A 124906-nucleotide genomic window follows, 5' to 3' on the forward strand; every position below is an offset into this window, starting at 1 on the left:
AACACAAAACACAAAGTGGGTCCTTCAAGAATGTGAAGAGAGATCATGTCAATCTTGTTAAATTCTTCAATGGCTTTTATCATCATTCAGAGAAAAAAAAAGAATTTCTTACTATGACTTACATATAGAATGGTCACATCTTGGTTTGTTTGGTGTACTTCATTTTATGCCTATTGCTCTTGTACAATGATTAGTAACATCATCTCTTTGGCTCTTAAAATGTTCTTGCTCAGTCAAGTGCCAGTGGCTCACACCTGAAATCCTAGCTACTCAAAAGGCTGAGATCTAAGCATGGTGGTTCAAAGCCAGCCCAGCAGAAAGTCTGTAAGACTCTTATCTCCAGATAATCTCAGAAAGCTGGAAGTGGAGCTTTGGCTTAAGAGGTAGAGCACTAATCTTGATCAAGAAAGGGACAGCACCCAGGCCTTGAATTCAAGCACTAGGACCACACAAAAAAGTTCTAATTTGTATGATATGATTAATTTTTCTCTCACATGACAAGATCTTCTATGATGAAGTTCCCTAACTATGTCTCTACTTTCATCTTGGTCTGTGTTATGGGGAGGTACCCCAAGTGGGACTCGAACCCACATCCCTCCAGAGTCCACCATGCAGAGACAGTCTTAAATAAAGACTTATTGGGGAAGTCAAAAGTGAACTGACTGGCCAGAGAGGCAGCAGACTCCGGAGCTGAAACTGTGACTCCAACTAGTTCTCGAACTGGGCTTATAAAGGCAAAAACCACAACGTAGGTGACCAAGCAAATTACACAATCTTAGTACAGTAAGTGGGAACTTTCCAAACAGTTTGGGTGGTTTTAACATTTATAAACACTGGCTATTTCTTGACAGGGAAGTGGTTACTAAAGATAACACTTAAGCAACAAGCTAATTAGGTTTTTTTTTTTTTTCAATTCCCAATGGTGGGGGAGCTCTCAATGAATTCAAGATGGAGTCAGTCTTGCTCTCCTCAACCGTCTGCTATCCTTTGTCCATTCCACTCAGGCCTATGGGCCTTCCAGTTCCTGGAAAGAATCAAGCATGATCCCACCTTAGATATTTGCAGTTGCTAGTCTAGTCAGGGACCTGGGGCTGTAGTCTAGGATGTGCTCTTTTTGGAATGTTTTGATCTATGTATCCATGTAGCCTGCCCCTCTGTTCCTTCACACCTGCTCAAGGATTATTAGGAAAGCTTCTGTGCCTCCTACGTTTTCTCCTGTGCTGCAAAAGCTGGAAATCAGGGTTTGTAGAAATGCATTAGCATTCTGCCAGGGAAGGTACTCACACAAAAATCACAGGAAAGAGTGAAGCTCTTCTGTTTCTGGTAGTGTCTCCAGCAGAATGCTCTTGCTGGCCATGGACAATGTTCCAGCATGTCTTATGCTGTAATGTCAGAGACCATTGGCTCCTGAGTGCCTCAGTGGAATGGCAGAAGTCATGGGCAAGGGTATATCTGTACAGAGATAAAACCTTTGAGTGGCAGTATAGGCTTTCCACGAAGATGCTCCCAGCTCCCAGGAGTGGTGGGTTGTAAAGCAGACAAGTGTGGGCTCCTTTGGGGTAGTTAGCTGAATTTTGTTCCATCAAAATTCACATGTTGAAATCCTAAACCTTGGTATCTCAAAATGTGACTATGTTTAGAGATAGTCTTTAGAGGAGTAGTTAAGTTAAAGTGTGGTCATTAGATTGTGCCCTAAGTCATTATAGCTGGCATCTTTAGAAGAAGAAAGAACATGGACACAAATGTGTATGACCAGATAATGTCTATCCAGCTAGCTGGGTAACATTAATGACCTAGTCAAATTGATAGTATCAGATACTACCGAGCCAGGAAAATGAATCTATTTGTGAGGGTACTTCTGGGTGAGATTAACATTTAAATCAACAGACTGAAGGAAGTAGATTTCCTTCCCTGAATGTAGGTAGCCCTCAGCCAACAACATATTTCTCTATTTCTCCTCACTGAAGTCTTTTTAACAGTTGTTAAATAATGCCTACTGTATTAAGTCCCTCTGTAATGAAAATATCTAAACTGTTTTATTTTCTCTGAGTAAGCTCCAATGGACCCAGTATTAGCTATCAGGAACATGGGCCCCATTACTAGAGATTTTTTAGTCCATGTGTTACTTTGAGCACCTGGGACAGTTGCTGGTTTAGTAAAGTAAAACCGAGACAGAACAGTGCCTTACTTTAATGAAGTTAAAGTCCACCACTTCTTTGGGTAATAGAAAAGCAGGAATACAAAATTTTGGAGAGCAAGTAGGAATACATGTTTCAGGTGAGACCCTTCTTTGTGTCCCTAGGAGGTCTGAGACCATTAACAAACATGCCCATGAGTGGAATAAAACCATTTCTAAAAGCTGTCTGGTGTCTGTCTCCTGCAGGCTGCAGCTGAAAGTGACAAATTCCACCAATGTATAGAAATGCACTCTAGGAATGGCTGAACCGTGAGGCATCATCTAAATTGCTGGGGTAAAGTGGGCCCAGTCACTGAAATGGTCAACCAGGATGGAGCAGGGATCACAATGCTGTGCCTCAGTGTGAAGGTTGATCTGTATTTTTAATTTTTATTCATTTAATTAATTAGTTAATTTTTGGGTGCCACTAGAGGTTTGAACGGAGGGTCTCATATTTGCTAGTCTGGCACTATAGTTCTGCATCACATCTCCAGTACAGTTGTTTTTTTTTTAAACTGGTTATTTTTAGGATAGGGTCTAACTTCTTTCCTGGGCATACAATTTAGCCATGTTCCTTCCACTGTAGGCTTTATGAAATTGCTGGGAGTATAAATTTGTGTCATTGCATCTAGCTTCTCTTTATTGAAATGAAATCGTGACCCCTCTCAGTCTCCCAAGTAGCTAGGATTATAGGCATGAGCTACTGGCACCTGGCTTATTTTAATTTTGAGGCTGAGTGGTTATGTGGCTCAGGCTGGCCTTGAACTTGAGATCTTTCTGCCTCAGTCTTTTGGATGCCAGGATCACCACAGCTTTCTGTGTGCTCTCTGCACACCTCTCTTGGTTAGATTCTTCAGAACTGGTAGCTGGGAAGCCAAGTGAACTGGAAATATAACCAGAAAAAAATTTGATCTGAGCAACAGGCAGCAGTACTGTCAACCTGTGATCAGGGTAGAGGGTTGTGTCCTTTCTCTCTAATCCCCGACATCAGCTGCTTCAGAGACCTGGTGCCTTTGAGTGAGAGGGAGTCTGAGCCTTCCATGGAAAGTTCTTGTGACATTATCCTAGTCCTATAGAGGAAGTATTCCTCTAATATTCCCCCTAAAGTACCTTCATCCGCAAATCAGAATGACAGTGAATTAAGAAAGGAGAAGTAATATATTTGAGGGGTATAGGCAAGAAAGTTGAAGAAATCCAAAATTCACTCTGGTCATGATGGCTCAGAGAGTGGGGGCTTATGGAGTTGGGTGATGAATGTAGTTTTGGTCTAATTCCATTTTACAGTGGTCAGAGAAAGTCACTTGATTTACCTTAATGTTTTCCATGTATGTATGAATGTATGATTGAAACACACTTATTGGTAACGGGCAGAAATTCCATGTCGGTTTCCTGACAAATGGGTTGTAGGCTATTAAAGTAGGAAGGTCTAAGCAGAAGCCTCTGGAAGGTCCTCTTCCTACCAATAGTAAAACGAAATCTGGTGCCATCTATCTAGACAAACTACAAAAGTTAGTGTCACTATTGGAGGCTTGGAAAGATCCTCAGCTTGCTTGTTGGTCTGGCCAGAAGGCAGCTGAATCTTGGAGAATGACTGCATATCTTTTAAAAACAATCAGTTGTGACTCAACCTGGCCACCTGTTCATTCAGCTGATGTTCAGGACCCTATCTGCTTCATTATTTTATGCTGTGGGGCAGAGTCAGTGCTGCAAACAATTTCAGAGCCGAGCCCCTTCCCCCCCCCCCCTAATGAGCAGCTGTGATGGAATGATATTTTGGATCTGTGGTCAGGCATTTGGTATCAACTTGGGCTCAGTAGTAAGCCCAATTCTATTTCTCAAAGGAGAGTAGATATTTGAAGAGGAGAACATGGCTTTATTCTTGGGGTTCTGTGTTATAATTGCTGGCCAGAGACAACAGCAGTGCCCTTATCTGCTACAGACACTGTGAGGGGCACTGGCTTTTCTAAATTGTAAGGTCTAAGTGGCTGAACAGCTTTCACTAATTGGAATAATTGCAGAGTATTCTTATGTTCTCAGGATAATTTACACCTGGTATGTCTATAGGTTTCTTGGCCAATGAGTCAGGAGTAACACACTTAGGTGGGGGGAAAGTTGAGCATGACCTTCCATTCCAACTTGTTCAGGCCAGTCCTAATTGATTCTAAATGATAAAAATCTTAATCAACAAAGGCTTCCCTCATGCTTTATTTTCCTGGACAGACCCTGTTAGTCTTATATTAGTTTTCATGACTTGACTTTCCTAGAGGAAAAGTCCATGGCCCCTACCCCCTTGTTTTTAGAGTTTGAATATACTATTCTCATAGATCTTTGAATACTTCCTGGGTAATATGTGTCTACTCTTGAATGTGCAATGTATGACATCAGTTCCTATTTCAAATAGCCTCCTCCTCCTCCTCCTCCTCCTCCTCCTCCTCCTCCTCCTCCTCCTCCTCCTCCTCCTCCTCCTCCTCTTCCTCCTCCTCCCCCTCCTCCTCCCTCTCCTCCTCCCCCTCCTCCTTCTTTTTCTTTGCCAGTCCTGGGGCTTGAACTCATGGCCTGGCTTCTTTTTGCTCAAGGCTAGCACTCTACCTCTTGAGCCACAGCATCACTTCTGGCCTTTTCTGTTTATGTGGTTCTGAGGAATCAAACCCAGGGCTTCATGCATGCTAGGCAAGCACTCTACCGCTAAGCCACATTCCCAGCCCCTACACTCTTTTTTTTTTTTCAATCAGCTGCTTTCTGCACTGTGCACTAACCACACTGGTCTTTCCCCAAGTTCATCAACAAACACTGCTGTGTCTTCCTGCATGCTGTTCCTTTCTCTGGAAGTATTTTCCTTTTCCTTTTTGCTTAGTCTGAGCTTAAATGTTGCTTACTCTCAGCAGGAACCACTTTCCATCTGTGTAACCTGAGTTTATTTGTGAGATAAGTTATTTAATTCATATATTTGATATTGGATTACAGACTCCAGAATACCTAGGCCAATGTATGTCTTTGTCACATGATTACATCATTGCACATGATGTTTGTTAAAAGCCAAGTACTAATCTGTTGGGAGAATGATTGTAGTAATTTTGAATCCTGGTAGCTCAGAAGCAAGTATAGTGTCTTGAAGAAGAGCAACAGAGGTCAACCAGTGGTTGTAGAATTAATGGAGTTCGTGGCCATCTGTATCTCTGAGCATGCCAATGGCCCTTTCTACCATTTGACTTTCTTTTATGGTTGCACAAGAATCCTGAAGACTCAGCTTCATCATCTCCACTGGGTAGGGAGTCTGAGGAGTCTCTTGGCAAAGGTACTGAACAGAGTCATGGTCCTAGGCTATAGTTCCAGTGTAGCTCTGATCAGACTATGAATGGGGGTAAGGTAAGAGCTTCAGGTCTGCAGGCCCAATGTCTTGGTTGGACAGCACCATCCATCAACAGTGCATGATTCAGTCTAGTCACAGCAAGTTCCAGCCATACTGGGAGCAATGCTGTCCTGTTCCCAGGCCCTTGCATTTGTGAACTGGCTGCTTCCATCTGGCAGCCTTTCCTCTCCTTGTCCACTTGCAAACACCCACTCACTGTTTCACACCTGATTTAATCACTGAGTCTTCTGTGGACATTTCCAGAAGTTATTATCTGCTCTAACTTTCCCAAGACTGACAAATTAGCTACTGCACCTGTTCCTCTCTGTGTCCAGGAAGGCATTCAGTTATTGTTCTTAGAAGAACTACTGAGGGGATTTTCCCACATACATATGGCTTTCTGTAATGGGCTTGTGTGAAGAAGCAGGGGGGAAAATCAGTGTCTCTCATTTGTGAAGGACGAATGAGAAGGACAGTGAGCCTCACTCACTGTTTCTGCCATGTAGGGCTTGGCACTTCCCAGGTGCTTAATTAGTGAAGGAATATACCTTGTAAATGAAGTGAATGGTACATTAGGGCAATGCCATCTGGTGTAGGGGCTTAGAGGTGTAGCTTTCCTGGATTAGAATCTGGTTTCTTTACTTACTGACTTCATGACCTGAGGGATGTTACTGCTATGGTTCGGGAATCATTTGAGTGTCTCCTAAGGGCCTATGGTGATTGAAGGCTTGATCATTGGCCAGTTCTGTCAAGCCTTTAAGAGGTAGAGTTGAGTAGGAGGTCCATAACTGAACTGGACACTTGCCTTTCAAAGGAATTTTGGGATTTCAGTCTTTCTCTGCTTCCTCTTTGAGAGACACTACTTGTTAGTACATGCTCTTTGCTATGTTTTGCCATTACTGGCCCCACCAGATGCCATATGGATGGGACCACCCAATCTTGGCCTTTGAGCCTTCAAAAGTGTGAGCTAAATAGCCCTCTTTTAAAAAAAGTATTTGTATCAGGAGTTTCATTATAGTGACAAAAAGGTGTCACTAGGGCTGGGGATATAGCCTAGTGGCAAGAGTGCCTGCCTCGGATACACGAGGCCCTAGGTTCGATTCCCCAGCACCACATATACAGAAAACGGCCAGAAGTGGCGCTGTGGCTCAAGTGGCAGAGTGCTAGCCTTGAGCGGGAAGAAGCCAGGGACAGTGCTCAAGCCCTGAGTCCAAGGCCCAGGACTGGCCAAAAAAATAAAAAAAAAAAGAAAAAAAAAAGGTGTCACTAAAAAGAAAAGGTGAAGTTCTTTGGCCAGCCCTTTTTAACAGCTGGGTGTAGAGTTCTGTGTGAGTGGGGCTGGGGTTCTTAACTTCCAGTTTCATTTTAATTCCTTTATGCCACACACTGGGTTCATAGTACATGAGTACACACACACACACACACACACACAAAGACAAAGACACACACACACACACACACACACACACACACACACACACACCTTTGTCCAAGATATGCCACATTGCCTTAAAGAAATAATCAAGTCTCAGTTCTCACTAGCAGCTTTTGAGTTTGAGAAATCCCTGTCGCAAAAAGTTGCTGTGTGCCAGAGGCCTTCCCTGCCTTCCGGTGTGGCTGCACCAGAAATGAGAGGATGGTCTACTCCTCACTGGCTTGGGCATGAGTGGGAAAGTATGATAGGTCAGCAAGCTTTTTTTTTAATGTAAAGGGTTGGAGAGTAAATATTTCAGTTTTTGCTGTCATTGTGATCTCTATTGCAAATACCTAACTCCACCATTAAGTCTAAAGCATAAAAAAACAAGTATGTATATCCCAACAAAATTTTATTTACAAAAGCAGGTAGAGGGGGGTTAAAAAAAAGCAAGTAGGAATTTGGCTTAATACTGTGGTTTGCTCACCTGTCATAGGATATTCTAAATCACACAAACTATGTCATCACAAGAATTCATTGTTTAAAAAAAAACATTCCTCCTCAAGCCCAAAAATATCTCACTAGATTCTCTGTACTGAGGTCCACCACATTTCCATTTCTTATCACTCATGTCCAGGCTGCATGTCTCTCCTTGGTTCCATGGACTGTTGCTAACACTGTCATTGCTCTGGAAGCTAGGTAGGAGAATACCCTCTGAGGGGGAGGCTGCAGCCTCTGCAGCAAGATGTGAGTTCCAGGTCCTTATGGGATTTTTTTTTTTCCTTCCAGGTCTGACATATGTACCAGATCTATTGATGGAACAGTTAAACTATACAGAAAACTTGGAATCTAGCTTAAGGAAAAGTCAGGTAGAACTGTGGCTGCGCCTTCTGGCTCAGTGTGAAACTAGATGAGTCACCTATCACCTGGTGTCACACTAGCTCAAAACTATAGGAACAACAATGGTGCACACAGCTCCACAAGATGGAACTAGGTCAGTGGCTAGTACCTGCCTCCAAGGCATGTGATGTTTCATGGAACAGCAGTGGCCAAGTCTCAGGCTCCATTGGAATAAGGAAAAGCAGGACCTGCTGAACTTTTTCAACTATTTCCAGTAGGCCTGACTGCTCTAACCCAGTGGGTCCAAGTGGATGAGATCAGAAGAGAATTTCAGCAGTGGCAGAGTACCACACATACATCCCTGAGAGGATGGTAGCTAACCATGCGGGCTCCTCATAGCCTGGAATAGTCTGAAAACAAAATGGCAGAGGGGCTACTCTTCCCATCAAACAGAAGTCTTAGTGAATTTCTCTGCACTTTACCTACAGTACAACCTGCACAAGGCCGACAGTGGGTTTCAGGAGAGCAAAGTGCTCTCTCTCTCTCTCTCTCTCTCTCTCTCTCACACACACACACACACACACATACACACACACATTAATTACATTTAAAACAATATCCCAAAGTTAGACTTGGAAGTGGAAGTGCAGATCTATTTTGATGATAGAGCTCAGTTGTAAAGCTTTATCCTCACCAAGGAGAGAAAACTGTTCAGGGACTTTTTTATTCTGGTTTCTTTGTTCATTTATTTCCTTGAATTTTTTTCTCCCTCCTCTCTTCTCCTTCTTCTTTTCTTCTTTCTTTCTCCTTCTTTTGTTTTTCTTTCTTTCTCTTTCTCTCATTCTCCCTTTCTCTTTCTCTTTCCTTCCTTCGTTCCTTCGTTCCTTCGTTCCTTCGTTCCTTCCTTCCTTCTTTCCTTCATTTCTCTTTTCTTGCATCTCCTTCTTACCATTTTCTTATCTTTTCTGACCATTTGCAAGTTCTGGTATTATCATTCCTCTTCATAACTGAACTACATACTGTCAAGGGAGTTTCTGGTCTTGAAGACAAAATATATGAACAGAAAAGGAAGAAAGAGGGTTTGAAACATGGCAGATGACGTGGACCAGCAACAAACTACCAATACTGTAGAGGAGCCCCTAGATCTCATCAGGCTCAGCCTTGATGAGTGTATTTATGTGAAGATGAGGAATGACCGAGAGCTTCGAGGCAGATTACATGCTTATGACCAGCACTTAAATATGATACTGGGAGATGTGGAAGAAACCGTGACTACCATAGAAATTGATGAGGAGACGTATGAAGAGATATACAACAAATCAACAAAACGGAATATCCCAATGCTCTTTGTCCGGGGAGATGGTGTTGTATTCATTGCTCCTCCTCTGAGAGTTGGCTGAAACAAAGAATTTATCCTGTGTAGAAAGTAGGAGACTGTACAATTGAATCTTCAAACATACAAAAGATTCAGAGAGAGAAGCATGCATATTTTTTTATACTAAGACATGACCAAAGATTCCTCCATCCCAAGATGAGTTGGTTTGCAAATGTCTTACAGTTGTTCAGCTAAATGGCATTCTTATTTTTCTCCATTTGTTCTAATAAACTTGATCACCAACCTGCTAGACTCCTCAGGAGTGATTTGCTCCACTGTTCCTACAGACCATTTCTGATTGTTTTTCTTCAAATTAAACTTGATGATTACTTTTTGATTTAAAAAAAAAGAAAAGGAAGAAAAAATGGAGAAAATGATCAAGGAAATGTGAATAGACTTTGCAATAAATTCAGGATTCAAACAGAAGGCCAAATTTATGTATGGTAGGCATTGAGGAAGAAGAGAGAATAGCTAAAGCCGTGGCAAGTATATTTAATAGAGCAATAATGGAAAACACTGAATTCTGAAAAAGAAGTTTATCCAGATTACAGTATGCTTTTAGAACACCCAACAGGTCAGACCAGAGAATAACTTCTCCATGAATTATTGTTAAAGCAATAAGCACAGAGAATAAGGAAAAATACTAACAGCTCTGTGTGTGTGTGTGTGTGTGTGTGTGTGTGTGTGTGTGTGTGTGTGTGAGAGAGAGAGAGAGAGAGAGAGAATGGGGGAGAGAAAGAGAAAAAAAAAACAGGCCATTTATGAGGGAAAGCCATCAGAAGTAGTTTCCTCAGCAGAAACCTTAAAAACAAGGAAGGCTTGGAATAATATATTTTAAGCACTGAAAGTTAACAACTAACAACCCAGAGTATAATACCTAGAAAAGATTTCATTCATAGCATAAAGGCCAATCAAAAAATTTCATAACAAAAAACGAAAGCAACTTAGCATCATTAATCAGCACTATTGAAAAAAAAGCTATCCTATATATAGGAGATCAAGGTAAACATTAAAAGGTGGAGAAAACATATTTTTTCAGCTGAGCACATAAACATAAGAGCATCAGGGAGAAACAAAACTAAACTTTGGGAGGAAAATGGCAGGAGTTACTAGATATTTTTTCAATGTTAACACTCAATATCAGTGGACTTAATTCTCCAATCAAAAGATGTAAATTTAGAAGTTAATAAGTAAATGATAGCTTAAATAATGATACTATTTGAGATAACCACGGAAGTGAGAATAAAAGGTATTTTGAGCCTAAGTTCTGGGAAACAACAGGGTTTAGAATTTAAGATGAATAGGAACCAGGAAGGAGATTGAGAAGGAACAGAGAGGTAGGAGATAACAGACAAGAGAATCCATTACTAAAGTGAGGACCTTTTTTGCCAGGCTAGATTTACCTCCCCTGGTGCGGGAATGCTAAGCTTACTCCCTTATCAGTGCTCCCCTTTTCACCCTCTCCCCTGGGCGCCCGACCTGCGGGCGGCCAAGGTGGAGCGAAGGGACACGGGCAAGCCTAAAGTGCACGCGGCCGAACGAGATCCCCTTTTCCTCCCTCCTTACCCACCAAGGAAGCCAGGTGCAGATGGATCTTGGAGACGCTTCGGAGAGCAATCCGTTTTAATCGGGAGGGGCTCACAGTAATATAGTAGTGATGACGAGGATTGAGCATGAGCTGGCGATAGGCTGGCAAGCTTGTCCGTCCAAGAGCAGCTCCCAAGGACCTCCCTCATGGGCTAACATCATTTCCCATAGTACCGCCCTCTGGGCAAAGCCCGCGAAAAGGGAGCATACATGCTTGCTGGCGCAAGGTGGGGGATGGTCTCAAAGCTATCCCTTCTGGTTCTGGACCCAGAAGGAGATAGGTGTGGCTCACTTCCACACTGCCCCAGGGCTGGGGGAAGGGCGGAGTCTTGGGAGCGCTGTCATCGCCCTTCCCCCCCTTAAGGTCAAGATGAATCCCCAACACTTTTTTTTCTATCTTAAAAAGTTATCCTCAAGTAGTTGTACAAAGGAATTATCATTCAATAAATTAGTTTATAAATATAGTGCATCTTGATTGATGTCATCCCTTTTATCGTTTCTGTTTATCCCTCCCAACCCTTCCTTTACCCTTAACTTTTTAAATTTTGTAGGAAATGCATAGATTTTTGTGACTGTATCCTCCCTGTTTCCTCTCTTCAGTCATCTGATCCCCTTCCCTTGGCCTCACCCCCTATCTTGTAAATACTAATTTCCTGGTAATCATTTTTTTGGACTGTGAGTTAACTTTTCTAAGGAATTGCACTGTTTAAATTCTCCCCTGAAAATAGCATATTTTGGCTAATACATTTGTGTACACTTGCATACAACTTTGAAGTGTTCACTACTACATTTGTAAATTAGTTCTAGCTTCCAAAAACATGGAATGCTTTATGAATTTGCATGTTATCCTCAAGCAAGAACCATGCTAATCTTTTCTGTGTTGTTACAGTTTTAATATCCATGCTGCTGAAGGGAACACAGGACTTGGTTAAGAATTGAATCAGATAAAAGAAGAAAATTGAGTACTGATGCTGATGAGATAGAAGCCTTGGCTGTTCCTCATAAAAATGGTTTCTGTGGTCAGGTAGAGTAGAGTGACTGAGGAGAGAAATGAAAGTAAGGGTATGAAGAAATAAACAGGTACAAGTCTTTCAAGGAGTGCTTCTGCTAAGAGGATGGAGACGAGGAACAGCCACTGGAATTGTTCTGGGACCAGGAAGTATTTCTGTAAGGAGAGAGCCTGAGATAAAGTAGAACTGGTCATGTCCTGTGACAGGAGGGAGGCTATTGCAGATTGTTTGGTGGATGTCATGGTAGGAAGATGAGGTATTTGCTTCTGTTTTCTCCATGAAACAAAAAGTGATGTCATCAGTGGAGAATAGGTGGCTAGGGGTTAGATTCTTTCTGGGGGTAGGGAAAGAAGAAAGCAGAGTGACTTGAGTAAGAAGGGAAACCTAGTAGCATGGCTGAAGGCCATTTGAAATGTTTGGATGAAAATGCATGACCCAACCACCTCTTGTCTACAAGAAACGCATCTGACGAAAACAAACACTAGCTTGGGTAAAAGGTTGGGAAAAAAGTGTTCTAAGCAAACAGATCTGAAAGCAGGCAGGTGTCCATATTTACATATTCAACAAAGGTTTCAAAGAAATATTAGACAGAAGAGATACATCATCTTAACAAAGGTAACTCTTGATCTATGCACCAAATGTTGGGATTCCCAATTTTGTTAAACAAGTGCTAACAGACTTAAAAACACATATAGACCCCAGGACAATGATAGTTGGAAACTTAAGTGCATAAGGAACCTAAATAAAGATGTTCACTGTTTTGACTCTTATTCAATATAGCACTTGTATTACTGACAAAGAAAGAGGCAAGAAAAATTCCAAATAAGGAAGAAGTCAAACTATCCTTACTTACAGAAAATGTGATCCTATATTCAAGGATCATAAGGATTCCACACCAAAATTCCTAGTACTAATAAAGAGTTTTGACGATGTAGAGAATGCATAATAAACACAGAAAACACAATAATTATCAGGATGACAGGGAAATTAGGAGTACAATTTTATTCACAGTAGTCTTCAAAAATATCTAGGAATAAATTTAACCAAGGACGTGAAGGACTTCTACAATGAAAACTATAAATTTTTGAAGAATTTGAACAGGATATCTTAAAAAGTGGAAAGATCTCCTCCCATGTTCATTGGCTGGCAGAATTAATATGGTGAGAAATCATCTTGCCAACAGTGATCCACAAATTCAATGCAATACTCATCAGAAACTTAATGTTATTCTTCACAGAGGTAGAGAAATTTAATCTTAAAATTTTTTGGAGGATCCAAAAGATGTGGATAGCCAAGGCAATTCTGAGCAAAAAAGAGCACACTCACACTCATGCATGCACAGATATCGTGGCTTATCCCATGCAGCATCCATAATATCTCAACATAATAAGAAGTCAAATTATCACAGTCTCCTTTAATGATCTCACATTTAGAATAAAAAGCAAACTCTTTACTATGGCCTCTCAGCTAGGTAGATTTGACCTCTGCCTACCTCTGACCTCAATTTTCAGATACTATTGTTTTGATGTTGTTTCATAAATACAGGATGATTGGTGGTCCTCAGGCAGGGAAGAAGAGAAGCCAAGTAGGCTGTCATGCAGATGAGAGTCCAGTCACTCAAAGGAGAAATCTGTGAGTATCACACACCCAGAAGCTTAAGCTGAAATTGAGTAAAGGACTAGGCAGAAAGTGTGATGTCTGGAAAGATTTTTAGGAAATGAGACGCACAAAGAAGGGACAGAGTAGGTATCAGAGGGAGAAGTTGGGTGAATCCATGGAAGAGGCCCAACATTGTTAAAAGTCACACATATTAATGTATTCATTTCTCATTCCTTCTCTGTATTCCCAGATCCTGCATAGGTATTGGTACAAGGAGAAGCAAGCCAACATAGAAGATTGTGATTGAATTGGGGCAGTTACCTCATGCCTAGGAAATAAATTGCCTGCATATGTGAGCCTCACAGTGGTAGAGTATGTGTTTCTGAATTCTAGTTTTTCTTCATTTTAGGTATGAACTCACCTGTTCCCCTTTAACACTGGGAGAGGTCATCTGTAAAACAAGAGTGTCGCATCTCTCCAGGATGCTGTGAACTGGGTCACCTTGCCTTCATCTCAGCATTCTTATCATCATTGGAAAAGCTAGGAGGCTAAAAACGACCTTTCTTAGACTTTCTAGAATTCAAGATATAAAACTGGCTTTTCTAATTGTGAAATTTGGCATTTGTATAATGTCTAAAGAAAAGTTAAAGATAAAATAGAGGCTCTTTTCCTACAAAGAAAGCTGTAGAAACATGACATTCTTACCCCTGGTTCTAGAGTTTACTCTTCAGCATCTTGGGGGCAGACAAGGAGTGATGTGGTCCACAGATACTTGATATGGCTTCTGATTAATTACAGATTTGAATGTCCAGTCCCCAGGTTCCCAAGTGAGAAAATCAGCTGGCAGGGCAGTGGCCTTTGCTTCTATAATGACAGTGACAGTTTCAGAGGAGTCACTCCCATGGTGGACCAGTTGTTTTTCTCTGGGGATTTGACTATTTCAGGAGGACCTGTCTGCAATCTTATCCTTCAGCCCTTTTGGTGAACTTGTAAAGGGCAGAGTCTCTGAATTTAATCCCTTCCTGATTGAAATCCTCAAAGTAGTTCCTATTTCCTGAACTGAAGAAGGAGACTCACAGAGAAGTAAGAGGAGTGTTGCCTGAACAAGACTAGGTTTCTCACTGTGAAGAAGCTTCACAGTGCCATGTGAAATTTAACCTGGTGAATGCACTGAGGCCCAGGTTAAGACCTTGGTCTTTCTGTTTTAGTACCAAATATCCTAGGACTAATTGGACTAGGATACTGATTCATGCTAACTGTTCTGGAGAGAAGGACTTATGAAACTGAATGCTGGTCTAATATTTTATAATCACGAATGTATTGCTCAGAAGACCAAATGCAAGTAAATACCTTACGTAGGATGGAGCTGGGTTACTGATTCATGCTGATGAGGTTCTGAAGAGAAGGATTCACGAAATGAAAACGTTGGTTTAATATTTTACAATAATTTATACATACTGCCAAGAGATGGCAGAAGATCAAATGCAGGCAAATATCCTATGTGTGGTGGGGCTGGTATACTGACGCATGCTGACTGGGTTCTGAAGGGGAAGATTTATGAAATCAAAATATTGGTTTAATATTTAACAACAATTTATATGTACTGCCAAATAGACCAAATCCAAGTATTAGCCTGATGAACACTTCTCTTGATTATGGTCCACTTACATTTTCTAAGGCAGTGAGGAGAAGCACAGGAAGAGCCATAATAGATGAGAACGTATTCCTAGATTAGACAGATCAAGGGTCTTTCATACCTTCTTCCCTGGACAGTGCTTGAATGGACTCACCAAAATGGAGTATATCAGCTCCTCCTTGTTCCTGCTTCCAAAGAGAACAACTTCTCTCCTGACCCTAAACATGGAAGGGTGGACAGATGGGGGTGGGACTGTAATGGGACCACAGATTATACCTCCTTAGCTAATATACCAACAAGATACCCAATCAGGAGAGTTTGCTCCTCAAACAGGACTTTGTTCTCATTTCTGTCCAACTCTCACTATCTTAAAAAAGTGCAACTACAGAGCAAAGGTCAGCATGGACCAGAAGAGTAGGCTTAATATTGATAAGAATGAGAAAACTACTAGAGGAGGGACTGTATTTTACATGACATCTTGAACTCTTTTTATTGGTATTCAAGAGTAACCTTGGAGAATTTACTGGGTTGGTTGGCATCAAAGCCAAAACCATTGTACACAAATGATGAAAGCAAGGGCAATTTAAAGTGAAGACACTTCTCTGTCCTCTCTGCCTTACCCCATCAACCAAAGCCAGAAAGAATGATCTGGGGAGAAGGGAGAAGGTGTGTTGGGAATGAGGACCTAGAAAGATGCAGGAAACAGAGAAAGGGATGCAGGTGAGAACTTCTATGTTCTAGCAGGATTTGCTAGTGCTATGCCTTCCTTGCTAGCATTCCAAGATCCTCCATAAAATCTACTCTTTATATCTACCTACCTAAGTGATGCTTTGGAAGTATAAGGAAAAGATACTGAACTCCAGGTGTGGATTTATGTGAGGTAGAGAATAGAATAGGCTGCAGAAAGGAAGATACAGTGGAGTACAAGAATTCTTGCTTTTTGTTTTGTTTTGTTTTGAGTATAGGAATTCTATGAAAGGGGAGATTTACCCAAGCAATGTCCAGGAATACTATGTTTCTAAGAATTTCCAGCAATCATAGTGGAGGGAGGAAGACGCAAAGCACTTGTCAGAAGCACCTGGATCTAGCCAGCTGGAACCACTTTGATTGAAACCTGAAAGGTCAGATTTATTCAGATATTTTTTCCAGATTTATTTAAATCTGAAAGCTGAAGAGTTTTAGGCAGCCACCATCCATCAGTAAGGAATTCTAAGATCTGGCTTCATGGAGGAGACTGTCAATACATGCGAATATAATTCAGAACATTGCCTTCTGCACAGGGAGCAGATACTTCTGTCTCTTTGTATTTCTCTTGTCCTCTTGAAAGGTGATCCTAACTTAGCTTTCCAGAATGGTGGAAGCTTTTCCGGTGCTGCTTCCTAGATTCCTAGATTCTCTCTTTCACTGCCTCCCACCCCAGTCTGACTGGATGATGTGTTCTTTTTCTAACTCCTGGACTCTCTGTGCTCCCATTCTCAGTGTATGCAACTTGAGGTTCATTCACGCTTCTTCCGCTTTGAAAGAAAACAGAAATGCCTTGACTTCCTTGTTCTGAAGTCATAAAGGAGCTTTGATGGAGAACAACAAAACACCATCCTAATATTGATTATAGGCTTTGATGAAAGGCCTTTCTCTTGTAGAGGAGAATATTTTTTTCCAGTTGAAAAAAAATCAGACCCTTACACTCCAGTCATATTGCTTCTGTCTGATGCCCACTTGAAGCTTCTGTGGCTCCCCGCTCAAGTTCAAAGTCCTGTGATATAAACAGTTACTAGTTGCAAGAGAGGGCCAAGCTGAGTGGGGAGAGTAGGACTAGTTGAAGAACTATGTGAGTTCTCTGGAAGACCTGTGGCTGCCAGACGCTTCCTCTGAAAGACTGGAGCCATGTATTAGTCAGAAAATTTGGCACGAGAATTTTTTTTGCTAGTCCTAGGGCTTGAATTCTGGGCTCTCACTGAACTTTTGTGCTCCAGGCTGGCTCTACCACTTGAACCACAGCTCCGTTTATGGCTTTTTGTGATTAATTGGAGATAAGAGTCTCACAGACTTTTCTGCCTGGGCTGGCTTTGAACCTCTGTCCTCAGATTTCAGCCTCCTGAGTAGCTGGGATGCCAAGTGTAAGCCAAGTGTACCTGAATCCAGATTCTCAAAGCTTTTCAGTGCCTCAGGTTTCTTTTTTGGTCCTTCCTTCCTTCCTTCCTTCCTTCCTTCCTTCCTTCCTTCCTTCCTTCCTTCCTTCTTTCCTTCCTTCTTGTACTGAAGTCTAAACTCTAGTATCCAACTTGCTGGGATGGCTCTTTGCCACTTGAGCCACAGCTCCAGCTTTGCTTTTTTTTTTTTGGCTGATTATTTTAGAGATGAAATCCGATAAACATTTCTGCCCTCAGCTGGCTTTGAACAACAATCCTTCATATCCCAGCCTCCTGAATAGTGAGTCTTATAGATGTGAGTCATTGTCACTTGGCTATAGCCAGAAATTATTGTTTATTGGAAAGGATTTTGTAGAAAAAATGAAAGTTTTGGAGTACAATTGTTTTTCAACTTCAGAAATAGAAGGGGCATTATTAAAAAACAAGGAAATAAAGCTTAGTGAATCATTTCCCCCAATAGCTAAAAGGTAGAAGTAACTCAAGTGGCTATCAACACACCAACCAAAATATGATCTATTAGAGTGAAAGATTCACCATGGGAAGGAATTAAATGCTGATACATGCTACGACATGGCCGGATCTCGAGGGCATTATGATAAGTGAAAAAGGTGAATGTGGTATGATTCCTCTTAGATATGATGAGCAGAATAGGCAAATTCATCGAGGCAGAACATAGAATGAAGGCTGCAGGGCCTGGGAGGAGGAGAACAAGGAACGGAGAATGATTCTTTAATGGGTGTGGCAAGTCCATTTTGCAAAAGATAAAGTTTTGGAGATGATTGGGAGTAAAGGTTTCCGGACAATGTGAATTTTCCCAAGGCCACTGCCTCATTCATTTAAAAATGGTTAAAATGATAAATTTTAGGTTAATCCCATTTTATCATAATAAAAATAGCTTATATTGTGTTATTTGCAAAAAATATATTTCAGTTATATTTTCAATCTGTTTTCCTGAGCATACTCATGGAAATAGGATTCTGTGGTTTGGATTAACTAGGGATAAATCATTTTAACCTCTGGGAAGGCCTGCATTGGAAATAATCTAATTTAGTTTAATCCAGCCTTATTATTATTTTTTAAATGTACATAGAGTAAGTTTATTTGAAAGAAAGTAAAAAGAATCAGCAGACTCCCCAAGCAGGGAGGGATCTTTCTGTCATGTCACTCCATCTACAAGGGAAACTAGAGGCTGGCTTCTTTGTCTGTTTCCACTAGATAGTTGGCCCTTAGTACCCTCCCTCTTGAGAAATGTCTTTGGTAAACATCAGTCACTCACTGCCAAAGGCCTTTCTGATTGGATATAAGTTTCTGTCAGGCTGGACCTCTCCTATCTTGGGTGAAAGTGAGAGGTCTTACCTTCTGCTTTTGTGTCTGGTCTAAGCACATGTACCCAACTTAGAACCTGAAGCTCCAGGCAGGAACAAGAAGGGTGATTTATGGGTTTTTTGGTTTTGTTTTGTTTTGTCTCCTCCTGCCTTGTGGGCCTTTGTCCCAGTTGCTTTCTATCCCTAACTGCCTGTGTTCAAATACCTGTCCTTCATTTAACCTCTCAGACGTTAATCTTACTGCAGTTAGAGGGTGCGGGTTGATTGCTCTGGATACTTCCTGCTGAAAGAAAGCAAAGTGAAGGCAGTTAGTGGTTCCATGAGAGGGAGTTGCTCACACTACTGTAACACAGCCTTTTAGATATGTGTTTGAATTTAAGGATCTTTGTTTTTTTTAGAGATCCCATAAGTGTCTATTGTAACTGGTTTTCTGCAAAATACCAGTTTGGAAAGTACTACTGTGGAGATCTTTCAATCTATTAGGTAGGCGTGCTTTGAAAGCAATGGGTGGTTTTCTTCATGAACTTTGGAAACTCAATTTTCTGTAGATATTCTAAGTGGACTTTGTGATTAGCCATTAGAAATAGATAATTATTTTGTACTTTGTAATTCTAATACAGAGATCACAAATAAAAAGCTGTCAATGGATTTACGTGCCTAGTTGAAAAGTAGTTATTCAGACTTTGCTGATCATGAAGGCTCCATCTTCATCCTTGGATGTACTCCCACATAGCTGGGATGACAAGCACATCAGATCACACCTGGTTTATTAATTGAGATGGAGAGTTGGGGGTGTCACTAATTTTCTACTGGAGCTGGCCTGGAACCATGATCTCCCATCTACCTTTCAAGTAGTTGGGATTACAGGTATGAGTCATTGTACTGAGCCCTGTGTCTTGTAGTGATTATTCATGCTTGGATTTCGCTTGTAAATATCTCATAGTATGTCTGATGCCACAGATCAATATTTTGGACAGATTATTTCCACTTTCTAGAAACACAGAGTTTTGGCTAGATTACAAGTTTCTACCTGTCTACAAAAATAAATTTGTTTTCTGGAACAAATATTGGTAGTGCTTACTATTACCTGTTACTTTGCAAAAAGTTTGAATCAATAATCACTACTAAACTTGCTGATCAAGCTTTAATAACCTTCACTGATAAGCATGGAACTTTATGGATGTGTAGAGAATAGACAAAGGTTTCCCCACAAAGCCTAGCTTTCTGGTAGTTCGCATATTTTTAAACCACCTTTATAGTTTTGCCTATTTGGGACTCACAGTTAATAAACTTGAGAAGTGATTGAAGAGAGATATCGGAGAAGCTGGGTGCCAGTGGCTCACACCTGGACTCTTAGCTACTCAGGAAGCTGAGATCTGAGGATTGTGGTTCAAAGCCAGCCTGGGCAGGAAAGTCCATGAGACTCTTTTTAAAAAATAAAATAATTTTAAAAAAATTATTGTATTGTGATGTACAGAGGGGTTACAGTTACATAGGTAAGTCCATAAGTACATGTCTTTTTGAACCATGTTATCTTCTCTCATTTTTACTCATTTCTCCCTTCATGAGACTCTCACCTCCAGTTAACCACTAGAAAACTGGAAGTGGCATGTGGCTCGAAGTGGTAGAGCAAAGTCTTGAGCAAAAAAAGCTCAGGGAGAGCACCAAAGCCCTGAGTTCAAGTCCCATGACTGACAAAAAAAGAAAAGAAAAGGCATTGGAAAGCTTTCTGGAATGATAGAAATGATGGTAGTTAGATGGGGTTGTACTTCTGTTAAAAATCTTTTTAACTGCACACTTATGATATGTGCATCAGTGGTGTGTGAATTAAGAATTAACAACTTGGAGGAAAGTGAAGGGTGACATTGTTCATAAAAAAAATTGTACACATTACCTGATTTATGAAATGGAAACGCCTCTGTTCAATACTTTAATAATAGCAGTGAAATTATATTAAAAAAAATTAACAACTCTGTTACAAGGCAATCACTTGTCATTGTACCAGCTCTTAAATCATCCTGCTCTTGGGATATGTTCTTGTTGGTCTCAGGAAACTATCCTCTGTAATGACTCCATCACTTTTCCGGGAACTTCCAGCACTTCTTGACTCCACTTTTCTCTTCTCCAGGTTGGAGGTCATGGTCTGTTATTGTTACTGCTCACTTGGAGTTACCCTCACCTTTCAGGTCTTTTCCCTTCCATTGTGTTTGCATGTTGCAACCCAACTCCACACACACCTAGATGCTGCCTACCTCGTGTGTGTGCACATGCATGCGCATACAGTTAAGGGTTTGGGGCTCAATGACTCTACAACTGGGTAAATTGACAGGACTTTTTGTTTGTTTGTTTGTTTTGATAGCTGCCCTGGAACTTGAAAATCAGGGCTTGGATACTGTCCCTGAGCTTCTTAGCTCAAAACTAGCACTCTACCACTTGAGCCACAACTCTGTTTTCAGCTTTGGTTAATTGGAATTAAGAGTCTCAAGGATTTTTGTGCTAGGGCTGGTTTTGAACCGTGATTCTCAGATTTCAGCCTCCAGAGTAGCTAGGATTACAGGAGTGAGCCACTGGTGCCTGGCTTGTGATAGCCAGTCTTATTCTGGCTCAGGAGTTCCAAATCGCAAACAGAAAAAGTCTACCTTGTCCATTGCGACACTGCTGAGACAAGCTCTTTTAGTCCCTTTAAGCAATAGCCGTATGTTTTCTACTTTGCCAGCTATGCTTGTCCCCCTCCCTAATTCTCACAACTGAAGACTTTGCCTGATTTTAATTAAAAACAAAAAACACCTCTCACCTCCCCTTTCCAGCTGTTTCTTTTCATTATCAAATCCAAACACCTGCTGGCATGGCCACCCAATTTTTGACCTTCTCATCTCTGGGACCTGGGAAGAAATGTTTCTTCTCCCTCTCCACAAAGCCATGCGCTCACTTCTGCTCTAGAGCCTACCCGGTTTTTGCTGGGAGGCTTGGTCCATTCCTAGCATTTCTGCCTTTACTGTCTATTGGGTTCACAATTCTCTGCTCCCTTCCCCATGCTGCTGTCTCATACTGAGTGTAACCGAATGAGAACACAAGAGTCAATGATAATCTCGCAGGGTTCTTTCTCTAATTCCTACCCCTAGGATCTTTTTCTGTGAAAATGTTTTGCTGGCTTGATATTAAGACTTTTTCCCCTCCCCGCCAATCTCCTAGTGGGGGGGCATGTGACAAAAATCATTTCTTACAAATGTGATAGGGCAAAAATTGAGCATCAAAAAAGCGAACTTCATTTTCTGATGGCTGAGGCTTGTCTGACATGAGGTGTATCAGCAAATCCAAATTGGGCTGAGGCAGGACGTTGGGGAGGCACAGGGCTCCAGAGAGCTCCCTGACTGGAGACAATCCTTCCAGGTAGGCTCCTCAGACACCCATGGATTTGCCCAGTATCTCTATGAATGCACTGGGGTGCTCTAGGGGGAGGAAAAGCAGGCTACAGGGCTCCTCTCCCCCCACAACACTTCCCAGGAGTAACTGTGGCCTTCCGAAACCAGTGAGAACTCCATAATTAGGGGACATGCTGGAGCAATGACTGGCACCTAGGGGGCAGGCAGTGCCACCCACTGCGCCACTGCCAGGTCTGCTCCCGAGCTGGTCTAGATGCTCCTGTGGGTCGTTGGCGGGTGGCTCTGCTGAGCATGTCAGGCCTGTGGTAGCTGGCCTTGGGAAAGCTCCTGGAGGGAGCATGAGGGGCATAAGTGAATTCCATTAACCTTTGTTCAGAAGAGTCTTCTCACGCCACACCCAATGTTTCCTCTCCTTCCAGTGGATGCTGGTAGGATGAAGATGGAGCTCCCATCTCCCCACAGGCAGTCAGGCACATGCCACACATGTGCAAATGAGTCTAATGCAGGGCATGACAATTACTGCTTCTTGATGTTGGTATCTGATTCTTATCCTCTATTCTTAGTCTCAGGGAAACTTAGCACATCACATGAGTGGACTATGAGTATTTATTTTTAGCTCCTTGTACAAATACCCAGTAGAATGTCATGCCTCCCATACAATGTACAATTGGGCAACAGCTAAGTAACAAGGACGGGGGACAATGGGAAACAGATTGCTTTGGGAGGAGGAAGGGCTGCTCTACTCCAGCAGGAAGTGGGAAGTCATCTGATGTCAGAGTTTTCCTCAAGAGGAGCAGGCTAGTCTAGTCTCCTGCTGTCACCCATTTTTAATGCCCCTTTTCTGCCAGAGCCAACCCACCTGATTTGGTGTGGAGGCAAGCCAGCATCACAGCACACGGAGACCAGAAGGCCACAGAGGGGGACAGGAAAGCCAGCTACCCCTCCCCTTTCCTGGGCTTAGCTTTGTTGAAGCACTTGATTTCCTTTCATACCACGACACGGACACGTTTTCCCACTTGCTCTTTTCTCGTCTCTTTCTAATCTCCATTCACCCATTTCTATTACTCCCATCCCTTTAGCAAGCTTTCTTACCAAATTCATTCAGAACTGCTACTCACACGCAAGTTTTCAGCAATCTTTCCTGACACAGAGCCTCTAAACCATGAGTAACTGGCATACCATTTGCCATTTTCTAGGAAATCCTCCTTCCCTCCCTCCTTTTCTCCCTTCCTTCTTTCTTTTCTGTTTGCCTCTCTCTCCTCTCTTTCTTTCTCCTCCCCTCCCCCCCTCTGCAATTTATTTCCTTGTCCCTGGACCTTGGCTGTGGGTTGTTTGCTGGTTTTTGAACCTCCCTGACACATTTCCTTATTGGTTCAAATCCACTGTGGGTTGGATCTCTATGCTGCTTGGTTACCAAACTGTGTGAGTGGCTCACTCAGGAGAGCAGTGTGGGCACTGGGAGTGATCTTGGGGAATCCAGTGAGGTAAAAAGGATATCCTTTCAGTTTTACAGGTAAGCACAGAGCTTGCCAAAGCTAGTACACAGAGAGGAGGAGATTCTTGGCTGTCACCCAAGTTCCTCCTCTTCTACCTTACAACAGTTTCCATGGCTTTTTCTCAACTCAGTATTTGGTTCCAAAATTCTCTAGACCGGTTAAATGAGGCCCCCTGTTTATAGCAAAAGAAAGGGGAGTATGCTAAGATTTTGGTTATAAACAAGTACCCAAATATATATCTTTGAAACAAGTCCACACTATGCTCATTCATGACTGAAGTGCTCCCATTTACCTCCAGGCAAGGTGTTTTTAGTATTTCCTTGGAGCTGTCACTTCCCTGGCATCACACACATGGCCACTGGGGTTTTGTGACACAGCCACACACCCAGATTCTTGTCATTCCAGGTCCAACTTCTACGGGAAAGTCTTAGAATAATGATGATATAAAAATAGAGCTAATGAGTGGATGAAGATTGATAAAGTGAAACTACTGATAGTAATCACAACTACAAAGTTAGACTTGCCAAACTCAGTAAGGACTCTTATTATGGTCTGGTTACCTAAGCAAGACAGAAGAGGGCCAAGAGTCACAGGGATAGAAGCCTGATCCGGGCTGTGGGGCGGAGGTGCCCGTGGCTGCCATTCTGTGGGCACCACCCTTTCCATTACCCCTCTTCATTTATTCCTTCCTTCAGCCTTCTGTCTCCTTCTCTGGTTAGTTTTGCCTATTCATCCCTTTGCCAGGCTCATGTTCCCTCCATGGTCTAGGAACCCTTTAAGCCACTTTAAGCCGGCTTTTTGCTGGTTAATTGGGGATAAGAGTCTCACTGATTTTCCTGCCTAGGCTGGCTTCAAACCACAGTTCTCAGATCTCAGCTTCTCGATTAGCTTCTTCCTTTTTAAAAAGAAAAACAAACAGCAAGAGCAATGCCATGCTCCTGTAGAGAGTATAAAAACAGATGTAGAATAGGAACGGCAGGCGGGCTTCTGGGCCCTAAATTGACTGCCCAAAGACTACTATCTCTAAGAATAAAACATGAGGAATGTCCTAATATACTTGGGAGGAAGCCCAAAGACATTTGAAGCTCTCAAGTGTTCGTGTGAAAGCTATTTAAAATCTATCAATATATCAATCACGTTTGTGTTCCTGTGTGCTTGCTGTGGGGAGTGGTGACATCATGTAGGGCAGTTCAGAGCTTTGGATTCCATTTTTGCAATGGTGGCCTGGGGCATAGTGGATTATATGTAAGACATAATAATCATACTCCTAAAAACCATCTTGGTCTTCTTTGATCCTAAACTTAATCAATGCTCAGGATAATGTCTAGTGCATGACACAGTCTCATTAAAGTTGACCATTAAATAAACGTGAGAATACTGCCTCGTGTAGAAGCTAAGTGGAGCCCACCCACCCTTAAAACAATATGTAGTGATGAGGACACATAAAGCCTAGGTTCTAAGAATAAGACCAATGTTCTATTCAGGAGCCCTTAGGTAACAGTTTTGCATATGCGAAAGCCAGATGTCCAAGCTATATTTTCTTGCCTTTACCTAAACCTGGTTCTATCATTACTGCCATTCATTCATTCGTTTATTCACATAAGTACAATATGATCACAATAATCCTATGCTATGAATGGGTTGTGTTTCAAGAACTCTGATGGATGCACGAAGCCATGAGAAATATTGAATGTGATATGTACTATATGTTTTTCCTTCTATGAGTGTGGACTTTTTTCATTTCACTTGCTAGCTTCTCCTTGGCATAGCTCAGCTTAACATCCAGCACCAAACTGTCTTGTGCGTTGGGGCAATTATTACATAAAGTGAGGGGTACTTGGACTCCAACAAGGTGATGTTATGGACATACCATATGGATATGTTGGACAAAAAGGTGACTCATGCTGTATCAGCATGGAACACAGTCCAGATTTCATTACACCAGTTAAAATGGTTGACAATTCAAACTTATAAATGGTTTACTTCCATTTACTACCTTCAGATTATGACTGACTGTGTGTGAGTAACGGAAACCTTGGAAAGTGAAACTGTTGATAAGGAGTGAGGAGTATAGGAAAGGGATTACTGCAGTGTGTCTACTACATCCAGGTAGAGATTGTACTGAGCAAAACAGGACTCCATCTCTGTCCTTGTGGAACTTAATTGCATTAGTGAATGTAATACTAGATCTGTAGCAGAAAAAGCTAGATATCTCAGCAGTTAAACATAGGTTATAAATCAATTAACTAGCCAATTAACTTTTGCTGGTACTGGAGCTTGAACTTGAGGCCTGCACACTATCCCTTAGCTCTTTCTGTTAAGACTAGCACTCTGCCACTTAAGCCATAGCTCCATTTCTGGCTTATTTTTGTGGTTAATTGGAGATAAGAGTCTCACACACTTCGCTGCCTGGGTTGGCTTTGAACTGTGAACCTCAGATATCAACCTCTCAAGTAACTAGGATTATACCCAGTTTAAGTTTATTTCTTGATTCTGTAAAGCCAGATGGACAATATGGGAGGGGAAGGGAGGCGATGAACTATTGTACTCCTTTAGGACTGAAATGATTAGAAGCTCTCCTGTCTTCCATGTATGGCTTCCAAGGTCTCCCTGGCCATTGACCTTGATGTCAGAAAATCGAAGAGAGAAAGAATGGGAGTCTGAGCATTGAGTAAATTACTCACTCAGAACGCCACTGTATAGCTTCATCCATATAGATAGATAGATAGAAAGAAAGATAGATAGATAGATAGATAGATAGATAGATAGATAGAAGGGACATGGGAAATTCAGCTCTTTGTTGTGCAGTGGCTTCTCAGCAGAACCTTTTCATTAGAGAAAAGGGGCATAGTTAGTTGGTGGACAAGTAGACAACAGTTTCACATTTTTACCTGAGTTCTGGTAGCTGTCTTACACATATAGAAGATAAATAAGCATATTTGTTACATAGTATTTCAGACAATAATAAATCAAGGCAGTGGAAGAGGGTATAATGGTTTGGCAAATATTTTTTCCCAGTGATTGCTCATTGCCCAATTTTGTCTACAAGGCACATGTGAATTGATCATTTGAGAATGAGCAAAGACTTAATAATTCTTCTTTCGTAATTATGTGAGAGCACATGAGAGAGAGCGAGTGGGGAAAGAGAGAGAATAGAGAGGAGAAATTACTATGTATCCAGCTGTCAACCAAGCCCACATTGTCCTTACATGTTCTTGGAGTTACACAATTTGAGATTAAAAACATCTTATTAATAAAAAGATATTATCAAAACACAGAAGGGCTGTGCAGACAAATGAAAGTGGGTTTAAATTTGCTTGAGTTTTTATTGCCTGCAGTGTAGTACTAGGCTTCATGTCTTAAATCTATCCCTTTTTATATCATCTAAGTGGGAAAACAAGAGTTGATTTGCTCAGCAGCAATGGAATAATGTGGAGCTTTCTGGAATTACTAATCATTTTCTAACAGAAGGAATTCTTTTTTCTGTCGGTCATGGCTTGAATTCAGGGCCTAGATGCTGTCCCTGAGCTCTTTTGCTCAAGGGTAGTGTTCTACCACTTGGAGCCACAGTGCCATTTCTGATTTTCTGGTGGTTAACTGGAGATAGCCTCATAGACTTTCCTGCCTGGCTGGCTTTGAACTGTGATCCTCAGAACTCAGCCTCCTGAGTAGCTAGGATTACAGGTATGAGCCACCAGCACCTGGCTTACAGAAAGTCAACTTTAGAGAACTGAATAAGGGGAAGTTAATGTTAAGGAGCTAGTCTATGTTTAGAAAACATGGAAGGATTTATTGATACTTCTTATAGGCCCTGCTCTGTGCTAGGTACCAGGCATATCATGAGCAACAGTTTTGCTCCTGGTCCCTGGATCCTCAGACAGGCAAGAAAAAGATACTTGACCAATCAGTAGGCTGTATTTCAGGCAGAATGAGAAGGATTATGAATTCTATCATAAAAATCTTGGTTTTATTAGTGAAGAGATCATTTCTTTGTTGGAAAGATAGAGACAGATGTTGAAGCTGGCACTCATCACTAAATGCACCTCTCCAGTCCTCATTTTCTTTGTCTAGAGAGGGAACAAGACAGTGATAACTTCCATGTTCATCTCACAAGACTATTAGGTTCAAGGTTCAAATCAAATCAAGGTACCTGATAGAAATATTATTCAGGTATTAGGAACTACTATTAGGGCTGGTTAATAACACGGCTAGGTGACAGCACAAGAGTGGGCTGGGATGTTGGACAAGGATGCTCTGGGGGAACAGTCAAACCTTTCATTCATATGTGTGATTCAATGAGTGCTTCAGAGTTGGATTATGAATAGACATTTACAGGAAGTCTTCATCAAAGAAGACAGTAATAGTAAGTAAAAACCAAAAGAGATCTTTCATCTACAATGGAATTGAATAAAGGAGAGAAATGTCTTAGTTTAAAAAATTCTAAACAATGGAATGCAGTGCAAGAAGAGTGATTCTTTTCACTTAAAAAAAAATTGAAAGTGAGGGATACGAAGCGATGATTCCTTAGGTTACAGGGAGGAATGTACATTTAGACACAGAGGACAAGAGGAGTGGCTGCTGTGTGTGTGGCTGCTCCACACACAGTGGAGTGAAGGGGAGAGAGGGCCAGGCAAGGCACTAGCTCAAAAGCAAGAAAGGCTCCATAGCTGTTGGCTGGTCTTAGACTTCAGGGGATGATCTAGAGTCTTTTCTGAGTTAACTTCCTCCAGGAAGCACTAGGCCCTGAGGCTTCTTACCCTTCCAGAAATGAAGACACAGCTCTTGGCAGGGCCAAGTAATAACTTGTGATTTCCAGAAAGTGTAGTTCCAGAAAGGAAAAGGCTGATTTTGAGTAGTCCTCGGGGCTTATTTGGCTTTTCTGTGGACTTTGAGACTCACACAGCAATGTGGTTCACACCATGAGCCACTTAGATGGCTCTTAGAAAAGTGGGAGAAGTTAATACCATGTAATTTACGTTACAATTGGCTTGTTCCCAGACCACAAAGTTCCATCAATATAGCTCAGGATTTATTATGACATTAAAAGCATACAAAGGCCGTCCAGTTTGGGAAACGTCATTTTAATTTGTTTTCCTCTCTGTGTATTTTGAAAAGTTAAAGAGAGGAACGGATATCAAGAGGATGGTAGGCTGGAACTTCCCTCATGTTTGTTCTCTTGAGAAAACATCCATTTAAACAAAAGTCTTGATGAATCATTGTAATCGTTGGAAGCCACTGGAGAGATTATCACAGCTGGGTATTGCATAGAAATAAGTATACACTGGGAGAATAGGAATGACAGTCTTCCATTATCTATGTCTCCACACCCCCAGCCCCAAGCAGCACAAGATGGAGAGAGACTGTTCATTTAGGAGTAGCGCAGCGAAGTAGGCATTAAACTTTGTATTAAATCCCGACATTAGGACTACCCCAATAAACCCAATGTGAAGGGGGACCCTATAGTTTCAGACTTTAGGCTGGTACCTTCTGACTAAACCTCCTGGCACAGCTCAATGGTCCAGATCACCATTTATCATTCCCAGTGCTGGCCAGACCTGCAGTCAGGTAAAAAGCCACACTCCCAAGTGAGCTCAGCCTCTGTGGATTGAGGCTGTACGCTGGCACTCTCAGAAATAGGCTTAGAAGTCTGCACTCCCAGAAAAATGTTAATTAGAACTGAGTGTGTGGCTCAAGAGGTAGAATAGTTGCATGAGCACAGGGTCCTAAGTTCAAATTGTAGTATAGCCCCCTAAAAGCAAATTAAAATGGATGATATAACCTCCAGATAAGAAAAGGGATAGAAGACTGGCTGAGCAAAAAGAAAGAAAACCAACCAATATATCACCTCAGCCTCTACTGCAAGCAACATATATATCATTTAAAGTTCATTTTTGTTTGTTTCCAAGTGTTTTTAGTAGTATCATTTTATTTTTGAATTAGCGTGCATTTGTAATGAGTATTTCTGTGCACTCTGAATAAATTCACCACTCTACCATATTTCCATTCCTCCCCCCTTATCATATGTGTGTATATATATCTGTATATATTATATAATCATATAAATATAATGTGATGTGTGTGTGTGTGTGTGTGTGTGTGTGTGTGTGTTGGCACCTCAGCTGATTTCTTACAGTTTGGTTGTGGCAAACAGAGCTGCAGTAAACATAGGGATGTAGGTTTGTTTCTTGTATGTTGATTTACTGTCCTTTGGATATATGCCCAAGAGTGGTATAGAAGAGATAACAAAGTAGGTTTATTTTTAGACTTTAAAGGAATCTCCATACTGATTTCCATATTGGATTCACTAGATTACCTTCCCACCAGCAGTGTTTAAGGGCTCCTGTTCTGCCACATCTTCATCAGTATTTGTTTGTTTGCTTGACAGCTACCATTCTGACTGGAGTGAGAGGGAATCGTAGTATAGTTTTTATTTGCATTTCCTTTATGGCTAAGGAGCCATAAAGATTTCATTTCTTCATATAATTATTATCCTTTTGCATTTCTTCTTCTGAGAGCTGTCTTATTCAATTAGTCTGCCCACTTGTTAAGTAGGTTACTTGTTTTTTGCTGCTTGATCTTCAAAGTTCTTTGTATATCCGGCCTTTATCTATTGAATAGAAGAATTGATTCTTACAAGGTAGTTATTGTACCATTGAAACACTGGAGGAAATTGAGACCAAGAGAATGTCTTTTGTGAAGGCCACACAAAAGTAGTAGAGATAGAGCTGGGGGGTAGAACTTAGGTGATAGAATGCCTCTCTAGCAAATGTGAGGTCCTGGATTCAATCCTCAATACTGCAAAACAGAACAAAACCAAACCCCCAAACCTAGAAATGAAGGAGCTTATCCTCCCTCAAGTCAGTCTACTTGACTCCTCCCCTTGATCTCTTCCCATAGCCCTTCCCCCGCCCCTCACTCAGAGTTTTTCTTGAAACTTTGGTGAGGGACTGCCTGGCTGGCAGGGGAAAGACTCCAAAAGCTCCGGGGATCAGTGAACAGAAGCAAAGCCTGTCAGTCATAGCAGTGGAAAGATGCAGGAGAGTTGACTCATTGCAAAACGAGTCCAGGCTCAACCACAATCCCGCTCCCCTCCTTCTTCATTCTTTCTTTCAGAGCAGGATTTCTCAACTTCAGCCTGACTAATGTTTGAGGTCGACAATTTCTTGTTGGGAGAGGTCATTTTTGTGCTCTGTAGGATGTTGAGTCTCATTTCTGGCCCCTATTCATATGCAACATGAGCACTCCCCTCTAGACATAGACAAACGGCTCCTGTGATGGCAACTCTTCTTTGGCTAACAACCACTGCTTTATAGTGACTAGCACTATGCCCCATCCACCCCCCCCCCCCCCCCACACACACACAGACTGAGGGACTTTCCAGGGATTTAGTACTAAACCTAGGACAGACAGGGCAAACTGGGATGCCGATCACCCTACAAATGAAGGCTCATCTCCTGTTTACATTGAGGCTATGCTAGAAGAGGGGCTGCATTGACTGCATGGCCATACAGGCAGTCTTTTTCTCCAGGTTTTTGCACTTCTAAGCTTAGCCCGTCTGCGTAATGTTTCCTTCCTCCCTGAATGCGGCCAGCCAGAGGCGCAGTGGAAGTATTCTGCTGTAGAAAGGACGGCTGGATGACTATGAGCTGCTTTGAAAGAAGACCAAAGTGAATGCTGGTGGGAAGAGCTGGAATCGTGTAAGACTAGCGAGAGACCATTGGTGCTGCTTGAGTAGCCAGTGCTTGTGTGTGTGTTTATAGGAGGAGTGAATAGGCACTGGGTTAGTGAAAGTTTTCAACTTCGTGGTAACATGATCTAAGCCTCTGTGTGGGGTGTGTATTTTTTTTTATGAACTTGGCATTTGAGACATTTTTATGAATTACTTTTCAAGGGCATGTCTGACAACTTTTCAAGGGCATTTTGCTGAGGGAAAGAAATCAAAGCAAACTCAAACGTGGTGTTCTACCAAATTTATGTGTGCTGTGAGGTTGAGAATACTTGCAATACTTGTAAGTATTTTGGTTCTTTGTAAATTCGTAAGGCACTTCCAGGAGAACATTGGTTCTTCAGGTTTTAGATCTTAGAGTTTGCAGTATGGAAAATGGAGTTCTTGGGGCCATGGGGTAATGCGCTGATGTCAAATATTGAGATTTGAACCAGATCTGTGACTCAGCCCCCTCATGACTGTACCAGGTTGTGAGAGAATGGATTTTGCATGCTGGTGCTGAGGTATAATGGCAATTGTATATGGGGAGTGGGTGAATCAGCCCCATCAGCAGAGGCTGGCAATGATTTGTCCTCTTCTTTGTCTGGCAGCAAGTGGGAGGATGAAGCAGATTCCATGATGGCAGTGCCCAAGAAATACTGTCACCTGACACCAAAGCATTGGCCTTAGTGATAATCTGCATGCACTTTGATATGTTGTGTAGAGAGTGTGAGTTGCTGTGTGTGATCATTTGCATTTTCCTGGATTATGTAAACCACTGGCTTTTGCCAAGAACTGTCTGTGCCCCAAAGCTCTGAGCTGGTTCTCTCCTATTGGCCAACTTCATTGCATTTTATTGGGAGGCGTTTCTTTCAAGTTGCAAAGCAGTGATAACAACCCCTGTCTCTTAGGAGTGAGGAGCCTGGAGTTCAGGGATTCCATCAGTGACAATGACAGCAGACGAATTGGTTTTCTTTGTGAATGGCAAAAAGGTAAGTGGATACAAGACCTTGGAGTTCCCCATCCCTGGGAAGGGCTGTGTGTCCTCTGGAAAAGGTATGTTTTAGTGTTCTTTCTGCCTCTCCCCTCACACTGTTCTCATTTCTCCCTGTCACTCCAGAGGTGTTGCTTCATTTTGGTAAACACTGGGGCGAGACGTTTCCAGGGTTATAGCACAGGAAGAAAAAGAAGGTGGGAAGCAAGGAGAGAGGTTTCAGTGAGGTGATTAAAAACCTCTGGAGTAGTGGACAGGTGGACACAGAGGGAGAAGGAGGGAAAGATAGGAAGTCATCTGCTACACCTCCATGTCCGCTAAATCAAATATTGCCTACTGCTTTGATGGCTCTCTTGCCTAAGGGGTGGGGGGAACTATGTTACCATTACTAACAGGCCGTAAGGTGTACAGAGCCTTTGATTGGGGTGTATTTATGTGAACAAGGGTAACAGCTAGTCCTGATTTATTGTGTGGGAACACATACTGACATCTTGTGGCAAGCCCCTGTGTTTTCCACAAATAACCCTCCTCTCCAGTCCTAGTTATATGCACTGCAAATATTTTACCTACTTAGATGAATGTTATTGGTGCTCAGGGATGTAGGGAAGGTAGGACAGGCTTCATAGATCCCTGGGCACTGCAAAGGTGAAAGTTTTTGTAACTTCAAGGCAGAAGCAGGGAGAGAGCAAGACCATTGCATTTTCTCCATCTCTGCTTGTTTTCCCTGTGCACAGCACTCATGAGTAAATCACCTCTCTACTTAAGAATGGAAAGGGTCACAAAGGAGTGACCACAGCTTCCCATTCTAACTGTCCACAGGGACATGTGTTATAAAATAGAGTGATTTTTAAAGAAATTTTCAAGTAATGTGCTGGTTGTTGAGTTCATTTTTAGTATTAGCATTGGAGGACATTGGGGTTCATTGTTACCTTTCTGAGATGCTTCTTTTCAGGCTGGCATCATGAGAGAGGGCAAAGCTTCCAAGCTGGTGTTTGCAAGATTTTTACTCCTAACATCGTAAATGTCTTTTGCATTCAGCAGTTACATCATAGAGATGTAAGAAATGCCTGTGAACATAGCTTTTCTAGACATACTGCTCAGACAAAGACAACTTCCCCTGGGACATTTGTAAGTGGTTTTAGCAGTGAGCTAGCAGTGACTTCCAAAACCACGTCTTACTCTAAGGTTTTGGTAAGGATGAAGCTATCAATTTATGAAAGTAAAAGCTCATGTTTTTTCTTTTGGTCTAGGCTTGGTATTATTTTCTGGACCTAGGAAGGAACATTTGATAGTAAATTGATTGGTAAAAAAATCTTTACCCTTAAATTTTATTTGCATTTAGGAAAGGTATTTTAAATTCTTAGAGGGTATCATTTCATCAAACTCTATTCATTCTTTTTTGTTTGCCTGGTCCTGGGGCTTGAACTCAGAGCCTGGATTCTGTTCCTAAGTTTCTCTGTACTCAAGGCTAGCACTCTACCACTTGAGCCACAGTGCCACTGTCAGCTTTTTCTGAGTAGTTTATTGAAGATAAGAGTCTCACAGACTCTCCTGCTGGGGCTGGCTCTGAACCATGATTCTCAGATCTCAGCCTCTTAAGCAGCTTCGATTACAGACATGAGCCACCAGAGCCCAGCCTCAAATTCTATTATTTCTGGGAGCATCTACTGCCAGATTGTGGTGGTTTGCTATTTATAAAGATAGAGGCTCTTGAGAAAATGCTGAAAAGAGGAATTGCAGAGAGTGGTCTTGCAGAATAAGGATGGGAAAACAGTGCTAATAAAACAGGACCCAGGCTGGGAGTGTGGCTTAGTGGTAGAGTGCTTGCCTAGCATGCATGAAGCCCTGGGTTCGATTCCTCAATACCACATACACAGAAAAAGCCAGAAGTGGTGCTGTGGCTCAAGTGGTAGAGTGCTAGCCTTGAGCAAAAAAGAAACTAGGGACAGTGCCCAGGCCCTGAGTTCAAGCCTTAAGTCTGGCAAAAAAAAAAAAAAAAGGACCCAGTGAGGGATTCCTGGACAAATAAAGGCAGCTCTGTTTCTTTTCTAGCCTCAAGATGTTTTAGAACTTTTGTTTTAGATATTGTGCAAAGATATTCCTAAAGAGGCAGTGGAAACATGGTGACTTATTCTTAACCGGAAGTCTTTTGCTCCTCTGCTTTTCTTCACTGCTAAGGCTTTTGTCTGTCTCCCCTAGAGTTGCCCAGACACCAATTGCCGAACTCCTATGGGGCAACATGGGAGGTTGGGCCTTGGTGACTAAGGGGAACTGCTGCCCCAGATTTTGTGATTTTGTAATGTTAATCCTTTTTGGTGGTGGTGGTGGGGTGGGGGCGGCCAGATTCTAGCTTTTTAAGCTGTCAGCTTGTTTAGTGGAGATTGTGATTCATGGAGGATTCTGGCAAGATTTGCTATGAAGGATATAAGGAGTGAACCACCTGCCACCCCCGCGGTCCCCCCCCCCCCCTGCCCCAGGAGCAAATGTAGCTAGAGAGGACTCACAATGACTTTCACTTAACTTACTTTCATGGTCAGCATCTGTTAGTCTCCTTCAGAGACTGAAGGCAGGTGAATGCCATCTAGGAGACTAGGCTTTAGGAGTCATTTGCCATTGGGAGCCTATGGGACAGATGATAGGTGAATTATGATTAGGTAGTTTTTTATTCCTAGTATATTTCACAGATACCCTGCTTAGTGCAATACTTTGTAGGCCAGCACCTGGTACGTAGTAAGAGCCTCTTAATGTGAACATTGAGAAGACTTGATTACTTGTAGGGGAAAGGCCTTATTGCTTTGGTCAGCCTGAACAGTAGGTATAACACCTACATTTCTTGCCTCACCAAGGCAGAATTTTAGGCTTTAAGGGTGTGATATGAGCATGTACCTAATTTAGTTCTGGTTCATATGTTCATTCTTATGGGATTGGCAAGGAAAAGACCTGTTTCTCTTGATCTATTTAGTATATTCCCATGCACTACAAGTTCTTGAGTGAGGCCTTGTCTGGTGAAATCAATTGCAAAAGGACGGTTAACCATACCTATGATGTGTTTTCCTTTCTTTCTTTTTTGGTAGGTGGTGGAGAAAGATGCAGATCCAGAAACAACCCTTCTGGTCTATCTGAGGAGAAAGTGTATCCTGACTTTGGAGTAAGAGTGAGACTTGTCCTCCTGGCCAGCACTGGGTAGTAATCTGGACACTTGTATGTTAACTGCAACTATGACATTCAGAAGTTGTGTGACTTTGTGTGACCTTGGACAGTTCCTGGGTTCTAAGAGCCCAGCAATCCCACAAGATTATGAGCACTTGAAAAAACCTTCATTAGCCTTAGTGGCTTCATGATCACTCTCCTGTGGGCTCTTCCTTAGGTGATATTTGCTGGATATACAAGTGGCTCATCTAGGGAACATACCCAGCTCTCACTAGGAGTAGGAAAACAAGGGAAGGAGTGTCCATTGGGAAAGGATGCCTGCAATGGGAATTGTTTAGAGGCCCTGTTCATTGTAACAAGGACAGGCCTGGGGGTCATTGAAAGCAGGGGACTCAGGGCATCTTGGGATGCTCTTCACATTGCAACGAGGGCTTCTGTAAAATCCCCTATACCTTTTATCCTTTCAGTAGTATTCTGAGACTCTGGATCCAAATCAACAAAAAAAATAATAGGAGCTGATATTTAATTAGCACTTTTTATGCACAGGCAGAGTTCACAGTGGTTTGCTTAACTGATTGCACCTCATCCCCATGGCAGTCCCATGGGAGTGAACACATCCATCCCCTTGGCAGAGAGCAGTGGCAGTGAGGCCTGCACCTGTGAAGGGACCAGCCTGTCACTGGTGTATTCTGGGTCAGTGGTGACAGGGCCTAGACCGAAGCCTAGAGCCATGACTTGACCTCTCACCTTGCCTAAACTCCCAGAGGTCTGTTGTCAAGACTAAGCTTATTCTGATGCCTTTCATAAGAATTGGGTCCTTTTCCTTGAGGGATAACTGTGACTTTCTCCATAAAGAATTGTTTGACGCAGAACTGTGCCTGGAGGCTGGGGATATGGCCTAGTGGCAAGAGTGCTTGCCTCCTATACATGAAGTTCGATTCCCCAGCACCACATAGACAGAAAATGGCCAGAAGTGGCACTGCGGCTCAAGTGGCAGAGTGCTAGCCTTGAGCAAAAAGAAGCCAGGGACAGTGCTCAGGCCCTGAGTCCAAGGCCCAGGACTGGCAAAAAAAAAAAAAAAAAAAAAAAAAAAAAGAACTGTGCCTGGATCCTGGGTCTTACCCCCGGCCTCTGACCTCCCATAGTCAGCATGGATGTTGGCTTGGTGTGGGCATGTCTGGAGGCTCAGAGCAGATGACTCTGCCTCATTTTTGTAACAGAAGACTCTTAGGGAGAACCGGGAGACCGCAAGGGACTCCATTTCTACCTCATCTACCTGGATGTCGGGGAAGAACAATTTTCAGAGGCTATTGATATAAGTTTGGGTTTTCCAATAGTTTCAGTTCTGTGCTTTTTTGTTTTGTCTCATTCTGTAGCCCATACTAGTCATGAATTCATTGTACTGCCCAGGCTGTCCTAGAAAACCAACCCTCCTGCTGCAATCTCTAGATTGCTGGGATTAGAGGTGTATGTACCTATGCCTGGCACTCACTTTTAGTTTTAAAGGCCCAGAAACCAGAGAAGTTCCTTGGAGCAGCGGATTGTTTTAAGGGCCAAGGCTGAAGTGGAATCTGAAACTGAAAGTTGGCATGTGTATTAAAGTCTTTACTTTTTACTGTAGTCTGTGCTAAGGTTTTATCTGGAGGAATTAGAGAAAAGATACCAACCTTGACTCTATCTTGCCTTCTAGAAAGATCCTCAGGCTGGGAGCATAGATTGTTCTGCAGCCTGTCTGCATGCACCTTCCAGGTGTCCAAACTGCCGAGAACTAACTACATGTGTCCTGACCAGTGGAGAAGATAGCTCAGGACCTAGGAAGCCCACTTTAGTGGCAAACATAGAAGAAGGGGTGGCACCAGATTGGGGTACATGCCAAATCTAGAGTCAGGTGACTATGTTGGTGCCCTGACATGCAAATTAATATCTGTGAAGTTCATGTTACAGCTTGGGTCTTGTTTTTATTTTTTATTTTTTTTGATGCCAATAGTAGGGCATGAGTTTAGGGCCTGGGTACTGCCTTGTAGCTTTTTTGCTCAAGACTTGTGTTTTACTACTTGAGCGATAGCTGCACTTCTGACTTTTTGGTGATTAATTGGAGATAGAGAGTCTTGTGGACTTTTCTGTCCAGGTTGGCTTCAAACCATGATCCTAGGATCTCAGCCTCCTAAGTATCTAGGATTATAGGCACAAGCTGCAGGCTCTCAGCTTTTGTTTCCTTTTTTAATCTGTGGGGAAGTAATATCTGCTGTCTTACTTGCTAACTGAATATTCTAGAGAACAAAGGTATACATGAACATAACTGCTTTTCAACTGTAAGGTACTGCATTATTGTTAATAATGGTGGATTTTGTCTTGAAAAAAAAATGAAGGCTGTGGCCAGATGAGAATAAGCTTAGTCTCTTGCTTCTGCAGAAAGGCCTGGAGGAAGGAGAGGCTTCCAGACCTTCAGGAAATCAGCAACAAAGCCTGTGTGTCTCAGGGAGGAGGGCCTTGTAATTGCTGTTACCTGGAATAGCCTACTAGTTAGCAGAGTAACAGATTATCCTTCCCCAGTATGTCTAAGAGCTGGGCCCCACACTGCTTCCTGACCTCCAAAAATGTTTTAATTTCCCCTTGTACATATTGTGTGCTAGCTGTTCAAAGGCCTTTAATCCAGCTCCAATTCTGGTTTCTGGGGCTTTCTCAGCTTGATAGGTTCAGGGTGAAATTCTGGGATCCAGTGAGTCCCAGACAGATCATTAACTTGCCTCTGTGGTGTCAATATGTATCTACTCACTCAACTGCTCAGACTTGGAGATGTGTGATTTACTTGCCAGGTAAAACCACACCTAGTGGACCACAACCCCAAGAACAGTCTTCATAGGATGGCACGTCATAGAATGGTAGCTCTATTCCAATCTTTTTGGGTGTGAGCCTGAGCCATGAGCAGAATGGAAGAGTCAACCCACAGGGCTCTGCCCAGGCATTCCTGGAACCCCACGGCTTCTTTTTCCTTGTTCCTGTTCCTTAACTTGTGGAAAACCACACCCAGTGGACTACAACCCCAAGAGAAGTCTTCATAGGATGGCACTTCATAGGATGGTAGCTCTGTTCCTATCTTCTTGGGTGTGAGCCTAAGCCATGAGCAGAATGGGAGAGTCGACCCACAGGGCTCTGCCCAGGCATTCCTGGAAACCCAACAGCTTCTTTTTCCTTGTTCCTGTTCCTTAACTTGTGGCTGCTCAGTGGGACTGAGTGGAACGAAGCTCGGCTGTGGAGAAGGGGGCTGCGGGGCGTGCACGGTGATGCTCTCCAAGTATGATCGTCTCCAAAACAAGATCATGTATCCTTTACCCACTCACTGCCTGTGACCCATGCAAGGGTGATGGATGTAGGGTCAACTGTAGGATGTAGGACTGAGTGTGTTAGTGTATATGTGTATGTGTATGCAGGTGGGTGAGACCTTGTGTTTCTGAGCAGGCTCAGACCATGAACAGACCTCTTGGCTGGTGTTGTTCTGGCTTCTGAATCAATAAATATTCAATTCTTATCTGTGAATAAAATGACCTTTCTAAAACTCTAGGCTAACATCATACCCATAGACCCTTCACTAGCTCTTCATGACTCCCAGGGTAGAGCCTGGTCTCCATCACAGTGCACTCCTACTTTTGTCTCCAGTCTTCTCTCTTATGTGTGCAATTCTCTTTTCAAGCTGAGACAATGGGGAGCTACCAGGGCCCCAGGCCCACTCATTCGGTGATCGTGCCATGTTGTTTTCCAAGTCTTGAGTGTCTTCTCCTCCAGGACTTTTCTACCTCCGTAATTCTTACCAGCCCTTTAGGATTGGATCCAAACATCACCTACTCCAGAAAGTCCTCTTTGATTCCCCAAGACTAGATTAAGGGGCCTCTTGTTTATGTAGACTTCATAGTGCTCCCCTGCACAGTCCTATTGAAGTACTAGAAATGAGACTTTTACATAGCATCTTGACACCTGATTCTCTTTTCCGGGGTTGACATTTTCCTTCTATTTCCTAGCTTTTTGAAGAACAGTCACATGGGTGACAGTCAGTGATGTCAGTTGAATCTGTGGAGTAGCCACTGAAGTCACAGGTCATGGGTTGGGGGAGGTAAGGAAACTCTAGCTACTAGGTTTGGAGTCTCATGTTCCCCTCCTTTCTCTACAAGGAGATGGGAGAACAGAGCAGGCGGTGAATGCAGGGAGACAAAAGTGATCAGAGGGTCTGACCCTGGGGAGACTAAGGAAGGACCCTGTAGAGAAAGGCACATGCTCCAACGATACAATCTTCTAGAATTTTCTTCTCTATAACCTCTAGGATTGGGTTGAGAAAGAAACACCTAAAAGTGAGCCCAGTGTCTTGCTCCAGCTTTGAGATTGAGTGCACATTGAGGATGAACTGGCCCTATAGGACTGTAAAAGAACTCAACCTCATCTGGGGAAAGCTTCTCTTGTCTCTTATTCAGTCTTAGAAGCAAGGCAAGAACTCTAGAAGAATCAATGATGTAACATAGAGTGAAGAGATATATTGGAGTCAGAGTCTCCAGCCCTAAACTACTTTGATATCTCAAGTAGACAATGCGATGACCTTAATCTGGGGTTTTAGTCACTTTTCTGCCAATGCCTGCCTGACCCCCATCTGCTCCTTGCATCATGTTGCTGTGACGACGGTGGAAGGCATAGGAAGCACCAAGACGAGGCTGCATCCTGTGCAGGTAAGCAGAGAAGGACCTGTGTTCCTGAGGCCAGGGCCTTTTTGCAGTGAGATTCATGCCAAGGCTACAGACTTGATTGGGGTTGTTGGTTTCACTGCCCGAGAAAAGGAGCCATCTTCCCATCTTCTCTGGGAATTGTGAGATAGAAAGGGTTAAAATACCCAAGCCTAGAGCTCTCCCCACTTTCCCGATCCCGTGGCTATGGTGGTGTTACATTGTGTGAATCTGGTGGTGAGGGGAATCCAGATGCTCTAGAACTGGGAGAATGGGAATACACACTTTGTTTCTGAAAGTGCCAAGCTGCCCACATTCTGGATTCCAAATTCTCCATGCCCTGTGGTAAAAACTCATCTAATGCTGGTTCCTCGAATGGTCCTTTCAGTTGCATCCCTCACCTCCCACTCACAGACAGTATAGTATGACTGTGGACTTCTAGGCTTCTACCCTCACTGGAATGGTGGTTGGCAAGTGCTAAACAAGGGAATACAAACCTATGAGTGCCTGATCAAGCTTGTCTCCCTGATGGAACCAGACCACTGGAATGAACTTGGAGGAGAGCAGGCAATCATCACAAAGGTTTCGTGGAAACAACCTGGATGATCTTAGGCCAGGTGGAAACTGGTGGAAGCAGAGCACTGTGGGAAAGGAAGGCTGTGGTTTTGTTTGAGGGACGCTGTGATAAAGACTCTCTGGGAGATCATATGCACAGAAGGTTTTAGAGTTAAGCCCATCTGAAAGGAAATGTCCTTCAGGGGATTGTACCTTCCTTCCTTCTTTGGGCATCTGTCATGACATTAAGGAGCTGGGGCCTCCAGTTGAGCAAGTTAGTACTATTCCTTGGGAAACATCTGGGGCCAGGCTATGAAGTCAGAAAAGGGTGGAGGTGACATTGTTTTGCTTCTTAGGCAGGAAAAGGGGACATTACTAAACTTGTTCAACCTGCAGTAAGCATGAGAAAGTTAAGTACCTGTCATTTTCTTTGAAATGACTAGGGGAAAGAAAAAATTAAGAGTGGAAACACAAGGATTGCATCTGTATAATTGGCCTAAACCCCATGCTTCCCAATGGTATAGGCTTTTCCTCTTTTTATTAAGACATCATCCAGCTCTGTAATTTTATTCAACATTTTATAGTTTTCACAGTCTTAATTTTGCACTGCTATGGCCAAATTCATTTCCAAGAATTTTATTCTTTTTGATGCTGTTATAAATGGAATTTTCAATTTTTATTGGCATAAAATAATTGTACAATGGGATTTCATATTGTACTATTCACAGACCTGTTACTTTGATCAAACGAATCCCATTCATATTGCTGTTTGTTAACCCCCTCTTCCCCTTAAGCAGTTTTGAGTGTGTCTCATTATGCTATTTTCACATGTATGTTTATACAATATATTTTTATCATATTCAACCCCTCAATCATCCTTTCCTTTTCCTTCTCCCTTTCATGGCTCCCCTTAACAAACAAACCTGCCCCCTTTTTACATTAATCAGACCTTAAGTCTTGATGCACTGGTCTCTGGCCTCAGAACCTTTCTTCTCCACCTTCACATTCTGCCTAGGTGAATTTAGCACTGCCTACCTGCAAGTAGCACACATTATTGGTATCTTCAGCTTTGACTTCTCAGAAGTTAGACTCATTTCCAAATGCCTACTTGACTTCACTACATACATGTCTAATCTTACCAAAACCTCATTTGTTCTCTGACTTCTTCCTTCTCTAGTCTTGCTCCACTCAAGTCAATGATAAAACCATTTACCTATTGCTCAAGACAAAAACTGTGGCCTCACTTTTGGGTCTTTTTCTCTAATACTACACCTGATCTATCCAGAAAATAAGGTCTACTGCATCACCCAAACCTACAACACCTTCACTCTCCATTTACATTATTGCTCTGTGGTCCAAGACATCCTCCTTTTTTGCTCAGTCTATTACAATGTACTGATGTCCCGTTCTGACTTTTTGTTTCTACAATCCCCACCTAGCAGCCAGAAGGATTCTTTAAAAACACGAATGAGATCATATCACTTCCTGTTGAAATCTCCTATAGATCTTTGTCACACATAGAAAGTTCTAGATCCCTGCCCTGACTTGTAAAGAGTTGCTTTCTAGCCAAGTTCTCTAGTTCTAGCAGGTTCCACTCACTCTGGCCTTTCCTCAACTCTAGCAAGCAAGCCTGCTTTGCCCTCAGAGCCTTCACACTTATTGTTCGCACCCTCTCAAATATGCTCTTTGCCCACCTAAACCATGTTATAAAATCCAGCTCCAAGGGCTCCCTTTCAAAGTAGTGTTTTCTGACTCTCTGATTTCGCTGACATTCACTGTAACTCATCCTGAACAAACCCTGCATTCTACTTGGAACTGTCTTGTTTACGTGTTCTTGTCAGTGTTTTCCCTAGTAGAGCCTCTTTTCCTATCTTCTTTTTTTGCTGCTGTGTTCCCAGTACCTTTGCATGTCTGGATCATAATAGATTCTCAGTTTGTAGACTCTTTATGTTCATAAACATCAATGCATATATGCATCTATATATGCTTATATAATTCTGAAAATTCGACGTGGCAAAAGTACCGAGATAATCTCTCAGGAGATCAGATGAAGAAAAAGAAAAGTGAAAAGAGAACGAAGGTCATGTGGATGAGAAGAGCTCCTTTTCCAGTTATGAATGGAAACGCTGTGGCATCCAATGCATTGAATCAAATCAACTTTACGCAATCCCACTTCTCATGTTTCTCACTGGGCTTCAGGGTCATTTTCACTTACAAGCACAGGCGTGTAGTAGCACCATAGTTTGTTAACAGAAGTGTTCTGGGGATCCTTCGGGAATGCCACTAGTGTAGGACTTCAGGGCGCTGCTGTCAAGGAATGTGACTGGACTCCAGTTGCAGCTGTGATCTTTAATAAAATCCTACATTTCCAGTGTTGGAATAGTTACCATTCCTTGCCTGCTGATAGCTGCCATAGACTGCCTGCCTACCATAGAGCAGGCACAACATCAAGACTTTTACATGCGTTATCTCATTAAGTCTTTAGAAGTAGTAGGATGATCTCTTACATGTAGATGAAGAACCTACAGGTCAGAGGGACTTGAAGACCTGTCTTCAACCCCACACTGCCTCTCAACATGGTCTGCCTCTCACCCCTGGCAACTCCTCCAGGGTACCAGAGAGGTTCTGCCAACACAGTCTTCTGTCATCTGTCCCTTCTAGGAAAGAATTGCCAAAAGCCATGGCTCCCAGTGTGGGTTCTGCACTCCTGGCATCGTCATGAGCATGTACACCCTGCTCCGGAACCAGCCTGAACCTACCATGGAGGAGATCGAGAATGCCTTCCAAGGTACAGCCTTCAGGCACAGCCAAGGATGTGGGGTAGCAGACTGGGCCTGGACAGGGCAGGGCAGAGTGATCATCAGGAACTGGCTAGGAGTGAAGGCACCACCCTCTAGAGGAGAGCCAACTGACCTGGAGTCCTTCTGAGGTCCTGTGCTTTCTAGGGTGTCTTCCTGCCCTTCCCCCTGTAGCTGGGTCATTTTAGTCATGCTCAGTTGCCATGGGACCTTATTTGTGAAACTTCCCAGGGGAAAGTCATGGCCTCCTGCCCTCAGTTTCCACCAGAACAGGATCCTCCAGCACACTGACTCCTCCGGAGGGAGAGTGCCAGAACACGGAGCCAGCTTCCTGTTTGGCCTCCTGTGCGTGGGCTGAGGAGCCTGGACCATGTCACTTTGCTGCATTTCAGGCTATCATTTATTCAACCAGTTGTTCTGAGTCCTGTCCTGGACCAGGCACTGTACAAGGTGCAGGATGAAAGACACAATTCCTCCCTTCAAAGGGAGACGTGGGTTGGTGATGTCACTTGTAAGCTCACTCATGAAACTCTGACCAGGCTGGGGGTAACCAGGAGGGTCTCAGTCTGGGTGTTCTAGGGATACTTCCTGGAGGAAGTCACTATGGATGTTTTGAGATCAGAACTAAGAAGAATAAGAGGGCCTTTTAGGGGAGGAAACAGAATGTCAAAGCAGAGAAGTAAATGCTGAACTCAGCCAGTGCATACAAATCCCTCTGCCCCCAAGGGCCAGCAGTGACACAGTGGCTTTTCCCTTGGCCCACAGGAAACCTGTGCCGCTGCACAGGCTACAGACCCATCCTCCAGGGCTTCCGTACCTTCGCCCGGGTAAGTGGGGTCTGGGGACATCAGTGGTCTGGTTCTTAAAGTAGTCACCCTCAGAGTGCACAGTTAGGAGGGAGGCCAAGGGGACTCTGCCATAGAAAGAAGAAAGATGACACAGTGCATTAGTAGAGTCTCTCCCTGGGCAGAAGATTCTGTTGTTCTAAGCCCAAGCATGGCTTTTCCTGCTGGTGAAGGCCTGGAGCCTTCCTTCCTGGAAGAGGCATGGTATCTGGGGTCAGAGTCCTTTAGTTCCTGCTGGCTTGGCTGCTTTCCTTGGAGGATTGGCAGGCTCAGCATGGCACAGGTACTGAGTACAGCATTTAACAACAGCCTGGCTTGCTTCAGTCTTGTGCTCCTCCTTCTTCTCCCTCCTGGCTGCTTTCCATCATTGGCATTCTTCTGGGTTTACGAAGCTGATAATTAGACCTCAAGATATGTTGTGACCCCCTGCAGTGTTCGTGTAACTCCAAGGGATAAAGCACAGCCAGGTGTGTGGGCATTGTTTATCCAAAAAGAATGGGCACCTGGAATCAGGCAGGGAGGGCAGAGGGCTGGCGTGTTTTTTCTTGGATTCCTTATCTCAGCATTTACCTGAGACTCCAGTCAAGCCTTTGCATTCTAGTTTGGTGCTAGGCCCAGTGGAGAGTTACTGACACCTGTTCTTCTCACTTACCTTTGTAGTTAATGCGACCTGAAAAGGAATGTTGTGGTCACATAACCCAAGAAGGAGTGGATGGAGGTGGAGATGGGTTTTGTAAGGATAGTGAACACTATACCCTGTAGAATGTTGTGATGATAAATTAGGAGGTGCACAATTTAAATGAAAATAAGGGAAAACATAGATTTGGGGTTTCATCATCTGGATTTAAATCCTTTTCTATCACTTAATTGATGCACAACTCTGGGCCAGTTTCCTTGTTTTTAAAAGAGGATTATAATAATACCTACCTTACAGTGTCAAGTACTTCTTGCAAAGCTCTTAGCATAATGCTTGGCACATCTTAGATATTTAATAAATGGAGCTGTAAATTACCATGCTGACATAGTTCTTCCCTAATGCACCATAGGATGGTCATGAGTTGTTCAGATTTTCATGAGAATCAGGGGTTGTTAATCTTGTCTGTATCCTAATAGCCTGCTCAGAGACATTCCTTCCAACCATGCCTCAGATTGTTTCACAAGGCAAGGACATTTGTAACAGATAATGACATTCCTTTCTGAGGTCTGAGTTTTATCCACATTGAAATGGTGGTTCCTGATTCTATTGTGCAGCAGACAGAACTTGCCTCAATTCCATTTTGGCTAAGAGCTCAAGACATAGAAGGTGGGGACGAGAGAAGTGCTTTCATGTTCCTCAATGAAACCTGTGACATCTTTATGCAGAGCCTCCCCCATGGTTTCAACATACTTGGATTTTCTAGTTTTCCTGTATATAGCACAAAAGGAAATGGATTAGGAGAAGTAGCTAGAGTTGAACACACTCACAGCAAGAGGGACAGTGCCATCTGACAGCAAGGAAGGGAATAGAAGAACCCTACAAATAGGCACAAAGAAAGTTCTCTGGTGTGTATGAAACTTAGAAGTTTTCCTTCCATCCTAACAAGTAAAAAGCTAACCAAACTGAAAAAACAACAACTCTTAGAATCATCCGGGAAGTAATGAGATAGGATCAACTTTTGCACCTCAAAGGAGAGACAGATAAGAATGGAGTCACAACCGATTGCCGCAGAACCATGCGTAGAAATGTCTGCATGAACTAGTACAAGCAGAAGAATCCGAATCCACGAACAGTAACTGATGAGCTGCTGTATACTCAATATAGATAAGGCTGGGCAGCATAAGCTCTTGCTGCCTGAGTCCCTGAGTTCAGTCCCCAACCCTGGAATAAAAATTAAAGACAAATATTACCAGAGTGGATTAAAACAGACCCAAGAGATGATGCCTAAATGAAACCAAGTTTAAATATAAAGTCATATATAAATCGAAAGTAACTAGACATCATGATAGTACCCTTGTAATCCCTGCAGTAGGGGAGGCAGAAGCAGGTGGATTGTGAGTTGAAGGTCAATCAGAATTTCAAGCAATCTCAGTAAAAAATCCCAGGAAATTATTTTATAGCAACTGACAAACTGATTATAAAGTTGATATATATATATATATATATATATATATATATATATATAGAGAGAGAGAGAGAGAGAGAGAGAGAGAACCCAGAATAACCAGTTCACTACTGAAGGACCACAAACTTGGACAAATGACACTATCCAAACTCAAGACTTTCCTGTAAAACTACAGTGATCAAGACGTCGTGGCATTTGTGAAAGAGAAAAAAATCAGTGACGTAGAATAGAGCATTATCATAAATAGGCATTCATTAATACAGTTATCTTACCTGTGACAAAGAAGCAAAGACAGTACAATGGGGAAAGAGAGTCTTTTTATAAAATACTGCTGGAACAACCAGGCATTCACATGCAAAATAATGAATCTAGACACGAGCTCTCACCCTTTATCAGAAATTCCCCCACACCATAAATATAAATGTAAAGCACCAAATAATCAAAGTACTTGAAGATGGCATAGAACAAATCTAGATGACTTTGAGGTTGGCAAGGAATGTTTAGCTATAGCACCATAGGCATGATCCCATGAAAGAAAAGTTTTGATAAGCTAGGTTCTATTATAAAAAAATCTCCGCAAAAACAAATATCAACTGAATGAAACAATCAAGTCATAGACTGGGAGAAAACATTTGCAAAGGACACATCTCTGCAAGGACTCTCAAAATATACAAAGAAATTGTATAACTCAACAACAACAAGAAGATGAATGACAACTACAAATGAGAAAAAGACATGAACAGACCCCTCATCGTGAAGATAAGTGGATGAAAAGCTAGCATTGAGACTCAAACCTCATATGCCATCAGGGAATTCCAAGTTAAAATTACTACATGCCTGTTAGAATCTCCAGTTCCAAAACACTAACCCCACCAGTGTTGGGGAAGGAATGGAGAAATAGGATCTGCCATCTACTTCTGGTGGCAAAGCAGAATGAATAGGCACTTTGGAAAATAGTTTGGCAGTTTCTTACTATATGATTCATCAGCAGTTTTCTTCCATGATGTTTACCAAAGGTGCTGAAAACTTACATCTCCACAAAAACCTGAACAGAAATGTTTGTGGCAGCTTTATTCATAATTGTCAAAACCTAGAAACAATTGAGATGTCCTTTAAGTTATGTAGGTGACTTGAATGAACAAAAAAAGCTATGGGAATTCAGAAAACATAATAGTATTGAGCTCTGAAAAGAAATAAGTGATCAAGAATCTAGAGGCAGTGGTGTATGCCTGTAAACCCAGCTACACAGAAAGAGGAGATAGGAGGATCACACAGAGGCTATCTCTGACAAAAGTTAGTGAGATCTTGTCTCAAAACTAAGTAAGGACTGGTGGTTAATGCCCTTAATCCAGCTACTCAGGAGGCAAAGTTAGGAAGGACTTGGTCTGAGGGTAGATCCACGCAAAAGTATGTGAACTATTTGGAAAAGAAAACCCCAACTAAATCAAAATTGGCTGGAGGGATGGCTCAAGTGATGAGTATAATATTGGTATAAGTTTGAGACTCTGTTTAAACCCTAGTATAGCTAAAAAGGGGAGAGAGAGAGGGGGAGAGAGATAAAGAGAGAGAGAGGAAGAAGAAGGAGAAGAAGAAGAAGAAGAGGAGGAGCAGGAGGAGGAGGAGGAGGAGGAGGAGGATAGAGGAGGAGGAGGAGGAGGAGGAGGAAGAAAGAAGGAATAAGGGAAAGAAGAAACTATCAAGCTATGCTAAGTAGATGGAACCAATCTGAGAAGTTTATATATTGTACGGTAAGATAGATGTACATTTGTCAAATCTCATAGAGCATACAGCTCTGATGTAAACTCTGACTTTGAGTGATAATGATGTATCACTGATGATATAGGTTCATCTATCATAATAAATAGACCACTCTCCTGCAGATGTTGTTAGTGGGTGGTAGGGGTGGGGGTGGGCAGGGAGTTATAGGACAATTCTTTGTGTCCTAATTTGGCTTTGAACCTAAAATCATGCTGAAAAATAAACGTAGTTTGTTTTTAAAAATAGGTACAAGCCTAGAAGTCTTTGCTGACTTCATAAAGAGAAACTATCAGGAGGCTGGGGTCAGGAAATGTCCTCATCCTTATCCAGCCTAGTAGACCTTGAGGGTGGTGTTATGTTATTATAGACCACAATAATTTATATCATAAGCACACTGACAAGATAACAAGGACAAAGATCTGGGTGGTAGTGTGCTGACACATTAGCTAAAGGTACTTGTGTGAAATATGTCCTTGACATGTTATGCAAGTTCCTCTTTCTGTAGGCCTGAGAGAATTCTCTTGCATCACTCTTCCAAGAAGAAAGATGAAAAGAGACATTCAGGAACCTCTCTTCTTTTCTGAATTTGGAGGGGAGAAGTATTGTGCTGTGAAAGAGTGGGAACAGGAGGGGAATTCTGGAACAGACAGGATAGGTCTGGTACCCAGTGGCTGGCCTGCAATTCAGGAGGGCTCAGCACACAGAGCCAAAGGGGAAAGAGGCCGAGGTCAGGAAAGATGCTTTTCTTTTATGCTTACCCATGCTTGTAAGTTCGTAAAGGACAAACCTTTTAGCCTCCAAGGTCTTCTGAGAGCTATTTTTAAAAAGCTAGGGGAAGCCAGGTGCTGGTGGCTCATGCCTCTAATCCTAGCTACTCAGGAGGCTGAGATTTTAGGATTGTGGTTTGAAGCCAGCCTGGGCAGGATAGGCTGTGAAACTCTTATCCCCAGTTAATCTCAGAAAAAGCTGGAAGTGGCATTGTGGCTCAAGTGATAGGGCAGAGTTCAAGGCTGGGGTTTGGATTCGCAGGGGTGTGGAGGGGGGTGGGTGGTGTTGTAAATATAGAGGAGTGTGTGATGCATCCTTGGAAATTGCCAGGCTGGTTGAAAATGTCTCATGTGGGGACAGACAGCTGGCAGCCTCTTCCTTTAGGAACTGGCTACCCTAAAAAATGCCTGTGAATTTCCACCACTCCTGTGTCTCACATTTTTTTAGAGCATCTGCTGCAACCCCTGCTTTTCTGGGGCCTGTCCACCAGCTGAGCACACCCCTTCCCCATGCTGCAAGGCCTCAGTTCTGGGAGGCAGTCATTTTGGGCTTTGATTGTGCTTGCTCATCGGCATCCTGAGAGAGATCCCCTGAGCAGGTCCTTCCCCTAGGTGATGGGGGGATCTAACTTTCCTCCACAGATTATAGGCTCACAGTAAGGAGTGGAGATGGTTTAGCTTTCTGGAAAGAAGTATGTACTAAGCAGTTTGAGGCCATTGGCCAAAGTGTCTGGACATATTTTGGGAACCAGCACTGCCCTTGGATAACCTTAGCAGCATCCCACAGACAACCCCGGCTGGGAGACACCTGTCAAGCCCCACAGAGCTCGACTGAGCTAGCACTAGACATCAGAGTCACCGGAGAACCAATGAGAATTCCTCTTCTAGGGGCTGCCTGAGGAGGCGGCACCAGAGAATGAAAACAAGCATAAAAATACATTTTAATAAAGCAGGAAGCTGCCTTCGTGGAGAGTTTCTTGAAAATATATTTCCCAGTTGTCCTTATATGTTTATCACTGAGCTCTTTGATCTTCCTTAGCTAAGCAATAGAAAACACACCAGAGGCCTCCGCTCTTCAGAGATGGGGCAGAGGCATTATTCCTGCCTGTGGATGCTGGGGTAGGTGTCGGAGCTGGGGTTCACTAGCTCTTCATAACTAGGACTTCTGAGCTTCTGTGAAGACTCTGACGTGTCCTCTTGCAAAGATGTTTCTCCTCTTTCTAGGATGGTGGCTGCTGTGGAGGAAGTGGAAACAATCCAAATTGCTGCATGAACCAGAAGAAAGACCCCATGGTGAGAGAGTCTTGCTGCCCTGGGCGGGCTGGGGTGTCTCAGAAACTGAGGAGCCACTCCCCACTCCCCAGGCCCCTGGGGAGTAGCAGGAGGCTAGAACCATGATGAGAGGTGGTGAAGGTCAGATGTTGAGGGCGCTGAGGTACTCATTGGCCTCGGGTCCTCGGGTAGGACCTTTCTCTTCCTGCCTCCCAGGAGCTGCCTGCGCTCCACCAGCCTTCCAGGGTTAGAGTTCACGTGGTAAAGGGCAGGATTAACCCTCCAGAGAGGAGGAGATACTGTGCTACTTCCCTGTTCTCTTTCCCTGCAGGGCACTCTCACAACATCTTTGTTTAAACCAGAGGACTTCACACCCCTGGATCCCACCCAGGAACCCATCTTTCCCCCAGAGCTGCTGGTAGGTGACGCTTGGAGAAGCCCAACTGTGTCTTTGTGCTGTGAGCCTCTAAGATGTGCCTGATTTTTCATACCCACAGCAAACGTTTAACCTTCTTATCTTTTAGGCCTTAGCCTAAATACTTCTTCCCTTTAGCTCACACCTCTGTAGTATCCTAGACCTCTTCCTACTGTATCTTCCTACTGAGATTTCTAATTGATGTCTTGTCTATGTTCCTATGTTCCTAGACTCTAAGCCCTACAAGGAAAGGGACTAAGTCTTCCTAGAGATATTATTTGCTTAATATCAATAGCATGCACTCTGTAACCACATGTTGACCTCCTGGCTTTATTTAATGTGTACCCCACCAACCTACCTATTTTCCTCCCAATAAGCAGTCTATTTATTTAAAACAAACAAACAAGTAAGCAAACAAAGGTACCATCAAGACATGGTCCCTGGCTTGCAACTCTGTCTTAAGGACTTCTTGTCACAACAACTTCCTTACCTTCACTATGATATATATGACAAGGGAAAGAATCAAACCACTCAGAGTTTGTCTGGTGTACAATTCATGAGGATGTAGTTCCATGAAGACAGCCTTACATGTTCAGTAGGCCAGAGAGCACAGACTGCAGCGGGCCCCGGGCATATCCTTCTCTGGATGTGGAAACCTTGAAGACACCGTTAGTTTTCTTTGAGGGATTTCTCCAGCCAGTGTCACCTCAGGTGTACTAGAGTTAGCTCTCCTTTGCCATTGCACCCATCCCCTAGGCCGCTGGCCCTTCCCACACTACAGGGTAGCTCCTGGAGACATTGCAGGGCCCTGAAAGGAACCTTTCAGCCCAGTCAGTTTGGGTCTTCTCATGGTCTCTTCAGCAGGTTCCATAATCTCTTCCACTGTCAGGTTGCTCCTTCACCTGTAAAAGTGAGGCTCCACTCTGTGTGCCTCCTCCCCCTCCCCCCAGGTATTCTGAAGACCAAGTAGGATGATGTGGACTCAGTTGAGTTCCTTAGTATTTGTAGTTCTCACTTTTCTCCAACTTGTAAGGATTTTCCTTCTGATTTGGCATTAGATGAGTCAGTAGAGGCACTTGTCCTGTTGCAGACCTCACACAATTTACTAGGGGAATTAATGGTGGGTAGGAAGAAACAGATGGCGCAGTAAGCAAACTTTGTTTCCCAGAGGCTGAAAGACACTCTCCGGAAGCAGCTGCGTTTTGAGGGGGAGCGTGTCACCTGGATCCAGGCTTCAACCCTGGGAGAGCTGCTGGACCTCAAAGCTCAGCATCCGGATGCCAAGCTGGTGGTGGGGAACACGGAGATAGGTGAGGCCTGCCTCTGATTGCGAAGACATTCATTGCTGATCCCGCATGACTTGTGGGGGAAACTCAGACCTCTAACTCCAGGGTTCTCATTTCTCTAAGGCATTGAGATGAAGTTTAAGAATGCACTGTTTCCTCTGATTGTCTGTCCAGCCTGGATCCCTGAGCTGAATTTAGTGGAGCATGGCCCTGAGGGTAAGGGGTTCACCTGAGACCACAGTGGGCCATGATGCTGGGGCAGGTCCCAGTGTGTGTGTGTGTGTGTGTGTGTGTGTGAGTGTGTGTGTGTGTGTGTGTGTGTGAGTGTGTGTGTAGAGGGGTGCTAGGTAGCTTCTCCTATGGCTCTGGCTGCCTCCTACTTCCCTTAGAGCCAGCCTGACATGGGGGTGGGTGGGGCAATTAAGGGATGGTCCTCATTGTTTTCCCTCTACCAGGCATGTGTGGTGGGGTGCTAGCAGGTGAAAGGCTGTTCTCCATAGTTGTCTTCCCACTTGACAATGTATTAGAATTGCTCACAGGGGCCGAGCTGTAGAGATGAGAGGTGTGTAGTGTTGCCTGGGTGTTTTTAATAAAATGGGAAGATTTTGCCACCAGAGATTCTGGGTTTTGAGTGGAGAATCACTAGTTTAAAGCACCAAGTATTGGTTCTAGTGTCCAGAGACATGGGCTCCAGGCCTTGTTTATTAAGTATGTGGCATTAGTTAGGTCACTTCACCTCTCTGGGCACTGATTTCCTGTAAGGGTATAAGCCCAGTCTTGCTTGGCCCTCACCAGAGCTGCGTAAGAGGGGTGGTTGCTACTTCAAGGATGTGTTTCTAGGTATTACCTTTGGAGCCGCTTGCCCCCTGAGCTCTATGGAAAAGGTCCTGCTTGATGCAGTTGCTCAGCTTCCGACTTACAAAACTGAGGTGTTTAGAGGGGTCCTGGAGCAGCTGCGCTGGTTTGCTGGCAAGCAGGTCAAGTCTGTGGCGGTAAGTTGCTGGTCAGTGGCAGGCAAGGCCCACAGGACAGGTGGGGACCATCTGTAAGAAGGCAGGAGCTGTCAGCTATAGGCTCTCATTTGCTTTAGTCTAGTAGGTCCCGAGGTGCTTGTTAAAAGGCAGCTCCTGAGCCCCACCCACAGCAATTCTGACCTAGTGTGTTCTGGGGTGGTAGCCAGAGATCAGGTTTTTAACAAGAAGAAGATTTGGGTGCTTCTGATGAAGTGGGGGTGGTGTCTACAGGACACCCTAAGAAGTACCATCTATACCCTTGGTCGAGGCTACCAGCAGGTAAATGAGAACTGCATTAGAAAGAAGCCAAAACTGAATCAGGCAGGATCCTTTCAGGGTTTGGGGGTGGTGGTGGGGGAACAAGGGGCAGAATTCCCCCTCCCACTCCCTGAGAGGAGGGAGGAATTTCACCTATTAGCTGCTCAGTGGGCCTTTGAGTAAGCCCGAAATTCCTAGTTTGCAAATAGTCATGTTCACATACTCTAGTCCATTTGGGGTTGACAACAGTTGATGGTATTGGGAGGAAAGCTATCCCTTTTGCTCCATTAAAAATTATTTTTAAAATTAAAGCAGAGTGGAGCAAAACAAACCAGCTCCCCTGTGACACCCCCGCCCCCCTGCACCTGCTGAGTCTGGTTATAGGCCAGGAAACAGAAGCTAAGTACTCTCCACTCATTCTCCCAGTTCTGCTCAATACACTTCCAGGAAGGATTTTGTTGGCCTTTCACACTGCTTGTCTTCCTTGTTTCCAGTACAGAGAACTCGCTGTCTGATTCTTCTTCTATTTTTTTTTTTGTTATTTGGTTTGTTGTTTCCGCCCCCCCCCCAAGTTACCAGGAAGTTCAGATCCAAATTGAACAAACTATTCACCCTTCAGTCTTCCCACTCCTTTTCCTTGATTTTTATCTTCCATTTCATTTTACTGCACACAGCTTCTGTAATAAATCACCTCAGTCTTTCTGGAAAAAGGGTAGGTGAGGGCAATGTGAAAGAGATTGCTTCAGTTTACTGACTTGTCCATTTCAGTAAGTGTCCTGACTTGTCCATTTCGGAGCTGGGACTCTGTCTTGAGTGTCCTGATTTCAACTTCACACATTTCCCCCAAAGACCCAGATTCTCACTGTGCTGCTGTGTGTCTCTCTGGCAGGGGCAGGGGTGCAGGTCCTCAGGCACCCCCTGAAGCAGATGGTGCCCCTTGCCTGAGTCCTGGGCAGGCTCTAACTCCCTCTGCTTGTCCTAGTCCATCGGAGGGAACATCATTACCGCCAGCCCCATCTCAGATCTCAACCCCGTGTTCATGGCCAGTGGAGCCAAACTGACCCTTGTGTCCAGAGGTGAGTGACCCGAAGCAGAGACCTAGAAAGATGAGCTGGGGGAGAAAAGTCTCACTAGACAGGTCATTTGCCAGAGAAACAGAGTCCAAAATTGAGTGAGTCAGATGTGAATTCATGGAAGCTGCTAGGTGGGATACTTGAACTCCCCTCTCATCTCCCCTCTGTTCTGTTCCCTCTCCCCTTTCCCTTCTCCCCTCCCCTCAAATACTTCCCAAATGCAGTTGTCAGAAAAGTCTTATCTTTGATTCCAAACCAGCACCCAGCTGATTTACTATGTTTAAAAAAAAAATCACTATACTTCCTTCTCCTTTCCTCTTTTCATCTACTTTCACCTCCCCTCCCTGCTCCTTTTGTCATTTCCTTCCCACTTTACTCCTTTCCTCTTCCCTCTGTCTCCTTGGTGGTATTAGGGTCCAAGCTCATGACAGGCTAACACTCTACCACTTCAGCCACACTCCCAGTCCTTTGCACTTGTTATCTTGTTTTTTTTTTTTTTTTTAAGTAGGGTCTTAGTTTCTCCCTAGGCTGCATAAGTTGTTATCCTCCTACTTACAACCTCCCACACAGCTGAGATGACAGACACATGTCACCATGTCCTGCTTTCTATTGGCTGAAATGGGGAATTTCACACACTTCTTGCCTAGACTGGCCTCAAGCCACGATCCTTCTGATCTCAGTCAGGTAGCTTTGAAGTAGAATTACAGGTGTGAGTCACTGCACCTGATTCTAAGCCTTAGATGATTCAAAGCAGGACTAGTGCCTTGATGCCTCACCTGGGAGTAGATTAGAGCCAGAATGCACCTGCTTAACACAGCGATTGTTGGCTTATAAGGGATCTGGGACCATTTGTTAAATAATGTCCTTAACTAAAAAAATTAAATTATATAAACACACGATTACATAAATCACTTTTAAGACAAAGGTAACACATATTCCAAATTCATTTCCTCTTAACTATTTTACTACATGTGACTATGATCCATGATCTTGAATTTATTCCTACCATTTGTTTCTGCCTAGTGGCAGTACTCTTTGATGCTGTGCCCCTGTGCCTCACTGCCTGGTTGCAGGGCTCCCAAAACCATTTCTGGGTCTATTAATTTGCAAGGAGGATTTGACATGTGGTAGTTCTCATGGCTGTGAACATCAGATCCTTCTCCCTGGGGGCCCACACAGGCTGAATTCTTCCAGCATGCATTGTCACAATGTATATGAAGCCTCCTCTACCTGGACCCAGTGCCCAGGGCTTCTTGGGGGCTGGCTCTAGTGGACATGCCCACCCCCAGAAGGACAGCAGGTATTCACAGCAACAGTCTATGCACAGTGGGCCATTCTTCTTACTCTATGATGGGAACTTTCTGAAATCCATGTTCCTAGATACCATCCAATGGATCATCCTTGTGAGTTGTCCTCAGGGGGCAATAGTCAGGGCTGTCCTTGTCCCAACTGCACATTCAGTGATGTCACATTGGCTGCTTAAAATTGACTACAGGGAGTAGGTATATCTCCCGGATGGCCCATTTCACCTCAAAGAGCCGGGTGTCAGACATTCACCAATACACCACTCTTTATGGACCTCAGATGGAGGATTTAGCTCTAATTTGTTAGCTGCTCCATTTGTCTGTCTGTGGAGAACCAGTCCTACTGGTGGGATGACCTTGCTTCTGATGTGGCCCCTCCCTTATGCGGCCTTCTTCATCCTGTCTCCCTACAGGCACAAAGAGAACTGTTCGGATGGACCACACCTTCTTTCCTGGCTACAGAAGGACCTTGCTCAGTCCGGAGGAGATACTTCTGTCCATAGAGATCCCCTATAGCAGGGAGGTGAGGCAGCAGGAGCCGGTCCAGGCTTTGCTAGCTAGTAGCTAAGGGCACACCCCCAAGAACACATCCAGCTGTTTCAGGGTCAAGAATTCTGTTCTTTTCCTCGGTGAAGAGTATAGGTCCTGCCTCATTGCCTTTGAGTTGGACTCACATGCTGACCCTGACCTTGATGGGATGTTGCTTCACTGGCCTTGCTCTGGGCTGGCAATGTCAGATTTCTATTTCATGGGCAGCTATTCTGGTCTCATTGGGGACATCTGGGCACCTCTGTCTGCCTGGCTCTTATTCCTTAGGAGCTGGACTGGCTTGACCTGATGGGGTTCTTTCTGTCCTCAGCAGCCACTGCTCAGGACAGGTCCACCATGAGCCTTTTAGAAAAGTGCTCTGGAAGAGGCTGACAGCAGCTGCTTCCTCGGGGGGGGGGGGGGGCAAGGGGCCGACTCCACTGTGCTTCGCTTCTGGGAGTGTGAGGTGCCTGTGCCCTTGGTGATTTTGACCCTCCGTCCTGAGAATGTTAATTCAATTACAGCAATTAAGTCCCTGAGGTGGCTTCTTAATGGTTTCTGAACTTGTCTTTGTAGATGGTTTTAAGCAGCGATTCCCAGGGTTTTGAATTTCACAGATCACTGATTTCTTTTAAATTACAAATAGGGAAGTGTGGGAGGAAACAAGTTTAGTACACTCAGTTTTACTTTTTCTAGGGATGGGTATTAACAAAGCCATCATGTCATAAAAGAAAGGCGATTTTAGGGCCCCTACTTGCAAAGCTTTCTCAAGAAAGGATGTTATCACCCGGGTACTGTCAGCTGGTGGCACCAGTGGAAATGTCATGAGGATGGGTTTGGCCTTGAGAGTGAGCATTTGGAACCTGTGCCCCAGAGCCAAGTTCAAGTGCTGGCCTCAGTGTCCTGGGGCCATGATGTCACCAGGAACCTTAGCTAGCTTAGTCAGCAGGGGAAGGCTTCCTGTCTCTGTCAGAGCAAGAGACTGTGGTAACCCTCACAATGTCCAGGCCCAGCGTGAGTACAGAACTCAGGAACAACCTGGCCCAGAAGGGCAGTCAGTGGTTGACCCTGGCATGTGATTCCCGCTGTCCTCTCCCCAGAGACAGGCTCAGGCTCAGGCCCAGGGGAGACATAGGCCCAAAGCACAAGCATGGTTGTCATCCCACAGTGGACTGACTCTCAGGAAGCAGGCTTTCTCAAAGTCACCGAGGGTCAAGTGGGAGGGACAAGCTGGAGGCCACCTGGGGAGGCTCAAGGGGGGAGGCTTCACCCTGTGCTCCATCTCCCTGTCACTGCTGGACAGGCCGCTCGGCCAAGGGAGGTCTCTCTGGGAGCTCTGGAAAGGCTGAGCGGGCTCTGATCCTGTGGGCCCCCTCCTGGAGGTATCCTTCCTTCTTCCTGATGCTTGCTCTGTGGAGACCAGCTGCCCCCCATTCAGCTTTCCTAGGAGAGAAATCCTGACCCTTTCTTCCTTCTGAAGATGCAAGCTGGGACCTCCCAAGTGCGTAGGCAGTTATGTCTTGTCTTTCATTCCAAACTATCACCCAGCTGATTCACTATGTTTTTATCACCTTCCTTTCCTCATTTTTCCTCTCTTCATCTTCCTTCCCCTCCACTCCTTGCTGCCTTTTCCCTTCCTCCCTCTCCCCTCCCATTTCCTCCTTCCCCTTCCTTCCCTCTCCACTCCTCCTCCTATTCCTTCATCTTATTTCATCTTTACTTCATCTCACTTTACCTTTCCTCCCCTTCTTCTCCTCTCCCCTCCCCTCCCTCCTTCATATTTCTTCACCTAATCTCATCTTCATTTTCACTCATCTCACTTCCCCTTTCCTCCCCTCCCTTCTCTTTCCCCCACAGTCCTGTTATTTCAGGCTGTCTCTCCATTGACAGCATTTGTGAGACAAGGCGAGGAACAGCATCTCCCTGTTCTTTTCCAGGGTGAGTTTTTCTCTGCATTCAAGCAGGCCTCCCGGAGGGAAGATGACATTGCCAAGGTGACCAGTGGCATGAGAGTCCTCTTCAAGCCAGGGACCACAAAAGTGCAGGAGCTGTCCCTCTGCTATGGGGGGATGTCCAACAGAACCATCTCAGCCCTCAAGACCACGCCAAAGCAGGTGTCCAAGTAAGAGATGACACAAAATGAAGCCACCATTGTCAGCGCCACAATGGCTACTAGAATAATACTGTGCTGCTAATGCTGTTGTTGCTGTTGCTGCTGCTCTTAGCCTTAGGCTGCTTCACTATTGTGAGTGGTACTAGTGGGAGGGGAGAAACAGAAGGGGAGGTCATTACTACTGGTGCAGTGATACAGGGACAGATGACCTTGTGGAAGGTGATGGCGTCCCACAGATTACAACAGAGATGAGCACTCCTAACCACCTGGTGTTTCAGTTCTGCCTTTTCTATACTTAGGTATGTTTAGATGTACAGATATTTATCATTGGGTTACAATCGCTCTGGTATTCAGTCCAGTGACCTGCTGCCCAGGTTTGTAGCCTATGTGTACTAAGCCACACCCACCATGCACCACATGGCCCAGGGAGTAGCTGTGGCATCTGGCTAGGTCATCTGATGGCACACCTCTCAGAGCAAGTCCCTGTTGTCGTGTCCCATGCTGCGGTGTTGCTGCTACTGTACAAGTGTCATCATTGCTAATGCTGCTGCTGGTTCCATGCTATTGCTACTACCACTGCTGTTGAACCTACAACCACTGTTGCTTTGCCATTCCTGCTGCTGCTGCTGCTGTTCATTCTTCTACACTGATTACTTCTGTGCCATCCTGCTCACTGCTGGTGTGCTTCTACTACTGTTATCATCATGATTGTGGTGTTCATGCTATTTCTGTTACCCCAGCAATCTTCTACCACAACTGTTACTCTTATTGATTCTAGAGTTACTAAACTCCTGCATGCTAGTAGCACAATTGTTCTGCTAGTATTATAACTGGTTTGATTGCTTTCACCACTGTTATTCCTCCTAACGCTATTACATGACTGCTATTATTATTGGAGCTTGATAGCATGTTATCATTAAGACTATGACTACTTCTCTCTCATCTATGATAACTATGACTATTATGGATACTTCTATTACTTCTTCTGGGTTTATAGTAATAGCATTACTGCTGCTAGTATGCTCGCTTCCATTGTTGATACCACTGCCTATGTTGCTATGAGTGAACCTGTTGCTATGACTACTGGTAGCAGTTGCTATGACTACTGGTAGTAGTATCCCTACCACCCATGTTATTACTGTTGCTACTTTCTAGTATTTCTAGTTAATGCTACTATGCTGCTGCTACTCTTGCTGCTCTTGATACTACTACTAGTATTTCTAGTATATTTGCAGTGTTTCCTGACTCTACTATTGCTAGTAGTGTTATTAGTCTTGGTTCCCCTAATACTGTTGCTTCTTGTGTTATTACTGTTACTCCTGCTTCTTCTGCCATCAGGCTTATTCCTATCCCTACTATTACTAGTAGGGTGGATATTGCTGCTTTTAGTACCATGGCTCCTGTTACTCTTACTACCAGTATTATACTGGCACTATTACTACTGCTAGTAGTACTATATAGCTATCACTACTTGTAGTACTAACCTTGCTGCTATGATTACCATAGCTATTATATGATGGCAGTTGTGCCAAGTGTGTCACTGGCATTACTCTGTGAAACTCAACAAAACCCATATAAGATGAAGATTGCTTACTTGCATTTTGGCTCCCTGGTTCCCATACTACAAGTTACTTAATCTCTTTGTGCCTCAGTTTTCTCAGTGATAAGAATGGGTACGTTTTCAATTCAGTAGAAATCATGAGTCATGTAAAGCACTTAGGACATTGCCTCACACATTGTAAGGACTCCATGGGTTTAAATATGACTATTTTTGCCATTTAAAAAATTGCCTGTACTCATAAAAATAAGGAACCTGAGGCTCAAGGAAGTGAAGCAACTTGCATCAAGTAATCTGGCTCTGAGATGCCATTTTGGAAAGGAAGTTTGCTTGAGCCTGAGGCCTTGCACCTGCTGGCTGGGTAGGAGGGAGCGGGCCGCACAGCCCACTGTCTCCTGTCTGGTAGGTTCTGGAATGAGGAGCTGCTGCAGGACGTGTGCGCGGGCCTGGCGGAGGAGCTGCACTTGGCGCCGGACGCCCCCGGCGGCATGGTGGAGTTCCGGCGCACCCTCACCCTCAGTTTCTTCTTCAAGTTCTACCTGACGGTGCTCCAGAAGCTGGGCAAGGAGCATCCCACAGACGTGAGTGCAGGGTGGCGAGGTGCACTCGCGTTATGGAAAGCTTACAAAATGCAGTATCGCATCTGAAAAGAAAACAAGTCTCAAGTTATGCCTACTCTTCAATCCCACTGCTAATGTTTTCATGTACCCCTCTGCTTTTTCCCTACATTTTTCCATCCAGCTGTCAGTCATAGGGTTTGTCTGCCCCATCTTTCTGAGTCTGTCTGTCCTTCCATCCATCCATCAATATGCCTATCATTTTGCTATCTTTTGGTCTGGGTATATCATTTTCTAAACAGATTTGGGAATGGTGCTACATAGAATTTTATGTTCCTCTTACTTTAGCTGAGGTTTTCTTGTGTCTTTCATATCATCTAATACTTTCTAGAGAACTGAGAAAGGCAAGAAAAACTTTTCCAGGAAGGCTAGGAGAAGGAAATGTCCATCAGAGGAAGGTGGGGGGAGGGGAGAGGTAGGGGAGAGATGGGGGAGAGGGAGAGAGCAAGAGCGAGCAAGCAGCACACATAAAATGCAGGGAAGAGTGTGAACCATTCAGTGCACATGCAGGGTCTGGAGATGGAGATGAGATGTACAGTTACTAAATACAAAGCTCTCCAAGCGTATGTTGAGATATTGAGAGACTCAGCCAATGTTCAAAAGGCAATAAAGTGAGGGCACAAGGGAATAAATCTTTCTTGTCACTTTTATCACTTGGGGATACCACAGGAGGATTCAATGGTGCAATGTAGTCATGGCCATCTCTGTTGTCTTGCCTCTGCAGAAGTGTGGCACACTGGACCCCACCTTCGCCAGTGCCACTCTGCTCTTTCAGAAAGACCCTCCAGCCAATGTCCAACTCTTCCAAGTGAGTACACAGGTGTGGGCTACCATTAGAGCCTTTACAGACACAACAGATTATTTGTGGCTGATCATTGATGGGTGACTAACTTGTGCATAGATGTACATAGAAGCTCTTTATTCTGTGCATAAATATCTAATGACAGATATGAGGAACATTTTAATATCAGTGTGACTATTTCTCCCTTGTTAGCCTAAATATCTCTTTTAGAGTTATAATCTTATCTGTAGAAAGAAAATATTCTTTCCATTTAATGATTCCTTATCCCTCTGTGGGACTAATGTGCAAATACTCAGATACACACCCATATGCATACACACACACACACACACACACACACACACACACACACACCCTTCTATCAACTGTAACTTCTGGACAAGAACTAGGTAAAGGGTCAACAACCTATTTTTCTGCAATAAAACTGTTTTGTGGGCCAGTCTCCATTACAACACTTCAATTCTATCATTGTAGCCAAAACAAGTGAAGGCAATATATGAATATATGAATGGAGTATGTTGTATTCTAGTAACTTCATTTACATAACCAAGCAGTGGCTGCTGCCAATGGTCACATCTGTAATCCTGGTTACTCAGGAGGCTGAGATCTGAGGATTGAGGTTTGAAGCCAGCCTGGGTAGGAAACTCCATGAGATTTTCTCCAATTAAGCATCCTCCCCCACCAAAAAAAAATCTCCAAAGGTGGCACTGTGACTCAAGTGGTAGAGTGCTAGCCTTGAGCAAAAAAGCTCAGGGACAGTACCTAGGTCCTGAGTTCAAGTCCCAGGACCAGCACCAAAACAAAAAAGTAAATAAGCAAAAACCAAAAAATGAAGTAATGGCCCAGATTTGGCCTAAAGGCCACAATTGGTCGGCTCCTGTTTGAACTCTGGGACATGACATCCTGGATTTGAATCCAAACCTGGTAATTTTTGCAGCTGTGTAACCTTGGACAAGTTTCATCATACATTATCTGTGCCTCATGGGTAAGTTCATAATGAATGAGACCTGTTTCATAGGATGGTTGAAAATCTGTGCATTATTTGGGGCTGGCCAAACAGCAGGAGTAGGAAGATCGCAGTCTGAAATTGGTCTGGGGGAAGTTAGAGACCCTATCTGAAAAATAAACCAAAAATAAAGGATTGAGGATGGTGCTTACGTGGTTGGGTGCTTGTCTAACGCTCTGAGTTCAAGTTCTAGCATCACCCACACACAGGTACGAAGTGGTTATATAGTTCTAAGAATATAGCGAATGCTCAATAAATATTAGACATCCTATTACTTTGAGAAACAAATGGAAAATAACTTCATTATAAAACATATCTTAAAATATTTAGGAAATACAGAAAGCATAAAGAATAAAATTAAAATCAGCCCAAATCCCAGATCCACAGGAAAATCATTATATTTTTGTTTACTTCTATTTTTCATATGCATATATTTTCTTGCATATTAGATACTTATTTTTATACAGAATTAGAATCATTGAACACACAAATACAGAATGTTTTATGTTGATTTTCTTGACTGTCTAGTGTGAACATTCTTGTCTTTTTATTAAAATTCTTCACGAGTCTGTTTTAATGGTTGTAGCTTAACTGGTAAGATACCATGTTGTTCCAGGAGGTGCCCAAGGATCAGTCCGAGGAGGACATGGTGGGCAGGCCCCTGCCCCACCTGGCTGCCAACATGCAGGCCTCCGGAGAGGCTGTGTACTGTGACGACATCCCTCGCTATGAAAATGAGCTGTGTGTCCGTCTGGTCACCAGCACCCGGGCCCATGCCAAGATTTTGTGAGTGTAGCCCCCCTGGGGGGAGCCGATGGTGGTCCAGCATGAGCTCACACACACACCCTGCTAGGTGCTAGAGATACGAAGATAACAAGGTTCCTCCAGGACTTCCTACCAGCCTAGAGAGTAAGACAGGAAATCATCCCAAACCACCATGGGAGAGAAGCAGGAAGTTAGGACTCCATGGCATCTTCAAATTGTTGGCTTATGGTTGGGTGCCATGAGGGAGATGTGGTGTTTAGTGTTTCTCACAAGCTAGTTCCAAGCATTTTACACATGGTAGCGGATTCAAGTTTGAGGCAGAAAGTCTCAGCTAGTTTAAGTCTCAATCAGAGACTTAGGACCAGGCTCAGCCACCTGTCCCTACCTGTCAATTTAAGAGCCAAGTGCTGGTTAATGGAAGAGGGAGGGGATTCAATTGAACACAGCCACATTGGGAGTACAAAAGGGTTTGGTGATCCTATTGGGGTACTGATAGGAACTTTAGGCTGAAGTATGGGAGGAATTAGGGGAAGGGGAGGAGAGCCCCGCAGAGTTAAAGAGTTCCAGTCACAAGGGACCTGTGGTCATAGATGGCAGACTGCAGCCACAGGTGGTCTAGCAGCTCATTGTCTGAGGGTGGGCCAGAGGGGGCTATGGAAAGGTGGTCAGGTTCTTCTTAGATTCTGAGATGGCTGCAAAGTGAAAGATCTCAGGGTGTTTGGATGTCATTACATTGGAATATCTGATGGCAGGTGGCATCTGGTCACAGCACAAAGAAGCCATCACCTTTGTTAATCCTGTCCTTCCATGAGTCCCAAAGTGACTGTTGGTAATGGAGAGCCTTAGGGAAATATCAAGGTTAAAGAGGCAGAGAGGGACCAAATGGAGTTCTAGGCCAGTGTTCCGGGCTGTCTTTCAGTACCTCATTTATTCCTGACAACAACCCCCAGAGACAGTTCCTATTATTAGGTCTCCATTCCAGCTGAGGAAACTAAGTCACATGCCACAGGCTGGTAAGTGGTAGAGTCCAAGTTTAAAGCTAAGTCCCGCTGGCCTCTGGATGTTCAAGCTAGACTATGAGTTTCAAAGCTGGAGGGTATTAGACACAGAGCCTCAGGGGAGAAAAGCAATCAGGAAAAACACTCCCTTAGGCCCTGTTACTTCTTATTAATTTTTTTCCCAGTCCTGGGGCTTGAACTCAGGTCTTGGGTACTGTCCCTGAGCTTCTTTTGCTCAAGACTAGCATTCTACCACTTGAGCCATAGTGCCACTTCTGGCTTTTTCTGTTTATGTGGTACTGAGGAATCGAGCCCAGGGCTTCATGCATGCTAGGTACTCTACACTAAGCCACATTCCCAGCCTTCTTTTTTCACTTCTGAGGAAGGTCTGACTTCAGACTCTGGGAATGGCAAGTGAGACATGGATAAAATCAATCAGATATTCAACAGTTTTCCAGGACCATGAAAAAGTGTTTCTGTTTGTTTGCCAGCTATGGGGCACATTCTTTTCTTTTTGTCCTTGCCTTGAGTCCATGTCAACAGCTACACACCAACACCCTCCACCCTAGCCACGTGTGGGCAGACACTTGAAGTTTCCATAGTCTGATCACGCATGGAAAGGTGCATGGTTGGGCAGAAGCCGAACTGTCTCTGGCATCTTCACAACTTAACCTCAACTCTACTCTAATTCCAGCTGTGTTGCTTTCTGGCTGAGTGACTTTGGACAAGCTACCTAACTCCCTTTGGGCTAGAGTTTTCCCACATGTAAAATGGAGACAATTGGCTTTTCTTTTGGCGGGGGTGAGGATTAAGTAAAAAATGGTTTCTTGGAGGCCAATTTCTGGATCTTTCCCTAAGATGAAGGGGCTCCCATAGGAAATATAGGGGGTACAGGGACTCCGTTCACAATTTATGCTGTTATGATGGATAACCTCTCCAGACATTCTCCTTTTGAGGCCTGCATCACCAGATTTTGTCTAGGATGCCCAGCTACACTGGGATAACACTGTTAATAAAGAGAGAGAAAGCTAGCTGTGTGTAGATGCTCAGTGCCATTGGATCAACAACATAGCAAAGACCCTTGTGTGCGGATTCAGAGTGGGAAATCACTGGTGAGGTGGAGTTTATTCAGAGTTCTCCAAAGAAAATGGTACCCCTAGGATCTGGCTTCTTTGCTTGTGTAGACCAAATAGCATTTTGCATAAGATCTATGGAGGCAGTGCTAGCTTATTCATTTTCAGAGCCCTATATTATGGTGCAGTGGCTGACACCTGATAGGCATTTAGTCAACATAGGCAGAATAGAACAGAAGTGAATTAAGACCTAATAGGAAAGAAGGTAGAGAAGGATAAGGGTGAAGGAAAGCTCAGTTTAATAAGGACAGGTCATCCAATCCACCTGATCCATCTGGGTCTCCTGCTTCAGATTTTCCTACCTGGGCTCTCACACATCTCATTCTTGCAGGTCCATAGACACTTCAGAAGCTAAGAAGGTGCCTGGGTTTGTGTGCTTTATCTCAGCTGCTGATATTCCTGGCAGCAACGTAACTGGAGTTTGTAATGATGAGACCATCTTTGCAGAAGATAAGGTAAATGGATTTGTTATACAAACTAAATGAAATAGATACTGAAGTTCTTAATTAGTGCTCATTGTTCCAAATCCCTAATCTTGAAAGATTATACATTTGCAAATGTTGTGGCTATCATCCAATTGGCCAATATGCAGGATGATCCATAAAGGGACAGAATGTTACTTGTTTATTTAATCAAAGATTGCTATTAGTACAAAGTAGGACAATTCAATGCAAAAATGACAGGAAAACAAGGCTAGTGAATGTATTGGAGTTAGCAACTGAATTCCTGGAGTGTAACATTAAGCTCCTTTATTGAGAGAAAATAAGTATTAAACTAACCAGAAAAGAGATAAAATACTGTTATGAATGTGCATCCATAACCTACTTGTATGGAAGTTCATCTATTGATTTGAATTATATGAAATTCTGCAAACAGTTTCCAGCCTTTAAGATAGTTGCTATAAAATCTTTATATTTTCCTGGTAAGATAGTTCCTAAAGGGTCATTGTACAATCCTTATATAGATCAATTGTTGCAAATTAGACATGAGTAGGTGCTGCTATGGAGCAAGTTCATTTGATTTTTGTGAAGCTGAGAGAAAGCTACAAATAAGAAATACAATGACTATATAAGGAATGAATCTTATAGAAAATCAAATAGTTTTTAAACTTCAAGAGCTCCCAGGAGTGTTGCTAGCATTTTGGTTAGTGAGAGTCAGCTAGACTGAAGCAAGTCAATACGGAATTAGCCAACTTAAGTCAATAATTCATTTGGGTCTTAAGAGATAATTATCAGACTTATATGCTAAGCATTGGTTGATATAATTAAACCTTGTATCCCAAAGTGATACATTTTTTTTGTTTATATATTGAGGTTATAGGATTAAAAGCATCCATGGATGGGATCATTAAGTTTTTATGTAACTGGATTATAAAAACAACAATTACTATTCTATAAATTAAATATACATATAGATATCATCAGGACCAACATTTGTAAATGACTTCTTTGGGGGTACCTATATGAAAGTATGAGACATGATTGTGGCTTTCAAGGATCTTTTGGTATAACTTGAGGAAAGAGCACATAAAAGAGAGTGGTGTGGTAGAAAGATGCTAAAACAGAGTCAAGGCCTAAAGGATCTGTAATCAGGCCTTAGAGCCTGGCCTGCCCAGTCTCCAGCTCTTCCTTCATACGAAGACAAGCAGTGTTAGAATAGAACAGAATTGACAAATACACTTTCTGTTTCCACAGCTCCCATTTTGCTTATGGCAGATATGTGTAACCAATGTCTACATTCCTCCTGTGTAGCTCCTTATCTACCACAACTGAAGTGCCAGACCTGGTCATATGAGATGAAATCACTGAGAACAGTCATCTCTATATCCTCTATTTATTCCCACCTCACTCCCTTTTTCTAAGCATTTATTAAGAGCCATATAATTTCAGTCAGTAGGATAGAGAAATGAAAAGACCCAGGACATTCCTAAAATGTGCTCTGATTGATTGTAGGGGCAGGAACTTCCTTGGCTCTTGCCAACTATCCATAGTAATTGCTTATTGAAGAGCTCCGTTATGTTCTTTAACAGCCTGTCTCTGCTCCTAGGTTACTTGTGTTGGACATGTCATTGGTGCTGTGGTCACTGACACCCCAGAACATGCACAGAGAGCTGCTCAAGGGGTGAAAATCACCTATGAAGACCTGCCAGCCATTATCACCATCGAGGTATGTAGGAGCAGCCTCTTGCATAAAGGAGTGAGCTCTGAAGACATATTTATTAGCATCCTCCACAACAGATGTGAGCAGCAAGTGGAGATTTGACTACAGATGGTCCCCAATTTACTCTGATTCTACTTAAATGGAATTTTGATTTTTCAAATTTGCAGTGGTGCAAAAGCCTACCCAACAGTAAGTTTTGCTCACTTTCAGTATGCTATTCAGTAAGTCACACAAGGCATTCCATCCTTTGTTTTAGTGGAGGGCTTGTGTTCGATGTTTTTGCCCATCTGTGGACTAATGGAAGTGTTCTGAGTATGCTTGCGTTAGATTAGGCTAAGCTATTATGTCCAGCAGGTTGGGCATGTTAAATACATTTTAACTCATGGTATTTGCGACATAGGACAGATTTACAAGGATGTAATCCAGCACAAGTAAGGAGAATCTGTAAGTAGAGTTAGATTCATAAACAGCTAAACTGAGCATCCCCCTACCCACATAAATTTTGGCTTCAGTTAGTTCCTTCTGAGATCCACTTTTTTTTCCCCCCTGAACATTTCCCAATGGTTCATCCACAAATGAAGAAATGGGAGGTATGATTCTCTGGGTTATAACAGGGAGCTTGCTTCAAATCATGAAACTCCTACAGAGTCATGTATGAGAAGGGAGGCAACAGTTTAATTCCCAATTACTTCTTGCATCCCTATCTTCCTCTCTCTGAAAACAACATCATTGGTTTCCTTTTCCCCCTCAGGATGCTATAAAGAACAACTCATTTTATAAACCTGAGCTGAAGATCGAGAAAGGAGACCTCAAGAAAGGGTTTTCAGAAGCAGATAATGTTGTCTCAGGTAGATCTGTGCCATGTCATGGCAGGAATGGGGTGACCCCTGTGGGTCAGTTAAATTCAAAAGACATATGTGGAGTCTTGGGGGCAGAGAAGTAATTGCCAAGCATTTGCCAATAGAGGATTCTGCTGACATTTGTAGCAAAACAGTGGCTGGGTGGCTGGGTTGGAGCCACTCTCACTTTTATCTCCACCCTTCTGTCCATAGGCTCAATGGGACTACACAATCCTAGAAAGATCACGTGCGCTGTTTTCTGATTTGGGAAAGAAGGGGAGAAAATGACTGAACTGTGGCCGATTGGAGGACTTCTAGGCCTTCAACCACACAGACTCCTTGTCTTTCCCTGCTGGCTGATGTTGCTTCTAGCCCATCTTCTATTGGCTTTCTTTTGTTTTGTTTTTTTCTGTTTTTTTTGGCCAGTCCTGGGCCTTGGACTCGGGCCTGAGCACTGTCCCTGGCTTCCTTTTGCTCAAGGCTAACACTCTGCCACTTGAGCCACAGCGCCACTTCTGGCTGTTTTCTGTATATGTGGTGCTGGGGAATCAAACCCAGGGCCTCATGTATAAGAGGCAAGCTCTCTTGCCACTAGGCCATATCCCCAGCCCTCTATTGGCTTTCTTTCCTGTCTATCCTCCCCACTCTCCTCTGGTCTGTCTCTGGCTGAGAAAATGGGTCCACTGCTCTTGGCCCTGGACAAGGCTGCTGATTAGCTCCTCTGTGACACTGTTTCTTTGGCATTGCTGAAGTCACTAGCAAGCCAACTAACTCCACAGAGTCTGATAGCTTTGGTCTTGGAAAATGATCTTATTTTTAAGCTTTTTAATCACATTGGTTGGTTTCTTCCTTTCCTTTTCTAAAGTTTTATGATCGTTTTAGAAAGCCATTATTTCCATTACCAAGAAGACTTGGTATCTGTGGGTTCAGTGCCATTCCGGTTTCTTTGTCAAGGGAAGGATGGGAGACGATATAGGACTTCCAGATAGTTCTAACTTGGGCCCCTTTGTGCCACAATCAGGGAACCAAGAGGCAGGTAGCTCATTGGCTCACAGTAGGGCTCTCATTGCTTCCCTAGGAGAGTTGTACATTGGTGGCCAAGAGCACTTCTACCTGGAGACTAACTGTACCATCGCAATCCCAAAAGGCGAGGCAGGGGAGATGGAGCTTTATGTGAGCACACAGAACACCATGAAGACCCAGGTTGGTGACCTTGGGCTAACTCAAGAGTACTGAGGCTGTGACTAGAGGCCTCCAAGAAGACCAGGAGAGCTGAGAGTAAATGAGAAGATGGAAGTCTGGGTGGGTCATGGAAGGGACTTGAATATATTGGACACGGTGCCAGACTCTGTCACCAGAGAGATATTATTGAACTTGTTATATAATGTTTTACTGCCTCAGTTTCCTTATCTGTTAAATGAAGTCTGGTAGGGTTTTATATCACTTAGATGAGTTTCAATATGAGAAACTCATCTAATATGCCATGAGTTTGGCTCTGGAAGTGTGCAACCATCTTGCCTCTCTGGTTACTGACAAGAGTTAGATAGCGTGTGTTCAGTCTGTAGTGATGAATAGGTGCTGGACTCCAGGACCACTCAGCTCTGGAAGGGGAGGGAATTACACCCCAGATACCCAAAATTCACAGCAGTAATTAGGCCCATGCATGCTGGGCAGCCCCGAGAAAAAGGCCAGAAGATATCCATCAGCGCAAGTTTTTGTCTTCCCATAGAGCTTTGTTGCAAAAATGTTGGGTGTTCCCAGCAACCGGATTGTAGTCCGAGTGAAGAGAATGGGAGGAGGCTTTGGAGGAAAGGAGACCCGGAGCACTGTGGTGACCACAGCCACGGCGTTGGCCGCATACAAGTGAGTTCCAAAACTTCTAGTGGGCTCTGCGAAGAGGAAGAAGGTCAACATTTGTCAGAATTTCTCCTTTTGGAAATCATTTTTCCCTTCTTAGAATTCTCACAGATTTCTATTTTTAGATCCCTTGGGAAAAGGGCTAGGGTCACATGCACCCCCTTCTTTGTATTCTGACCTATGGGCCTGCATCTCGCTCCCCTACGTGGCAGTGAGGGTCCTGCAAGGACTGGCCTCCCAGCCTGATGCTCTTTGTTTTGTCCCTCAGTGTCTGCAGAGTAAAGCAGCTCAGCATTGGTCTACTTGGTGAGCCAGGTAGAAAATGAAGGCTTTAGGGCCATTCACATCACTGAGCCTCACAGAGTTTAGGATTACTGAGGGCTCACAGGTTTCTAACCTTCTTGATTCTTCTCTTAGGACAGGCCGCCCTGTGCGTTGTATGCTGGACCGTGATGAGGACATGCTGATAACTGGAGGCAGACATCCCTTCCTGGCCAGATACAAGGTTGTAGACAGGAAGTGTCAGGGTGGGCAATGTCCTCTTGTAAGGACACTGGGGATAAGGGTCCAAAGAACCTTGGTGTTGCTCTTACTTGTTGCATAACTTTCTGTGGAAGGTCACAAAGAAATAGCAATATGAGAAACTCAAGTAGGCCATGAGTGATATAGAAAGGTGTACTAGAGATGGCTAGCAGGCCAACTCCCCAGAGATGTCAAGGTGATGCTCACGACTTCCATGGGCCTGCTGTTGTCTAATCTGATCTGTGGCCACTCAACAGAGCCCTGGTAATCCCATTGTCCAGGGCACTGATATGGGCAGGTTCACAGGAGTCACAATGACCCCTTAGCAGTTTAAATAACACTTCCCAGGGTTCTATGTAGGCACAGGCTGTTAGGTTGAGTATCCAGTCTGTCAGAGCACGTTCAGCAGCTATCCAAACCTCTCTCTGGAACAATTCCTTCTCTAGGTTTCTGTGGATGACCATTTCCTGTTCTGACCAGCACATGCTTTCTCTCTATGAATTAATACCACTTTACTTACAGGGCTCAGCCTTGTTCTGTAAACCAGGAGTCATCTTTCCTCACCAATTGGCCTTGACAATTCTCTTCACCTATTCTTACTTTGGGTCATGATTGAACTTCCTGAAGGGGTTTTCATTTCTTTGATTCCTAAAATCTGTGAGTCTAAAGGAAGTGGTTTGATCTTTTAGGGTCTTTGTATCTACATGTATAAAATAGTCTTTAAGGAGTTTTTACTAAAATATGGTCAAGGATGGATAGGTAGACATAGGCTGTTTGGGAGTAGAACTTTTTATTATCTATGGGCCAAAAGCTTTGAGGGGCCTATCTACCTGCTACAACCTGGTGATCTCTCAAGGTCACCTTTGTTTCATGGCCTGATGTCCTGATCTTGCTCTTTCCAGCAGGCAGCATAAGTGGGAAGGGAGGGTCACAGAGTGAGGGTGGTGTTAAGCAATCTCTCTCTCTCTCTCTCTCTCTCTCTCTCACTCACTCACATCAGGTTGGCTTTATGAAGAATGGGAAGATTGTGGCTTTGGAAGTGGATCACTTTAGCAATGCAGGGAACACCCAGGATCTTTCTCAAGGTGTAAGTAGGACCCACCCCTGCAATGCTGTTTATGTGTACGTCTGTATGTGTGTGTATGGGGGGGGAGAGGTAGCTGGAAGTCAGGTACATGTTCCACTGTCTGTTTCTCCCTAATTCTTGCCTACTGTTGCAAGAGTCTCCTAACTGGATCTTACCTTCAGTTTCTCATCCTAGGCTAATCTGTAAATCACAAGGATTGTTGTATGACTTCTCTGATTACAAAACCATCTTTCTTGTTTAATATATTTTGCCTAGCAAAATTTAAGTAGCAAATACTAGTTAAAATTTTTTTGTGTATGTGTATGTAAGGATGAATGTAGTATTGATTATGTCAACTATGTAGAATAGTTAAAATACAAACTTTAGACCAATTCAATTTAGTAGAACAAAGGAATCAGGCAACCCTTAGACTCAGAAGAGGTTCAGGGAGTTCAGCTTCACCATGTGGGTGGTGGCATTTGTGGGCAGAAGACAGAAGTGAGGTGTAGAAATAGTTTGATTGGTTAACGCTTGGCACTTGCTTCATTTCAACATGGTCCCATCCGTTGGCCATCTGTGAGTGACTGAAGCTTGAGTACTGTGTTTGGCTGAGACTCAACTATTTGTCCCCAAACCTCTATGAGACTTTCAGTAAGTTGGATTGCAACCTGCTACCTAAAGACTCAAATACAGAGAGGTCCTCAGGCTAAGTGTAGTCAATTTAATAATCCAGGTACTATAAAGGACAGCAGTTTTTTCAGAATCAGGAAAACTTTAAGTGGGCCTAGTAATAAGTGCATAAAAATGTTACAAATGAAAGACTAAAGTCAATGATTACCGTAAGGTGAGCATGTTATGTCAAGAAAGAGAAAGGGACTATGGGCATTGCTTAAGTGGTAAAGCAGTTGCCTAGCAAGCACAAGAACCCAGATGTCTATTGATTGGATTAAAATACAATTATATCAGGAGAGAGGTAGCTGGTATGTATTTGAGAAAGGGGAAGCAGGCAGGGATTGAATTCCCCTTTCCAACAGAGGAAAGACAATAGGAAATTCTGAAACTGAAAAAGACACAGCAATGTTAAAACATTTAAGGGTGCAGCTGATAAAGGAGTAGGCTATGAGAATGAAGGTTGTTTGTTTTCCTCACATGACCGACAGGGGTATTGGACTCTAAACTACTTGTAGCACATCTTCAATGGAAATAAAACTGAATCAACAGTGGAAAAATAAAAATCAACTATCATTTTTTTATAAGAATCAAGTGCCAGTTCTAACTAGCCATTTGGGAAGGGATCCACCAGAGGATCTAGATGAGAAGCTTCATAGGAATGCTAGGGACGGCTATTGCCATGCCTTGGGGCAGGTCTAATTTGGGCCCAGAGAACAGAAGTGAGCAGTGGGGTTGGGAGGTGGCAGGCCCTTGGAGTTTCTAGTTTGAGAAGCCAATGGAATCCATACACCATGTTCTCTCCATTCTGGTTTCCTCTGCTTCAGATAATGGAACGAACCCTACTGCACATGGACAACACCTACAACATCCCCAACATCCGAGGCACTGGGCGGATGTGCAAGACCAACCTGCCCTCTAACACGGCTTTCAGAGGTTTCGGGGGACCGCAAGGGATGCTCATTGCTGAATATTGGATGAGCGAAGTCGCAGTGACCTGTGGGCTGCCTGCGGAGGAAGTGAGCAGGGGAATTAGTTGGCATATGTCAGCGTAGGTTAGCCTACTTTGGGGGAAGAATGAATTTGCACCTTGGGTATCCTCCATGGTCCTAGAGGATGAGCAGGCACTGTTAAGAATGCTGGAAACTCATCTTTGGTGAACCTTCCCAACCGCCATCCATCACACCTACACCACCAGTCCCTTGCTACTAACATGGCTAAATGTCTCTCTCCTTGGGAAGGTGCGGAGAAAAAATATGTACAAAGAAGGGGACCTGACACACTACAACCAGAAGCTTGAGGGATTTACCTTGCCCAGGTGTTGGGACGAATGTTTGGCGAGCTCTCAGTACCATGTTCGGAGGAGAGAGGTGGACAAGTTCAACAAGTAAGTGACAAGCTTGAAGGAGCTCATGATCTGGTGCACTCTTGGGTTTTCTATTTTAGAGTGTCTCTGCTGCACCCCAGCTATGCAGCTTATAATTTAATGGGTAATTTATTGATAGTTCCCTTTCTTTAGATCTTGTAATGAGGCAGGGGGCTCAAACCTACACTCAGCATCCGTGGGCATCACTTGTGGTTTATCTTTACACCTTGTGTGCTTTCTGAGGACATTGCCTTATTGAGGGCATTGGTCCAGGACTGAGGACACTGAAGTTACATGCTTGCCTCTGACACTCATCTATGAACTTGATGTTGGCAGTCATCCTATCTCTGGAGTACACTTCAGTTTCATCATCTGCAGAATAGGGGTAATTATCCTGGCTCTGTGTTCTTTACAGAGTTAGGCAGATAAGCAAGTGTCAAGCACAGAGAAGGCGCCATTACCTTCCTGTCTACATCAAGGTCAGTCCAAGACTACTAGGGTGCACTGACCCCATGGTAATTCTGCTCAGGGAGGAAAAGTGAGTGTTCTTTGAAGACAAGATTCCTAGGTGATCACTATACCACTTGCATTGCAAATCCCAGAATCCAAATTCCCACCTCTTAACTTTTGTTTCCACTCTTGAACACTGCTCAGTTATGACAATTAGCTATATGGGTATAGCTTGTGTTCTGTTCTTTTTTTTTTTTTGCCAGTCCTGGGCCTTGAACTCAGGGCCTGAGCACTGTCCCTGGCTTCTTTTTGCTCAAGGCTAGCACTCTGCCACTTGAGCCACAGCGCCACTTCTGGCCATTTTCTATATATGTGGTGCTGGGGAATTGAACCCAGGGTTTCATGTATACGAGGCAAGCACTCTTGCCACTAGGCCATATTCCCAGCCCTGTTCTGTTCTATTTTGATACTGAGATGTTGACTAAAAACATATCCAACCAGACAAAAACATATAGAGAAAACATTACAAGAACATTCTTCTACCTACCCTCTCCCCTTCCAGGGAGAACTGCTGGAAAAAGAGAGGACTATGTATAATCCCCACCAAGTTTGGAATCAGCTTTACTGTTCCCTTTCTGAACCAGGTAATTTCTTTATAGAATGTTGTTGGGCTCCCATCTCTTGCCTTCCACTCAAGATATCTGAGCTAACGTTCTGGATTTTACCCTTTTGGACTCCAGGAGTGTGGATATCTACTCTGCTTTCTTATTCTGTTTCTTCATGTATAGTAGGATAACAACCTGGGGCCTGTCTCTGTGGTTGACCTACAGAGAGAAAGACAGGAAAGAAAGCACTTGGCAAACTATTGCAAGGCTATGGAATCAATGAAATTTATACAATATAATTTTTATTTGGGACATGTATCTAAAATGTTAATGACGGCTTTCTTTTTTTTTATCCTCCCCTAGGCTCCATACATTTGGTTCCAAGGCTTAAGCTAAGTTACGATTTACCAAGTGTTGTTCTTGATCTATTTCTCATTTCTTAGGGAGGAGCCCTGATTCATGTGTACACAGATGGCTCTGTGCTACTGACCCATGGGGGCACTGAAATGGGCCAAGGCTTGCACACCAAGATGGTCCAGGTGAGCTGCTTGGAGACCGGAGATGGCTCTTCAGCCCAGTGCTGTCTATTGGGAGGGAGCATGCTCTGAGAAGTTGAGCAGTGGTATGTGTCAGAAGAAGCAGCAGGCCTGGGACATGCTTCCCATGTGGTCTTGGATAACTCTTCACCCCTCTCAGCCTCAGTGTCCTCTCTGTGCAAGGAGATTGGTCAGGAAGGTTGCTGAGTTGCTTCCATCACCAGTGTTCTCAGGCTCCAGGGTTCTGGGTATAAGGTGGATACATGGTAAGGCAGCCATTTCCCCATACTGTGAGGCCCCTGATGAGGGAACTAGGATAAAGGCGCTGGATTGGAAATGGCATTTCTGCTTGGCTCCTGAGAAGTGGAGAGATTGGACTCTACTAAAGGCCAGCAATTGCTTCTTAAAAAGGCACTTTCAGTCACCAGGGGTTTACAAATGTTTTATCCAACCAAAGCACAAGATTAAAAGTTTCTTCAAATGCAGCCAGATGTGAGAACATCTCAGAATCCATAGGATTAGAGCTGACAAAATCGTTTTCTTGCCTTTAATGGGGAACCTAAACCTTATCTTGGGAAGAAGGCAGCCAAACCTCATGATAACCTCTTCCCTAAAGGGTGATGATGTCTCTTTTCACAGGTGGCCAGCCGAGCTCTCAAAATCCCCATCTCCAAGATTTATATCAGTGAGACAAGCACTAACACTGTGCCCAACACCTCTCCCACGGCTGCATCAGCCAGCGCCGACATCAACGGTCAGGCTGTTTATGTAAGGAGATGGTAGGAACGGAACGGGCACAGCTGGGGACCAGCGCAGGGTCTGAGCAGGGCTTTGTCTCTGCCATCCAGGAGGATTCTGTCCTTCCAAACACCAAGCTAAAAGAGAGTTGTGACTGTAATCACCATTCATCAAAGACTGAAAGGCAGAGCCCCGAGGAGGAGGGGGTGGGGGGCTGCATGGAAATCGAGGAGCTTTTGCAAAGGTGTACTTCCTTGTGTTGAGAATGGCCTCATGATCATGGTCTTAAATTAAAATGTGATTCTGAGATCAGCCAGTTAGAGCTCTTTGTTGTCTCTCAGACAACCAGCTTGATGAAACAAGGTAACTGCCTGAGAGTCTCTCTCAAGTCTCTCTGACATCTTAGGATCTGGGTCAGGAAGGCTCTTCAAACAAGGACCGGTGGGGCTGGGGATATGGCCTAGTGGCAAGAGTGCTTGCCTCGTATACATGAGGCCCTGGGTTCGATTCCCCAGCACCACATATACAGAAAATGGCCAGAAGTGGCGCTGTGGCTCAAGTGGCAGAGTGCTAGCCTTGAGCAAGAAGAAGCCAGGGACAGTGGTTAGGCCCTGAGTCCAAGCCCCAGGATTGGCCAAAAAAAAAACCCCAAAACAAACAAGGACCAGTGGTAGGCCACCGGCTGGGTTCCTTGGCTTCCCTCTGGACCCCAGTCATTCCTGGAGAGTATCGGAGCTGTCTGAGTGGCACCCTGGGCACAGTGTTGGCTAGCGGTGGCCTTTCCCAGGCTCTCAGGGTTTTACACATGGCCTTGGTATCATCTGGGCTGCGGAAACAGAGGACTGACATGTCTGGTGTGTGGTGGTGGGGTTCTTTAGGCAGCTTGTCAGACCATCCTGGAAAGGCTGGAACCCTTCAAGAAAAAGAATCCCAATGGCTCCTGGGAAGAATGGGTAAGTCTGAGCTCATCTAAGCTACTTTGAAAATGAGAGGGGTGTTTACAGTAGCAGAGCCTCTAACCCAAACAAGTGTAGGAGATGATGACCTTCACACAAGCAAAAAGAAACTGAGGCAGTCTGTATGATTGCATATAGACTTCAACTCTTCATACAGGTCCATTCTGCAGGGCCACTTTCTCTAAGGCTTCCAGGGTTAAGGGAAGTCACCTCAGGAAAGTTTTTGACCTATACATCTTGACAGTGTTGTGGGAATTGTCTGTTGGCTTCCCTGGAGCAGACATCCTTGTAATATCGACTCACTTGGGCCAGGTCTCATACCACATGTGTCTAGCAGCCTCTGTGAATGGTGTCTTTTTCCAAACTGCGTCTCCCTAATGGCTACCTCTGGCAGTTTGTCCTGTCACCCAACTCTTGAATCTGAGGCCATTGAGATGCCATCCATGAGAGAATCTGGAGAAAATGTCCCTCAAGCGCTTTTATCACTCCTGTGATTTTAGGGATGACAGAACAAAACTCCTAATAAAAATGAGCCCAGGGGCTGGGAATATGGCCTAGTGGTAAAGTGCTCACCTTGTATACATGAAGCCCTGGGTTCGATTCCTCAGCACCACATATATAGAAAATGGCCAGAAGTGTTGCTGTGGCTTAAGTGGTAGAGTGCTAGCCTTGAGCAAAAGGAAGCCAGGGACAGTGCTCAGGCCCTGAGTTCAAGCTCCAGGTCTGGCAAAAAAACAAAGCAAAACAAAACAAAAATGAGCCCAGTTCTCTGAGTGCTAGACCCGATGCCTGCACATTAGAAACCTGCAAGCAGCCTATCTTGAGTGTAAGCCTGCAACTCCAACCAACAGGCAGAAATCTCAATGGTGGCTCTGTTGTGTCTCCCTCTATTGTTGGAATGGAAGAGCTGCATGTAGCCGTGACATTGGACTATATATGAACCAGCTGATAGTACAAATCCTCCTCCACAGATTCAAAGAAAACAAGCTACTCTATTACAGCTATTAACCTTCCCATATGTCACTTAACCTCAACTTCCCTTCCCACCTTCCTAGGGAACACTGATATCATTGGGATGTAGCTTGATTCTGGTAGATTGCTTTTTAGCATGGATTTGTCCAGACAATTTTATTGTTTTCACACAGCCTTGACAAGTTTCTTTCTCCAACATGGTGATTTGAACTTTGACCTCACTACCAGCCACATAGTTTAATGTTACTTGTGAGCAGATAACCCCAATAAGGAAGTCATAATTACCAACGCACACAATATATATATTAGCCTAGTGTAGATCCTAGGCCAAAATCTTTTTCTCTGAGCTTTAGCTTTCTCCATCTACAGAATAAGAATACTAATAATTTAGACCATACAAGGTTTTAATGAATATTAAATAACCTATGCAAAGTGTTAATTGTCATCTGGTGCCTAGTAGAGAGCTTGATAATAAAAATTATATAAAACACAGCTTAAATGTTAGTGTTGTGCTAGTGCTGAAAAATCTACTAAATAGGTAAAGAAAGTATGGATGGTTATCTTTATTAGCAGGAAAGTCCACATACAAGGTTAATATGTTAAAACAAATGATCACTACAGAGACTTGCTTCTATAATGGCCTGAGTAGGGTGAAATCACCAGAGAGAGGTGATTAAAAAGTGGCAAATCTATGCTAACAGTTGGAGGAGAAAATAGCAGAAGAACCACATAGCTGTAAGGTCACTGGAGGGTTAGGAGAGGGATCATGCTTGAGTTTGGATGGGTTGTCCAAAGGCCAGAGAGCAAACTGTGATTCTAAACATCAGACTTTTGCTCCATAGGCAAAGGGCGTCATTCACAGCTCTAGAGTAGGGGAGGAGGCCTCAGCTTCGTGGTGTAATGACAATTCTGGCAGGGCTGGGAGATGACTGGAGGCAGGAAGGCCAATTAGAGGCTACTGCTGTACTCCAGCCTCCGGATCATGCAGACTTGGTGCTGGTGGTAGCAGTAAATATACAAAGTAATAGTTATGGAGATGATGTCTCTAGTAAAATGAGCCTATTGGCTTCCAGATGCAGAGGGTCAGCTCAGGAAAGCTTAGTAGTGGGCTAGGCATTCTAGAAACCATCCTTGCCCCTTCCTGATGATTATTTCCTCTCTTCAGATCTCAGCTGCCTACATGGACAGAGTGAGCCTGTCTGCTACTGGGTTTTATAAGTAAGTCTGGGCTGGCTCCCCATCTCTATCTATTGTCATCCTGAGCTCCAAAGTCACCTTCAGTTCCACAGGCTGTTAGCTTGTTTATTTGTTTTGTTTTTGTTGCCAGTCCTGGGGCTTGAACTCAGGGCCTGAGCACTGTCCCTGGCTCCTTTTTGCTCAAGGCTAGCACTCTGCCACTTGAGCCACAGCACCACTTCTGGCTTTTATCTATATATGTGGTGCTGGGGAATTGAACCCAGGGCTTCATGTATACGAGGTGAGCACTCTACCACTAGGCCATATCCCCAGCCCAGGTTGTTAGCTTGTGGTCAAAACAAAAACAAAGGCAAAAACCCCAAACCGCAGTTCTTTCCAAACTCTGTTACATCACTAGAGGAGATTTAAGTCTTTTTAGTCTTTCTAGCTCAAGGCTAGGGCTCTAACTCGTAACTCTACTTCCTGTTTTCTGGTGGTTAATTGGTGTTAAGAGTCTTATGGACTTCCTTTTCCTGGCTGACTTCAAACTGCAATCCTCAGATCTCAGCTACCTGAGTAGCTAGGATTACAGGTGTGAGCTACCAGTACCCAGTTTCTTCTCCTTTCTATCCTTTTATTTTCTTCTTTAGGAGAACAAGAGGCAGACTTAGAGTTGTAGTCTCATTCCAACATACAGCAGGATTTTATGAATACAGTGAGTTGCAGCTTTAAAATTCAGTAGCAGTTGAATAGATAGGGACCCTGCTTGTCTGGCTTAGGAGGTATAAAATCTACACTCATATTTACTGTGGGTCTATTGATTTACTTATCCCTGAGAAATTTACTGAGGAACTTTTCTTTTACAGATAACTACATAGGAAATTAGTTCAACATTTATTTTAAAATATCTTGCATGAATGTGTGACCATTATGAAGATCTGAACACAGTTATTACATAAATATACATATGAAATATTTTCCCATGTTCTCTAGGTTATATCATATTTAACTTATACAAATATAAACTTAGGTCAATTTTGTTCCTTAAGTTCCTCTTATAGTTTTGGAGTTCAGCTAAGATTTTACCAAGTTGTAGTAGACGAACACAGTGAAGTGGGAGGTAGAGGAGCCCTTGGCAGAAGTCCTGTCCCTCTGCCTCATGTTGATTTTATTTTGGTGTGGATTCTAGCCCTATCAGTTCACATTATTTCTGTATAATATATGAAATAACAAAGGAACGGTGTGCTATAAGCTGTGAGTGTGTGAAAACACACACAGGAAACACACAATCGCACACATGTATGATTCATTCAAACTCGGAACTGTATACAGTTCTGAAAATGGAAAAATACAACCCAAGTGTATGAAGGAACTTCGGCTTCTGTTAGTAACATTTTTATCATGTGACTTGTGGAAGTATGGAGAGTCGGGAATTCAGGAGTGGCTGTTTAGATGCACCAGGCTGGCCCAGCATCCTGCTCTGATACCTTTTACCTTGAGGAAGGTGAGCAGGGGACCTCGTGTGAACATCCCAGGCAGGGCTGTAGGGCTAACAACTTGTGTTCTAGTTCAGTTGGTTGCTTCTTAACTGCCATTATTTTTTGGGGGGCCAGATATATCCCTCATCTTTCTAACCTTACAGGGGTTGGTACAATGATAGGAAACACCATTAGACTGTTCTTAATGATTACAGCACAGGCCTTGAGACATGGGTACACACACAAAATGCCTAGGAATACCCAAGTCTCATTTAAGATCCAGAACAGGGCTAGGTCTGTGTTGCAAGTGGAGGAGTGAACAGCTAATATCAAACTTCAGTATCCCCCAAAGTGCAGAATTTTTAAAGCACATGGGCTTCTTTTTGAAGACTTAGTTGAATTAAAAAAAATAAAACCATTGAGGTTTAAGGATTTTGGAGTATAGGCTCTGTGTGTGTGTGTGTGTGTGTGTGTGTGTGTGTGTGTGTGTGTGTGTGTAGTGTTTGGGAAGGGTGTGAGTTTATCTTAACACATACCCAGCATCTTCTTTTCTCTCCCAGGACACCTAACGTTGGCTACAGCTTTGAGACACACTCTGGGAAGCCCTTCCACTACTTCACATATGGAGTGGCTTGCTCTGAAGTAGAAATTGACTGCTTAACAGGGGATCATAAGGTAAGAAGTTTGTAAAATTTTAGTCCTAAGGGGGAAGAGAGGAGAAACCATGGAATGGTAATCCTAAGAATGGATGGAGACTGGATTTCTGGCTGGGAACACAATGCCTCATATTAAGGATGGGTTAATACCCAATAAAGGGCCAGAGAGTACATATTTTAGCTGCTGTGGATTTCACAGTTCAGCCTCAACCATTCAATACTACCACTGTAGTGTGAAAGTCCCTCCACGTGGGAATGTGATGAACATGACTATGTTTTACTTGTGGACACTGAAGTTTGAATTTCAGATAACCTTTCCTTGTCATAAAATAGTCTCCTTTTGGTTTTTTCATCATTTAATCATGTGGCTATTAGCCTGTAGACCTTACATTAACAAGATGCACTGCACTCAGCCCACGGAATGTGGTTTATTTTGTGACCCCCTTGCTTATACGATCTCTCCAACTCCAGGTTCAGAGCCCTGGGTCTCTAGAACCAGTTCCTACCTTCACACATGTGCAGTTTTTCCTGATTGCCAAGAGGTCATTGCCGTTGGAATCTCTGACCTCAAATTTCAGCAATGACAATGGCAGTCAGGATGTGGCAGGGGGCTGAGCATTTCTGTGGACATGCTGGTTGGATTGGGTCTTATAGTCTGTGTGTACCGAGATGCATCTAGATTGCCCTGAATATTCCTTTCTTCTCAAACTCCTATGTTACCACCCTCTAGAACCTCCGAACAGATATTGTCATGGACGTTGGCTCCAGTTTGAACCCTGCCATTGATATTGGACAGGTGAGGCTCATGGGGGACCATGATGGTGAGAGTATAGCCTACCAGTACGACCCTCCTCCAGAAGTCTAATGTTATTTTTTATGGAGGCCAGAACATGATACTTAGGAATTCTCTCCCAGAGTGGGATTTAGACTGATGATAGCTCGCTAATTCTTGACACTGAAGTCAAATGAACACAAATTAACTGGACAAGGGCATTCACATCCCCCCCAAAACCAAGATGATGAATGACATGCATGTGCATACCCTAAGTTTATTAATGAACACAATAGGGAAGGGTTGAGTTTCGGATCAACACTCAGGTAAGGAGATCAGAAGTCAGAATGAACCCTGCTCATTGCTTTTTATTTTCTGGTAAGTAAATGGTACCAAGCTTGGGACAGTGGAGGGGCCCAAAGGCAAAAATACAGGATCAGTGAGGAGGGGTAAATGGATTACCCAGAGAAAATCACTATTAGAAATTATGAGATTATCGGCCAGAATAGATGAGTCAGGAGGAGAGAGAGAAGAATCAAGAGTTGACGTTATGAACATCTGGTAGAAGATATACATTACATTTCTCCAAATTGAACAATTATTGAGAATGTACAATCTAGCCATTAGTCAGTCATTTCACTAATTTACGGAAACACCATTTGGAGAGCCCTCACTGGGGGTGGGTACTGCGGATGCAACAATGATTGACAGCAGCCTCTCCCACTGTGCTTGTTCAGCTACAGTGGTACCACATATCCATTTCTGTGCAGGGAAATGGGAGAACAGATCTGGGGGCCAGCACAGAGTGGCTGATGTCCTAGAAGAGATCCGTAAGCCACAGATAGCAGGGACCCTTCTCCCAGAGGACAGGTGGGGGGAGGGGGGAGGGGGGGCAGTGGAGTCCAGTAGACTACACGTAAATCTCAAATGGTCTATCATCTAAGCAATTCCTCCCACAAGCTTGCTTCTCAGCTTTGGGCCACCCTTTCTCCAGTGGCAAAATGGAAGGAGCATCTCCCATCTGCATGGTGGCAGGTTCTGTGTGACCTTAGAATTATTGCCAAGTTTTGAACTGAGCTCCAGAAGGAAAACCTTTGTTCTTTCTGCCTGGTGAAAGCTCAGCTCGGATATCCTGGGGCCAGATCCAGGCTAGCAGCTGAGATCTGCATTAGTTCCATTCCAAGACTGTACTACAGGTGGGGCTTTGTGTTCATCCATGTGACTAGTGGCATCTGTACTAAGGGAGGGGACAGATGATAGCCACAGTCTCTGTTGTTCTGCAGGTGGAAGGGGGATTTGTCCAAGGCCTGGGCCTCTTCACCTTGGAGGAGCTGCACTATTCCCCAGAGGGGAGCCTGCACACTCGAGGCCCCAGCACCTACAAGATCCCTGCATTTGGCAGCATCCCCATAGAATTCAGGGTGTCTCTGCTTCGGGACTGCCCCAACAAAAAGGCCATCTATGCTTCCAAGGTATGGACAACAGGGTCAGAGTTATCTTCTGACCTGTATTGTGCGTGGTAATGAAGGGCTTTGATCAGCCTCTTGGTGGGTCTGCAAACGAGTCTTCTAGAAGAAGGAAGAAGGTTGATACTCACTGAGGGCAGCAGAGGACTAGGCAGTACTGCCCAAGGACCAGTGGGATTGGGCTAAGGACACCACTTTAGTCCAGAGGTTTTGGGTAATCTCAAAGGAATTCCTTAATGAAATCCTGCAGGTAAATTCCTGACCTGCATATCTCAGACATGCGTCCCTGGTGCTTGGTTCATGATTTTACAGAATAGCATTCCCATGGTCCTGTGAGAATCAGCACATTCACTGCAGATGAGGACACTGCCTTCTTACTCATGCTGTCCTCCCCTTCTGTGACCCAACCTTGACCAGCACGCCGGAGGACTGAGAACAGCGATCCTCTATTTCTGCAATGTCCCCAATAAGTATGAGGCAAATTTCAAAAATCAGTTCATTCGCTGATTGATATAGTCTTAGAGGTCACTTTTTCATGTAATTTTGTTCATTGTATTGTGGCATTAGGGACTGAACTCAGGACCTTGGTATGCTAGCTAAGCACTCTACCAATGGGCCATGTCCCCAGCAGCTCAGTCCTGGATGGGTGAAGGAAGCTAGATAATCTCTTGTAACCAATGAAATGTTCATTTGCTCACCTTGCAGCTTCCTGTGGCAGTGTGGGTGGCTCTCATGCTTCATCTTATATGGAAATCACCAGGGCTCATGCTAAAATTGTGCCCCTAAGGGTCACCCACCAGGAATTTTTGATTTAGTAATTCTGGAGTTTCTTGAAACATTCATCTTAATAAACATCCTTAATGATTCTGATACAGATGGCCCCTTCTTTATGCTTTTGGTGGAGAAAAGCCAAGCTCTGAAAGGAAATATTTTAATTATTGTTTGCCCTTATGCCCATAATTCCAACAGCTCCTGAGTGTAGTTATGGGGGCTGCCAGTGTTGGTGTCAGAGTTACAGGTCATTTATTTCCTCCAGGCTAGTAACTGTGAGGTGAAAACTCATGTCCGATTTTGTTGATGCATAAAATATAATTATTTAGCATTGATAACCTTTGGATGGAACCTTGTATATACATGGTTTTGTCAGAGGAAATTATATAGCAAATGGTACAAGAAGTTTCCCATGCGATCCAGTCATCCGGGAGATGAATAAATCAGCACTTGATTAATTTTCACTGCCCTTTCCTACTGTTATAGTGCCAGAGGGGTCTTGCAAGCATCGGCAGCCTTCCTGGTGCCTGGCTCACTGCATGGTCTCCTGGATCTGTGCATGCACATGGAGGCTGGGGTGCTCTGACTGATCACCTGACCTGTGCTCTGTCTGTCTAGGCTATCGGGGAGCCGCCCCTGTTCCTGGCCTCCTCCATCTTCTTTGCTATCAAGGATGCCATCCGAGCAGCTCGGGCCCAGCGCACAGATTACAATGTGAAGCAACTTTTCCAGCTCGACAGCCCTGCCACCCCAGAGAAGATTCGCAATGCCTGTGTGGACCAGTTTACCACTCTGGTAGGATACCTCTCAAATACCCAGGCCACCGGGGCTAGGCTGGCAAAGTGCAGGGGAAGCTTCTGCAGAGAGGAGAGATGTCAGGCTCTTCCTTGCCTGGGCAGCGTTCACCAAGTGGTATGGAGCAGTCACTTGGACTTGCAAGAGGGTAATGGGAAAGCCCTTTATAGCTGCAGCTTTGCAGCTAGGCCTGCCTAGCAATGGGGGACTGGAGCATTCCCTGCTTTTTGTCAGGGTGCAAGGGATTGGTAAACCTCTGGAAGAGCCTAATATTAGGTATCAATTGCTATCATTTTGGGGATCTTTTTTTTGTTAAAATCACTCTGGAGATGATGGGAGGAGACTGATACGGTCAGATCCTATTGCCTCATGTGACTATGTGCCACGTTGATATTAGAGACACAGAAGTGGCCCTGAGGGTGGTGCAACCCCTTGGAGACCCAGATATCTGCTTTATATGGAAGATAGGTCTTTCCATGTAGGAGTCTCTGTAGTCCATGGTCATTAGGATCCCCTTGAGAAGCCCACACATGACACTTTTAGGGATCAATGTGTGGCAGGAGACAGCCGGCCTGCTGCTTCTCCTGTTGGACTCCCAGAAGCAGCCCCACTGGGGAGGCACGCTGGAGCAGTCTTGGTACTCACCTCTGTTGGGTTGGCAGGACTGGACTCTTCGTGATACTTTAGATGAGTTTCCTCCTTTTGGAATTTGGTAGGTCTTCTCATGCTTGTGGACACAAAGGGTTTCCCTTATTGGGAGGAGGTGGGAGCCCCCAGGGCAGCAAATCTGTCATCCTATACTTCAGCACTGAGGATGAAGGAGAGGCGTGGATCCCCAATCAGACCACCTAAAGTCTTTCACGAGCTTTCGCTATGAGGCGAAAATAAGGCAGAGTCCTTTAGGATCTCCTAGGCTATGTAGTTCCCACAGCAGTGAAGCCATTTTCCTCTGACCCAGAACCTACTATGGCTGCCAGTTACTCAAACCCCACCTCTTCTACAGTAGTGGTATTGGTTCACACCGAATGGAAGGCGAGCTCGCCAATGGTGTGATGCAGGGCTCAGTCATGGAAAGAACCCTTCAGAGCCTGCAACCTCAAACGATTCTTTTTAGTATAGCTACATACCTGTGACCTAAATCCCTACAGGCCCCATGGGTTTGCCTGAGCAGATAAGACTGAGTCTGCTGTGTTTTGCAAGCACTGTGCTAAGTGACAAAGGACCACTCCTAAACTGTTCATCATCAGCTCTCCGACTAGAGCCGACTAGAATGGCTGCTACATGGAAAGTGTTCAGTGAACATAAATGAATGACTAGGAAGCGAAGGGGTCCTGCCCATTCCCAATGGCTGAGACAATGTAGTAGGATTTGGACTTGGAATGGTGGCTGGCAATATGGAAGGCGGGTGTGTCAGGCAGGGCAGGAGGGGCACCATCAGAGGATCCTGACAGTGAGAATTCTACTGCTCCTTTCCAGTGTGTCACGGAAACACCAGAAAAGTGCAAACCCTGGTCGCTGCGGGTCTGAGGAGAAAGCTGCTGTGTATTTGTGGGCCGCAATGTCACATCCAGCATCAGGAAGCACGCGTCACCAAGCCCAGATCCGTGTAAGGAAGACGGCAAAGCTGTGATTCAGCTGGATGACAGAGGAAAATGGGATGCATTGCAAGATTTTGATCAACAAATATGATTTACAAACATAAGGATGAGCAAATTCAGAATTGTTTGGCCTGTATGGTTAAGAAGCAATCAGGGTGGTCATTTCAAGTCTCTTTTTAATCATGTCTTTGAGGTAGGTTTAGGAAGAGTTGGTGCTGTCCCCCACCCAGTGCAAAGCCTGTGTAACCCCAAGTACTAGCCTTTAAAGAGGATCCCACAAACTGCAAGAGCTGAAAAGGAAGGTCACGCTAAACCGTGAATCTTCCCCAGCAAACCTTTCCTTCAAACCAATGAACACCATATTCTAGACTCAGATCTATACTCACCTTTCCCAATGAGGCAAGATTAAAACCTCTCACCACCTTTGGATCATTGAAGAGAATAAAGAATGAAACAAATTCAAGGTTAATTTGATCTAGTTTTCTGAAACTACTTAAAGTAAAAATCACTCTGTCATGCAAAACTCCCACCAATTCACTTACTGAGAACTTTCAATGTGTTAGATTTCTTTGCCTTTTGTCTTTTTAAAAAATTGAAGTACCTTCTTTATTTTAAAGCCAGTATAATTTTCACCTAGGAACGATGCTGTTGAAATCAATATCATCCAGAGGGATGAGTCAAAAAGAGCTTGGTTCTTAGCTCATTTCTGTCTCTCTGTGTAACCTTCAGCTGTCATTTTCCTAATCTGTTTCATTTTACTGCAAAATAAATGTGTTGGAATAATCTCTAGGATCTTCTCCTGCTTCTATAAATAAATGACCCCAAAACTTCAGTTATGTAAGGGAGCTGCAGCTATCAAACACTTGGCTCCCTATACTATTCTGCAATGTCTAGACCTAATAACTGCTCAGATTCTTGTAGTTGAGAAAGAAAACAGGAGCAAGATGGGCTCATTGCTCAAACCTGATTCTATCAAAGCATAGTAGTAGGTAGACAGTTTGACATTGTCATGTACTTTCATTGGCTAAAACACCCAGCCTACCACACGGTCCACAGTCCTGGCCCTAGAGACAGGGGAAAGGATGTTGTTTAGTTGATGCATGAAGTCACAATAAATGCAACTGTCAGTTGGCTGGCATACGAGAAATGCTTATTAATCATTAAAGTCACATCAAATACTAGCAATCTTACATAATGTAGCTAGCCTTCATTTCTTAAAGGCATACACCAAATACACACATGCACATCGGTGCATGCACATGCATACAAAATTCCTTTCTTTTGTGTAGTGTGGGGGGGGGTGGGTGTGGGTGTGGGTGTGGGTGTGTACCTTGAACTTAGGGTCTAGGTACTGTATCATAGCTTTTTTTGCTCAAAGCTGGTACTCTACCACTTGAGTCACAGCTCCACTTCTGGTTTTTTGGTGGTTAATTGGAGATAAGTATCTCACAGACATTTCTGTCTGGGCTGGCTTTGAACTGTGAACCTCAGATCTCAGCCTCCTAAGTAGTTAGGATTACAGATGTGACCCATCCGTGCCTGGCTCCTTTGGTGTGTTTTCAATACACTGTCTCTTTTATAGCATGGTCAAAATGGGAAGAACTTTAAAAATCAAGCTAGTATTTACAGAAATTTATGCATATCTGTTTGAATAATTTCTGGAACATTCTGAGATAAGATCTAAGATTTGTTACTTATTGTTTGTGAGGCTTTCTGAGCTGAACAATGATCAAGTCAAATTTCCCTGGAGTAAATAGATCCTGAGGCCAGAGCTGGTTAGTCATGAAAATCAAACAAGCAACTGCTTTTGTAACTATAAATCCTGTTGCTCTGAGGCATCCTTCTCAGACACTTTCCCTTGCTGTATCGTTTTTCTGTATTGTGCCTCAAGTCTAAAAGGTAGGATGCTTTTGGAATTACTCAGGATAGACCATTAACATTGCATGCAGTGTGGCACTGGAGCCTGCAGAGGGCAGTAGAAGATCATGAAGGAGACCATTCTCCCACTAGTCAGGCAGCTGGTTATGGCTAGGATACTGACTGAGCATCTCAGAGTAGATCAAATGTCCTCAAGGGCTTCTCCAAGAGCTGGGTTTGAAGCTGAGAGGCTGACAAAAACCTCCTCAAAGGAGCTCGTTAAAGATGTGGGCCAGCAGTAAGAACCTGAGCTCCAGATGGAAGGCTAGCAGCGGAGGTGGGTGGGAGGGAGGATGGAAGGAGATTACTTCTTTGAGCATCTGCAATGTGCCAGGTGCCAAATTGAATGCATTACCTCCAGGGTCTCATTTAATCCTCTCAGTGGCCAGTGATTGGAATACTTAATTGGAGTAACCTGTGAAGGGAAGTCTTCCCTCTCACCATGCTGAGGGGCTTAATTCTAGGTTGTTTATTCCTAGAAACCCACCATTACTCATAGACAGTCCTTGAGCTGGCCGATCAGGAGATCTGGCATATGTTGGGAGTTGATCTGCCTGTCTGAGTGGACTCCGCTCCGTAGGGTCTTGGAGGCAACAGATGTCTACTTTTTGCTTGTAGGCAATGCTGGGATTCCCATACCGGCATAGCCACACTGCTGACCTGTTGCCAGGGCAGTGGACAGGGCTAAGGTGGTTGGGAAGCCAGGGTGGGGAGGACAGGATGGAAGTTGTAGGAGGAACCCAGGGTGAAGGATAAAAACAGAAATAGTCCTGGCTGACTGATTTATGACTGGGAACATCCCTCAGCCCATAGTATTTTTATCTTTAGCTGAGCAGGAGCTTAGAAACCTATCAATGCACTCCCTATTTTGGATCCTGGAACAAGGCTATTCATGACATGCAGCTTCCTTCAGCTGAGGAGGCCTGACACTGCCCTGGTGCCCACCTCACCCTGCCCCCCCACCCCCAGCTTGCCCTTTTGTTTCTATCCTGAAGTAGGAGAGGACATGTCACCAAGGCAGGAGACTCTTCTGATGACAATCTTGTCACCTGAAACAAAGTCATCCATTGATGGAAGTAGAAAGACCAAGGCTCTGCCCAAAGGGATGCTGGCATCATTTCTGCCCTTGAGCTGCCCTGGCCTTGGCCATGTGTAATCCCCCAGACCAACTCAACATCTTGGAGGTGGAAGGGCCTTGGGAACTACTAAGATCAATTCTTTTGCTTCAGAAATGAAATACCCAATCCCATAGATTGTCTACAGTTCCACAGATTTGTCTAGAGTTCCACAGTCCTTTAGTGACTGAGCCAGACTTTCAAGAAGGCCTTTGAGCCTGATGCCGGTGGCTCACCCCTGTAATCCTAGCTACTCAGGAGGCTGAGATCTGAGGATTGTGGTTCAAAGCCAGCCTGAGCAGGAAAGTCCATGAGACTCTTATCTCCAATTAACCACCAGAAAACCAGAAGTGGCACTGTGGCTCAAGTGGTAGAGTGCTAGCCTTGAGCTGAAGAGCTCAAGGACAACACCTAGGCCCAGAGTTCAAGCCCCCTGAACAACGAAAATAAAACAAAACAAAATAAAATAAAAATGAAGGCCTTTTAGCTCTTGGTTCAGGCCTGTTAACTGGAACCATGCATCCTCTAGTCAGATGAGCCTTTAGGTCAGAGAATTGGTATGTTGACTAGCGTGTGTGTGTGTGTGTGTGTGTGTGTGTGTGTGTGTGTGTGTGTGTAGTTTCTCCCTCCATGGGGTGGTGAGTTTCTAGAGGGTCTCCTGGCTGTGGATGTCCTTGGGCACAACCTTTGTTTCCTTGCTACCTAGCTAGACTGAGCATTTGGCCCCGAGGCAGTGATTCATGGCACAGGCCAAGCTTGGCTGTGAGGACATGAGCACAGTCCATGTAGCTTGTCCAGGTCCTTCTGCTTCTCCACTTCTTTCCTCTTCTCTCAGCTCCTGGAACCTCAGACTTTTCATCTGTAAAATAGGTCTCCATGGTCCAAGGTCTCATTGGACAATTACGAAGACTGAGAGAGAAGGAGAGTAAAACAACACAGAGCTGTTGCTTGTAGACCTTAAGACTCTGTCTTAAAAGGGAAGAGCATCAGGAAACCAGAAGGAGGCTTTTGGAAACTTGGGTGGGAGGGAAGATGCAGGGATGAGCCAAACTTGGGACCATAATGAAGTATGGGGTGGTGGGAACCCGGCAGCACCTGGGGGAACTGTGGTCTAATCAGGCAACACCACACAAATGACACATGGTGCTGCTGACCGCATATCAGCAGCTTACACTAGTTTGATATTCTTGACACACTGGCTGGGAAGAAGGGCCAGCACTCAACTCCTCACAGCTGAGGGGCCCAGATGAGAGTGGGGGTTGGGATGGGACAAGAGTCTATCAACTCTCTCAGCCCACTTCACCGGTCTTTATCCCAACTTGCCATTGTTCTCTTCTATATATCAATTTACATTGTAGAGCCAGCTGCCTAAGCACTGTCAAATCGCAAGCACCAAAAAATATTCAAATATTCTCCTTCTGCACATACTGAATTTTTTAAAAAATGCTGTCATTATTCATCATCAGCCAGCGATTCCTCCCTACATTTGAAAACATTCCTAGATTCTGTATTTCAATTCCTAGCAATCAGAACAATTCATTGTCTTCAACAAGAGCCCTCCATCCAGGTGGTGAGTCCACCTTCCAACATAAATTGAACACTGACTATCCATGAGATGTAGTGGGATGCTCTGAAAGGAAAATGAAGATGAACCAGCCTCATCTACTGCCCAGAATTGTACACTATCTGGCAGAAGAGATGTGACATCACAGAAATAACTCCAAGGCCAGAAGGACCCTGGCAATGGCTGCAAAGGGCTCAGGAACACGGCCACTGGAAGACCCAGGAGGAGGAGCACTCACCTAAACAGAGGGAGGAGTCACCCAGGCAGCATTTGCACTGCTACTGAAGTACCGTGCATCTGTCAGTCAGCTTCATGTCGCTACAGTGAGGTAGCGGAGACAGCGAAGTTCATAAGGAGAAATGGCTTGTTTGACTCAAGGTTTGGGTTTTCAAGTTCAAGACTGGACAGTTCCATTGGCTTGGGCCTCTGGAGAGGATAGCCAATGAGAGTGTGGGAGCAAGTAATCACATTTTGACCTGGAAGGTGGAGTGGGGGAGGATATATGGGAGAGGGAGGAAGAAGAGGGGGGATAAGAGGAGGAGGTTGAGGAGGTAGATGATTGGTGGACACGTTGCTACAGTGTCATTTTGGAGACTCTTGACCTTTGAGGGACCCACAGCTAACTTGTACTGTGTATTCATTTTCTGTTGCTGTCATAAAAAGCTACCACAACTGTAACAGATACACGGGCTTATTATCCCACAGTGCTGTGGGTCAGAGGTGTGGGTTTGGTGTGGCACGCTGGGTCCTCCGCTCAGAGTTGCATGGGGTCGGAGTCAAGGTATTACCATGGCTGCAGTGCCTCCTGGTGGCTCTGGGGATGCGGTGCTCCTGCACATTCTGTGCTGGCTAGATTCAGGTCTCTGTGATTGCAGGAGTTAGTAAGGCTGCCACCTCCTTTCCTGTCAGCTGCCCACTGCCCCCCCTACCCCCCGCATCCCTTACGCCCCTCCAGTAATGGCAGACAAGTCCCTGCCATGAGCTTCTAATCTCTCTGACCACGACAGCCATGTCTTACCTGACTCAAGCTGGAGAAAGGGCTGTGTCTTTGGCGGCTTATGCGAATAGACAGTTGTACCGGGATAACCCAGGGTCCTCGTCCTACTTCGGGGTCTTTCACCCTAATCACCTCTACAAAGTCTCTTTTGTTTTGCTAAGCAATGCAACCCAACCTGTGCACCTGCTTGAGTGATGAGGGGGTGGACTTCTCCCAGCTACCCTCCTCTGGCCTAGAATTTGGTAGAATTTACTTCTGCTAAGTCAGGCCCCAAGGGCTCTTCAGGCAGAGGGAGTGGAGCGAAGAAAACTATGGAGGCAGGAACTGTCCTGCGGGGATCAGTGAAAACAGCCAGTCTTTCTTCGGGTGCCAATTCGTGGTTCCTCTAAACCCTGAAAGACAAGTGCAAGTTGGTGGGTACAGTAAGACCTTCTGAGGGACATAGAAGACAATCTGTACCTGTCAACATTGCCTGTGTGTTCTTGGGTCTTCAAGGTGTAACAATAGAAAGCCAGACACCTTTAAGAAGGAACTCTTAATAGTACACATTTGTAGCACAAAGTCCTGACCTATCAGAAGAATGTAATAATGACTCAGAATCCTGGCCCTGAGAGAGAACCTGTTAACACTTGGGTGTTTTGTGAGATTCCTTTAAAACATGTCAGCATATCCACCCAGCTTTCTGTGTCTATTAATATTCTTCCTCAATGTTGTTTTTCGTGGATTTGAGATTTTCCATTGTATGGATGGATGGTGGGTGCCACAGTTTATTTAGTGAATTCTCCCAGTGTTGACATTTGGCTGGTTTCCAAGTTGTTCTACGCTCATCAACAAGGCTGAGATGAACATAACAGGATTGTTTTTTAGGGATATGTTAAACAGGATGTCATCAGACCCTCAGCAGGAATGTGGAGAGGAGCTTGGGAGGGGATGGTGAACAGCCCCTTGCTTAGTTTCTTAATGGGGGTGGTGGTGCTTGGAAGAACCACTGTGTATTATTTGTCATTAACTTGATTCAGCTGCACCTGAGGGTGCCAGGCGAGACCCTTTGACCTGTGAAGAACAGGTGTGGGTGGAGATGTTGTAGCATTAGAGGAGGCTCCTGGGAGGAGGAAGTGCCGGAGTGCTTGTTTGGATCTGTCTCTGTTGGCCTCTGGGTGCCATTAAATCATGGGAGTGAGTGTTGGAGGAGGTTTACTTTCTTCATGGAGGCTAGGAAGGGAAAGAGAGAGAGGAATAATAGTGTGAGGTTTCAATGGTCCTTTCAAGGTAAGGCACTAATGACTTAACTTCTCCTTAGCTATGCCCCACCTCTTCAAATTCTACTACCTGTCTGTAATGAATGCTGCAGGTGGAGGACCAAGTCTTTAGTGTATAAGCCTTTGGGGGATGGTGAAGATACCAACTATAGCATGCCAGATAATGAATTCCAAATACTCACAATTACCACTTGATAACTCAGAAGACAGATACTTAGTAAACGATCTTTCAATTTAAAAATGAAAAGAGGGGGCTGGGAATATGGCCTAGAGGCCAGAGTGCTTGCCTAGTTAAGCCCTGGGAGCAAAAAGAAGCCAGGGACAGTGCTCAGGCCCTGAGTTCAAGCTGCAGGAGTGGCAAAAAACAAAACAAACAAACAAAACAAAAAACAAAAAATGAAAAGAAGATCAGTGACTTAACAGTCAGAGCCAAAGGAGCAGAGGGAAGGGGCAGAAGTAGACCATGGAGAAGGATAAAAAGATGGAAGAGAGGTGATATAAAGGGAAAGAAATGCATGTGTCTGTGTCATTGATGCCAAGGGCTGTAGGTACCTCATCCTCCATACTGCTCTCCAGAGCCCACTGGGGTTGGGAAGAGTACTGCCTCTCTCCACAGCTGGAGGTGGGGGCTCCCACAGGTTAACAGAGGCCAGAAGTCACCATGGGAATCAAGATTTCATGCCAAGGCCATGTGGCTCCTAAGAACTTGCTTTTTGTTGTTGTTTTTTTTTTTTACTGGAAGGCAATAAAGTGTTGTGCAGCTACTCACCCATCAGGGCCATTCTGGATGAGCACCTACTAAGTGCCACATGCTTACACAGAAACTGGGGATTGATAGTTAAAGAAAAACACACTGTCCGCTAGACCTTAGTGGATGCCATATGCACACAGAACCATCGCCTTTGTAAGAGCTAAGAAAGTGTTATGAGAAAGTAAGCAAGGAATCTTCAACTTAGACTGGAGGGCCAGGAAAGGCCCTTGTGGAGCATATGATATTTAAGCTGAGACTGGAAGGGGTAGGAGTTAAGGGGGAAATGTTCCAGAACTATCCTGTTCAACAAATGTTGTGCTATCTAATGGGACAACCCCTAGCCACACATGATGATTGAGCCTTGCTTTCAAGGGCTGTGTCTAATGAGACTGAGAAGCTGGGTTTCAAATTTTATTTAATTTTAACTAATTTAACTATATATATATATGACTATATATATATATATAACTATATATCTTAAAAACACATGTGCTTACCAGCTCATTGTACTAGAGAGCACAGAAGCACAGCTGTAGAACAAACGTAAAGCTTAAACAAAAGGTATGAGCCAAAAAGGGGTTAGTAGCTTTCAGAAAGCTAAACTATGGTGGGGGCGGGGGGGGGGATGAGAGAAAGAGGGAAAGCAAGGGCTCAGGGAGCCAGGCTCAAACTGTACACATGTTCTCAGGAGCAGGGCTGAGCAAGAAGACACTTGGGGGAACAGGATTGAGTGTTTGGCAATCAAGGGAGTAGGACTCAGACTGAGCAGACCAATCAAGAGAGCTAGGCAGAGGATGCGGGCATCCATAGGTTTGAGAGCTTTTCGATTTTGCAGCAATAGGCATGTTCCTAAAGAGCTTTAAGAAGAGTGTTTGATGGATTTTATTGTGGCATATTTATATCCATCATACTCACTTATATATGATGTAACCTCTCTCTCTCTCTATTTCTCTCTCTCTCTCTCTCTCTCTCTCTCTCTCTCTCTGGTCTATAGATCCTCTTCATCTCTGCAATCCTTTCCTCTTCACTAATCTCCTAGACAGACCCTCGTTTACATTCATGGGGGAGGAGGGAGAGGAGTGATGAGCGGTGGGAATATGGTAGGGGGGCGAATTTGTTCAAAATGTACTATGTGCATGTACAGAAATAGCATAGTGAAACTCCCTCATATTGTAAATGTATGGTAATTTAGAAATTTAAAAGGGAGGATAAGAAGAGGAATAACTTAGCCAACTTTTTTAAAGGTCATTCTTTACTGCACTAAAAAATCCTAATGGGTTATAATTAAAGGAGAGAAATTTCCGTCATTTCCTAGGCTAGAGCAGTATGCAACTCAGCCCAGGATGGAAATCAGACACATTAAAGTCACATGGATGGATATGTAGTAATATAAGTTTCAGGTAGAATCAACAGAATGTACATTTTCTATTGTTATTATAAAGCGGATGTACAGAGGGGTTACAGCTTCATAAATCAGGTAATGAGTACATTTCTCTTTGGACAATGCCACTCCTTCCTTTGTTCTCTCACAATTTTTCCTTGACCTGTCCTCACATACAAGTTGTACAGTTCATTTTCAACATAGTTTCCACTGAGTACAATAGCACATTTCTTCACCCTAGGTCCCTCCATTTCTGTGCCCCTTTGCCCACTCCCCTTACACATAAAAGACAGAGAAATGAACAAAGCAAAAAAGAAAAGATGAAACCTCTTGTTTCCATTTCCTGTAGTTCATTTTGATAAATACTACTTTATATGATCACAGGCACAGAGGCATTGTGCCTTTGTGTTCCTCTCCTAAGGGTATCCTCCTTTGGTCTCACTGTAGGTGAATGCCTAGAGTCCTGTATGATTTAATCATATATTTTAGATCTAGCTTCCACATATGAGAGAAAACAAACACTATTTGCCTTTGTGCTTGGCTTACCTCACAACATGATTTGTTCAAGATCCATCCATTTCTTTGCAAATGACAATATTTCTTTCTAACGGCTGTGTAAAATTCCATTGTGTTTAGGTACCACATACTTTTTGATCCACTCATATACTTTAGGGCATCTGGGCTGTTTCTATAATTTGGTTATTATGAATAGTGCAACAGTGTACATGGGTGTGAAATTTCTTTATGGTATCCTGGATTTTGGTGTTCTGGGTAGATGTGGGGGGGGTGTTATGGCTGAGTTGTAGGGAATATCTGTGTTTAATTTTTTGAGGAACCTCCAGACTGCCATCCAGAGTTGTACTAATTACATTCCCATCAGCAGTGCAATAGGGTTTCTTTTCCCCCACATTCTAGCATTTGCTGTTGTCCAATCATCTGGGGTGAGATTGAATCTCAGTGTTGTTTTCATTTCCTTTATGGCCAGGGTATTGAGCATCCTCATTATTGAGCATTTCTGAGAACTCTGTCTTTAGATCCTTTGCCCATTTAGTGATCAGTTTATTGATTTTGGGAGGGGTTAATTCCTTGAGCTACTTATATATTTGGGATATTAGGACTTTGCCTGGTGTATTGCTGGTAAAGAACGTCTTCCAGTCTGTTGGCTGTTTTTCTAGTTTAATAACTATGTCTGTAGCTGTGCAGAACTTTTTATTCTAATGTTATCCTATTTGGCAAGTCTCTCCTCTCTCTGCTGTGCCCCTGGGACTCTTTTCAAAAAGATTCTGCCTATGTCAATAAGTTCTAGTGTTTCTCCTACTTCCTCTTTCAGTATTTTCAATGCTTCAGGTCTGATGTTGAGGTCTTTGATCCACTTTGAATTGGTATTAGTGCTTTGTTTCACATTCACTTTTAGTTTTCTGCATATGGATGCCCAGTTTTCCCAACACTGGTTATTAAAGAGGCTATCTTTTTTCCATTGTGTATCTTTGGCTCCCTTATCAAATATCAGATAACTGTAAGTATATGGTTTTAGTTCTGGGTCTTCTTGTCTGTTCTATTGATCTTTGGCTCTATTTTTGTGCCAATACCAAACTGTTTTTTTCCTTTTAGCTCTGTAGTAGAGGTTGAGATTTGGGATTGTGATACTTCTAGCATTGCTTTTTTTTTTTTTTGCCTAGAATTCTTTTGGGTATTTGAGGTCTTTTATTGTTCCACATGAATGTTTGGATTATTTTCTGTCTCAGTAAAGAACGTCGTTGGGAATTTGATGGAGATTGCATTAATTTGTAGATAATCTGGTAGTATGGCCAACTGATATGAATATTGTAATATTAATATCACAACATTAATTCTATCTATCCATGAACATTTAAGGTCTTTCCATTTCCTGAAGTCATCTTAATTAATATGCAATGACCTCCCTTGTCTCTTTGTACTGATTTTAATGAGAAGTCTATTTTATCAGATAGCAGTATGACTACTCCTGCCTTCTCACAAGATATATTTATTTGAAAGATCTTTTCACTTGAAATTTCTATTCCTTAGACTGTGAGATGAGTTTCTTGGAGACAATAAATGGTTGGATCTTGTGAGATGAAGTTAATACTAGGGCCATAAATCTCCATTTGGTCAGAGAGCTAAGATGGTTCCTTGTCACTATTCCTCCATCTTCTCCCTCTTTCCAAATGTACATTTTAGGAAGAAGGATCCAATAGCCTAGACCTGTGTTGTCGAATATGGTAGCCACTGGCCCCTGTGACAACTTAGCTTTACATTGATTAAAATGAAATGGAATTTTACAGTGTTGCTCAGCTGTCCTTGTCACATTTCATATGTTCAAAGGCCATAGGAAGCTAGCTAGCAGTTGTTATTAGGCACAATCCCATCATTGCAGAAACTTCTGGATAGTGCTGATATCACTGGAAAGTGTCTAAAATGGAGCTAGAAGAGGTCAAGAAGTCACAAGAGATCATGTACACTGATGACATATCTTTGTTGCTGTTCAGATCCCCTTTTATACTTCTTATAGGTTCTGGAAGCAGCCCCTTTCCATGACTAGCTTCTTTTCCAATTACTGTCAAAACAAGGCAAGAGTACTAAGAGGTACCCAATTAGCAGGTGTCAAAGATCATCTCTCTCAGCCTCCACTCCTGTGTTACCTCCTGTTGATCAGGACCTTCCCACCTCTGCTAGCAGGTGAGTTCACTTGTTTCATGCTCTTCATTACAAGAATCCCAGGTGCCCAGCGGATAGTTGAGCTCAGTTCAATGAAACTTCTTCTGTGATTCCCAATAGAAATTCTCCACAGTGTCTAGAACTTCAGGGGGGGGGGCGGGGAAGAGCTTTCCAAGGCCCAAGAATCACCGTAAGTGGAGCTTTTCTGCTTGCTTTCTAAACTTTTGCATTGGAAGGTTCAGCTCTCTAAAGGGGATCTGAGATAAACAGGTATGACACTGTGAACACCATTCAAGTCCATAGTGTCAACCAGGTCATGCCATGTTTCCCTCAATATTTTGAGCCTCCTCTGGGGGTACAAATGGCTGTCCTAAGTAGAATTCAGAAGTTAACTTGTACTCAGGAAAGTAGCTGTGCATTCTCCTCTATCAGGGGACATTTAGATGTCCTTGTCCTTGTCCTAAATCTTTTCTGGCCCCCTGCCTCCCCTCCCCCTAATACATCAGCAGTGAGTAGGGCTTAGATCAGAGTTGAAACTTCCCTTTGTTTCCTAGCTCCTCTCCTGGGAATTCTCTACCCTAAGCAAGCACAAGCCACCTGAAAGGCAGGGGGGGCGGGGGCTGCAGGTGGAGTTAGAGGAGAGACACTAGGGAAGGAAATGCAATGGCTTTCCCACTTGGGGATAGTGAGGGGCTTTCCCCTAGTTTTAATGTTGTTTGAGGTCTCAACTATGAGGAAAAATACAATCACCCAAGGTTGGGTTTCATTCTAAGTACAAAACAACAGGCCTCTTACATGGTTTTCTTTCAAGGCCTTCCAAGTTCTGAGGTGACCTCTGCTTCCAGATTTCTTGCCAAAACTCTGTGGAGCAAAGGCATCCAGGCCACTGCTGGGGCTGACCACTGTCTCAGTTTTCTCTGGGAGGGGAAGGGGCTCTGGTGAGTGAGGAGCCCTTGCAAGAGCTCTGAGTGTTTTTTTTGGCCAGTCCTGGGCCTTGGACTCAGGGCCTGAGCACTGTCCCTGGCTTCTTCCCGCTCAAGGCTAGCACTCTGCCACTTGAGCCACAGCGCCGCTTCTGGCCGATTTCTGTATATGTGGTGCTGGGGAATCGAACCTAGGGCCTCGTGTATCTGAGGCAGGCACTCTTGCCACTAGGCTATATCCCCAGCCCCCTCTGAGTGTTTTTAAGTGGTTTTTATTCACCCATGTTTATGGGACCTGAAATAGAGCTGGGTGGCAGAGGCCCTGTGGCTATTTTTCTCCTTTCCTGGACAATCAGTAGGGCAGGAATTTCAGGCTGTGTCTGTTTACGGAAGGCTGCAGGGGGTCTACAGAGAGGAAAGTGACATGCTGACCTCCATTCTGATGAGCTCTATGCATACAGGGGAAGAGATGTCTCTTTTCTACTTCTCCCAGCCTGTGGCTCCAAGTATGGACATGGTCCAAGATAGGTCACTGAGCTGTGTGAGGAAGAGTGGAGCTCTGCAGCAGAGTCTGTCATGAGTGCTTCTTTTGACCTGTGTCTCCAGAATCTGTGTCTCCTGCAGGCACAGCTGTGCTTTACTCTGCCTGGTGAAACTGCTGGAGTCTGGCCTCCTGAAAGGACTAAAGGACGACGGTCTGGTCTTTGCTATACAAAACCCTCTGATGGGTTCTAAGTAGATGGCTTTCCAAGCCTGACATCCATCTGTAACCTTTTTCCCACTGTGTATTTTCTTCTTTTCACTCCAGCCTACCTTCAGCAAAATATCTCCCCATCTTCAGTTCTCCTAGACCACGTGGCAGCCCAAAACCATGTCACTGAGCTGCTGTAGAGTCCTGGAACTGGTCACATGACTGACTGTCCTGGAGGCTGGTCATATGACTGGCCATCATCTCCCTTCTAGCTGTCCTCAGGCTTCTAGATGTTTTTGTATGGTGCTTTCCAGTCTAGGCGCAAAAATCTTCTCTTTCCCAGCAATCCTGCTGTTGGCAGACAGGTGTAAAAAGTGCTGATAGCACACACCATAGCGGCTAACTTAATTACTGCTCTCCAGAGCAGCTGGGTTGGGTCTGTGGCGGCATTCCGAATGGCAGATCTGCCTGAGAAACAAGAAGAGACACTGTGGGCTTTAAATAGCCAGTTGACAGACCAAGGCTGACAGTAGCCACATAGTCAGAGTTGAGATGCTTGAGCTCAGGCTCTCTTTTCTCTCCTGCTTCCAGAGTGGGGTATGGTTCTCAGGGGAGATCTTCAGCTGGCCAGGAGAAACTTGAAAGCCAGGATGTGGTAGGACAAAGCAGGATACCTCTCAGAGGAAGTGGAGGCATAGCAATATCCAAAAGGTAGGTTCTTTTTCATGGATTCACCAAACAGACATTTGTGAAGGATGGCTTATTTGCCAGACACTGTTCTCTCTGAAGACACAATGGCAAATCAGTCAAATTTCCTGTTTCCATTGCCCTTTATGTAAGCTTTTCAGCCACAGTGATTTCTTGAACAAGTAAAGTTTACACCTGGGCCAGGGGTAGCCCCAGTGGTGTTTCTGTATGTCCCAGTGAAGACAGATGATACTGCCAGTGTTCTCTTGGCATATCTTGGATGCCCTAGATGGCCTTTTCTGATGCGACAGGAGGGGAGTAGAAAGGAAGCACAGGGAAAGGTTGGGAAGGAAGGGAAGGAAAAGGAAGGAAACAGAAAGAAAGGAAAGGAAAGAAGAAGAAAGGAAAGGGAAGACTGTTTATCAGATAGTTATTTTAGATAGTCTCAGGAGTATGAGAGGAAAACATCTCAGGTAACTAAAGTTATTTCCCAGGGAGTTTGAGTAAGAACAAACCCAATAAGAATAGTGACCTCTCCATCTGCTTGGAGACTGAGGATCGAATTCAAGGTCTGACCTAGACCCCCATTCTTCAGCCTGTGTGGATCTTCCAGTTTAGTTGGTCCCCTCCAAAATGGATGTTGAAAGTTGATGGGCATGCGGCAGTATTGGGAGGGGGTGCCTTTATGAGGTGATTACATCATCAGTGCTTTTCTCTTGGGAGTTCTTTTTCAGGAGTGGACAAGTTGATTAAAAAAAAAAATGAGGCAGCTCCCTGTGCCTTCTCTTTGGTCCACACTTGATTAGCCTTCCCCTTCCTACCAGGAATTGCAGTAGCATGATGCTCTCACCAGAAAATAAGCAGGTGTTATGTTCTTGTTAAAACAGTAAGCTGAAATTAACCTCTTTTCTTTATAAATCTTCCAGCCTCAAACACTCTGTGATAGCAATGGAACATAGATTAGGACACTCTCTTTCCACCCCATGTAGCCAACATAAAGCAGCCACACCTTTATCATGGCCTGCTCTGGTCATACCAGATTGCCTGCACTCCTGGCAGTGCCTCCTCACAGTGCATCTTCTAAAACCATCAGTCTAGTAAGGCTGAGCAAGGAGAACTGCAAACCCAAGGTGCATGTGGCAACAAATGCATTCAGACAGGACAGGTGAACCCTGAAGGATTGGATCACCACTTCTGCTCTTCTTTGATCTCCTCAGTTTACTATGTTGCTTTCTTTCATGATATCACTGCAAGTTAACACAGAGGGGTCACTCTGTGTTTGGCCTTGCATAAGTTGTTGCCCTTTGTCTTTAAAATTATCTGACAAAGAAGTAACTTGAAGCCTTAGTCTGAGGAAGAGGGATTGAAACTTGGCAAGGAAGTTTGTTTTTCCAATGTTCTCTCACTGGTTACAGGATTTGTTACTTATTGACTGAGCTCAGACCACTACTCTTAACAGGTGCACCATGCCAACATTCTTGAGGCAAGGTGGGTACTGGTCACACTTATTTCAGTCACAGGGTAGATACAGGCTGATCCTTGGGCTTGTCATTCAATTAATTCAGGGTGGGAGATAGAGAGGGAAGAAGGAAGAGGAAGTGGAGGAGGAGGAGGAGGAGGAGGAGGAGGAGGAGGAGGAGGAGGAGGAAGAGGAGGAGAAGGAGGAGGAAAGAAACGGGGCTCTTGGCACATAAACACTGAATCAAGGGTTCTCCATCTTAGAATACTTTTGTATCTCCATCATTCATGTCAAGGTGCTACCTGTCAGTAGCACCCAAGGAATTCAGAAAATGACTTCCAGCATTAATGCCAGTAATTGTAAGAAGAGATCCTAAGAATGAATGGAGGAGGAGAGAAAGTGGGCACTATGGATGGAGTCAAAGGAACTTTGGAATTCAATCCAAATTCCACATTTATTTGCTATGAAGTTCAGAGGCTGTAACTAACTCTTCTGAACATCTACTATTTCCTTGTCTGTGTCATGAAGATAGTTATCTATCTCTCTAGATGTGATTATTGTAAGTATTGAATAAATAGAATATATAAAATATTTATTAGGCATTCTTTCTCTGGTTTGGTAGCCATAGTCCTGATAATTTAGTTCTCTGGATCTTATCTTTCACTGACACCTCTCAGCCATGGTTTGGCAACTTATAGAATGGCTCCAAGCTGTACCTGAACTTACTAGTGTGAAAACCAAGAAGAGAATAAACAACCATGTAAGCAGCCAAAAGCTCCAAGAATCCCTTCCCACATAGCAATGGTGGATAGCTCTTTCCCATTCTGCCTCTCCCATTACTCCAGAAGTCAAATCCTCCATCTAATACTGAAGAGGGGGGAGCCAGTGTGAGACCTTTTGTCCTCAAGCCAGAGATGTTTGTTCATTTTATCTTTTCTCAGGACATCTTGGCTTTTATAACATATAACACCACGCCTGAGTGGGTTCCTGTGGACAGTGATTGTCTCAGTATCTAGGATCTGATGGCATTGTCCAACCTCAGCAGGTCACTCAGATGCCAAACCCACATAAATCCTATGTATGTACTAGGGGAGAGGTGAAGGGAAATGTAAAACAAAAGAGAGCAGAGATTATCACTGCTGGACACACAGGGTGAGAGAAGGGAATGCCAGATCTAATGCAGAAGGAAAAGTGGAAGAAATAGTCAGCAGGGAGAATTTAACACTAGGGTCTTCCCACAAGCGGCGTTCAGGGATGCCATCTCAGTTCTCATGGGAAACATTCCCACCCCAATTTAAAACACTCAATAGAGCTGGGACCAATAACATTTTTGATGAGTAGACCCTAGTAGTAGTAGTAGTAGTAGTAGTAGTAGTAGTAGTAGTAGTAGCGTAGTAGCAATCAATCAATCAATCAATCAATCAGCAGCACCACCACCACCACCACTAACATCATCATCATTCACCTCTAAAGAGGATATTGGCTCATGAGGATGCAAAACCTGGGCTCAGGAAGAGCTCCTCTACTCCAGCCCCAGAGAGCAGCCTGGCCCCAAAAGGTACTCTGCTTGGCTGTCCAGATGTAGAGTTGAGAAAATGTGAATACTAGACGAAGTCCAAATCTGCAGTTCTCTGCTACTACTGGGTGTTTCTTTTTTGTTTTCTGTCTTTTCTTTTTTGGTACTGGGAATTGAATCCAGGACATCCCAACTTGCTAGGGCAAGTGCTTTGCCGCTGAGCAGCCCTGACTGGAACAAACCATCCTGCTGACAAATGGTAGGAAGGGAGCTCTAGGTGATAGGTGATTATGAGCACTTATTTAAATGAGGAAGGGAAAGGAGTCAGGGAGACTCATAGGAATAAAATTGAAGAGGTGGCTTTCAATGGCATCTTTGCGTTGCTTTGATTTATTTTTATTTATCAACTTATGACTGGAGGTAAAATTTTCACAGCAGATTCCACATTTCATTTTCAAAAGCTCAGTACAATAGGACTTAATATGTTCACAGTATTGAACAACGGCCACCTCTATTTAGTTCTATCATACAATTAATCTTCCACCCATTAAGCTTTTTCTCCCCAGTCATACCTCCCTCCATCCTCTGGGAATCAGCGATTTATCTTCTGTTGTTATGGTTTTATTCTGGATAGTGCATATAAGTGAAATCATACCATATCTGACATTTTGTGTCTGGAGTCTTTTGCATCACATGATGTTGTCAAGGCTCATCCATACTGTGACACACATCAGTACTTCATTCATGTCCGAATACTACTCTACTGTGTGGATATACCACATTTTGTTCATTTATCTGTGATGCCTACCAAACTTCTGCTCGTACTGCTAATTCAGCTATCTGGATGTGTAGACTATTTTCACCTTTTTGGCTATTGCAAATAGTATGACTGTAGGTATGCTGTCTTAATACCCTTCCTTCCTTCCTTCCTTCCTTCCTTCCTTCCTTCCTTCCTTCCTTCCTTCCTTCCTTCCTTCCTTCCTTCCTTCCTTCCTTCCTTCCTTTCTTTCTTTCTTTCTTTCTTTCTTTCTTTCTTTCTTTCTTTCTTTCTTTCTTTCTTTCTTTCTTCCTTCCTTTCTTTCTTTCTCTCTTGCTTTCTTTCTCTTCAAAGGCTTAAGCATCTGTGTTGCTTTGTTCAAAATTGTTCTTGAAGCTGGGCACCAGTGGCTCACGTGTGTAATCCTAGCTACTCAGGAGGCCGAGATCCAAGGATGGCACTTCAAAGCCAGCAGGGCAGGAAAGCCTCTGAGACTCTTATCTCCAATAAACTACTCAGAAAATGCCAGAAGTGGCATTGTGGCTGAAGTGGTAGAGTGCTAGCCTTGAACAAAAGAAGCCAGGGACAGAGCCCAGGCCCAGAGTTTAAGCCCTAGGATTGGTCAGAAAAGAGAGAGAGAGAGAGAAAGAAAAAAATATGCTTAGTTAATATGGCATCTTGGTGATATTTTAAAGATGAATATGAATGTTTTCATGTGTTCTCTTAGATATTGTGGCAAGCCAGACTTTCTAAAACATATTAAAGAAGTCAAGACCCCAACTTTAGTTAGTGGTGAGCCATGAGCCTTCATGGGCAACAGAGGCTAATGTCTGGTTGACCCTCCCCTACCCCAGCTCTGGGAAACAGACCTGACAGCAGCAGTGGTGTGACAGGCAGTGTGATCTGATAGTGCAACACCCTAGGTGGGAGTCAGAAGACAGAGATGAGCCGAAGTGATGGTTCAGTTGTTCTCAGGCTGCAGAGCAGGTGTTTGAACCTGTCCTCTAAAGGGGCCATGTTGGCTGCTTGCCTTCCTCACAGAGCTATGAAGAGTCCAAGGCCCAGATCACATGTTGTGCAACAATTATTATTCCAGTTAGACACACATACACACCAAGTAACACTTCTGACTCACCGTCAAGAGAGTTTTGTGTTAGCTGCAATTACTTGCAAGTGTTAGAAAACAGAGAATGACCAGAAAGGCTTCTGAGGAAGGAGAGAGAAATGAATACTTGGGCTCAAAGGAGCAAGAACCAGACAAGGTCTAGGGACCGGGAGCAGGAGTTGACAAACGGTGAATTAACAATGGTGTTTTTTTTTTTTTTCTTCTTCTTCTGACTTTATGGCCTTCCACTCAAAGTTCAAGAGACTAGGAGAGTGGCTTACTGATGTGTTGGCTTTGATGAGGAGATGGTGAGAATTCTTGATTGACCATTCTGCTAGGTTGCATACTGGGGAAGAGATGACTCTTCAAATTAGAATCAGGGAGCTGTTTCCAGAAGTGAGGGGGAAGGAGACCTCCTCAAGCCTCAGCTGCCCAGTGGAAATGGGCTTTTGGACCCCTTCTGCAGCAGCAAGCATAAGCTGCTACTCTGAATCCAAAGCCTGGGACTATTCATGGAGCAGCGTACCAGATGGGGTAGCTAGGATGGTGGGTGAAGTGCAAGAGCTGGCACTATGTGTCTGTCTATGCCATTCACGTTATGTCCAATAGCCCAGGCCTCAGAAGCCTGAACCAAATTGCATCCAGCAACTAAAAATACCCAGGCCCGAGGGAGAGAGAGCATTTCTAAAGCTACTCAAGGTCTCCAATGTATGTAGGAAATTATTCATCACACCCTGTGGATGAGCTGTCTTTACACTTTAAAAATAAATAAATGTGAACCAAGGCCCACACAACCCCTCCTTTCTTCAATTCTTCATCTCGGAAATAGTTGGTAATGCAACCCCCCTCCCCCATCTATGCCCCTCACTAGAGATTGCCCTGCTCCCTGGAAAAAAACAGGAATCTCTTATCAGACCAACAGGAAATTCTATTTTTACATGATGTTCAAATTAAAAATATCACACACAGAGAAAAACCTCTTCCATATCTAAGTCATGCACTGAGTTCATCCCTCAGCTGAAGAGCTCTGCTCCTTAACTCTTACTCCCAGGGATCTCTAAGACTGGCTCTTGACAGCAGGGGAGACAGAGAACATGGACCCTCTAGCCTAGTTTCTTCCTAACCCTATGTGGCAGCGCTGCTGAGAAGCATGCAGGGGAATGGGACTGGGGGATGTTTCGTGTTGAGCTGTGGTGGTGCTTAGAAAAAAACATGGCCCCTAAACTAGGTGATCGGAAGTAATGCCAAAGTTTATGGAGGCCTGACTACTGACTAGACTGGGCCAGACTACTATCTTTCTTTTTTTAAAAATTAAAAAAAAATCTTTAAGAGATTGTACAAAAGAGGTGCTATATAACAAAGCAGTTGATGAATACAAGGCATTTTGATCAGTGTCATCCCCTTCAACATTCTTGTTCCCCTTTGACTCACCCTTTTCCTTAGTTTTCTTAATTTTGTGGTATATACAATTTATTCTTTTGAATCTTATCATTTATCCTATTTGAATAATTTTAGTTTCCTTAAGTAGTGTAAGTTACCATTCAACAGAGCAATTTATGAATGCAGAGCCTCTTGATCAATGTCACCACGTTTAATATCCTCATCCACCTCTCCCACCTCACCCCTTCCCTCACTTTTCTTAATTTATAGGTTATGCATTGATGGTTTTTTTTGCCATTTAATGAAGTGATTTATGTATACAATGCATCTTGATCTGTGTCAGCCCTTCAACATCACCACTCCTGCCTTTGACACACCTCTTCATTTTTCTCAATTCTCTGGTATATACAATGCATTCTTGCCTGCACTCTACTCCTTTCCCCTTCATAATGAATTGTTGACTACATTTCTCCCACCCTTCATTTGTCTATCCTTGGTCCCTTGGACCTTAGTCCTCCTTTTGCATGTACATACTTCCTAGCATTGATTTTTATTGGGCTTTGGCCTAGTCTTTCTAAAAGATTATGCTATTTGAGCTCTCCATAGAGTCTATTATACTTCCATGAATTTACTTGTAACTGTTTGCATACCACCCAACCTAATGTCTTTGCTTACAGATTTATAGGTACACTCTGTCCACCACAAATGAAGAAAGCCAAGCAACTTTTGTTTCTCCGCGTCTGGCTTACTTCACTTAATACAGTTTTTTCCAAGCCTTTCCATTTCCATATGAATGGCACGATATCATTCTTTCTAATAGATGAGTAAAATTCCATGTGTATATATATTACATTTCCTAGGTCCAATTGTCCATTGAGGGACATTGGAGTGGACCAGTATCTTTCTAGAAGCCACCAATGGACAATATCATCAACTCTGCAGCATCGTCCCTAGTTAACAAAGAAGAGTGCAGAAGTTGAGAGAGTCTGGATTCCAGGTCAACTTGATTGTAGACCTCATGTTCTTCCTTGTAACCACCAGTATTTTGTTCACCATCCTCCTCAGGTCAGAAACAAAGCTAATGGTCCAGCAGTGACTAGTGTGGCTACTCCCACCCAATTGGATGATGGGTTGCCTTCCAGGAACCCTTTCTCCTGAAGAGAGAATGTCTGTGCTTCTAAGGGCAACTGCGTTTGCTGGACTTTTTTTTTGGCCAGTCCTGGGGCTTGGACTCAGGGCCTGAGCACTGTCCCTGGCTTCTTTTTGCTCAAGGCTAGCACTCTGCCACTTGAGCCACAGCGCCACTTCTGGCCATTTTCTGTATATGTGGTGCTGGGGAATTGAACCCAGGGCCTCATGTATACAAGGCAAGCACGAGGCAAGCACTCTTGCTACTAGGCCATATCCCCAGCCCCGCGTTTGCTGGACTTTAACAGCAAGAGATGCTCAGCTTGCTTGAACTTGCCAGTCACATGATACCTTGTTTTAACCTTTGTAATATATCTTTTGGCCTTTGTCTGGGATACCTTATTTGCTGAGTGGTTTCTTTTTTCCTTCTCTCCTTTCTGGTCCCTTCCCTCCCCTACTTCTCCTCTTTTCCCTTCTCCTTCCTTCCCCCTCTCCTCCCTTTCTTCCTCTTTCTCCTCTCCTCCCCTTTCCCTTCTCCTCCCCTTTTCTCGCTCTTTCCCTTTCCCCTCTCCTCCATTCTCCTCCCTTTTCTTCTCTTCTTTCCTCTCCTCTCCTCTTGAGTGACAGCAGGGCAAATGGGACATATGCAAGAGAGCTTTTGTTTGAAAAGTCTTAGCGCCTTAGATGAATGGCTTGTGGTTGGTGACAATGGTTGGCATTGCCTGATGAAAGATGAGGGAGGATGGATAGGATAAACAGGAAGCAGTAAGTGCCAATGACTGGAAGCAGGGGGTGCCATCTATTGAAAGGGGTCAAGGGATGGTGTCGGTTTGGAGAGATGAATGTAGGAAGGAGCCCAAGGTTTTCCTGGTCCCAGTGTGTGGAGGCGAGGAGGCTGGGCTTCTGGAATTTGGGCTGAAGAAGTCCTTCTGGATGTGAAATTTCAAACCAATGGCTATCCAAACCTTCACAAAGGCTATGAGTCTGCCTTTGAGCTGTCTGAGCCTGAACAGACTTACCCAGTGGTCTTGGTGTCCCAAAAGGGCAGTATATTTTGTTTTGTATCAGGTTAGAAATACCTTGACAGATATGTAATTCAGGTACCTTCTTGGGAAGGAAAGAGGGTCGCTTGGTCCTTCTTGTGGTCCAATGTGATGTGGCAGCTCCATTCTGAATCCCACTGTGAGAAGCTGGCTGGGGGAGAGTTAGGGCAATCTGTTCAACCAGCACACATAGCCAAATGCACCGGCAATATCTAGTGCCAAATCAGGGAGGTAGTGGAGGACCGTAATCCATCTCTCTAAGAAGCATCTGCTCTGCATCTGAGACTTAGTGCTTCTCAGAGACAAGAAGTGGTGATGACGAGCCTAGAACTAGTGAGGAGCTTACCCCACTAGTATCCTCCACGGGTGGTTGAAGGAACATCTGTTTCCATTTGGGAAAAGATGGAGATCTCCAGCCTCCAGGTCCTCAGAGCCTGTAGCTTGCACTGACATTGAAACATTCCTCTGGCTAGGACACAAGTCTCCATTTGTGACTGTGCGCATTTTGACCATTTCTAAAGCTGCATCTATCATTCAAAATTAATCTAGAAAAGATGTTGACATGCCCTCTCAGCCCCTGCTGCTTGCAATTCTCCTTCAAGACTCTGAATATGATTATTTAAAGTAATAATGAAAAGCAAAACAGGAAATTCTTATCCATTTGGGCAGGAAATTCTTCAGCTGCGTGGCAGGTCCTGCCCCTGCTGTGTGTGGGGTGTGGGGGGAGGGGGTTGTGCCTTGCAGGAACTGTTTGGAAGTGATTTATAGTCCAAGATGGCGCCAGTCCTTCCTCAATCCACTGGTGTAGAAAAGGGTGGGATATCAGCATTGTGAAGCAGGAGCTGCATTATCTAGGAATGTACATTTCTGTTGATAACATATTCATTGTCTCCACCATAAGTTATGGGCCTGTTTTGTGTCCTGTGTCATGGGAAATACCAAATTAAGGTGAAATAAAGATGTTCCATCTCAGATTTGAAAAGCTTTATTCTTTAGTATGTATTATTTGATGTAAAATTGTAGAAAATAAGACTTAAGGGAGAGATTAATCTCATGAAGGATATATGTCTTCCTTAGACTAGGACTATATTTGTATCTCACTATTTCTGTCATTACTGGTATTATTTTTCCCATGTCACAAATGTGGAAACTGAAGCTGATTGGGCTTATGTAAACTGCTCAGAGTCACCTGGGCAGTGAAGGGTAAAACCAGAAGAAGTACATTTCCAGTAGACAATGTGATCTGAGGGCCATGGTTACATGGGTTTGCTCTTTGCTATGTCCTCTGGACTTGGTGACTGTCTGGGCTACAATAGCTACTTGAGGGGTATGTGTGTGTGTGTGTGTGTGTGTGTGTGTGTGTGTGTGTGTGTGTGTGTGTGTTGTTTGTGCTGTTGTATTTGTGCCAGCCCTAGGACTCAGCATTGTCCCTGAGTTTTTTAGCTTAAGGTTAAACAAACAAAAACAAAGTGGAACAGTGGCTCTACCACTTGAGCCACTGTTCCACTTTGTTTTGTTTTGTTTTTTTTTTGGTGGCTAATTTGAGAAGAGAATCTTATAGACTTTCCTGCCTGGTGTAGTTTTGAACCATAGTCCTCAGATCTTAGCCTCCTAAATAGCTAGGATACAGATATGAGCCACCAGTGCCTGGTTGAGAAATATTGTTTGAATGAAAGATGTAGCCCATACTGAGCTGAGGATCTGGGTTTGAATCTTCCTTGTTCACATACCTTCCTCTCTTTCCCATCCTCCTGAGGAGACGTGCTTCTTAGGAGTTGGAAGATGTAGAATCCAGTAATAGGGCTGCACTAACATGCAGTCCCTTCCCCTCTGATCCAGTTTCTTCATCTGTATTTTGTTAGGCTAGCAAAAGAATTTGTTGTTAACTGACTTTTAAATGTCTTTATCTGAAAGGGAATGTGATCTCCAGTTCAACCCAAGTCCAGCCCTCTGGACTGGCTCACAGCTGTTGGCTTTCTGTTTACAGCTGAGGTTGAGTCTTCAGACAAAGGTGGCTCCTATGGCTTCTTCTAGCAGTGTCCGGGATGGCTGTGCTTTTAAGAGGGGATGGCCCAGTTAGCCCGTCCCTCCCTCCTTCCAACTTCAACCGGAAGAGAAGCCCCCGCCCCTGGGGGCAGGCACGTGTGCCACCATGGCGGCTGGAGACCCCAGAGGCCTGGTCCTTGGGGGGCTGTGGTCTCCGCCCATAGAGAAAGTTCTGTGATATCACCATGATTGATAATCCATTAGCCAATCGTTAATACCCAGTTAGCCCCTCTCCTTCGTGCCTCTGCTGGTATAAGACTGTTATCCCCGGGCTGGGAATATGGCCTAGTGGCAAGAGTGCTTGCCTCATATACATCAAGCCCTGGGTTCAATTCCCCAGCACCACATATATAGGAAATGACCAGAAGTGGCGCTGTGGCTCAAGTGGTAGAGTGCTAGCCTTGAGCAAAAAGAAGCCAAGGACAGTGTTCAGGCCCTGAGTCCAAGTGCCAGGACTGGCAAAAAAAAAAAAAAAGAAGAAGACTGTTATCCCCTCCCTTATTAAACCAGAATACCCCTTGAGGGTTGTCCAACAAGTCCACGAGCCCATGTCTTCCTTGGGAATGGGGAGGGGGCAGGACATCTCGCTGCCAAGGCTACCCGTGGCCTCTGCTCCCACAGTTAATCCTCACTGGCCAGGGGCTGCGTTGAGAGCTGCAGAGGACCACACATGGAAGAGGCAGAGATGCCCAGGACCCCCACGCGGATGGGAGGTAGAGCGAAGGCCTGCATAGCAGAATCACTCTGGAGGATTTTGTTGTTGTTGTTGTTGTTGTTGTTGTTGTTGTGCCAGTCCTGGGGCTTGAATTCATGGCCTGAGCACTTTCCCTGAGCTTCTTTTTGCTCAACGCTAGCATTCTACCACTTGAGCCACAGCAACATTCCAGCTGTTTCTGTGTGTGTAGTGCTGAGGAATTGAACCCAGGGCTCATGCACGCTAGGCAAGCACTCTACCACTGAGCCACATTCCCAGGCCCCAGCAGCATGACTCTGATTGTGTGGCTCGAGGACAGCTGGTTGGAGCTGGCTCTGATTTAGGTTTCTCAGTAGCAGTGGGAGTGCTCCCCATGACAAGACCTTCCATTGTGGCGATCTGTACCTGTTGTCCTAACACCTTGCCTACGTTCATGCTTAAAATGCTTAAAAATCCCAAACCTGGGCCTTCTGACCCTATTTTTTTTTTTTTATCACTGGCTTAGTTATTGACTGGCTTAGGTCTGACTGAACCAAGCAATCCCATATTCATTCATTCACTTCTTCATTCATTTTTTTCCATTCATCCAATAAGTAGTATATTAGATATGTAGTTTTCTTTTTTTAAAGTTTGTCTTTGATTTTATTTATTTTTTAAAATTTTTATGTAAATTTTTAAATCTTTATTTATTTTTATTTAGTGTCAAAGTGATGTACAGAGAGGTTACAGTTTCATATGTTAGGCATTGAGTACGTAGTTTTCTATGTCTCTGTTTGTTTGGTTTGAGATAGGGTCCTTGCTTTGTAGCCCAGGCTGGTCTCAAACTTTTCTTTTTTTTTTTTTTTTTTGGCCAGTCCTAGGCCTTGGACTCAGGGCCTGAGCACTGTCCCTGGCTTCTTCTTGCTCAAGGCTAGCACTCTGCCACTTGAGCCACAGCACCACTTCTGTCCATTTTCTGTATATGTGGTGCTGAGGAATCGAACCCAGGGCCTCATGTATACGAGGCAAGCACTCTTGCCACTAGGCCATATTCCCAGCCCCTGGTCTCAAACTCTTGATCCTCCTGCTTCTACCTCCTGTGTGTTGGGATTACAGGCATGTACCACTATCCCTGAGTATGATGCCGTCTTAACTCATTTATTCCTTTGGCATTCCTATCTTGCTCGTATACATACGAGGATTTGCAAATGTTTGTTTATTCCTCTGGATTTCATTCTTAGGCTAACATTTGGCAGCAGGCTTGGACAGTTCAAGTTGCTAGAACAAAATACTGCCCGTGGGGTGGTGTGCAGACAACAGATTTATTTCTCACAGTTCTGGAGACTAGAAATCTAAGATCAAGGCATTGGCATAGTCAGTGCCTAGTGAAAGTCTGTTTCCTGGTTCACGGTTTGGCACTCTGGAGAATTTCTACAGTTGGAGAAGAGATGCCCTCAGAAGGAATTGTGTGCCTTAGTCTTTGAGTCCTGAAGCATCCCTGGTAGAGGAAGTAGGACCAGGATGGAAGAGGATGGGGGGAGAGGAAGCATAAAAGGGGGCTGAGAATGTGGCTTCCACAGGGATGTGGCTGGATGGAAGGAGGGGAAGGATGGGGATGCTACAGGCTGGTGCATACGCTATATAATCAATGCCTGGTGTGCACCTCCTTGAGGGACTGTGGACTGCTGTGGACTTGAGGTTTTTAGTAAAGATCCATGGGAGGACATAACTGAGCTGGAAGCCATGGCTATATGCACCCATTACCAGATAAAAGGATTAGGTTTATGGAACTTTCTTCTCACAGGAGAGAATAGTCTGATCCAAAGCAGGTTCAGCTAGAAGCCTTGGATTTAGGATTTTATTTATTTATTTATTTATTTATTTATTTATTTATTTATTGGCCAGTCCTGGGCCTTGGACTCAGGGCCTGAGCACTGTCCCTGGCTTCTTCCCGCTCAAGGCTAGCACTCTGCCACTTGAGCCACAGCGCCGCTTCTGGCCGTTTTCTGTATATGTGGTGCTGGGGAATCGAACCTAGGGCCTTGTGTATCCGAGGCAGGCACTCTTGCCACTAGGCTATATCCCCAGCCCCATGGATTTTATTTTTCTTTCTTTCTTTCTTTCTTTTTTGGCAGGGATGAGGATGAGCAGAGTAATAGCTTGACCTTGGGCTGGAGGATACACAGCTTGAAGGTCAGTGACCAGAAGGCTCTAGATAGCAAGAGTGAGCTGACCATCAGCATGATAAGGAAGAATAGAGAGAGACCAGGATTTTAGCCCTGGGTCAAGCTTAGGGAGCAACTGACAGCATGCTTCTATAATTTATAAATCTGTACTTTTTGTGCCAAGATACTTCTCAGGGTAATAAAAATTGATGTGTAAAAAATATCTGTCTTCCTTTCCCAGGTTAACCTTTCTGTCTCCTTCAGGATGTAGCAATCATCTTGCTGTATCCTTGCCCTGTCCTCTTTGTGTTTTGTAGGATGATCCAACTTTGGGTTGGCTTGGGACTTCACTGGTTTTAGCACTGAAAGTCCTGTGTCCAAGGAAACCTCTAAGTTATGAACAAACAAGGACAGAGGTCATCCCGAAGGTCTTTTACTTCTTCTTAATCTGTGATCAAGTCCTTGCCGGTTCCTTGTTAACAATTTTGCTTCCCTTGATTTCCTTCCCTATTGTTTTTCATCCTTGGATCACTAAACTTCTGGACATAGATAAGTCATAGTTTCACTGTGTCCTCTCACCTTCCAGATGACTCCAGACCCTTTCCCCATGACCGTTTTCCAGCCCGGGCATTTGGTAATGGTTTTATCACAGCACATGGAGTTCTGGGATCACATTTTCTTTTCTTGGCTCTGAAGTTGCTGCTGTTACTGCTGTTGGTGCTCTGTCTCAGGTTTGAGGAGCAAGCCCTCCTTCTCACAGTCTTTACTTGGGGCAGCCCTCCCGGCTCATCAGAGTCAGATGGACAAATGCCACCTATTAGGCAGAGATGCGTCTAGGAGGTATTCACTCTGAAGCTGCCCACTCTTATTTGGGCATACAAGTTTTGAGATTCAACTGCAATATTAAGTAAGTTTGTAAGACGTCAATATCTGGGTATGGCGTATTCACACCCAAAGGAACACTAGTGAATTAAGATGTGTCTTAAGCAAGAATCTAGTTCTCAGAGCTTCTGGAAATACCTGATATTTAGGAGAAGAGTTCTTGGCCTCACATTGGGCTGAGAAGGTACTTCCCCCACATCTGTCTTGGCACCATACCCATCCCTAGTAAGTGATCAGCAAATTCCTCTCCCATAAGTCATCTTAGGACAGTCATGAGCTTATTGGGAACAGGTGAGGACCAGTTAGTCAAGACCTTGAACGTATTGTTGACGTGTATATGGGGAAATCCTTACTAGCTGATAGAAGTCATTTCACTCATCAAAAATTCATTCTTTTTTTTCCATTGCAATTAAAGGGCAGAGGCAATATAGCAGGCTTATGATGATAAGCAACTAGTGAACAGGTAGATAACAAGTCATTTCGTACACGAGCAAGGTCAATGGCTTGAATAGATAAGGTATTTTTAGCATTCTGTATCACAAGTCTAGAAAAGACGTCAAAATCTAATTTGTTCTTTTGACTTTATATATGTAAATAATGTCATGTTCTCCATATTATAATTCTATTACTTTTTTCTTTGTTCTTTAAAAAATTCTTTGTTCTTTAAAAAAAAAATTCCTCCTATTGGGGCTGGGACTGTGGCTTAGTGATAGAGTTCTTGCCTAGCATGCATGAAACCTTGGGCTTGATTCCTCAGTACCACATAAACAGAAAACGCCGTTAGTGGCTCTGTGGCTCAAGTGGTAGAGTGCTAGCCTTGAGCAAAAGAAGCTTAGGGACAATACCTAGTTCAAGTCCCCAGACTGGCAAAAACAATTCTCCTATCTTTCCTTACATATTGTGTGTGTGTGTGTGTGTGTGTGTGTGTGTCTGTGTCTGTGTGTGTGTCTGTGTTTGTGTTGGTCATGGGGCATCAACTCAGGGCCTGGGCACTGTCCCTGAACAATTTTTGCTCAAGGCTAGCACTCTACCACTTTGATCTATGGCTCCACTTCTGGTTTCCTGGTCCTGGAGAGGAGTCTCACAAACTTTCCTGCCTGGGCTGGCTTTGAACTGTGATCCTCAGAAACTCAGCTTCCTGAGTAGTTAGGATTATAGGCCTGAATCATGAGCACCAAGAATGTGTGTTTGTTTTAAAGGCTGTAAGTGGGATATAAAGGCAAGAAATGTGTCTCTAACGTAGAACATCTTCATTAGACACTGAAAGGCAAAATATACAATAGAACCATAACTCTAATAAGACCCTAGATCTTCAACTTAATAGATGGCAACTTTGAGGAAGTGACTTTATTCCTCCTGTCTCACCCAAGCCTTTTTTCAAGTTTTCCATCTGTAAAATAAGGGGTGTAGTCACAATGTTTGCCTTAGAGGATCATTGCCAGGTTCAAATAGAAAGCACAAAAGGAACCTACCCGTAGTATGCATTATGCTGTTAACAAACTTTAAGCATTATTCATAACCTTCATGGTCACAGAAATTCCATGATATCACCTTTATTTTACAGGTGTCTAGTCATTACTACATGGAAGATTTATGCTTCCAACTTGGCCTTGCCAACTTCATGGTGTAAATATTTTTGGCTGGCTGCCTCTGCCTTGCCCCAGTGGATACAAGAGCTTCTAGAAAGCAAAATAGAAGGCTTCAGCCCTTGGGGAGGTGGTGCACTATGGTCTGCAGGTAAGTGATAGATACAGAAGGTGAAGTTATATGGGGTGTCTGGAGTCTCTTGGTGTTGGGAGCCCATGGTGGGAAAGGAACTTGAATGTGGACTGTGGACCAGAGGCACACTCCTGCCCAATTTCACTTGCCGCCTCAACTTCAGAGGACAAACAGGTGGAAACTTGGGAATGGGAAGGCTGGAGGCCCCTCTTCTAGGTGCAAGGCCAAGTCTCACCAGCACTGGCATGTGATCATATAGTCCTGCAAGGCTGGTGGCTTCTAGTTGCTGAACCTTCAGTGACTTCTTTCTCTTTTTTTTCCAATTGGTGAACTTTTTTTTTTCTCAGTCAGTGACTTCTTTCACTGGGCCTGTGGACACCTGTGCAGCGCCAAACACCTGCAGGTCACAGATTCAGGCAGATGAGAAGAAAGAACAGGAATGGGAAACACAAGCTGGCCTTCTGCTGCCTTACACTTGCCTTTTAGACAAAATAAAAACACTTGGAACCCTTTCTGGCAACTTTGTTGTATGTCATGTGTGAGTGTGACTAAATACCACAAAGGGAGCGGTCTTTGTAGACTGAAGGAGTGTGAAATGGAGACAGCCAGAGTGGGCTTGTTGACTACCTGTCTTCTCTGTGAGTTTATTGAGTGCTTGAGGAGGAAGAAGGATTCAACCCAGCCTTTACCTGAACACCACAAAGAAGGCAGAGAAGGGCAGGAAAGGGCTACTTACTGAACACCTCGTCTGTGCTAGGCTCAGCATAGACATGCGTGCTCATCTGGACTACAATCACCTGCCCAGGTGATAGGTTGCAGAGGTACTGATAATGGGCTTGAGAACTTTGAGAGAGGGTGGTTCAATAATATGTAAACACAATCTTGACTTTTCAAATTGCTGAACTAGAGGTACTTTTCAATGTCCTTCTTTGAGAGCTGGAGTTGCTTACTAGTAGCAGGATGGAAAGATTCTGATGATGTGTTTTCAAAGTTATTTTCTGGTGTTTCCCAAAACTTTCACACTACTAATGAAAGAGGACAAGGGGGCATCCCACACATATACACACACGCACACAAGCACACACCCCTGTATACACAGATATAGACATGCAGAAAGCATACATACAGATGCACAATATCTCTCTGTTATACACACACACACACGCGCGCGCGCACACACACACACAGATGCTGAACTCCTTAGCACATTGCAGAGCTCCTTATACTCGGAGAGAAAAGAGTTGACTTAAAGCCAGAAATGACCATAGCTGAAAGAGCTCTGTATGAACCATTACAGTGGGAAGTCAGAGGAAGGACACTGGAAGGGTTATTTCACCCTTTATCCTTATTTAATTAATGCACACAGGGTAACCAATCTGCCATTTTTATCTAGAGAAAAATGACCCTGGTTTGGAACACATGAAGGGTAGATTTAGTTTAGGAGGAAATTCATTTTTTGCACTGGAAGAAAAATAAAGAGTTCATTTTCAAAGAAAAAAAACTTGTCTAGGGAGTTGCATTTCCTGAGCTGCAAAGAAAAAAAAAAGTATCTTTTCCTTCTCGTGACTTATCTCCTTTTCTTTCAACAATAAGTTATCCTGGGTTTTTTTTTCCCCCCCATGCAGGGATGGAATGAGATCAACAGCAATAGGAGATGAGAGGACGTGATGATCTTGGGGCTTGGCCAGGCTCTCAGCAAAAGAACTGAATTGGGGTGCAGAGCAGACTGGTGGACAAGGAAACCCAGTGTACCCCACATAAGTTACAGTTGTAAAAGTGAATAAATTGCAGATAATTAAATGATCAGGCCACAAGCCCAACTCCCAGCACAGACAACCTGACAGTGATTTATAGGTTGATATTATATCAAAATGAGTTGGGGAAGAAGGCACCAGAGGATCCATCTCCATTGACCCCGGGGCATTCCCTTCATTCTCCTCCTCCCTCCCTTTGTTCCCTCCCTCCCTCCCTCCCTTTCTGTCTCTCCCCCATCCTCTCTTTCTTTTTTCTCTTTCTTACTCTCTTTTCCTTCCTTCCTTCCTTCCTTCCTTCCTTCCTTCCTTCCTTCCTTCCTTCCTTCCTTCCTTCCTTCCTTCCTTCCTCCCTCCCTTCCTTCCTCCCTCCCTCCCTCCCTCCCTCCCTCCCTCCCTCCCTCCCTCCCTCCCTCCCTCCCTTCCTTCCTTCCTTCCCAGTTTAAGACAGTAAAGTTGAGTGGAAAGTGCAGAGTTTCCATGTAACCTTCTCCTCATGTTCCCACAACTTCCACGATCCACATCTGGCAGTCCAAGGACATGTATTATTGTTGATAAACCTACACTGACACATCATTATCACCAGAAACTCATTGTTTACGCCAGGGCTCACTTGGAATTGCATTCAGTGGGCTTTGACAAAGGTCAACCATTCTAGATTCTAATTCTTCTCAAGGGCAGCTCAATTCACACATCACAAAGTCAAGTATTCTGTTAATCAGATAGACACTGCTGGAAGCTCCCAAGAAGTTGGTGTGGGCTGTGGGTGACTGAGGAACTACATTGATGGGTGTCTGAGGCTGGGTTGATGTGCTAATTTCCAAGGTATTAAGGTTCTGTAATCTAGGACATATTCAGAAACAGACCTTCCAAGGTATGTTCTAGAAGGACCCAAGGCAAATATTTCTATCTACTTTACCTCTCTTGTGACTTCATCACAAAGATCAATCAAGATTTACACCCAGGTTGCTATTTTTTTTAAAATAGCTGAAGAAGACTTGTTCTTTGAGCTTTCCAAAGATAGCAAAATGATTGAGACCGTAAGAGTTGCATGGGTCACCCAGCTAATAACTAGAGATAGCACACCATTATTCATATAATAAACTATGGCTGACTTACAATATGGTTTTGGCATTAAGTGTAATTTCTCTTTATGGACAAAGTGGCAAAACTTTATTCTAAGATGTCTATGCCACAGCTCCCTTATTCAGAACTAGGAGAGTCAGCCTGATCTTGGAAGCCAAGCTGGGTTTCAGACTCTCCCCAAGCAGTGATACAGGCAGCTGCTAGCCACCTGTGGTCACTTGCACTTTGTTTTTTTTTTTTTTTTGTTTGTTTGTTTTTTTGGCCAGGCCTGGGCCTTGGACTCAGGGCCTGAGCACTGTCCCTGGCTTCTTCCCGCTCAAGGCTAGCACTCTGCCACTTGAGCCACAGCGCCGCTTCTGGCCGTTTTCTGTATATGTGGTGCTGGGGAATTGAACCTAGGGCCTCGTGTATCCGAGGCAGGCACTCTTGCCACTAGGCCATATCCCCAGCCCCGTCACTTGCACTTTGAAACCAACAAGAGCTTCTTTTGCTGCCCAGTTCTCTGTCACTTAGTGATCTTTCAATCCTATGAGACGTCATTAAGAAAAATCTCATCATGATCGTGGGGATTTGTTTCAAACATCAAAAAGTCTCAACCTCTCTATGCGGTTATTTTATACAGCTGCTTAATTATGGCATTATCATTCATTTTATTCCCAAGAAAATATCCTTTGCTCTTATGTTTTTTTTTATTTTATTTAGCTTTTATTTTTGGATAAGTGGGGGCTAGAGCTACACCCCAGGAAAGGAGGCCTGCTTTATTTTACTTATTGACTTCTGTCTCTCTCTCATCTGAACATGTCCTAGAACAGGAAGGACTTGATTTTCTAAGGAGAGATGAAAATATCATCATTCACTCATAACAACCTTTGACTGGAGCTGCTCACGTTGCAACTCTGGGGCCATATTCACCTTCTGCAGGTTTCACAGCTCTGGCTTCTCCCAGTAATTCATAGCAATCTGCCACACCGAATCTGATGCCATGTGTGGCACTTATTTTCTGCTAAGGCCACTGCACCTATTTTCATGGTCAGCTAACTATCCTCACGAGGTCATCCTTAGATTGGATTCTTACTGAGCAATTGACTACTCAATTATGCAAGCAAGTATTTATTGAGCAGTTCTTATTTGCCAGACACACGGAGCAGGTTGAGTCACCACCTGGCAAGGGCAGACTGTGAGATACAGTTTTACCCACAGGAACTTGAGCAGGAAATAAGCTTGAGCAGAGAGACAACTGGACTTCAGTATGGTCACAGGGCTCAGCTGACTCCATGGGAAGTTCTGAGGCTGGGCTGGTCTTTCCATATTGAGGCAAGGAGTCCAGGCCTCCTATATGCTGCGGCTCCCAGGAAAGTGTGTAGCATGGACCAGAGAAAACATCTCTGTAGCTGAGGGAAATTTCTAGAGACAGTGTGAAGCTGAGGTCTGGTAGCTGGCAGCACTGGCGAAATATTATCCATTGCTTTGAGTGAAACACATAGGAACTTCATTTTTGGATGGGTAGAACTCAACAAGTATGGAAATGAAAATGTACGAGGTGTCATCTAGCAGGTAGCGCCCACAGAGCCCAAGGGCTTTATAGGCAAGGGTGGGTGGTCAGCATTGGAGCATCACACTTGGGGGAATATTTGCCTTGGGTCTTGGAAAAGCCTGGCTTGAAGACTTGCTGTTTTCCTTGGTGGGTACAGCAGGGCTTCTTTTGCACGGATGGCCAGATCAGGATGACAGGCAAGGCATTGAGCCTGTCCCTATGGCCGAGACATGACATCTGGCCAAGTGCTACGGCTCTGTGTTAAGTTTGCTTGTTTTCTCTTCATCTCAAGAAGTTCCAGGAAATATTGCTGAAGAGGTCAGGGCCATCATTATCTCAGGCCTTGGTTCCTGTGGTTCTGGACACCCTGGGGTATCTAGAGGACAAGCTGCTGCTGCTTTGAGACTGAGATGGTTACTCAGCTCAGGGCAAGAAGTGCCCACTGGTTTCCTTGCAGTGAGTTGTATCTCTTCACTTCACTACAGATTTTTCTGGGATGAGGAGAATTGCCCCCTATGGCCAGGAAATCTGTGGAGGCATTTATCAAGCATATGAGGTAGGAATTCTGCATACAAGTAGCTGCTCACATAGTGGTGTGACCAGATGCCTGTCCAACCATGGATCTTTCAACCTCTCTGCCAGATTGACAGGAGCCTCTCCTCCTTGCTAACCAGGCTTTCTGTTAGGCTCAGACCTGAGTGCTCAGAGCCAGGGTGGCAGCATCTGAACCCATGGTGGCACATTTAGTCTCTTTGTTCTTCCAATCAGCTAATGCTCCATAGTAAGACTCTGCTCTGGGTATGCAGTAATGTGGAGGGTGGTGAGTGGAGTAGTTGTGTGTGTGTGTGTGTGCGCTCGTGTGTGCACACATGCATGGGGGGGCTACCAAAGACAGGAAACCCAGTCAGGGGAGGAAGGGTGATGCATTCCTGGGATGGGGTGAGCAGGAAAGGAGGAGGAGACAGAAAAGGAGAGGGAATAGCTTGTGAGAAGGACACCCGGACTGGAGTCCATTTTCACTCATGTCATTGTGACACTCACAAGCTTGTGGTTCTTTCAGTGGTGAAGCAAACCCCACTCCCAACCTATGATGGGATTAGGAGGCAATGAAGGTTGCCTCTCCACAGTGAGCACTTGAAGTTTAGGAAACGCTATGGTAAAACCACTGGTTGGGAAGAAGGAGACTTGTCCTCATGAAACAGTGTGAGCCAGACACTTTTTATGAAGATAAATATTTCCCTTTGGGGTCATATATTCACTATTTTGGGGGATCAGCTTTCATCACCTCTCTCATTCCTATGTGGTCTCCATTAGAGCCAGGATGTCATATCAACCACTACTCAAACCCACCCCAGTGAGTCATCCAGATTTTCAAAAGCTTCTGTCAGCAATAGATCAAGGAGGCCGTGAGCTCAGGCAGGAACTCCATTTACTTGGGCAAAAGTGGGCCTTAAGTAGTCTAGGACCACAGATCTAATGATCATAAGCACCTTTCAGATATTAACCCTGAGGCATGGCTCTTTCCAGACCTCCTCACCCATCTCCTATCTGACTCTCCTCTTCCTCTGTGTCTTTCCTTCTTTGCTGTAGACAGGATTCTCACCTCTTGCCTGACACCTGCCTCTTCTAGCATCTTCCAACAGAAAAATGTACCTGTGTAGAGTGTTGATGTCAGTGGTGAGCTCCTCTACCTGTTATCTCCTGTGTTCTCACAATAGCTCCAAAACACAAAAGTGACCTCAATTTCCCTCATAGTTATAGGGAATGAATATATGAAGGCACAGAGCCACCACATGATTTGTCTCAATGCTGTAACTCAGGTCACCTGCTATCCCAGTGCCTACTCCTTTGTGTATACTTTTGTGCTTATGTGACAAGCTGTCCCCAGGCCATGGCTGCCACCCTGATGTGTCAGTGATACTGTCTGGGGCCCCTCTACATGAGGAATGTAGATAGAATTGCTACTTCTAACATGTTCTCATTTTATACCCTTGAGGGTCCTAAGTATACTCATTGTTCTTGTGGATTCTTAGAAAGTGATTATTGCTTTGAAATTTCCCAGCATCATCTTCTCTTTCTGAAAAGAGAAACATGCTTTTTCCACCCAGCATCATTTCAGTGTAACCCCTCTACCTGACCCAGTCCCCAACCCTCCACAATCTAGTAATCCTTTCTGTGGACCCAGGGTCCCACTGTGTATTTTAACAATACTGTCCCCCTGGGCAAGCACAAATGGTAGATAGTCATTTCTAGTGCTATGTACAGTCTCCTATAAGTGTGTCTGATAGGCCAGAACTCAAATCACATCCTGTACCTGGCTGCAAGGATGTTTGGGAATTGTAGTTTTATGTACTCCAACCTATATACCTGTCCCTTGGTAGTTAGTTGTAGGCAGACAAATGCTCATATCCTACTGCCTAGATTCCTACAGAGTGAGAAAAAGCCTATCAGTGTTTGACACTGTAAATGTAATTTTCTCTAGCACAAAAAGTGATGATGAAGAGTCAGGTTCTGGGACATGGCAGAATATGGCTCAGGTACTGGAAGACCTTACATGAACCATCCATCCCTTCAGCTTCAGGTGGCATTAATGCTTAAGGAGGCAGGGTCTTGGTGTATCCTGTGTTCTAAGGAATTGCTTACCAGGTCTCCTGCTCATGATGGTACAGGTTATGATTGGAAATTAACAGCCCATGACCATCAATGGCTTAAAATTAAAATGACTAGAGCTTGTATCATATTCATGCCACCAGTTTCTGTTAGAGAGATAGAGAACTCAAGTTGACCCAGGCCACATCTTCACTTTTGCTCCCATGGACATTACTGGTGAGGCAGGAAAACCAAAACAGAGCAAGAGGCATTCTTGCTTCCATAAGACAAGGAACATTGGCTTACATCCTGTCTCACTGGTCAAAGCAAGTCACACAGCCCATATAACTTGAAATGTGGAGAGGTACTACATTCCCCCTGGGTGGCAGAGGACTGAAAAGCCAGAACTTGATGAACAGCCCTAGTTAGGAGGACCATAGCTCTCCACCAAAGGGTAGGTCCTGCTCCCTCATTGTTGGGATAGCTGACATTCTTCTATCACTATTTCTATTTTTTCTCTGGGCACTGAAATTTTCAACTTTGAAGATGCTGATAAAAAATTTCACTTGAAAATGGTCGGTAAAAAACTAGCAAAGTTCCCAAAGGCAAAATTCTAAGCATTCTTTTCCTTAAATATATCAGTGGTTCTTGGTTGGCCATGACTTGGTAGGTTAGGAATGCTGTATTTAGTTTTGTATAATTTTCCCCCTATCTTCCTTCAATGATGGAGGAAAGAAGTTGTGTCCAACAAGTTGTCCCTTGAAAATTCTTGTGTTTCAGTTCTAGCTTCCTCTGTTCATCATCCCTCTAGTTTGAAGCCATTTGTCACTCTCATGAGTGCCCGTGTTGCCTGTGCCCTTTCTTGCCACATCTTTCCTTGTATTATCCATCTTTGTGTAAATACCTCATCTTCCCACTAGCATTTGAGCTCTCTGATCTTGTAGGAGGTTGATTTGATGCATCTAATACTGTCCATAGCACACAAGTAGATTTTTATTAAATGTTCTTGGGTGACTTAAGGAATGAATATCTGCTTTTTCCCTAAGAGTCTTTTCTATGTGTACTTAGTGTCATTTGACTGACACTAAGGATAGTTCTGCTGAGCTAACTTATAGTTGAAGGCTTTTGGAACAGAGGAAACCAAACAGGTAGGGGATGACTCAAGGTAACCCCTCACGACGTGGCAAACAAAGGCCCATGTCCTGTTAGACCACGCAGTGCCACATACCCATATACCTTACTGTTCTTTGATTATAATTTAACTCTGTGAAAGGGCAGGCTTGCCTGAGTTAGTAGTGTGGAGAGTTCTGCTTCATTAATCAATTTCCTGGTCCAGGTTGATAGCATGGGCACAAGAGGAACAGAATGAGGTTCGTGTCTATGGGACAGCTGTGACACGGCTCCACATTTCCAGGCTGAGATCTCCCCAGCTCTCAGAGCCAGGAAGGGCTCACTAGGTCAAGGCAGCTGGAGCTAGAGGGCAGTGCTCTAGCGGGGACCCATATTTCTCTATCTCACTAGAGTCTCAACCATCAGCCTCTCTTTCCAGGGAGAGGGAAACAGAATAAACATGGAATCCCATTGTGCCACAGATCCTTCCTGGAGTCTTAAAGATGGAGGGGGAGGGAAAGGGAAATGTTTAAGATCATTTATGTGGTGTGTCCAAGGAAGAGCTGGGAAGAGGAACTCACATTCCTCCTCCTCCTTTTTGTCAGTACTGGTGTTTGAACTCATGAGCTTTGTGCCTACTGAACAGGAACTCTACCACTGTTTGAGCCATTTCACCAGCCCTTGTTCTGTGTT

General features: G+C 44.1%; 2 protein-coding genes and 1 non-coding gene across 3 annotated transcripts; 2 read left to right on the top strand and 1 right to left on the bottom strand.

Annotated features, from left to right (window-relative positions):
* The first annotated feature begins 8867 nt into the window (after positions 1–8867).
* On the top strand, positions 8868–9438 carry LOC125356919 (U6 snRNA-associated Sm-like protein LSm3). The gene has a single exon (XM_048353597.1). It carries the CDS (start codon positions 8868–8870, stop codon positions 9177–9179), a length of 312 nt encoding a protein of 103 aa, XP_048209554.1. The 3' UTR covers positions 9180–9438.
* A 2115-nt stretch (positions 9439–11553) lies between these two features.
* LOC125357002 lies at positions 11554–11660 on the bottom strand. The gene has a single exon (XR_007212035.1). It is a non-coding gene; the product is annotated as a U6 spliceosomal RNA (small nuclear RNA).
* Positions 11661–31930: 20270 nt separating this feature from the next.
* Positions 31931–87083, top strand: Xdh (xanthine dehydrogenase). The gene is made up of 36 exons (XM_048353183.1): positions 31931–32037; positions 35114–35171; positions 38415–38511; positions 39793–39901; positions 43112–43238; positions 44014–44075; positions 49945–50013; positions 50324–50410; positions 51576–51717; positions 51817–51909; positions 52534–52685; positions 53947–54040; positions 55755–55864; positions 57807–57991; positions 59947–60121; positions 60882–60965; positions 62582–62751; positions 65193–65316; positions 66908–67027; positions 67773–67869; positions 68939–69063; positions 69590–69723; positions 70135–70222; positions 71240–71326; positions 72802–72993; positions 73216–73361; positions 74353–74434; positions 74839–74934; positions 75571–75699; positions 76548–76622; positions 78763–78815; positions 80812–80926; positions 81638–81703; positions 82963–83151; positions 84535–84711; positions 86188–87083. The coding sequence occupies exons 1-36, from the start codon at positions 31996–31998 to the stop codon at positions 86236–86238; spliced, it is 4002 nt and encodes a 1333-aa protein (XP_048209140.1). The 5' UTR covers positions 31931–31995; the 3' UTR covers positions 86239–87083.
* The last annotated feature ends 37823 nt before the right edge of the window (positions 87084–124906 follow it).

The sequence above is a fragment of the Perognathus longimembris genome, chromosome 8, assembly GCF_023159225.1.
Source record: "Perognathus longimembris pacificus isolate PPM17 chromosome 8, ASM2315922v1, whole genome shotgun sequence".
NCBI classification, from domain to species: domain Eukaryota; kingdom Metazoa; phylum Chordata; class Mammalia; order Rodentia; family Heteromyidae; genus Perognathus; species Perognathus longimembris.

Coding starts and splice junctions, on each gene's coding strand:
- LOC125356919 (XM_048353597.1), top strand. CDS start 8,868: ATGGCAGATGACGTGGACCAGCAACAAACTACCAATACTGTAGAGGAG.
- Xdh (XM_048353183.1), top strand. CDS start 31,996: ATGACAGCAGACGAATTGGTTTTCTTTGTGAATGGCAAAAAG. Junction 57,992..59,946: donor ACGCCAAAGCAGGTGTCCAA/GTAAGAGATGAC, acceptor CCTGTCTGGTAG/GTTCTGGAATGAGGAGCTGC. Junction 70,223..71,239: donor CCTTCCTGGCCAGATACAAG/GTTGTAGACAGG, acceptor CACTCACATCAG/GTTGGCTTTATGAAGAATGG.